Here is a 137,401-nt window from a genome sequence, read left to right on the forward strand (position 1 = left end):
TGCTTCCTCATTAGAGGAGAGCCTTATGGATCACAGGAACATCATAAGAGTGATGTGAGTAAATGGAAATGTTTTCAGTTAAATATCTCCGTATGGAAAATTTCATGAAAAGATGCCTCAGATGTGCAGGAAACATACTCAATATAACAAGGTAATAAGCTAACATCTTCTCAGATACCACATCATCTGACTTGTCATTTATCACAACAATTTAAATGAAACAAATATGCATTGCATATGACATCTTTTTACTCAGGACAGCCAGATTAATGTGTAACATACATTTCTTTCCCCTTTCTCTTAGAGGATCTCCCCATGCCCTTGAAGCTTTGCGAAGTGTGATTTGTAAATCAGATAGGCGAGTATTACAGACCCTTGGTATTTCTCTTGGCGCCCTGCGATCAATTAAAGTGCGACAATAATAAATGTATACATTTAGAGGGATTTCGCTGCAGTGACAAATGATTTTACCCTTGAGCTATTGACATTGTCTGGGAATAAGCTGTGTCCGTCCCTGTTGTGTATTCTGTCTGAGGGTCCCTTCCTCTGCTCGGGGAGAGTCTGAGGACATGGCAGACACATATTCATCATTAACATGTGATCACGGATACACACACACACACACACAGACACACGCAGAAGCACATTTTCTTATGCATGCAAGTATCCTCATCTTAATGGATGTAAAGTATCTGCATTGTTGCACATCTCTCGGCTCACAAGTCAAAAGAAAAAAGTTCGATTTAATCATTGCTCTTACTTATAATGGGACTTAGAAATAAATATTTGTGTGTGGTTGTGTTGCTCGCTGATACCATCTTTAGATGGAGGTAATTGGATCCCCTGTAGTCAACTGAATGATGATTGTGAGCTCTCTTATTAAGTGGGACGAGAAAATTAAAGACCTGATGTGTTCTTTGTTGTACCGGTGACATTTTCTTTGCTCATTAATTTCACAACTCTCTTCAAATGTTTGTTCCATTTCTCTCTCTCCATGGCAAACACATTTACTCCTAAGTGCTCCATCTCACCTGCTTTTCATACTTTTTTTCTGTACCCGACATGAAAATTGGAAAATATATCTTTTAATCCCCTTCTGATTTTATTCATGGCTTTGATATGTTACCTAGTTCATATGATTGATTGGTAGAGGGGGTGATGGAATTGTAGTAATAGAAGTCATTAAGCTGGTGGGGATCTAATATTACCAATCTGCTAGCCCCTGAAAGATCCATCAATAGGTGAGATATTTTCTCGCGGAGAGGGAGGTGACACATTTAACATATTTCAATAACGTAATTTTCATGTGGGGCAGGTCAGGCTCGGAGTACAAAGGGCAATAGCGTTGGAGTGTGTGAGTTGAATCGGGGTGTATGCTAAGCAAATCAATAAAACATTAAAGGCAGCATGCAGAGAGCAGCCCATTTGGTACCTGTCTGCCAAGGGCAATGGTCTAGCCACTCAGAAAAGAGAGAAGGATTGGAGTTGCTGGGCTTGAGGAATGCTCTGGCACTAACATAATTGGAAGGTAGTTGCCTTATGACTGCAAATTGGGTTTTTGCGCTTCATCAATAGGCATTTTGACAAGCAGCGTCCATCACAGCGCATCTCACTCTTGCCACAGCGAGAAGAGAAAGAAGTGTCTCAATAATTACATTAAATCTCTCCCTCTCACCCACCCCCAGCAACCTTCCTTATTGTTGGACAAGAAAAGCAATATGGTATAATTAGGTTTGATTGGGATGGTGGTGGTGGAAAAGAGGGGTGTTAGATACGTTTCCGGTGAGATTTGCAGATGAATGAAGTTACCATAGCGACGTGCATCTGTATCCACTAGTGCGTAAAGCATAAAGCATGGCACATAACATCTGTTAACTGAGAGCATGCCAGGCGTACTGACACTGACCCGCTGTGATAGATGAACTAATGTTGCCTAAATGCAGATGTGTACCGGTTATAGATGACCTGCTGGACAGATTATGTTCACCTGTGACATGTTGGGTAAAAATATGGCAGCATAAACAACTTGTGTTTGTTGGGTTTAACCCTTTCTCTGGCCGGCTTATGAGCTGCAGACTGGCTGATATAACACAGGTCTATAAAAACCTGCTTGTTAGTTTTATTTAACAATATTTCTGAATGAAAATACAAGAGCATGAATTTGAATTTGAAAATGACTTTGGTTGCAGGCTAGAAATAAAATGTAAAAAGAGTCATAATGAATATGTATCTTTACTAAAAAAAATCACTCACTGCTGTCCATAAAGCTCAATGTTGTGAGAGCATAGTAATAACTAAAGGCCTTTCATAGGAGCTTATCAACTGATCCTTTTTATCAGCTCCTCTACTCTCTCAACCCAGTTGACACAATAAAATGTTGAAGTTATATGTTTCTGCAAACCACAAATGCACTAAATATAAATGTTTCTGCAACCCATTCTCATTCCCACTCATCACATTCCAATGCTTTTTAATGCTCCACTGTCGCAGTTCTAACTACAATGTTACGTTTAGGCACCAAAACTACATGGTTAGGTTAAGTTTGTGGTTTGGGTTAAATAAAATAAATATGTCTGTTCTGTAACTAAGTTTCACTTTGACATAGGCGGGACACAAATAGCATTTTTCCAGGTGAAAGTCCGGTGTGTTTGACTCATCCCAACCTCCTCTCAAAGCAGAGTTTGAGGCTTGTTATACTACATCACCTGACTTCTGGATCACTTGCTCTGAACGTTAAAGTAATAGTGATTATTTTACATTTCAGTTGAAACGGGCAGGGATTACTTCATTCTATTTATTATTTCTTCCATAATATAGACATATTAACATGGTTCATTTTAGTGGGTAAGTAGCATAAGAAAATTCACCCCTAAATGCTTGGATGAAACAAATTAGTCCCCAATTGTGTCCATGTAGCTTGTATTGTAGTGTGAAGCTGCATTCCTCTTATTTCCACAGAGAGAACAAACAATTAAATGTCAGTGTTTAACCGCAAGTGAGTTCTACAGTAAGAAAATCTTAGAAAAAATCTCAGAATTACAGAAAACACTTCTTTACAGACGAATCCTGAAGAGAGAAGTCTATTGTTTGAAAAGTCAAAGATATCACAAGTTCCTTTAGCCTCAGTAGACCAGAATGCAATGCAGTTAGTACTGTACATCCTGTGCAAGTGACGAGACTTGGATGTTGACAGGAAAAACTGTTGCTCCACTATCATCATCATTATTGCTGCTTGTACCCACTCATGAAACCCACAGCTGAAACCCACAACTTGTTAACACAGCAGGGTGAGGAAAAGTGGGTTCATCGAAGTAAATTATAACACACTGGGATGCAACCTTTACACTGAACAGCGCGCCGATTGATAGCTGTGACTGAGGATCAGATGATTCACAGCCAAGTGTAACTCATATAATCCTCTAAACAACACTCCGTTGGCCAATATCAGATTGTTGAAGGCAACTGTTGATGTCACATAACAGCAGAAACCTTAAAATACTGTATGTGCTCAGCGAACATAATGTTCACACAGAAGCATTTAAGATGAGAAATAAGCTCTACGGTCTTGCACAATTGTCTGTTCCTGTGGGAAGTGAAGGACAGGGAACTACATTAGTGGGAGTGTTTAAATGTAACTACCCACTTTGGGGGGGGGTGGGGTGGGGGGGGGGGGGGGGCAAGGGTTTAAGGTGCCACTGTTTCTAATAAGACTAATGTGAGGATGGATGGAACTCTGAAAACATGGATTTTTTTATTGATGCATTGGTTACTAAAGTCTGGAACAAACCAGTTCATCCTTACTGTGACAGAGTTATCCACGTATTGTCTGGAGTGCTACAAGCCCCCTCGTCTTTGTGTCTGCTTCATATAAACACAGGACAGGACAAATAAAACAACAGGAAGTGCATGACAGAACAGCTCTGTTTGGTGTACGGTTTGATGTGTCATCACATTCAGTTCATGGATGTTTCTGCTGTTGTTTTTGTTTTGAAATTGTGTAAACTTTTTTGCAAGTGATGTACACAGATGAGTGGATGTTTGGATTGCTGCTCGTTTAGTCATCTGTGCATCTGTTATTGCAGTTATAATGATGGCAATAATTACAAATATAATTTTCCTTCTACACAGAAAGGATTATGTGTGATGCTAGTGTGCGATGTTCAACAGTAGTTCAGATGGGACAACTAAGTGGGATGTTGTGCTGTTTAATTATTTAATCCCTTGAATGTTAGACCTCATTTGTTAACCAAGAGAACATAAAAAAATAATTTCTACCTATTCTCATCAAGCCTCGCACTGCTCAGGTTTCATACAATCTAGCTTGGTTGCCATGTGTGATTGTCCTTTGCAGGAGCCGCCTGAAAAAAGTAAGAACAATTATCCTGCTATTTTGGAGGCATATTTCTTTAAAATTGGACAGTCCGGGGATCTGTAATAAACCTAAGTGCAGGAATGAAGAAAAAGCTCCTTTTAAAGCCGTCCACCTTGGGGAGCATGCCACTGGAAATCCTCTGGCTCTTTTTAATACATCAAAGCAGCAAATTAATCCTGAATACAGCACATGTACAGGCAGGTAAATGAAGACAAAGCCACAGTGGACCATGGCTACATGTCTCTTATTACAGGCCGTTGATAAACTCCACCTCAAGCCTTACAAATGGTTTATTTGGAGGTGTTGGAGAAACTTATTCTTAATAAGCCTGTCACTTTACAAGGGAAGTGTAAGCAAGAGAAAAATGGGGTTAAGAACATAAAGACTCCTCTTCACATTTAGGTAGGACCATACTACCATACTAAATCATATATGGTATATATATATATATATATATATATATATATATATATATTTTAAATATTTTTTTTTACTTGAAATTGAAAGTGCCCTAGAAGAAGAAGAAGGCCTTACTCATGCTAAAAATGTAATGGGCTCCAAAAACTTGCCACTTGGTCTCCTAAATAATACCAACATGAATCCTCATTGTTTGTCTCTGTTCTCACTGTGACTAAGCCCTTACTCATTGTCATGACAAAGAAAGGCGAACCATGAATTGTTGTGGAAGATTATGGTTTGGAGCAATGACTCAGGAGTGGCTGACATGAAGCTCCAGGACGTCAGAATTGTCATCTGGCTCTTAATTGCAGTTATTATTCAGTTTTAATTGTCGCATGATGGGGATCAGTGGTTAGTCCTCTAATAAGGGATGTGCAACCCACATTTAATGCTACAACAAACAAAGGAAATATTTATTATCTCATCAACAACTCATACTGTATAAAAGATTTGTGAAATAGAATATTCAAAGTCAAAACAGCTGCACCTTCAAGCAACTACTCCTGAATATTCATAACAGTATAGGAATACATTTGATCCTGCATTTGGAACGCCATTTGAAACTATTTACTAACTAACTATCTTCTATAACTATTTTATTTGTGGCACTAATCATTTTTCAAAAGGTTAATTAAACCTTTAGTAGACAAAAAGTCTCTCACAGTTAAGGTTCCCCCGTATACTTAACTTAAGGTGACTTAACGATGAAATCCCAAATTCCGTTCCAACAACATAAACTGGTGTTCTGGAATGGCTTTAAACCGAGAACTGAACCCAGCCTTACTGGTACTAGAGACCCGAACTTGACACCGGACTCTGTTTTTGAGTCATGTGCTTTAGTATAGACTCTTTCACAAATAAGAGATAACTAATCTGGGTAATTAGACTAGCAGAATATGTTTGTCAGAACTGTGTAGTGGTTATCACATATGGACTCCACACAACGTTGGGAGAATCAGGTGCAGACATTGTCAGGAGTTTCTCTTTTCACACATGCAGTAGGATATTGCCTATGTCAGACGCGTTCTCACTTACAGGAAATAGTCTGTTTGGTTAAGTTGAAGACTGGCATCAGAGAGAGCGTGCAGAAGCCCACGATGCATTGTTGATTTGTTCATAAACAACCAAGTCTCTTGTCGTTGAATTTGTCTGATAATTTCGGCATTATTATCGATGGAATCTCGTCCTCACACATTTTTGTTGCTGTTTTTGTGTAAACCTCTCTTCCCCCAGATGTTCTTCCAGATCCCTTCTGGTAATGTACATGGTAGAACCGTCATAAACACACACTTGCTCACAATGCTTGATACAGCAGACTTTGTTCTATAGAGAGCCAGAAGGGTAAACTCCTGATGTCAGATTTAAATGATTTGGGCATTTGCAGGCTTATGTCTGACTACAACTGAAAACTCCACGTAGCCATTGAGGTTTTTATTGGTTCACAAGGTCATAAAGCTTCCGTTTCAAGATGCTCCCTTTTGCAAGTTTTTTGATTTTTCCCTTACTGACTGCTAGCTTGCCAAGCTAATGCAACACATTGGCAGCAGTGTCTTGCTTTGCACTTCCCACTAACAAATGATATGCACGATTACAGATTATTGGCAGAGAGAGAGAGAGAGAATTTTCTTTAAATTTACTTACATTTGAAATTAAGCCAACCCAAGCCTAACTCATGCCTTAAGCTTTACTCAAAAATATGCGGTTTAGTTGTCAAGACGACAACGTAAAGGCGGCGTTTTGTTTTTTTTAACCACTCTGGGACCTGGTTTTAGAAAAGAACGTTTTCAGGCTGCATAACGCTGCATCCGTGTGGATGATCAGCCAAAACAATACAAATCTGTTGCGGTTACAGCAAAACGTGTCTTCGTGTGGATTGGCCCTTCATAAAACACATAAAGATTCAACAACTATGTTTGATTGCCACTTGAAGCTGCTTGTTAAAAAAACAACATATTCTCATCAACAGGTTCATAGGAGTGCCTATAAAAGGAATTCGTAAAAATGTGTCATATTTTACGAAATGTGCTGGAAATGGAGACCAGAAGTGTCTCGCAACAGTTATGTTTTGTTTAGGAAACAACTGATGATGGTTAGGTTTAAGCCACAAAACTACCATCTATGACAAAAGATGAGGATTAGGGTCATGCATCAAAACAACTTGGTCAGGATTAGAAAAAAGTTTGTGGTTTGGCTTAACACTATCGGGACACAAACACCGTCTCCTCTGTTTTGGAACCCATCAACCACCCCGACATGCCTTCCTACGCGGAGAACAGCCGTCTTATTCTACAGCACCTAATAAATCGTGGAATACACACCAATTGCAGTGCATTCACTTCTAGTTATAAATAAGTGAAATATACACAAAACAAATGTGAAAACAGATTTTTTTTTTGCGTTACTTTTCATACAATATCATACGAACCATGAATGAGAATAGCCTGAATAACCAACTAGCAGAAATACAATATAAGAATAAGTAATAAGTCATAGAGTGAGTAATAAAGTAAGGAGCATGTTTGCTGTTGCCACTGTGAAACCAAAGTGAGACATCTTTATGAGACATGGTCATCAAACAAGACGAAAAATTGAAAATTTATGGAACAAATAGTCATTTGAATGTTTGTGCTTGTGCAGATAGTACGTCAGAAGGCAAATAATTACTGTAATAGTTAATACGGTGAGGTTGAAAATTGTGCCTTGGCCTGTGGTAATGTTTGAAACAGCAAATTGATCCATGAAAGAAAAAAAGTGTATGTAAGTGATCTCTTTCATCCCCATTCTGTCAGTATATTAATATAACTTTGAAATATGTTTTCATTAAGACTGTATTACCAATTGGGCAAAGTGGGCAACCTTGATGGAATTTCATACAAATATTAGTTTTACAGTTATAACATTTGCACCTAATTTACCAGGAGGGTCAAACATGGTTCTGGCATATAATATTTCAGAGTGTAGTTCTGTGTCATTATTGAGACAGCTGTGTAACTGAGGTGACATATTTTATTCCCTGCAGGGCTAGAGGACAGTATAATCCCCCAGAGATGACTTCCTTTTGATAGCGAGCTCTGAAAGCTTCCTGTCACTTAGTGCGGTTTGACAGCATCATCACAGCCGCCATTGATCCGTTTGCTTGACTCTGCATTATTAAGATGACAATTGTGTGCGTGGGCGTGCGCTGTGTGTCACAACTGTAATGCCTGTCTCAGATCCATTATAACCCGATTAGATTCCCCTCTCCTGGAAGTGCTGCTCTGTGACAGAGAGCATAATCTTTAATGGAATTTGTGTGAAATTAAATTATACGAGCATCAATAAACATAACATAATTCAGAAGAGTAAATGGGCTTAATTTATTGGATGGGCAGGCGTAATGGCACCGGTGTGTATAGAATGAAGATGTCAGGGAGACAGTTTTGAAACAGCAGGGTGAATGAGGTTGACAAATACATTGTGTGTGTGTGTGTGTGTGTGTGTGTGTGTGTGTGTGTGTGTGTGTGTGTGTGTGTGTGTGTGTGTGTGTGTGTGTGTGTGTGTGTGTGTGTGTGTGTGTGTGTGTGTGTGTGTGTGTGTGTGTGTGTGTGTGTGTGTATGTGTGTTTGTGTGTGTGTGTGAGTGCATTTGTATTTTAGCATGTGTGACACTTTAAGTGAGAAAGATAAATGTTAACGATGAGGCATTCAGGTTCTTCACTGTTCTTACTGTCTGTGTTTGTATGTGTGTGTGTGTGTTTGTGTGTGTGTGTGTTTGTGTGTTGGTGTGTGTGTGTGTGTGTGTATGTGTGTGCGCGCGCATGTGTGTCCAATATTCTGTGGCAGGAATTTGGAACAGCAGGAAACTGGCAGATTCTTCATCCACATGAGTGGGTAAAGAAAGTTCAACCTTTTATTAGAGAGGACTGTAATTTAATGGGCAGGGTGCACACATGGACTGAGAGCCAAGCAAGAGATGAAGACAGAGGGTGGCGAGGGAGGGAGAGAAAAAGGGAGAACGAAAGGGAGGAAGACAAAGATTAGATTGAGAGACAAATGAAAAGATAGCAAGGAAGCAATGAAACGAGATGGAGAGGGAGTCAGACAGAAAAGGGGGGAAAAGGTTGAAAAGGCTGGGGTGAAAACATATTGAGGGATGGGGTGAGAGCGAAAGGGTGTGTGTTTGAGTGTGTGTGTGTGTGTGTGCACATTCAAAGGAAGATTTGATGGAGTGGCTGTGCAGCTGTAACAGTCAAGTGTTTGATTGCCCGGGTAGGAATTGTGTGAGGTTGTCATTTTGCGCCTTAACCTTTTCGGGGGAGCTTTTCTTTTTTGGGGTGGGAGGTTAATAATCAAAAATGATCTGCTTCACTAGAGCAGATAAATAGTGTCAAACACAGCTGGGACAGAGAGGGGCTGACTGGCCACCACAGAGCTAAATTGATGGTTGTAGCTACAGAGGAGACGGGGAAAAAGCCCCCTCACTCTACTGTATGACATGAATAGACTTCTAGGTGTCGCTTTTTTTTCTGCTCTGTCGTTTTTGTGATGAGCCGCAGTCAGAAGCCAGGAGGCGCAGATGTAAAGTGTGTGTCGCCCGAGACGTGAGAGCACGCTGCAGCTGAACCGACAGAGTGCCTTTACAGCAGCCTTTCAATTTACAATCTGAGAGGTTGACATTTTTATTCATTATTTTTTTCCCTTTCAGTCAGGTTGTGTGTGTTTAAGAAATACTCGCCACAGTGTTGACTCTGCGTGAGGGATTATGTCATAGTCACATACACATGGGCACACAATAAGACTAAAAAAAGGCTCAAGCTGTTGCAGACACATGTCATTGTCACATTTTTTTTCTCCTCCTTCCAGAAGGCCTGACTGTTTTTGAAAGATATACTGTCCACAAAAGCCTCTTCTTCTTTATCCCATAAATCTGTTTGTGTGGCAGATAAAAGGAGATGGACTGAGAGGAAAAGAAAAGCAACTCAGTTTACTTTATCATCTTTCGCTCTCCCCACCCCTCCCGCCCCCCTGCCCTCGCTCCAGCACCAGATTTGTGGCCATAATCGTGGATAACTTAAAGTATAATCTTGTTTGTTCCTTTCTTAAATGGAGCGATAACATCTCTCCGGATCATGAGTGTAACGACAGTCGAGGGGAGAGTAGGAAGTGGGGGGACAATGGTGGAGGAATAAGGGGGGGATGAGAGGTTGGTAGTGCAGCAACGGGGGAGGTGGGAAAGGATAGAGAGGCTGTTGCACTTTCTTTTCTTTATGTGGAAATCCTATAGTGCTGGCGTTTATGACCAGCTGTCTGGCTGCTTCCACCCCAGGATTTACAAACCCCCGTAACACACACAAAAACACGCACGCACACACACACACACACACACACACACACACACACACACACACACACACACACACACACACACACACACACACACACACACACACACACAACACACACACACACACACACAAACACACACACACAACCTCAACCAGCAATGAAGCACAGTGTTATCTGGAGGAAGGACACTAATAAATATCAGGTCAGCAAAGGTCGAACTGCGAGGAAGATCCCCTGTCATAATTTGTTTAAGGACCTGCATCCAATAGCTGTTTTGGGGATTGTCAATGGTGTGTGTGTGTGTGTGTGTGTGTGTGTGTGTGTGTGTGTGTGTGTGTGTGTGTGTGTGTGTGTGTGTGTGTGTGTGTGTGTGTGTGTGTGTGTGTGTGTGTGCGTGTTTGTGTGTGTGTGTGTGTGTGTGTGTTGTGTGTGTGTGTGTGTGTGTGTGTGTGTGTGTGTGTGTGTGTGTGTGTGTGTGTGTGTGTGTGTGTGTGTATGTGTGCATGGAGGGGGGGTTAAATGCAAACAGTTCATTATTAGGTGAAGTGAAATGGGCTTTTGTTTAGATCAGTCACAGCCGTAAGAGCTCCCAGTGACACTGCCATATAAACTGGGTTAAAAAAAACATCCTTACCGGTGATGCTTATCTTATTAAATACAGTGAAAATCAATTATGGGGGAGGGAGGCCCTTAAACTAATTTTAGCCCAACTTTTGACTTGTGTGCTTTGCGGAAAAGAGGGATCAACCTGAGCCAGACCCTACAATGACAGCAACCATTGTTGTTATATATACTGTACTGTATATATATATATATATATATATATATATATATATATATATATATATATATATAGTACATTATTAAACATAAAAATATCTGATTACAACTACATGATAATGTGCTGTAAACCATTTATTAAGTGTTCATATGCTGCTTACTGCATAGCATAAAGAAAAATTTTGCATGTTTATATGTGGTGTGTAATAAAAACTTGACTGCAATCAATTAAGCTTTTATTTTGCCATGTGTAATTGCAATGGGGAAAACTTTTCTCCTGCATATGGTTTCATAATATCCTACAAACTGGATGAATTAAACTGTGTATCTTTATAATGCATTTATTTACTATTATTTATATATTGAAATAGTGTGTTGTTCGGGTGCAAAAATAAAGTGAGGCCTGGCTGAAGCTGCACACTTATTAAAGCCTGTTGTTTATGCCCCTGTTCCTGTCCTCCCAGGGACAGCGGCATAAACAACAGCTCTGGACATAAAGGACAGCTCTGAGATGCAGATCCCTCTCATCAGGAGGGCTATAGAAATATACGCTTGGTTAATTATTTAGAAGGCTGCGCAGGCTCAGAAGCTTTGCCGATAAAGCCGATCAGAGATGAGGGGTTGTTTGCTCACTGTCAGGGAAGAAACACGATAAAGAAGACGCCAGCATTGTGTCTGCCTGCCTTCAGACCTTCCCATCCAAACCTTAGCCATGTTCAGGGTGGGGCTGATGAATGGGCCTGCATTTCCCAAGCTTGGGAATTGGCCCCCATAAACACACACCCCTGTCCTCGCTGCACCCCACCCCCCACCTCCTCTCCCCAGCTTGGACAGGTGATACAAGTGTATATTTATTTATTTCCTTTAATACTCTTCTTTATCTCCTTCATTGTTAGAAGGCCTGTGAGATTGATCAATATTTAATTTTCTGGGAGAAGGAGTGGGGAGGAATCGGGGCTGCAGATACCAGCTGCATTCTCACGTCCTCTCTCTTCCTCATCCTTCCCTCATCTCTTGCTTCATCCCAATCCTATATGCCCCAGACATCTTCTCTTTCACACCTCCTTCCTGTTACTCTGTTAACCACTGTTTCCCCATGCTGAACAAAAGTGCGTGCGAGTTGTGATTGTCCCCCTGATAGAAAAAAAGGGCTGAGGTTAACCTCTAATGTAATGAAGGATCATAAAGGGAGTTGCTGTGCCCTCTTGCAGGAACGCCTTGCTATGAACAGGGCCCTTTGGTGACCTTTGATCCCGTATGGTCATTGCCCAGTGCTTGGATGTGCCCTTTAATGACTGAGCAGTCTAATCAATGGATCATTTTTCACTTTGGAGACTGGTAGGTCTAGCATTATGCCATATGCTGAGGAGAAGAGCACTAAGGAAAGGACACAGAAAAAAGAAAAGATTGTCATTTTTTATTTCTCCATCTGTATCTGGTGGCAAGCTGAGAAAATGCTGACACTGATGTGCTAAAGGCACTTTCAGCATCTTTTAAAATAAAGGATGAGCAGTGACAGAGCAAACACACAGCATCCCTTTGGTTTGAAAATGAGAAATTGGAGGCCTGGCCCTGCCAATAAAGCCTTGAAGACAACTGCTTAGTCAGGTTCAACTAATCATGGGTTTTTGTCGATGTATTTGAAACGAGCGAATTGTCATTGGTGACATAAGCCATTATTATCTTGACCCTTGAGCCCTGTTTAATTAACCCAAATGTATGATTTAGTACTGACAAAACAGAATCTTTTCTGTCCTTTTTCTTGTTTTAGAAATACAGATGTTACACATTGGGAAGTATCAGAAACTTTGTTTATGTTAAATGGCTTGAAATCGTTTGATATAAATCAGAGTCTAAGCTCACATTCGGCATCAAAGGAGTGAACACGTGTTGTGGAAAAGAAGGGTGATTTTTTTTCCCTTTCCAATGCCATTTTACAGAAGAATGTTAAATGCCTCTGTGAATTGAACACATTCTCGCAGTTACTTTGAAAAAAAGATGAAGCATCCTCGTCTTGCTCCTTGGATTATCAGTGCTGTTGTACAGTAGATGATCATGAAAGGGAGCTGATAGTTTTTGACTGCAGGCCATCGAGGCTCTATCTAGATAGAGGGCAGTGCCACCGCCACGCTCATTATACCCCCCCATCTCTACACCCCCCCTCCCTTTGCCCTTTCTGGTAATCGCCACCATAAGGATGGAGGAATTTCTCAGCACATGCTGGTGGTTTCTGGCTCGTTTCAACCTCTGCTTCCCATTCAGCGGTTCGGAATTTAAATTTTCATACACAGCGAGGAGAAATTACTCTCGCAAAGTTGTTCCTGTCTCAGAACGTCTGGCTCCCTTTGAAATATCCCCTCTAAAGACTTTGAAATCGGGTGATAAAATGTTATCAGGAGGGCAAAAATAGAGGGGGGAGCTGTGTATTCTTTTATAGGTCTCTCACTCTCTGTGAAGTGGCAGCAGCCAGTTTTAGCTCTGTCTATCTGTGATCCACATAGCTGACTAATAGTGTTGTGCAGCATGTGGTCTCTGGGGCTTCAGGCCAGGTGTTGGTGTTAATGCTGGAGTCCTCACAACACCTGTTAGGGCCAGCTTCAGCATCCATACAGACGTCTGCTCTGGTTACCCTGCTTAACCAACCTGACCCACTCACTTTGAGAAATGTAGAAATCCTGAAATCCTTACAAAGGAAGCCATATTACCAATTGAAAACATTTAAATTAAATCTGGGAAGGAATTGACTTCCTGTATTAATCACATGGTTCAGTTTCCTTAAGTAATATTTGTTTATTTCATTTGATTGCTTGGAATTAAACAAAAATGTGTAAAAGAAAAGCCTGTGAATGTTCTCATTTGTCCAGGTCATCGTTATCCTCAAAGCAATTTCAGTCAAAAGCAACTGAACTTGTAAAATGAAAGTACTAAGTGGCATGACGGGGTCGTTTGAGTCCTTATTCATCCAAAATTTGTCATTACCTTTAAAAACCACTCATATGCCTGTATTTTTTGGTTTTGTTTTGTTTTGATTTTAAAAGGTTGACTGTAGGAGATGTGATGTTAACAAACATTGTGTTTCCATTACAGATATATTATATTATTATTATTCACTATGAGTGTATGCCACATATTATATTGAGGTGCCATGGTATACGTAGATAGATAGGTCGGAGGGACCTGTGGATGGGTCCCAAAATGCAGGATATTCACCTGCAGAGGCAGTTAGTACTAAGCCTAACCACTACCTTTTTTCTTGACCTTTTCAAGTAATTTTGATGCCTCACTGTCACACTTTGTCACATAGAGGCAGCTTTGTTGCCTTAACTTAACCGTCATTTTTTACTACCTAAACAAACGTAAACATACATACGTAACCGTCACAATCCACTTCTGGTCCCATTTTCTGGCACTCAATAGAACATCACATTTCGTAAGCTATCATACCAATTTTTGTGCATTACTTTTATTACGATACCAGAATACATTGGCTAGTGATGATTCTCTCAGAGCAGTCAGTGGTCTGCAGTATTTTAACTTCACCTTTCCGTATCAAAACAGGTACAATCCACAACTTTTCCTAATGGAACCGTGGAAATAATCGTTCTAACTCTTTACACCCAACCATTTTCCACCAACCTTCTCCTTCAGAGGTCTGTAGAAATGCAGTATGATTCCATACCAAGTCAAAAGGATGCAGATGGACACACATTAATTTCTCTTTGATGCAAAGTGATGCAAAGACAGGTCTGTGACTCTTGGCTATAATGAAACATAAATGTACAGAGAAAACAGGGCATTTCTATTGAGTTACGAGACCAATTGGCCAAAGCTTTTATACACACGGACGGTCAGTGCCTACATTGCTACCTAGCCGACATGTCTGTATTCAGTTCCTTGGCTGTTTGGGACGAATAAATGGAGATTGCATGAACAGTCCTGTGGTCAAGTTTGCACTAATAATGCCAGCAGAAAAATAGCTTCAAGTTCTGTCTGGACGCACCCGCAAAGCTGTTGCAATGCTTTTATAACACTGAGCTACTTTCACCTTTGCTTTTCAGAGAGGACAGTCATCAAATTGCTTATCAGGAAAAGCTGTGCCATATTGAGCATTCGAATAAATGGCATGAGGAATCAAGACTGTCCTCAATACAACACAAGACTATTGGTTAATACTGAAAGATTTCATTATTTGCATGACCAGAAAAGGTTGCAATTGAACAAGCAACCAGTGCCTTTTTTTTTCTAGTGAAAACAGTCTCACTATGCTCACATATTATCATTTCTCCTATTGATTGGTTGGTCGAATGTCAAGTAGGCGGGTCTTACCTAATATGAACCTGTCAGAGGGCAAATGTCACTGAGAAAAAGAAATGAAAGAAAATGTGGGGTAGGAGGCATTTGACATTTGGAGTGCTACAAATGTAAAAATACACAAACTAAGCAAAAATACTTCATGAATGAGTGTTATCATCCATGAAGTATTTTTGTTTAGTTTGTGTCTGCATTTAACCTGTAAATGACCCGAAACCAACCCAGAGCGGTGAGTTGTCAGTGTTCGGTTGGCGATGCAAGAGGACATGACACAAGGCACTTTTATCAAGTTGTCCATGTTGTCCCCCTTAATACTTCCTCTTAAATTGCCCTCAATTTGGTGAAACCCTTTAAAAAGAGAGCAAGCGGATACATAACACCGATGTCAGCAGATACCAACACAAAGCAGCACAATGCTGTATCTCAGAGACCATGAGAAGTGGAAGGGTCAAGAGTGAGGGCAAATGAAAGAACATTGACACAGGGTGAAACACAGTTGTCTCATAACCAGCCACACGGAGAAAAGGAGAATTTCCCTGTTGGAAATAGGTATATTAAATCATATTCAATGCTCCACTACTGGCCCTTTGTCTCTCAGGTATCATTATGTGACCCAGCAGCAACCACACACAGCTTTACAAGATGTTATGACCTCTTAAACAGTGGCACTTTAAAGTATTCCACTCCTGCTCAATGGTCCACAGAGGCCAGGTTCTTGCCAGGGATTATCAAAGTTAACAGGATTTTAATGGGTCCGGGGAGACTGGTAAAGACCCTACCAGGGCCAGGTAGTGCGGTTCTCCTACTACTCCTCTCACTCCCTAATGCAGTCAGGCTGCACATCCAAGCCCCAGCTAAATAATAAACAGATGGCCACTACCAAATATAGCCAGCACCAGTTCAAACTACAAAGGGACTCCAAAATGAAATGATAGGGTATTAAAGGGGAGATTCAATTTGCAGGTCAAAATGTAATGGTAACCTTTCACTGTGCAAATTGAAAATTAACCTTTGGTGGCACTGAATCATTCACAGCTGATGTTGTACATCCATGGCAAGACTTTTCACTGTGGCTGTTCCACTGTACGGGGAAAAAAGTGGAAATTGGTGATGAAGTCAGATCATATTTATTACTCTGGGGTTTTTCTCTCATTTGTCTCCACTCTTCAGGGCCCATTGCAGCCAAGAAAATCAGGAAGGAGACGGGGTGCTGAGAGAGCGGCACATGTAGTGTCTTTGAGTTCTGCAGCTGCCCTGTTCTCACATTTTATTTCCACCGCATATCACTTTTACAAAGTCTGCTTTGCGGCACGCTGATCATAAATCAGCCCTTTTCTGTGTGCCTATAAGATATGAGTGCTACATTTCCAGATGACCACATTTGCAAAACAAAATGCCACTCATTTTTCATCGCATTATGAAATCCAAAAACAAATGAGTCAAGGTCCAGTGTATTTTTCTCTTGGATTAATGCATTTATACAAATAGGCTGGCCTCTTTGCACTGTTCCTCGGGCATTAATCCATGCCCTAAACCCCCTCTGCAAGAAAAGGCTTATGATGCTAACCTTGTCATATTCAGCAACTGTCAGCAAATGGCCACTGTACCAGGCCAAGCTGGTAAAGTGGCCTATTCATTATCCTAATCTCATTAGTTAAGATCTGTTAAGTAGAGACCGGTTTTAATGCATGCTTTTCCCTTTTAATTATTGACCATAAATTCATTGGAGTGCATTAGGATCTTGGGGCGAAGAGCAGAGCGGCTCCTAATAGATTAGGGGACAAGCACATTATCTAAATGTATATATCTAACTAATCATGCATCAGCTGTAGCCATGTGGGCACTGTGACATCAATTGCAGTCTGACATTTGACCCCAGCTGTGGCCTCTCAGAGGTCCAGTCACATAAAGGTCTGATACGGTCAGTAAGAGGGGAAAATCATGCTTGCAGTAAAGGCTCAAGAACGCAGCCCCCACTTTATTTCCTGCAATGATTAAGACTTTGTGTTATTTCTGAACGCTAACAGATTATTTCTAAATTGCTCCACGGTTAATAATGTTACACATTAAATCATTTGGGGATTAGTTTTGAATACATGAATAAGCACTGTACTGTGCTGTATGTCTGCCTGCACGCTGGTGATCTCATGTTGAGGAGATTCAGGGGAGAAAATGAGGGAGGGGAGGAGAAGTAGGAGGTCTGTCTCTCTTGTCTCTCCTTTCTCCTGCTTCTTTTCTTTTTGTCACTTGTGCTTTCCATCTGTTTTATAAAAGCATTCTCTCTCTCTCTCTCTCTCTCTCTCTCTCTCTCTCTCTCTCTCTCTCTCTCTCTCTCTCTCTCTCTCTCTCTCTCTCTCTCTCCTTCTGTAACACACAGCCTTTTTCTCAGTGATGAGGGAGAGAAGTGCACTATTTGCCACACAGAGGGGCTCTTTTACAGTTGTGAGAGGCTATTGTGTAAAACAAGTGCGAATGCATGCTCCTTAGAAGTATCATCCTGTGTGTGTGTGTGTGTGTGTGTGTGTGTGTGTGTGTGTGTGTGTGTGTGTGTGTGTGTGTGTGTGTGTGTGTGTGTGTGTGTGTGTGTGTGTGTGTGTGTGTGTGTGTGTGTGTGTGTGATCTGTAGGTTGGTGATAATCAACGGTCACACATAAAACTAAATCATTCCCCTTCATGCTTCAATTTAGACAGTTTTGCAGGTTGACTAACTGTAAATCTTTAACACATAAGTATGATAAGAATATGTGATTGAATAATGCTCAATGCTATACAATCAATATATATTTCTTTTTTTCTGAAAATATTTCTAATGCAGCACCAGCCTCCAGAGCAGCTGTTGAACTCCACGGCACAATCATCCCCTCACTCCATCCAGTCAGAGACACACAGAATACGGACTAGTGTCTTGTCTAGCAGATATCCGTAACAGCATACAGTGTGTTTGTGTGTGAAATAAGAGCCTCAGTGTTACTTAGCCTTAATGACTGGCTATACTGTAGCAAAGTCACCAGTAAAGCACATGTATAATGTAATGTAAGTAATGTGGATTCTGTGCATCTCTGCTCTCGAGTGTGACAATAACACTCAGTTTTGTCCCCTATCTGTTCTGTATTGGCCTTACTACGGACAACAGCGATGTGTTCTCATATAGTCAATTCAGGTGGAAATAATTGCTGTTTTATAAATCCTGCAGTATTTAATAACAAACTCATACTCATACAAACACAGAAATTGGAGATGCAGTATTTTCACGTGTCATGCTTCAGCTGCGTTTTCTCAATAATACACTTCCACCGTGTGTACGTTTAATAAGCTGCTAAAAGGATTATGAGTTTTAACATCATTATGTATTGAGATCTCTGGTTGAAATTACACACTGTGCATGAAAATATGCAGTAATTACTGTCTTATTTTCTGATGCTAAATACAGTTGATGCATTCACGGTGTTTCCCTTTAATCCATTTAATTACTCTGTGTGTTTGTGTGTGTGTGTGTGTGTGTGTGTGCGTGCGTGCGTGCGTGCGTGCGTGCGTGCGTGCATGCATGTGCGTGCATGCGTGTGTGTGTGTGTGTGTGTGTGTGTGTGTGTGTGTGTGTGTGTTGGTGCGTGCATGCTGAACTTCCTTCCAACCCCTGCTTCATCATTATCAGGTTGCTCCATACATTATGGTCTATTTCAGCTGAGGCAATTATTGCTTAGCTAACACGTATGGATGGATGTCTGAGAGCAGCAGGTCATAACAGTCATATTGTATCGGCCATATTAGCGAGTCAATAAAAGCCCAGGGCACGTTGATTTAATTACACTAGTAGCCTGGTTAGACTGCTTTCCCTGGAGTAAGAAAAGACTATATGTCATAATCATAACAATGGTGCAAATTATGAACAGGTCATATCCCTTTGTGGTTTGTCATTGCTGTTCATTCTGGTAAATGACTGTGTGCTGATGTGTATTCATGCTGTGCCTGCAGTGTTGATTTTATTGGCTTCTGACAAATTGTAAAGAGAATGAAAAATGACTGAATACTGGATTAGAATAAAACACATTTAACCACCAAAAATGAATGGAGCCCCTGTGTTGATTTGTGTCATGCGACAGTAAATACAGGTGTGTTTGAATGACACCCTGGGGCTCAGATATCCATATCTCCTGAAAGCATGCTGGGAAAAAAAAAAAAAAAAGAATATCTCTGTAATGTTGGGAGACTTAATGAACTATCCCAATCAAAGCAAACTTGACATTAAGTCCCTTTCTTAAAGAACGTTACTACATAAATGGGAAAGGTTTATATTTGTTTTGTCTATATTTTAAATTAACAATTACACCTCAAACCCAGCACCCACCATGAAGCAAAAATAATTAATTTGGGAATGTTATTTAGACATAATTTACATATAAATGTGTTCTGTGTTAAAATAAAGAAACAATACAAATACAACATAGTGATAAATGACACCCTCAAGACTAAAATTTACAATTAAAATGTTAAACATACTGATTATATTCAAGAACAATTTCTTCTTGACCTTTCGTCAGTCAGAATGTTTGGGCCTCAATTGAAATGTCACATATTTTCTGTCGCTGTTAAGATTCATTCAAGTCTTGGATGACTTTTCATCATATGCAACTACGTTACAGGACTTTGGGGTAACACTGTGCTTTGTGATGGTGCTGATAATTCAATATTGAGGACACTCCATCTGAATAATATTGTAATCAGAGGTGGAAAGTATTAATACTTATTTAAGAACTGTACTTTGTTGGGGTGCTTGTACTTTACTTGAGTAGATCTAATGTATCCCTCTTTCTATTTGTACTCCACTACACATTAGAGGGAAACATTGTGCTTTTTACTCCTCTACATTTATTTACTGTATGTTTTTTACATGGACCTTCCTCTTGTGTCTGAAATAAAGAATTATTATTATTATTATTTAATTGCTGTATTTACTAATTACTTTTAATTTACATACAAAACATATGGTCAGCGGCTATAGTCAGTGTTATATTATGATGCGTTATTATAAATGAGAAGCCCTTAATACCATCACAGGTGTTCCCTGTCACTGTGGCTAATTAGACCTGTTCATGTTGGAGCTGTTTAAATCTGTGTTTGGCGAGGTCATCATGCACTTAATAATATATACATAAGAGTGAATACATTGTGAATTGACCTGCAACAAAACAGGAGAGCCCCTGAAGTCACAAAATATTATTATATTAGTATAGTATTGTATTTTTATTGTACAAATGAAAATCTCGTTGGCACACACTTGAAAATAAAACTATTTCAGGACCTTAGGGGTTCCTTCATTTAACACTAGTCTTTTGGATATTGAGTACCTTTACTTTTAATACTTATTTTGCTGATAATAATGCAACATTTTTACATTGTGGTGCTGGTACTTTTAGTTAATCTGACGACACTGATTGTAATCAAAGTATGAAACAATGAAGACAATGTGCAATGTGACTAACTGAAACTAAAGTGTCTTTTCTTGTGTCTGTCTGGAAATAATGTGTTTATGTACAGGTAAGGCTTAAGACCAAATATTCTTCTTAGCAACTTTTCTTTATTTTGCATACTTAAATCTCACATGGAAGAAAGCAAATGCAGGCCTGATCATTGTATGTCCAGCTGTTAATGAAGTTAGTATTAATCCATAGTATAAATGGGTGTCTAAATGTAACTCCAACATACATTCCTGGGTTACATGAGTATGGACCATCCACATCCCATTTACGCTTACAGAGGCAGACATATCATGCTTTATCCACATGGTGGCAGCAAAGTAATGCATTTGCATGTGTTCAGATACATTGTGTCCCTGTGTGTGAGTGTGTTTGTGTGTGTTTGGGTATGTAAGCACATGTGTACACCATCATGGCAGCACTGATCTGACCCATGCTAATGAATGCTGCCAACGTGGCTGACACAGAGTGACACCAGGACAAGAAAAAGACCCCCTTCTCTCCAACGCGCCAGCCTTTAAATAGCCCCACAGAACATGCTGCATGTTTATTACTCATGTATCAGACAAGCAGCTGATGGACATGGATGCTCATTACCAGTTAGTGTTGCCTCAGAAGAGACTAATCTGTCCCCTATGAGTGTCATCAGTCAAGCAAACTTGCCTGGCATGGGCAGAAGTTGAACTTGAATAGAAATTATATGTATCTGAATGTGAAGACAGCTATAATAGGTGTATTGTACTAACAGTGCAGAATGTTCCAATGAGAGTTTTGACTAATAATAATGTCCCTGTCCTTTCTTTTACCCGCCTCTCCAGGTATTTTCGCAGTAGGTTAGGTTACATTGCATCTGCATAATAACACACATCCCTTTTTTTCTATATTGAGATATCTGATATTTTGGCAATTGTACAGTGTGACACATGCCGGCCTGAGAGGCAAACCTGCTCTCTCTCTCTTACCTTCCATGCATGACATCACCATGTCTGCCTTTAATTAAAAGATACAAAGTGGCAGTTGCAGGAAATATGAGCAAAATATTTGAATTTCAATCACTAGTACATTTCCCTTATTTCACACACACTGCATCGGTGGAATGTGCCATACTGCTGCATTTCCAGTGATGTGATCAGTCACTGAGCATTAGGCCAGGGAGCAGATCAGAAAGGAGAGGGCTGCACAGTTCATGAAGGGGCTGAAGAACTGCAGTACAGTCTGTGTGTAGCAGCAGGTATTTTTTATATAAGGGAGTTCAGTGTGCAGTCATGGTGATGTTTTCACTTGATGCCCCTTGGAGCTGCTTCAGTGTTGTAGCAGAGGTAAATGTTAAACAGAAGCACAGATGAATACAGATTTGAAGCAAATTGTAGAAAAAAAAATAAATGTGTCTTGGTCCAAGGCTGCACAAATGATTTCCCTTCCTTTTATAGTTTTGTTCAATTGCTAGCAAGCATCCGTCAATACAGAAGCCACCTTTTCAAAACTTGCCATACTTTATAGTTTGCATTATCAATATGCATCTTGGCCAAATAGATAACCTCACCTCCAAAAGTCACTCAAACCATCAAACCCTTCATACACGTCTGAGGATAAGCTCATTAGACCAGAACACTAGCAATAACTCTAAACAACAGGGAGCATTACATAAATGATCAACTTTTATTTTTGAAGTTTGAATGATTTTTCACATAAATCAGTATATCATTATAGAATACTGTAAGAATAACATATTTTCCCTTTATTGACTGTACTAAAGATCAGAATCTACAGTAACATGCAACGTATGTGCATACAAGTCATTTACTTTTATTTTATAATGCCCTTTATATCATGAATTACGACAACTGTTGTTTAAAAAGCTGATGCTCCTGATGTTGATTTGACAGGTTTGGAGGATGGAGCTTTGATTGAACTTCTTTTCGATACAGTGTTTGCATTTTCTGAATATGAGTCCAAAGCCTGGGGCAGGAGGAGGAAACATGAAAAACAGATCCTGTATTTATGCTCTTGTATTGTGTTGTTTTGTTATTCATGGGGCCATGTCTGTGAATCTGCACACATCCTATTTTACTTTATTTGTATTTATTGTATTATTTATACTTGTGCTCTGGCACACATTGAGGTGTCTGTATAATCTTGTATGGGAAGGGTCGTGGATACATAAGCAGACATGAAAATAAAAAAAATAATTAATTAATTAATTTATACTTGTGAAAAAACATGTATCACTCATACTGTGCTGTACTGTAAGGGTTCTAGTCCTCTTCTGCATTTAGTCCGCATCACATCATAAAATCTTCTTTTTTCAGCTGAATAAATATTATTTTTGTTTTATTACAAATGTTCTGTCAAGAATTTCTTTATATTTCAGTAAGGTTACAGCAGACATTTGCCTGTTTCAACAGTGTTTCTAACCCTTTTCAAGAAAATGGGTTTGCATTTAAAAAAGTGCTGGAAATATAGTGTTTTGCAGGTGTATGAATGAGAAAAGAGTTATACATATATATTTAATATATAAATAGGGGCACTGAATGCATGTTGTGTCAAAACAGTGAACTATTATTCACAGTTTGGTCACACAGTTTTGACATCTTTGTCTCCTCCAATGTATATCATGACTACTGTCTTATTTTTATATCTAGTTGTATTACTTCTTTAATATCCCTACAGACTCTTAGAAGAGTGTGATACTGTATGTTCTTTAATGTGTTTTAGTTAGTACATTAGTTATTCATAAGGAAGCAATTTGTTATTTTACAAACATTAATTAAAGTTCTAAAAATGTGCAATGGAGAATGTTATTTGTTAGTTTGTTTTGTTATTTGTTTTTTATTTTATCAGTATACATCATGCACAAAAACCTTACATAGGGCAAAAATAATGTAATACATCAGCCACCCAGCAGATAGCAGCAACAACTCATTAACTAGCATCACCATTTGACAGTCAAGACATACAAAGGAGAGGGTGCGGATACCCACAACATCAGGGCTGCCCAACCCGGCTCCTGGAGGGCCACTGTCCTGCATGTTTTAGGTTTCTCTCTGCTCTAACACACCTGAGTCTCATGATGTGTGTGGTTTGAAAATCTTTAGACTCAGGTGTGTTAGAGCAGGGGGAGAAACCTAGAACATGCAGGACAGTGGCCCTCCAGGAGCAGGATTCGGCAGCCCTGAACAACATGTTACTGATAAACCCTTTTTAATGTCAGACAATGATGCATTAACTCAACCATACTAGAGACTGACAACTTTTATATGTCACGTTTAATTTCAGTTGAATCTGTGTAAGTGCATTGCAAGGCCACACAATCTGTAAAGTGACAGCTCCTCTAAATTATTAATATTCCATATTACTCGACAATGGTGAGATTGTGATGGCAGGTGGACTGATGTGTATAAAAGCAAATTGAAACTTTAAGTTAAATATCCTGAAATAGTCTGATCATACTAGATTTCGAAATGATGAGTTGTATAACCACATGGGTGATATACTGATACTGATGTTTTGCCAGATTCATATCAGGACACAGTTCACCATTACAGATATTGTCTTTTCAAAGCCAAGGATGTAAACCCCCCCCAGAAACGTGTCTAAGGTAAAGTACTTTTGTTTCCTAAAGTTAAACAGAATCAAATATTTGTAGGTGAATGGTTATACCTGATGCGTGAGTTGACTAAACTGATTTAAGGAAGATCTGAAGGATATGTTGAGGATGATGTTGAGATTCAGGCTACCCACTGAATGTAGGCTGTACAACATATTCCAATATACTGTTCCTGTTATATATGTCGCTATAGGAGTCTTTACTTAAACTTAGAAAATTTGATCAAAATAGTACATGCTGGTAATAATTAGTCACCAAAATTGGTTCCTTTAGTCAAAAATCTTCAGTTTATATTTTTTGTGTTCCTTGCAGATACTGCCTTCTTCTCCTGCTCTTCCTCAAATAGTCAACACACAAGATTGCTCGCTATTGGTGGACTGACAAAATATGTCCTTATTATCCAGATGACCCTTCTTGTCACATGCACAGGAAACGTTCCCTGCTGCCTCGACTAGTAGGCATGCAGTCAGCAAGGAAGCCAGCAGTAGGTGTTCTCATTTTGTGAGATTCTAAAGTTTGACATCGGCATTATTATGTTGAACATGTGTGATCTGATCAGGGTTAGTCTTCCCATAATCCTGTGTGTGCTTTTCAAAAACTCATATCAGAACAGGAGTCAATTAAAACTGAGTCGAGGGATAGAGGGCATAAAAGAAACTCCTATCGATGTGAGTTTTGCTCCGTAATTTCCTCTGTGAAAGTTCCTGCACTGACACGTCTCTGTGGAGTTTCACAACGCTTTCAGCTATACAACATTCACACTGTGTAGAACTCCACGGATCTATAAATTGCTCTAAAATCTGTGTGAATCACAAACCATAACTGCAATCTGAAAACATGAATTATTGTGAGTGCTGGGGTACAATGACACTACTCCACTATTTATTCTGTGCTTCTTAGAGCTGTTTGTGTGTGCATCAAAATCAAGGATTACTGTGCAAGTACCACTACTAATAATGCTTAAAAGTTCCTAGTTAGGCCTACTACACAACCAATATTGATCTAGAAACTAATGTATGGGGTGAGTAGCAGTGACTGTTGCTAAATATCATTCTGTGCTTCTCCTCACTCATGGCCTGGCATGGCTTTCTGGGAAGTGCGGGAAGCCGAGGCATTGAGTCACTCTAGACGTCTTGGGTCAGGGTGGTTTCAGACTGTTGGAGGAGAATTATGTTGGAGGGGCCAGTATGTAGTGTGTATTCTCAGCTGGGGTAGCAGGGATTCCCTCTGACAAGACCTGAGATTTATTTTCTTACGGAGGGAGGGGGGGGGGTGTGAGGGTGTGTGTGTGAAGGTGACGATGTGTGAAATTATATTGTCCAGATGTATTTATACATACAGCCACAATTGAAAGAGACATTATATTTAGCAACAAACCTTACTTGACATATTTGCGCTTGTGTGTAACGTACATAGATATCTACGTACAAGCTTTAGCTTGTACATGTGTGCTTTTCTCGACATGCTTGTGTATTTTTCTTTGGCAGCATTGCGGCTCCTGATCTCCTTTTACTGGACAATGATTATGGGCCCAGACGGTTTCTCAGAAGCCATAGCAGTTACGTAGATAGTGGCAAGGTTGTGACACATGGGAGCTGCTGAGTAACACTGCATCCCGCTGCCAGAGCTGACAAGCCAACAAACCATGAAGGCATGCAGGATTATTCATCTTTTTCACTGGGGGGTATGTGTCATAATCCCAAAATTCATCATGCATGTAGGTAAACTATATAGTAAGGCATTTAACACCATATGCTCTTGTAAATATATTACTATAATCAGGACTACTTAATCGTACCACATATGCAGGAAATAACCAATGTGCTTTCTCAGAATTAATTTATCCCGACTAATGCTTTGGATAAATAGAACTAGAATCATTCTGTATAATTAGTGATCTTTATGTACACACAAATGCCACAACTGCAGCCATGCCCTGTTAGAAAACACCAAAGTATGCATAGTGTAACTTGTACTAGAACACACTCCTTGTGGCTGTCGTGTCAATAAAAACGCCCAGGGCCAGGCAGGTGGGCACGCAATCCCGCCCTACCCATTGAAAGTCAGTGTAGTGGAGGTTAATCCTGGATAAACTTGCTTGATTGCATAGGACAGGAGGAGAGTATCCTGTTTATTGTCTGGATGATTAGAAGTTTGTTTTAGAATTAAGAATGTTTTATTCATTTCACAACATCCTCACAACCACAGTACAGTCCACATAAGGCTCTGGTCAGTTTTTACTTGTTGGAAAAGAACTGGAATTCATGATTCATCACATTTTGAGTCACTCTGCAAGAAAATATGACAATGTTTTAACTGAAAATGCTGATTTATACTGTGGGTAGGAAATGTGACTGTGATATTGGCCGCCACAACTGAGAAACAACTAAAAAATGTATCCCAGGCCCCAACAGGCACTGAATACAAAATGGTAATTTGTAAAGTGAGACCATTACTTACTGAAATTGTGCTTTTCTAATAAACCATGCAAGTTATCAGCAGGGGCAGCAGCCAGTTTTCCTACTTGAGTATGTTTCCTGGAGAGGTATCCCTCATTACATGATTAAACTATTTGGTTTCAGCACAGTGGGTCCAAACTGCAGCATCAGAGTATTCCTCCTGATTGGGATCACTGTCTGAGGTCAGGAACACCGCTGTAGGATTCAAGTGAAAAAGACACCACCAGATCAGGTTTCCAGAGACTGGGAAGACGCTTAAGGCTGCAGGGTTGAAGGGAATGCCTTCAGATGGATCCACAGCAAGGCAGCATGTTCTCTCCCTGTGGAGCAGCACTTGGTAGTCTGGTTTCATCTCAACAGTGTTTTAATGACTTAAAATGTATGGAAAGAGTAGGAAAACAGTTTCTACCCTTTTGTTGGTGTGAAATATGTGAATATGTCCGTTTGTGGGATTCATTCGTGAGTCATTCTGACCTGATAGGGGTGTCCCCATTCTCCAAATCCATGATTCAATTTGACTTTTCATTTTAAGTTCACAATTCAATTCAAGCTCTGACAGTAATACAATTGTTAGACCAGGGAGTCTTGATTCATAAAGATCAAAAAATTGTTGGGTTCATGCCATGTCAGCTGTCATTTACATTTTCCAATTCTTCTCTAAAAGAGGATACATGGTATCATGTGTGATACAACCATCATGTTTAATTTTAATTTTTTAAATGTACCATGAGCCATATGGTCAAATTTAAACCATTTATTTGTAATGTAAAAACAAAACCTTATTTCACCCGTCAATAGGGAACAAACTATTAAACAATAAAAACATAAACATGAACACTGTAGAAGTTAGCCTCCAAGGCTCTCTGCCAGGAAGGATTGATTTGAACTTAAACCACTATCTTCTCCTAAACTTAGCCAAGTAGTTGTGTTGGCAGAAACCCCCAAAGGCTAACTTCTTCCATGTGCATATTGCTCAGAGTTTACGATGTGCACCTGAATACACCATGAAGGCCCACATGGTTTACCCATAGACTCCATAAAAGAGATGGACGTAGCTTCTGGGTCTGAAAAGTGAAGCCAATTGGGAAGTGCCTTAAACATGCACTCTTTCATGTCCAGCAGGCGGTGACTCCATGGCTCCAAAAAGAAGTCTGATTGTATAGAAGTCAATGAGAAAATGAGCCTACTTCTCACTTGATTTATTGCCTTATTTTCTTAATGAGTTTATGGTTTCAATCACTAGTTTCAAGTCTTTTTCAACACATCATAATGTTTTTTTTTGTAAATTTGAAATAGACGATATAGTGGTGCATGCTTTAGGATGTGGCTGCCTTGGGATTAAAAGTGAACTTGTTTTTAAGTCTTAGGACTTTGACCCTCTCATAGAGGGAATTCGCTTCATCAAAGTTATTTGTGAGGTTTAGTTTGGTTGCATCTTGTTAACAAAACTAACATTACGTTGCTGACGGGGGGGAAGCTTGTATGTCCAAAATGGTAATTTGTCAGGAATAGTAGTACTTGGTATTGTGTTTTTATATATGGTCGTATATTGGTAGATATCGTTATATTATAAATATTAAACCACAATCAAACTCAAATGGACTTATGAGGTTTTTGACCAGTGAATATGGAGATACCTGTTTTTTCATCAGTGATTATAAAGGCCGCATCTGAGGCTGAGTGCTTCACATTCCATTATCAGTTTACAATTTACAGCTTACAAAGTTTAGTGTAGCTCTGTTTTTCTGTAATTGAAACACAAGCTGAATTGTGTGATTTGTGTCAGTACCCTGACCTCATCATCAGTGAGCTGGTTGTAGGTCAGAACCGGGTTGTGAGTTTGCTCATAACTGGCTAATTTTAAAACATTATATAAAAAGCTCCACTTACCTGATCGATCAACTCGTATGTATCTCGTACTGTCAGCTTGAGCTCGGCTGTTTCACTTCATTCCAAATGGAAAGGGGGTGGAGCTACGAGGTTTGAGGATCCAATGGAGTTACGAGGTTTACTCACGACCTCTTTTTAATACTTTTAATAGGTTAAAACTTTATAAAACCCATACACAGACGTGAAGCATGATCATTAGAACATATTTATGAAAAAAAAATGGAGATATGGAGATACCATTTATCTACCTAGTGCTAAGGGAAACTGCTGGCTATGTTTCACTGCAGCATGGGCATCATACATGCAGATGAACAGCCAGAGCACCTGTAGTCCCTGCTCACTCACTGGCAATCGTTTGCCGGATGACTTCCATCAGCCAGATGAAAATCATCACTGCTTGAAAACATTGGCTTAGTGCTCAGCTCCACCCTATTGTCCAAATGCGGTCACATACGCTTTCAAAAAAACAAGGTGGCGGTCACATACGCTTTCAAAAAAACAAGGTGCGATGGCTTAAATTCTAAACTTGAGACTTAGCGGTAGTCCACAAACCAATGAGTGACGTCACAGAGTTACATCCATCTCTTTTACACAATCTCCGGCTTAACCATGCAAAACGTTGCCGCATTGGTGACTTCAAGGGAGCAGGACAATTTTCAGTAGCCATGGTGTCGGAATAGTGCTGCCGCCATTAAGCTACACTGTATAATCTTTGTGTTTTTCCTAGGACACGCACAAGTAGGCCTACGCGGTGGTGGAAAAAAAAAAATACTGGGAGAAATTCAGATGCTGCTTCGTTGGTTTTCGTTGATGGAATCAAAGGAGAGGGATCACTAATCACTATCACAATCTTTTTAAGGGTTGCGTGTATGTGTTGTTCTCAAACATATGAAGGAGAGCATTTTCTTTTTGCACTTTGCAATCAATCTGAATAAATTCTAATGGTCATGGTGATTATTGTTACAGAAGGATATAAGAGTTAACTGAAAAAACATATTAAAGCAGTGACACACTGACTCCCCCCTGCTCCTGGCTAATCTTAATATTTGCAAAAAGGCCAAATGAAGTCAGGTTACTGAAGAATGGCACCCACATGCCACTTAAAGCATCCATGTCCTTAACTTTGCATAACTATAAGCCTTAATATGACTTAAACCGAGCGTTTTAAGTCTGAAAAGGCACAAATGCCGTTAATTATGTGATGGATATTTGTGTTTTGATATTTAAACAAACCATCACTCCGCAGAAAATAAAAGCCTCTTCACTATGAGCCCGGTCTCTTGAGAGTTACACGCTCCAGTCAGCTCAAAGCAAGGTTAGTCAGAGTGGCAGGCCTTCTGAATTCCAAAAATAAGGGAGCAACTTTTCAACACAGTTGATTTCTTGAATAAAAAGTTATCAGAGGGGCGCCTTGTGGAACAGTGGAAGAGCAGGCACCCCACATAGAGAGGCTAAAAGTCCTCAATGCAGCGGCTCCGGGTTCAAAACTGACCTGCAGGCCTATGCTGCATGTCGCCTCTTTCTCTCTCCCATCCCCTGTCAACCTCCACCTGTCGTTTCACAATAAAGGCCCGGAAAGGCCAAAATAAATAATCTTTTTTTTTTTTTTAAGTTATCAGACAGGAATTTAGTAATAAAATATCACACAAAAAAATGTTAAACCCTGCCACAGTTGTGATCTGTTGAGTAGCTATTCCATCACTTTGCATTGTGGGACACAAAAGGTGAGGTAGACTGGTCCAATGCATACTGCAGATTTTTTCCAAATCAGTATCAGGTATTTTTGGCATACTGCAGGTTTTCTTCATTTGAATATTGCATAATACAGGCTACATGATGGCCAAATCAGTATGTACTGCTAATTTAGAATATTGCCATAGTCATTTTTTTTTTCCTTTGGTAATCTAAGTATGGCAAAGTATGGACAGTGATGAAAAGACACATAAAAGCCTGAACAGCTGATATTAATCATACGATAAATAAAACACTAATATGAATAAAGATGCATTGTGTTTTTGAAAAAATATCTTAAAGTTAAAGAGGAGGACAAACCAATTAAGTGGAACAGGGCATTGCTTTTGCCCATATGTCAAACTGCCAACGAAAATACTGTGAAGCATCCCACCCTGAACTCGTAACCTTCCAACCCCCAGTCACATCAGTAAAAAGAAAAAAATCCCTCCCAACTGGACAGCTGCCATGGTTTCCAAGCAACCCACACAAACAACAGGAAACAGAAGAGGGGATCCCCTAAGGGGGGCCTTGAAAAAGGAAGGCATGGACTACAGACAGGAAAAGGAGAGAAAAAAAGAGGAAGGAGACGGGAGTTGGTCCCTCAGTTGAACCCCCTCCGCACAAATGTCCAGCAGGGGTTATTTTTCTCGACTCCTCAGTGAGCCGATCTTAGACTGTGACTTCTGCAGCACTGTAAGCCAGCATCAAGACCTGGGTCATAGAATCACAATAACAGCAGTGTCAGTGACCTGCCTAAAGTCTTCTCTGAGTCTTTAGATGAAAGGCCCCCTAAGTCATATCTCTACAGCAGCACTGAAGGACACTAACTTCAGTTGACATCTTCCTCCTATCAATCTGTTGTAACACATTTAGATTCCGTGTATGATATACTCATATTGCTCATGCTAAACTCGAACCAAAGTGTAAAGAATGCAGCACAATAACCTGATGGATGGAACTTATCCTTGAAAAGCTGATGCTATATGAATGCCCTAACTTGGCAAAGTAAAATGTGAAACAACATGTGGACAGATGGGAGGAATTCAAATCTGAATGGACAAAAGCATTAGTTAGCGCACCATGTCCACTATATCCACATTTTTTATTCATTTTAAAACTCTGCTTTAAAATTAAAACAATCTCTGTCTACACAAGCATATCATATTTGTATCAGAAATCATCTCTGTCAACATTAACATGCCTGAAAATGCATCACATGAGCATTTGCGTGTATTTGTTAAATGTTATGTTGTCTAATGCTGAAAATACAGCTTGAATCAATGACGAACTGTTCCTGAAAGTAACACAAGGAGCGATGACAAATACATGGGAGTCATTGCAAAGCAACTACAGCGTCATATTAGAGCGGTACCAGGAGCATTATCTATAGCTGGAGGCAGACACGGCAAAGGGAAAGGAGCAAACGCAAAAGGGATGGTATGGAATGTAATTAAGCCTCACTAACTGATAACGCTGACTGACAGACAGACATAAGAAGACCCAAGGAAGCCAACTCTCTGTATCATGTTTCCACCCATCCAGACTAAAACACACATGTTACGTTGTGGGATATGATTCATTTAAATGGTACTATCACTTATTGGATTGAACTATTATACATTTTTTTAGTAGATCCCATATTACAAGAAAATCTAAGAGGCTACTCAGAAATGTTAGCACAAGGAAAAATTAATGTATGTATCCGCCCTGTGATACAGACCTGTTCTAAAATATAATGATTAGAGCAATTAGCTGTTGCTTACACAGTCAACACTGCAGTGTGTAGGTGACTGAGTAACTGGACTAGCCAAAGTTTGGCCTGTTGGCAGTGCTAGATAAAAGATCACCAAAATCAAAAGGTTTCCTCCTATTGGGAGCAGGAAAGCACACAGCAAATATTGTGTGTTTAGTGACCAAATACTCAAAGTAAATAGGAGTAAAAGAGACATTTGAAAATTGAAAGGTTGTATTAATATGGTGCCAGTAAAAGAAAGGTCATTGAATCATCATAACCAGCTCTTTTACCTCTCTTGGAACATGAGAGTACAGAGCAAATGCCATGCCTACAAGTCAATAAGGATAACAGATTGAAGTCAATGTGTTAATTTAACCTAAAACCAAGGCAAATACACACCTGGACCTCAGCATATTGACAATAACAATGAAATATGAAAAGGCCTTATGCAGGAACATAATGTCATAAACACTGATGGCACTTTTCATGTCGAACTGTGAAGTTAAGCTGGCTGCTATGTTTACCATGGGAGATTTACTGGTTGTTATAGTAATTACACATGCTGTACCAAGTGCACAGAAGTGTAGTAAAAGAATAGTTGAACATTTTTTAAATAAGCATATTAGCAGATTAGAGGATTAGAAGATTGATACTACTTTTATATCTATATGTTAAAAATGAAGCTGAGTCAGAGGACTGTTAGCTTAGCATAAAGACTGGAAGCAGGGGTAAACAGCCAGCATGTTTCTGTCCCAAAATAAAAATACCTATCCAAAAAATGATGATATTCCTAACAACTATTTTGCCTGACATTTAAACGGAAGTGAAATGTTAGACTAGTCAACAACTCTCAAACACTCAGAAACAGTTAAACTTGAGCACAATTAAATCTGTAAAAACAAAAATGTTTGCGTATATTGCAAGAGCTATTTGAAATCCTTGATCACATTTTTAAAACACCAAATTGTATTTTACATACCCGTTGTGTTGTGTAACTTAATATTTGATGAATCACAGTTGGAAATGTGGTCTAAGAAGAGTCATGGTTTGGTATCGTTTATACCATATCTCAGGGAGCACATTTGAGTCATTGAGCTAGCTGGTGCATGCTAGTATATCTGCTAGCTAGCCGATTATGGGCCAATCCAGTCAATCAGGAGAGAACCAGACTGACTGCTGGACATAGCCGCTACGGAAAGAAGAGGTGGTGGCAGGATGGGGCAAAGAGAACGTCACCAGATTGAAGTGAGTCAGGAGTGATGAGTTCGAGTGAAAGGCCATTTGAGAGGGCGTGCCCTGCAACTTTTCGAGCGACCTCATTTTACCCTTATGAAAACACGCCTGACGATCAGAATGACGTACTCCATTTGTTCGGCCACGAGCGGGGCTAACTGGTAGAATTCACTTTTTACAAAACCAGTCGTCAGTAAACCAAATACATCCTTCCCTCCAACTGCTTGCGACGCTTCTCTGTCATCATTGGGTTTAACCAGCCAAGCTTCGTGATTGGACACAGCAAAAAGGGATAGGAAACAGGAAGAATAGACCTGCTCTTTTCCAGACCCTTGTGCAGAGCAAATTCAAATCGCTGGCAGAAGGGGGTGGGGATACCCAGTCTAAAGAATGTGAGAATAACGCAGCAATAAAGTATTGTAATTTTTTTTGGAACAAGGTTCACTGAGTTTTCAGCATCGGCCATGAGGATAATAATATCACAACAACAACAACAAGGCTCCATTGTCCAAACCGAGTCAGCCAACTTTTCTCCTTCCAACATATCAGATCCACTCTTTTTGTTCAAGTCCTTCAAAATAAAATTCCTAAACTGTGTAACTGTTTTCCTGCCGGTATGAGTATATTCACAGGTGAGCATTTCACATTATCCTGTTGTTTATTTGTCACCACCCATGTGTGTAAAGGCCTTAATGCAGGTTCATGCATTAGGTTATTCAATACATATTAACAAAGTAATTATCTTAGCTAATTCTAGGTGTGTATTCATTTGGAGTGTCTTGTCCCTAAACAAAATACATCACTAAACTGCCTGTCTTGTCATCTTCTAGTTAGATAAAATAGCAATGGAAACAATGACTGCCTATGACAAATTACATCTCAGTATTTAGTCAACAAAATTAAGACGCAAAGAGATTGAGTTTAGATTTGTGAGTGACCTTTTCGCATAACCAGGACCCTGGTTGTATAAATGTGTTTTAATGTAGAGCAGCCAAGCTGGAAAGCCCTGCAGTTAAAATGGCCTTGGCATATATGCTTGGGTGTAAATCACCATAATGGAACTGGATGTGACAGTCATAGGCTAGAAAAATGAAACCATCCGCCCTCATGATCCCATAACCATTACTGGGATTGTAACAAAACTGAATTGATAGACATTTTGGTAGAGGGAGAAAAAACAAAGTTTATATCATACTGTTTTGTTTGAAACTGACAATATGGCCCTCCTCAGATGTCTTGCCTGAGTAATTATCTGTGTTAAAAGTGATGTAGGAAACTTGTCTCATAGGTCATTTGTCTTTGACCTATAGAAGCTGTTATTGGCCACAGGTTTCGAATTAGCAACACATGTGGGTAAGATACAGTACCCATGGTGGAGCTGTTATCACATCTCACACTGTCAGCAAAACCAGTCATAGAGAAAACAACACTGACAGGGGTCATTAGTTAAAAAAAACAATGTGCAGTTATTTCAGGCCTGTGGAGCGCTATGTAATCTAGACAATAACAAACAATATAGCATAATCATACTTTTATGATTTTGTTTGCTCTCATAAAGTCTGATAGCTTGTATTCAGGGTTAGGGTGGTAAAGGGGTTCAAAGTTTCCAGTAAATATACAGAAACTTTCTGGAAATTTTCCAAGGGAAGTTGAGCTCAAGAATTTTGTGAATTTTTACCTTTTTGTTTTGCAAAAGAGTTGGAAATTTCCCATGGGTATTAATAGGTATATATCGGAATTGAATTAACATGAATATATGTGAATTAATGGAAATGAATGTGAATATATAGGAATTAACAGGAAATATAGGAATTCATGGGAACGAATAAACTGAAAAGTTTGGGGTAATTTATACTAACTGTATTTACCCGTACACTTCACATTCTTCCATAATGCACAGACAATTAGCACCTTTAGCACTACAGCACCTACCCCTATGACTTCATCCAGTCAGATATGTTCAATCAATGATATTTAAGATAACTAGCAGATACTAAATCAAAATCTGTTCATAAAGTTGTTGTTCAAGTGAGGAATCCATCAAAATTCTACTCACAAATAGATGTGAGGACAAAAAATTGTATGAGAAATGTTTGCATGCATATCTGCTTACTGAATGAGGATAAACATTTTTTTCCCATGGAAAGTTTTCAACTTTCAATATTCCCGGAATCGTACAACCCTATTCAGCATTTTGTATGCCTGCTGCACAATGTTTCCCCATAATTTACTTTTTAGCTTTTCTTTCTTTAAAAAAAAAAAAGAAAAATTATAATAATGTTATATCACCTCTTTAATTGACTTTATGATGAAGCACATTTGCAGGATATCAACTCTAAGTGGGTAGCAATATTGTTATATTAATCTCACTTCTCATACCAAACCAGACACATGGTAAACAAAAGATCTATCTGAGGTATATCATGTAAACAGCCATGACAAAGTGCCAGCCTTACATTCTTCCTTCCCTATTCCCTACCAGCAAAGAATCTTAGTCAAAGGCCGTGTGACAATGACAGCCCTGCTCCTTTGGTATACAAGCCAGACATGTACGTTACTTCCTTTTCATAAGAGGAATCTCTGAAAAAAGCCAGTAGCTAAACATACAGCAGTGTCCAGACATGCCTAAGATAGCTCCGAGCAGTTCTCCATTGTGAGCTCTGAAGTATGCACCTCCTTGCGTCTAAATACTAACAAAGGAAAAGGAGAAGTGGGGAAGTGTGTAGAACTGGCTGTGCATGTGTGCTACACTCATGCCAAAGGATGGACCTCAACACAGCCATTCACAACTTGCCTTCATTAACCGTAGACACCATCACTACTCATATAAGGCCACAAAAGAGATGACTAGTAATCACGTCTCGCTGCAATAGCTGCCACTGATGCTGCAGGCTGAGTTACCAACTTGTATGAACATAGTGCACACAAATGAGTGTTTACAGCTATTAAAGCTGCCTGATTCAAGTTATGGCTCATAGAAAAACTTTGAAAATGCATAATAATAGTGTAGGGAACTCAAGATGCCAGTGTGCACATTTCCCCGGATATGTCAAACATGAATTATATGTTGTAAAAGGAGAGGATTAACTGTGCAGCTTTGAGGGAAGAGCTTTGGTTTGCAGCCTTGAATTTTATGTATTCCAGAGATTCACCCACAGTTAGCTACACTTCTCTTGGTTTACATGTCTTGTTAGTGTCCATGTCCATATACGTAAATATCTGCCTCAAGCTCTTTTTTTCCAAATGGTAGCATTCCTAATGTCTAGACAAACAAATATGACAAGACTTAATCCACAGCTTTGAGAGCCTTAGATGTGATTATTTATACCTGTCAACTTTTGGTTCATCATTTACGTGTAATTTTATTTATGGAGAGTTCTACGAAACAGCTTCTGGTCGTGCCAAGATCAACTCCTGGGCCAAACCACTGGTGGTAAACATTATAGAAACTGGCATTAAGTACAGCACTCGGACTGGAAACCCCACTCTTGTCATTTATTATATCATCAGCACTGTTGGCAAAGATTTCCAGTCCCCTGACAGTAATGCATCACCCTGAAGCAATACACCAATAACAGAAAACAGGAGGACGATCTTAAGGAAACAGGAGTGAGCCAAGCTCTGTATTGGACATTCTTGATCTAACACAAATGGTTTTGCTTCATGGGATAGAACTTAAGGAAAGAAGAGCAAAACAAAACACAACATCAGCATGCGTTTGTTTACAAGACACGAGCAATGATCATTTTCTGTGAAACCCGCCGCTCATAAATCTGAGCGCAGGACGTAGTATGTCTCTAATGCTCTCTACAGACATGTGGCTGCTCAGTACATGCTGTGTCACAGGGCTAGATGTAGTAGCACAAAAAGTTAGACTAGTACATTCCCAGAGAAGATGTGAAGTTCTTTCTGGACACTACTTACAACCTGTTTAAAGTTTAAGCTTTACTAATAATTTAAGGAAAATCTAAAGTATTGAACCAAGTCAGAAAGACTTAAAGCTGCTGTAGGTGAAAGCAAAAAAACATCCTGTCAAAGGTTAGATTTATTGAAGCCTGAAAACAGAGCCAAGATGGGGTGCAGAAGTCTAGATTTTTCTTTCTACAAAAAAGCCAGAAACTAAACAGCTTACCACAGTTTTAAAAACAAGCACCATTAGTACTGCTGTCACAGAAAATGACTTAACAAGAGATTAAAAAAAAACATAGCATGAGTGGTATATTATACAGTATAATGCATACATTAAAGTTGCAGTTTGTAATGGGGTTAACTTTTCTAACAAGCTAAATACTTATAATCACATAAAGAAGCTTCAGCCAATCACACAGTATGCACACAAATTTGTATGATACATATATTTCGTAACAAAAGTCGACTGCGAGACGATGACAGATTTAAAGTGGACCAGAAAGTGGAAAGCCAGAAAGTGATGGACCAGAAGTGGATCGAAACTGTCACCACAAATACTGGTACATGACTGCAAAAGGTTAGGGTTTGGGTTAGGCAAGGAAACCACTTGGTTAGGATTAGAAAAAAGGTTGTGGTTTGGTTCAGTAAACCTGGACATGAACCACAATAGTCCAGGGAACGAACCCCATTCTCCCAGGTGGAAGACCTTTGTTTTGGGACATATCTACCATATTGGTCAGTAAGGCAAAATTTGGTCCTGGAGACATCTGCTGTACATGAAACTATACCACAGAGGAGGTTTTGACTATTTTGACAGGTGTATACACTGGATGTATGCCGTCTGTTGACAGATCTTGTTGATGATGATACAGTCATAAAACATTACAGGTGTGTTGAGATCAAAATTAAGTCGTTCATTTATGGTTGTGATCCAAGCAAGGGCACAGTAAGTAGGGGGGTAGAAAGTAGGGAAGCAGCCTGGGACCCCCTGGCCCAATAACCATGCAAAATGCAGCTACAGAATTTTATAGGTTTGTAGTTGAGATCAAAATGAAGGCTGAGTTCAAATAAGGGTGTGGTCTGAGCAAGGCAACAGCAGTACAGGGGGTGGGAGGGTAATGGGGCGCCCTGGTAGCTCAACTAGCAGAGCCTGTGCCGTATATCCAAAGAGCGTGTCCTCGCTACAGCGGCTTGGCTACCAGTGGCTCTTTGCTGCATGAGGTCTTCTCTCTCTCTCTCTTTCTTTCTAAAAAGTAGCATAAAATAGAAATATTAAAGTAAAGTACAAGTTCCACAACATTAAGTTCACTTAAGTACAGTACTTGAGTAAATTTATTTAGTAGTAGTATGCAGTTATATTCCACCACTGCCCGTGTCACTTTGCCCATCCATGGTGAATTTGGAACAAGAAAAGAGAAAGGCAGAACACCTAACAGCTTTCTTAGTCACTGCTGTTCAGGAAACACTTTGGAGTTGAACCTCTGTTAAGTTACGATTTGGCCCTCCCTGCAAGTGTAAGGTGTCCAACACTGTTGGGTGTATTCTGGCAAGTCAACACAGTCTCAGTATGGACACTTTATACATAAAAATCTTACCTCATATGTAGTTAAACTTCGGCAGCATGAATGAATCACGATGGTACACAGCCAGACTTATGAACTGATCCTGAGGAAAAGGTAAAGTTACAAAAAGCATGGTTATTTTACATACATTATGAGAAGCATCACACCATCAGGTTTTTACATTACACACATATTTTAAATGAGTATATACTGCTTAATGAGCTGATGGCTATAATGTCTGTTACAGTGGAGATGGTCTGAAGTGCTCTGACATTTGTTGACAGACACTGCAGCTAATGGTACTTACTCAGTAGCACAGAATCCATCAAGATAAGGCTTCAGACTGCTGTTGAACCACACCACAGGGTTTTAAAGTTGTTCAACAACCTGGGTAAGCCCATCTCACTGACAGTGCCAATCAGTTGTGCAGCTACTTTCTTTTTTCCTACCGCTGGTTTGTATCATAATTCATCTCTTAAAGTATGTGATGGCGCTTTTTCATCTTTGCACTCACACATGCATATCGGCCAAGCCGCAGCTGACGCCAGAGAGCTACTGTAGGCAAAGAAAACACAACGTACTATTACTTTCCCCCCGTGCAGTCTGCTTACGTTTGCCCCACAGCCTGCCTGCCCCCAAAAGGCAGTCTGCTTCTGATTATGTGTGATCATCCTCGAGCTTGCCAGCTACATTTCAGACTCACGGGAGTCATTTTTCTCTTTAAATCTGGCCCCCTTTCAAAAGGAATTACATTGTAGCTTGTCTAAGCCATTGTTAATTGCACTCGTGGCAGCTACAAGCACTCAGTGATACTCCTGCTCTGTTATATGGAGTTTTTTTAATTGTCATTAACATTTCCATACTATTTGTAGCCCACATAATGGAGAGTCTATTTTCAGTGCTTTGCACTTGCCAAAAGATATGCATTCAATGGCACCGCTCATCAGACTCTGTTAATTTTAAAAGCCCCATCAACTACCATAATGACACATTATCGTTACAAATTGAAACTTAATTTATCAATGTAAGCTCACAGTGTCCATTATTCTGCCCTGTTGCCAGTTCACCTATTAGGGAATCCCTGCAGTTGCAGCCAAGAGTTTGAAGCATTGTAATGCTTAGCCATGCATATTTTGATACAATGCACACAAATGATAATACATGTATCAGCCATATTTAACCATGTCAGTCAACAACACCTCTATTTATTTTTGCCTTTCTCTGTCAGTTTATGACCCGGAAATATAACAACAAACTCATATAATGGGACTCTAACTTTGATTTATGGTAATAGGAATGTAATTAAGGAAACAAGCTGACAAGTGAACCACAATATTTTCCCTTAACATAGGCAAACCATAAGGCATTGTGCCTGCAGATTCACAGGGGATTGACTTGATACAAAGTAGTGGAAAGCAGAGATGAGGAACACGTTGTGTTTGTGCTCTCAGTGGTTCAGGATAGTTATTTTGGGCAAATCTGTGCAACCCTATTTCCCTCAAACACGAGGAAAACGCATTTGGAAATGAAATTTGATAGCATTTGTGTTTTGATTGTAATCACGGGGATACACTGAATGTTTGAATAATGTTCGTGATGTTATAGAAAACACCATTGCCAACATTAACGAGGAGGACATCTAGTCATATCAGTAGAAGTACTGGAATTTGATACTTTATTTTTCATAGGGGAGCCGCCTCCCCGTAGGGAAGTCACTGGTGAGGTTCAGCTACAAAAAACACAGGGAAAAAGATATTCATTGCATGTATCCTAATAATATACAGTAGCTGCAACTGAGCTATCGTCAATTTATATAGTAGGCAACATGACAATAATGCAGGGATTATTCATCAGGTTTATTGATAATCCAGAGGGACTGAACCAAGTGGCATTTAACATATAAGGTCATTCATTCACATTTAAATTCAGTGCCAACATTTAAGCCACCATGGAAGAAAGATTTACAATTGAACATCTAAAATTTGATGACAGCTGGGCAAACTCTGTCTACTGAGGAAGAGTGAGGAGGGGGAGGCTGCACGGATCAAAAGCTCTGGGACAGTAAACATATAGACAATTGTGCTGAGACTGTTTTGTCAGAGATGATATAATAAATCAATTGTTTATTCATAGCGCATCTCAGAGGCTGTAATGATTAGTTAAAACAAACTCAGGTTAGATAAATAAAAGTGCATGAACCTTATTTTTGATTTTTTAAAAGACTCAGGGAGAATAAGATACAATCAATCAATAAAAAGGGCAATTTAACATCTATTGTGACTTGATATGATGATGATATAAGTAGTATGGATTTTGAGTTTGTGAGGCAGTATTGTGTTTACAATGGCACTGAGCCACTGGATGAATGATGTAAAAGGAATACAAAATAGAAGTAATAACCATTGGGGCAAAGTCTCTCTCTCTCTCTCTCTCTCTCTCTCTCTCTCGCTCTTTTTAGTTCTCTCTCTCTTACACACACACAAACACGCACACACACATATCACACACGTCCCACCTGCACCGATGGGATCCCAGGGTAAAAGGCATCATCAGGCGGTTCAGGAGGTTGCAGGAGACGGGGCGCGTCATCCCTGGATGGGCGGCGCACTGACGGGAGGACGGATGGTGTTTTCCAGCTTTAAAAGCACCGGAGCCGGCCCCTCTGACAAAACACGCTGCGTCATCGACCTGGGGAGACTCTTGTAAACCTTCACTGGGCTGAAAAGAGACACACTCACCTCAACCGCGCTCCCCATAGCAGCTCTACCTGCGCCGGTCTCACATCCAACAGTACACAATTTCTCCCCGCTCAGTTGGTGCGCACAGTCCACCGCGTTGTGCTTCCAAGACGCACACTCGCTCCGCTGTAACTTCGCTGCGAAGTATGCTTTTATTTGACGGAGTGTGAAGTGATCTAGGTCTTGCAGCAGTGTCGTCGGCGTTGCTCGTTACAGTGTCATAGTCGGAGAAAGTTGCACATCTCTTGTTGAATGCAGGATACCTTCTGCCTGAGCGTCAATTCCAAGTTCAGCTTTGGAGGAACAACCGATAAGGAGCGGGGACTCCAGTTTCTCACCTCTCTGGACGCCGATATGAAGTCTGCAGAAGAAGGTAAAGCATATTGCTTTTCAGTCCAATTTCATGTTTCAACCACCGCTCAAGTGTGGATGCTGTCGCGGCTTTAGCTTGGATGAAATAAATGTAAATGTATTTACACCAGGTGCTGCGGCTCTGATACAAAGTGATAGGGACTTTGTGCGCTACTGTAAGGTCTTGGTCAAGCATTGGTAAACTCGTATTACACAGTAAATGGGCTGCCAATTTAAGTGAGCAATTGAATCACTTTAAAAATAGTGAATAAGTGAATAAGGAATTAATAATAAATCACCTGAAAGTATACTAATACAAACGTCAATTCAAACATCAATTGCTGACCATATATTGTTATTTGGTTTGAACCATTATGAGTAGTTAAAACTATTCATTTTGATTCATCCTCTGGGTTGACAGTTGTTTATATCTCTGAAGTTGTCACCAAATACACATTTAGCTTGATCTTTTCTCTGCAAGAGAAAGCAATTGGCACTCACTCAAGTACACACTGAGTGGCATGCATCCTTTTAACAGCCACACCATTAGGTGTCTCCAGCTGTCTTTGCAGGTGCTTCTTATCATGTGCACAGACTGTCGATGGGGGTTGTTACACTGCTGCTGTCACCTGCACTGCTCTTGATAACAGGGTCAAATACATCTTTATGAAATGAAAAAAATGTCAACATCAGGGGGTGCTTAAGATTCTGTGCTATAATTGGAGATACCTTTGCTTAGAGGATGATCCAGCGTTCATCATTAAAATGAAAGTTGTTTGTTGTTGTTGTTTTTTTAAAGCTCTTTGATTCTGCATTTATGGTAGCAAAGTTTTATTTGGTCCCTCCGAAGTCATTGATAGTCTGTCTCTTCATAATTCACAGAGTCTTCCAGTGCTGATGTAACTGGCTTCTTGTGGATTTTGGTAATTTCATTTTGTCTTTGAGGTTTCAGACGGCCGGGTGCGGGCTGTATTATTATTCATTTCAGTCCCTCAGTCCTAAGCCTTATAATTGGTAACAGATGTGTGTGTGTGTGTGTGTGTGTGTGTGTGTGTGTGTGTGTGTGTGTGTGTGTGTGTGTGTGTGTGTGTGTGTGTGTGTGTGTGTGTGTGTGTGTGTGTGTGTGAGAGAGAGAGAGAGAGAGAGAGAGCTGTGATCTGTGCATTCAAGGATCCTGGGTAACTCGCTAGAAAAAGAGATGTGCTTAACCACACACAGCTCCAGCAATATGCCAAGGGCTGCTTTATTATCACACATATACATAGACTCAGACCCATGCAAGCGCACAGACACAAACACACACACACACACACACACACTTTAATGGTGTTTTGCCATAGCCCATAGTCAGCCATGTATGATAAGTGGCCCCTTGGTTCTTAGTTCCAGAGGCTGCAGATGACTTCTGTGGGCGACCACCTATCTCTCCCTGAGGTCCCGTCAGTCTGAGCCCAGCCTAGACCACAATCCGTGTGGATAAACCCATCCATTCTTTAGTCACGCTGGTTTGGTTGTGGGGAGGGAGTGTTTTGATCGTGAAAGCATAATTGAGAAAAATTGTGGAAGACAGAAAGAGCACACAATAATCTGTGTGATAGTCAGTGTTTTCAAATTAACTGTGTTTACACCGCATTTCAAATGCACTGCAAACAATTGTAGAGGCTTTGCCTTGAGTGCAAGAGTGAGTCATTTTTTTTTCTTTCATTTGTTTAACCCCATAAATTCTTATCCGGTATAATGTTGTTGGTTCAGCAGACTTGACGCGTGTGACCCGGAAAAAGCCAAGTTTCATGATCATGCAGCACACAAGAGTGAAAGCCCCATTGTGTTTGAGTGGGTGGTAGAAGACGTCAAGTATGTTGTGGTATAGCGTACTGATCGCACACACATTCAAAAGGAAAAAGAAAAAACAGCTGCAGCTCAAAGCAAAGTCAGTCAGGCCTGAAGTAAGGAGGTGTGTCACAGCGGTTGGAGTACAGGAGAATATCATCTGTTCAGAACTATAAGAAGGTAAACCAGAGGCAACTCAGCTGAAGAAGGCATATACTATTTTTTATGGTGACACTTAGTGTATATTCACTGGGGCAGATATGAGTTTCCAGCATGAAGAGCAAGAGTTTGATTTCAGCTATGTGTTTGAGTACAGCCAAGGTGTCCAGAATGAACTTGAGAGAGGTGGGTACGGTGGAGCCTGTCTTTTCTTTATTCAATGTCCTAATGTTACACACTGTGAGGGCACTCTTGTATACTGGGATCAAAATATTTAAATGTAAAAAGTCTGTAAAACCAAATCAAACATAAGATGCTTAGTTTTATTCAAATTTTATAATAACGTTCTGAAGTTTCTTTCTTGTAAATGACATGTGTCAAAGGTGATTGTGATTGTCACTGAACTTGTGATATATTGAACTTGTCTGATGCACATCACATAATCACCTCTGAATATAGAATCTTAAACCAATTTTAAACTGCCTCCCCACATAGTACGTGGTGTGTGAAGGATTCATCATTTCATGTGATGCACAGCATTGTGGTTGACAAATATAGCACGCTGCATTAAGGGGATTGCCCATCACTGGGTTTCAGACTGAATGGTATTCATTCTTGGACCACTTTTACCCTTATTGACATTATCAATAAAAGGCTGCCAGTTTACAACTTATGACACAGCGACCAGCCGCTACAAGAAGAAGTGGCATACCTGCTAGGCTACATGTGCTTCCACTAACTGAATTTGTATGCCATTGCACTTGTCATGTCATTGCCTTGTGCGCTCGCTCGTGCATGCCCTTTGTTTGTGTGTGTACCACGGCGCATCTGTGTGTAACACTGCAGCAAACTCTCTTTGACTTAATCACAAGCTCAGAGCGATGTGAGAGTGCTGTCAGTTTTCCACAGGGGAGGGCCTAATTCACTCAGTGAGTGATGCAATCAATCAAATAAAGCATCCATCAGCGCTGCTGGAGGAATTTGTGTAGAGTACATATGACAGCAGGGAGTGCCAAATAGAGCCTTAGATGAACTGATCAAACAAACAGAGAGGCTGTGCAACTTGCGACTACACAGCAACCACATACAGTAACCGCTGTGAGATGATTGCTAAGCTTCTCCAGATGTTTATAACGAAGGGAGGCAGTCACTCGCTGCGGGACACATTGGTAAGATTTGTGTAGGGGTATTGTTCTAAAATGTAATCAGACTTAATTACTGCCTTAATGTCATGGTTCTGAGAATTTGCAGAGGAATGTTGTCATATATTATATTATCATATGCTAACGATATCCTTTTTTTTCCAGATGCATACAGCTACACACCAAATGTCAGCCTATCCCTTCCATTGGGCATGGGCAACCCCTGCCTGGCCACCCAGTACCACACCTTACAGTCCAGCCCAGTCATCTCAGTTTCCTCTTGCCACCAGACAGGCTACAGCCTCCAAAATGATAACCATATGGCATCAGGCTATTACCTGCCCCACGGCCTGAGACCCAATGGGGCCCCAGCCCTTGAAAGCCCCCGTATTGAGATCACTGCCTACAGCCAGTATCCAGAGGATGAAGTAGAAGAGAGCAGTAGTGAGGACCACATCATCAAACGAGGCATTAACTCCATTGTGACGCTGACTCTGCCCAATGCAGATGGCTACCGTGATCCCAGCTGCCTCAGCCCCGCGAGTAGCATTTCCTCACGTAGCTGTAACTCGGAGGCGTCCTCATATGAGTCTGGTTTCTACAACTATGACAACTCCCCACAGAACTCCCCCTGGCAGTCTCCCTGCGTTTCTCCCAGAGGCTCGTCTTCGCTCATGTCTTGCCCACATGCCAGCGGCCCTGTAGCTTCCCCTCACCACTCACCCTCTACCTCCCCTCAGATCGGAGCTGTGGCCGAGGAAGGCTGGCCTGCACAACCTCGTGGATCCAGACCTAACTCCCCTTCCTGCAGTGGAGGTAGTGGTGGCAGTGGAGGCTGTGGAGTCAATGCCGCCAGCATGGGGAAGAGAAAGTACAGCTTCAATGGCACCACCTACCGTCAGACATCCTGTTCACCCAACCAGTCGCCCATACCATCCCCACATGGCTCCCCCAGGGTCAGCATCACAGATGAGAACTGGCTGGCCAACACTAACCAGTACACCAACTCTGCCATTGTGGCAGCAATCAATGCTTTAACCACAGACGGCGTGGTAGACATGGGGGAGGGAATCCCAATCAAGACGCGGAAGACCATGCTGGACCACTCCATGAGCCTGAAGGTGGAGCCTGGTGGTGAAGTACTGAGTCTTGACGGGGAGCTCTGCCATGAGGACTACCCCTCCCGCATGGCTCTCAAGAAGGAGAACTACTGTGGAGGGTTCCTGGATGTGCCCCAGCATCCGTACTCCTGGTCTAAACCCAAGCCTTACCTCAGGTAGGTGGAGCTGCTAAGTTGCTGCTGCTTGCTGCAACATGGCAAGCAGTGTAAAACCAACCTAGTATTCTTACTTTTAAATGGCCTTGAGAATTTTTATTTAGAAAGATTTATAGTTTCTAACATGCTATCAAAGAGATACTTTTTCAGAGAGCAATCCAATGACGGCACGACTTTGCTCCATTGTTGTCTTTTCATTTATATTTAGTATTGCTAATTTATTGCATGGACAAGATGTCAGTTTTAGTTTTTAATCTTCAAAGGCCATATCAATAGGAAGGAGTCCAAAAGTTACATGGTCTTCACTTCCAAATTACTTCTCTTTGAAGATCAATACAATTTCATAAATCATATTTGGTGTGGCACTGTTGCTATAGCAACCCTAACGCAACATAAGAACGCACACAAACCTACACACACATGCACTCAGCTATATAATTGATTGGGACTTTTGAGCTTAATTTTCAATTGTGTCCATCGTGGCATTTTTTCCAGGCCAATAACAAACTCTTCTGTCGGAAATCAAGTGTTTTATTAAGATAGAGAGCAAAAGGAAGTAATGGTGACAGGTCTGACTGAAAGGAAGCCATCTGTGGGTTAATCAGCTGGCTTGCTGCCGTGTTCTGTCGCGCCATCAGCCCATCTCTTTCTGTGTAGCTAACCTGATGTCATGCACTGGGCAGATAAAGCCCCACGGGGGGAAATCAGTTCGTTTTGGGTCAACAAACAGCTCACAAGTTCCACAAAGATGCCATAGATTGTTTTCAGTTGAGCCACCCTTCGGGTCAGGAGTTTGCCTTTACCAGGCATCCGGCATAGCGAAATATTGTCTTGCACATGTTTGTTTTGGTTTAGATATCTCCACGGTGTTCACATGGGAAGCTCTGACTCTCCATCTCGAGACAAACAATGATGTTAAGGGAGGCCAGCTGTAGCTCTGAGAAAGAGATATCATGCTCTAAGGCAGGGTGTGCTGCTGACCTTACTGGATGTTGTAACTTCATTGTATTTATTACTAGTGTGGCTTTGCTTTAGAATTATACATTTGTACATTTGGAATGGATAATAATTGTATCAAAGTACAGTCTGATTGCCAGGTTGTGTGAGATTTGTTTTTGTGCCCTAGAAATGTCTGTCCTCCCACTGTCACTTTTTTAACTCCCTGCGTCTGTTTCCACCTGTCACACCATAATGCAAAACACACTGCGCTCTGACCAGGGCACATTCGTCTCTCATTTATTTTTCATAAAAAGGGCCACTAATTATTACCCATACCCAAGGAATAACACACGTCAAAGCATGACTTCAATTGATTAGATTACAGACCATGATGAAATGGAGAAGGATGGAGCCAGTTGGATTACACTAGTGTCCTAATTTGAAGCTAATTTAAAGCAAGTTTAGAACTTTTTGATTCCAGTGATGGAATAAATGCAACCTCACCGTTCCTACTTTGGCAAATCAAATAGGCCTAACGTTTTAGAAAGAGAATACAATAAAATAGAAGACAACAACAACATAAAAACACAATCATTAACTCTGCCAAGGAGGTTACGTGTTTGGCTTGGTTTGTCTGTTTGATGTTAGCTGGATTACGGAAAAACTGCTGGCCTGTTTTCAATGAAACTTGGTGGAAGGGTGTCGCATTGGCCAAGGAAGTAACCATTCAATTTTGGAGAGAATCCGAGTCACAGGACAGATCCACAAATTTTTTTTTCACTTTTGTTAACATTGCGAGGATGTGGGAATAATCGGATCACAGCACTTCCTGTTTTAAAGAGAACAAATAACCAGACACCAGACAAGTGTTTAACACAGAAAGTGTCCATTTTACTCATGAAAGTTAATTACAAGTTAGTTGTGTGTTGTTGTTTTATCCTTATACAAATGTGTACCGTTATTGCAGCCCGTCTCTGCCAGCTCTTGACTGGCAGCTTCCATCCTGCTCCGGCCCGTACAACCTACAGATTGAGGTGCAGCCAAAGTCCCACCACAGGGCCCACTATGAGACCGAAGGAAGCCGGGGAGCTGTGAAGGCGCTGTGCGGTAGCCACCCAGTAGTACAGGTATGTCACCAGCACTGAGGTAGCAAATGGTTTTTAGACTCACGTTGTTTCTGCAACTTTCGATGGCATACGTGTATATACACACACCACTGTCTAAATGTTTCTATACTCTATGTGGTTGTATGCTGTTTTATGAATGTTCCCTAAAGCTGGGAGTCAATCAGCTGCTGCAAAAGGTCGCCCTGACCAGCAGCAGTGCATGCTGACTCAATTAGTATAGAGCCGGACCATCGCCTCTCACTATTGTGCTTGGCGAACACTTAAAGAGCACACGTCAGCCTCACCGGCTGCACAGCACAGAGCTCCTTTCTCTGCTACACTGTCATCACACCACACTGACATCTTGGTTTACTTAAGGTGGGGATCTAGCACTGTGTGCATGTCCTTAAGGATGAGCGTCAGTTTGCCTTTAATGTCATCAATTCGATAATGATGATTTTGTCACAGTTTGGATTCAAAGATTTCAGGTAGCAGATGCTGCCAAAGCAAATGCTGCACCCTGAGCAAATAATGTTGGGACCAGTACAGTTACAGGTTGGTGGGCCATGCTTGTCACACACTTTAGCATTAGACCGTGTTAGCCCCACAGCTGTTTTGTAAATAGATGTTGTCAGCAGATCCTGGTCTGCTCAGTGTCAAACACACTTGACAGCTGTAGGCCAACGGGGTGTTATAAACAGGCCTGTCAACCTTCAGTTTTTTTCTGTAGATACAGGTAATCATTCTCCTTCATTACCAACCTTTGTATATTCACATGTGGGTGAATCAAAATTTTACCCTCGCATCTCCCCATGAGGCTGACCAGACTCAGCCTGCCATGCACAGCTGTGGCAGGTGAGGCTGGTTTTGATTTACTTTACACCACTTTCTGACTCACTCTGGAGGTCAGAGTAAAAAGTCATGAGTAAGCATCCTGTGTGTCTTTGTATACACAGTGTTGTCCAGATTTAGATTGATGACTCGGGTTGTTTATTTCACACTATGAAGGCAACAATTTATTGCTGTCTTTGGGAGAATATTTTCAAGTCTTACTGTGTATTTCGAGTAATTATTAGTAGGCAATCATCACAGAGAAAATAAGATTACAGCCGCTTTACCTTCACACTTCACCCCTACTTGCATAGCTCACACTTTACTCTTACTTTTGGTGAAGAGTGATTGATGCGTATGATAATGCATGTGCAGACCCTGGGAATATCTTGAGGGTTTTACATCAGTGGAAACCACTGGAAGCATGGCAGTTGGTAGGATTACACAATCATGTGTACATGCTAGAGGGTAAACTGTATAAGACCATACAATGTATCGTCAAGGAGTTTTTGCAGATTTTGGAGTGCAGATCATAACTCTGACAACCTCACCCTCCTTCGCTCTCTTAGTCTATGTTGTAGTGTTGGGTGAAATTGTGTTGTCTTGGAGGATAGAGCATGCTGTAGTCTCCAGTGCCCTGTGGTAATGAGTGGCAGGCATTAGATGGGTGAGATGCAGTCAAGGAGAATGAGTCAGTAATGACACAGGGACACGGGTATATGAAGCAGCTAAGGAAGTGTCTGTGTGTGTGTGTGTGTTTGTGCTTAAGAATGGAGCGAGTAGAGAGAAGGGGCAGAGGGAGTCACCAGGCAGCTGGGGCTTGGCTTGGCTGTCCCTGGAGATGCTCTGTATCCTGCTGATTAGGGCCTGGGTGGCACTGAGGTTGGCTGAGCATAGAGGTGATGGGGGTGGTGACGGATTGGAGTCAGAATCCCAGCACCCACTTGCACCACCTCCCCTTTTCATGCACCGGTGCCTCCCTCCCTCCCTGGAGGACCTGAGGATGTCAGTCCTTGTGAACCATTCATCCTTCAACCATCTCCCAAACCCACACCAGCGGGCCAGCCTCAGTTGAAGCCCAGTCATCCACAGCTCTAGTTGTTTTGGTTTTTTTTGTAGCTCATGGATGATCAGACATGCGCTATGAGTGATGGTGACATGTGTGCTGGAAAGCAACAACAGATGAAAAAACAGCAAGATGAAAAACATGAAGGGACACACTGTTTCTACAGCTTACAGTTCCCCCGGAGAGACAGCAACTGACAAATAATCAAACCAAGACGCTCAACTGCTCAATTACTGTTGTTGTCTTGTTATTCTATTGTTGCATTGTTGTGTTATTCAATAACAAGCAGAAGTGTTTTCTTGATAAATGCACAGAAAAGTTTAGCATCTGTAAGGTCTGACATCATCCTAAACTGCAGCAAATCAACCACACGTTCAGTGCCGTCCCCACACACCCCATGTGGGATGGGTGGGTAGGGAAAATGGAGTGTCTGTACTCCAGCCACACACAGATGAAAACCTCTAGATTATGGGTCACCTCGACTCATTACCCCTCTGCTACTTTCACTGGCTCTCTGCGCTTCCTGTTTCAAATCTCAGTCATTTATTCTGGACTAGCACTCTGTCCTTCCCGCCCCTCCTCCTCAGCTTTTTAACCTCCTCTCTCCTGATCGGTCCACTTTGTGACCCCCGCGGCTGCTTTTCCACTTTATTTACTGCAGCAGACCGCAGCACTATTAAGGGGATCTAGGGTACTCTTTCGGCTCCCCCACACTGTTCCAGACGCTCCCCTCTCACACCACAGCTATGCCAAATGTCGACAGGATGATTTTCAAAGCCTTATCAAGAAAAAAAACAACAACCTTGTGTACCTTCACAGAGAATATCACCAAGACATTGATCGGTGTGTTTTTCCAGAGAAGAGCAGTGGGAAAATGGCGGAATTTCGTCGACTTAATTTCATTGAGAATATAGCGACTGAGGACATGGCCCAGCTATGATCTAAAATGTGGGTTCAGTTGAAGATGTCAGCTTTCAGGTTAAACCTCAGTCAGAAAACACAGAGACATCCGCCAGGCCCTTATTTACAGCAGACAGCAACACCTGTGGAGTATTAAAGCTATCGCACAGCGGGCAGCATGGTCCTGCATATGGCTAGTGCATAGGATAATGACTGGTCTATAGCTTTCCCCCTTCACGCATACACACATGCTTAGTCTCTCATTAAGACTAAAGCAGCAACAGACATGGTGTAATTTCAGCAGGATGTGGCCATCATCCCTATTAACGTGTGCGTGACTTAATACCCATCTCCCTTCCTCTGCAACTGTATGTAATGCACATCAAATTTGCAGTATGTTTCCGCCACGACAACATGAAAGACATGGCAAACATGTGCTCAGTTCTCTGCATGTGCGGTTTCACCTTGGGATCCGGTGCTTGCTGGCTGCGTAATGTCTCAAAGAAAGCCCCTGATCTACGGCATCCTATACTGTAGCTGCTAATTGCTCATTAAATCTGCTGCCGCCTCTTGTTTGATATTCAAAAGGCCTGGTGTACCCTGTAGTGCTGTTAGAGCTTAGTCAGGGCTGTTATTCGTTGCCCAAAGGGGTATTTATGCCACTCTTAAATTGTGGTTCTCCATCTGCGGGGCTTCCCTTACACTGGTATTGGGCTACCACTAATTACCAGTTAATAGCAAGTGGAAAAAATGGAGCAAAATGTGCATCGTTTTCACTGGTTTGAGGTGATAACCAGACAGCCCACAAATTTATGAGCTAAGACACTGGTGGGAAGCCATGCTATTGGGGGCCATGCAGTCATTTGTGCATCATCTTACTCAAATTTTCTGTAGGTTTGGATGACTTTTCTTATGGCAGGCAGTGCTGGTTATATAGCCATTCGTTTAATATGGCATTTGGACCCTCACTGGTCTAGACATGGGCTAGTGCTTGAAACTATGCCCTCAATGACATAACACTAAAGTGCTCAGTTCAACAAAAACCTTTGAGGGATATAGCTGCTTGGTTGCTTATAAAAGCAACCAAGCAGAGCTATGGAAATGCAGCACATTAAAGCATTGCATATGTTGCCTTGTGCATTCAATATGAGACTTGAGCTGGGCAGGAGGGTGAGGAGTAAAGTCAGGAAGGAAAGACAACTTGGATGAGTGTACATTTAATTGGATACAGCAAAGGCTGGCTGTGTGACTGTCAGCGCTTGACAGAGAGAGGGGAGCCTGATAATAGGAAAAAGCCTGAATCTGCTGTTGTACTTCTCCTCCCCTGCTTCAGTCTCACCCCTCCTCTACTGCTTCCAGTTGTCTTCTGCTTCTCCTCTCCCCAATTCTCTGCGCCACGTGGACCTCTACGAGTCATGACATTTCTCCAGGCAGTGATGAAATCACTGTGGAGGGATAGAATGCAGCCCGCTGCAGGCCTGTGTGGAGTGTATTCACACTTAATTTCTAGTCAGGCCAGACACATCTAATTTACCAGCAAGTCATTATTGATATATGTTCAAAACCTTTCTTTGAACTATTGAGGCCAGGTGCAGACAGCATGAGAATGTCACTATTACTAAATTACTAAAATGAGAATTGAGAGATACAATCTGCTATGAAAAAATATATAAATATATACAGTATATCATTTAAAAGCACAACCTCTGTCATTATTTTATCGCAACCAATTTCCAGTGAGTGACAAAAAAAAAAAGAAGAAAAACAATAACGGGAGTTTGTATCCCAAGGGCTGAAACTCTCAATATAGATGATGGATCTGTAATGGTCGAAGGCATCGAGAGATGATGGAAGCTGGACAGGATGGACCCTCCTCTCCCTCCAAGATTTACACCCCTCCACATCATCACAACTGACCCAGACAATACAGCTGCATACAATTACACAATTAATGCATCAGCTGCCATAGCCACAATGTTTTACTTGAGCCCCAGCTATCACAAATGGCTCGTGCAGCAGTGGCTTGTGGTGGGAGGTGTAAATGGATCTAGCTGACACAGTGGCAGAAGCTGGCACCCAGGAACAGCTGCAAATCAAGCCTCCATTCAAACTCTGTTTAAATTATCTCAAAATAAATATACAGTACATGTGCCAAATAGGCTGAAGTTACAGCTAGAAAAGCTCATCTGGTCAACATTAGCTGCGCTCTGGTCCAACCTGGCTGCATTAGACACAAATACAAAACTGAGGTCACAGGTGTGTGGAGTCTCCGTCGTCAGCCCACACTTAAAGTTTATGACACTATCTTAACTTTTTTCCCATCTTATTTCCCCTTTGAGAATAAAATAAAGAAGCGAGTTTTGCACTCTGCTTGTGGTTTGCATTTGAGTGAGCATCACAGGAGTTTCGCAGAAGCAAAGGGGGTCTTAGGGAGAGGGTCAGAGGAGCACATATGGTAAAGGAATCGCGGGAGGTCGCCCAGGGGGGACTAGACCACCTTCCTTTGCTGCTGGGAAGACCAGCGTTACCAAGAGGACTATCTGACCTCATTAATCACTTCCTCTCCTCCATGAGGTCACTACGGCTTTGAGTGTGGACGCCACCGCCATTGTGAGCTACCGCAAGACGAGTGAAGGGATAAAGACCCCCCCTCCCTTCTGTCTCTCTTGTGGGCCTCCCTACAGCCATGTGGTGGCTGAGGTAATGGTTGGAGGTCACAGAGAAATCTAAAGAAGTTTGCTGAGGCAAAAGTGACAGACGACACGGCTTTGTAGCGTGGCTGCCTGCGTTTTATTAAATCATAAGGGAACGTCATGCAATTTAACGCTCCGGTGTTTCAGATTTGTACCTCATGCTCCACCATAGCAGCTCTCACGAGTCAATACGCAAGTAACTGGTAGCATGTGTGGCTATGGATAATTACTTCTGGTGACACCATAAGTAAAATATAACAAGCAGAGCGGGGTCTGCTGGTGAGATCACCACATAGATGAAGTGGTCCCTTGGGATGCCAAGACTTCAAGAAGCTCCTGACCTCGGCCTAACTCACTGATGACTAGCATGTGTGACTAGCTCACAGGTCAAGACAGCTGCTAGAGATACTATGTGGAGCTGAAGAGAAAAATAGGACGTTTGGACCTGGAGATGAATGACAGCCTTAGCTTCACCACTCCCTTTGCACTTCCTTGATATCTGAATCAAAGCAAAGCCAGATAACCACTGCTGCTGAGATTATTGAGACATATGGATATATGCTCGACTCCACTGACTAGTCATATCCTATTTTTATTCAACATAATTAATACTGAAAATTGTTCTACTGGGAAGAAAAACACATCCTCTGCCTTGTCACAAATCCAAAAGATCTGTCATCAAGTACAGACCAAAGGCATTTAATCCTCAAGTTTATTATCAAGCCAGACAACGCTTAATACAGTATCCAGACAAATTTGTTCTCAAACCAAAGACATTAGGTTTCTATGACACCGCAGCACTAATTTCCACAGACTACTAATGACGTAGCTCACGAGTCCTCAACCAACCTACCTCTGCCTCACAGCCACATCTCTGACCACCCTCACAAAGGTGATTATATACCCATTAATCAGATTATGTCATAGGTAACATGTGGTCTGCATTTTGTAATATGACTCAGTGTCCTGTAAAAACAACAGGGGTCTTTTATTCCATTTGATGATACCACTGTTTTCACTCGGATGGAGCTCAAAGAAAATTGGTCTGAAGCGATGCAATGGTGTGCACGGGGGTAATTGACCAATTTGTGGGATTTTTCAGATGGTCATGGCTTGGTGAGCCCTGGACTACAGTAAGTGATACCTCACAGTAAATGTCACATGCGGTCAAGTAGCTACCTGGGTGGATCCACTCGATGAAAAGTTAGTCCTCTCAAGGTTTTATCTTGGTTTGAACCAGATGGATTCTGCAGTTTTTTGACAGGTTTTAGATGTGGAGAGATTTGTAAGTCCACACCAACATCCCTCCATATGACCACTTTGCACTGCAAAGATCAAGCATATTCTGGGAGGTCTGCAGTGTAAGACTCAGTTCTACCAGAAATCCACATTTGCTTGGCAAATTATTCTGGTCAGAAATCACTCACAGAGTATCAGTTGTCATTCACCACACTTTGGAATCTGCAACCCTGCCTGTGCGTTCATATTTCTGAGCCATTAAATACTTCAGTCATCAAATAATGTTACTTTAGACACTGTCAGAAAATCATTCAGGGGTGCTGACTGTAATTTGGCAATTGCACTTTATATTTGAAGTGCCGTTGACCCCAAAAGTCAACAGTACATTTCAAACTGCGCGTGGTTATGAAGCTTTTCTTCTCTTTTTTAAAGATTTGATCTTTTTATTACTTGAACAGTAGCAGCTAATGACGGCCTACAAGAGGAAGTGGTAGTTGTTTGAAGTGGTGGTTCTGATACAGGAGTCTCTTTCATCACAGTGGGATGCAGTCTGTGAGCTTTAATGGAAATCATAATGCATGTTCATAACTGCCCAAAGGTATAGGGGCTGGATCCTGTCTGCATGCCAAGCTCCACAAAGTGTTTTGGTGTTATTATTAGGTTAAAACTTTGCTGAATTTGCAACTACTGTACCTTTATATAAACACTCTAAATGTATGTTGGTATGGGATCATAGAAAGATAGAATTTGAACATTGTGTTCACTGGTTTGTTAAACATACGTATATGCATGCCATGATTTTCATTCCATTTATCCACAGTAATGATTTTAAAGTATGGATTATCAATGTCTGATTTTTTTCCTATCCTGTAGATGCAACTCATATTCATACAGGGAAACGGGTATGCTCCTAATCATTGGTTTAATCCAGTTTAGACTTTATAGACTGTGAGCATCTCACCTGAAGGCAGTCCTCAGATGATTGCCCTGGTTCCTTATTTTGTCTCTGTAAAGCCACTTTCCACTGAGTCACTTTCTCTCAGTAGGCACTATATTTTAATAGCAGCAGTGAGATTTTAATGAACAGTTAAATGATGGAAAGCCAGCTTCTCAATCAGCCTCTGTCTCTGTACTGAGGAGATCCCTACCCCAGACAGAATCAGAGACGTCCAAAACCCCTCCCCTAAAGTAATGTAGAACGAGCTGACTGATTATATAACTTTATTTCTTATGGACCCAGCCCGATCCCTTACTAAATTACATCTGCATGCAAAATGCATCTGTTTCAGTCCCTCCATATCCCACTTCACAATAGCATCTTTAAAACTCTTAATAAAACTTTAAGTGCATTTATCTGGAACCGTAAAGTGCCTAGTGTGAGTTTGTAGAGATTATCATGGGACTACAGGATGGGTGGCCTCCACCTCCCAACTTTAAATTTGACTATGTTGCAGCACAAATGAGATTTCTGTCCTCCATGTTTAAACTGGACTATCCCGCTCTTGGACACAGATCGAATTATACGGCCTTGGTGAATAGCTGGGAAGGGATTTCATATATAAATGGAAAACTATTATTAGTAAAACCAAAAATCCACTTACTATCCACCTGGTTAGATCATGGTAGGAAGTTTATAAAATTCTTGGATAAGAAATGATCAGCCAACTAAAACAGCTCTGTGGAGAAACAAACTCATACTGATGATTGCTGATAATAACATATTTAAGCATTGGCGTGATATAGGGATAAGATACCTTGAACACGTTTACATTGATGGCACCTTCATGTCCTTTAATCAGTTAAAAGAGAAGTATGTTTTGTCCAACAAACACTTCTGTTGTTATCTGCAAATGAGAGCTTTCCTGAGAAAAGTTTGGGTGAACATATTCGATTGCCTGACAAAGGTGGAGTAGATACTTCACATTAAAAAAGGGTCAAAGAAATTTTCAAAAGACAAAAATTAGCAAAATGTATTCAACAATGACGGCTCACTATCCAAAGCAAAACCTTCACCGATCAGGAGAGAGGTGGGAATCTGACCTGGGCATTACTATGTAGGAGGGCCTGCAGTCTGATCTATGTCAGAGCAGCATGTTTGCCCCTGTAAATGCCAGATTTAAGTTAGTCTCCACCAGCTTTACCTTACCCCTCAAAAATGTCATTGTTACAAACATACAATTCCAAATGCTTCTTCCAGATGATTGCCAATTCCCAAGTGCCAATGATACACAGCAATGGCAATGTAGTAAACATGGCAAATCTAAAGCTAAGCCAGTACTCTAACAAGTTTATTGTCCAGGTATATCGGCTGAGTCATCTCAGTGACATGGTCAGAATTATGTGTTTTATTGAATTAATCATTTATTTTTATAAATATAATTTTCATTCCTATTATTGTTTTTTTTATTTAATTTTTATTCATTTAATAAAATATGTTTTGTACTGCATTTTTTATGGGAATATGTTGTACTCTTCTTTTCTATATTTGATAACTCAAAATAAAATCTCCAACCAAAAGTCTCCAACCCAACCAAATAAAAACCCTCTACCATGTCAGAGCTATCATTAAAGGCCCCTATAACACTCAGTAGCTGATGTGCATTCAGTCTATATTTCCTAAATGAGGGGTTGTCTGAAATGGGGGTCTTAAAACCTTATGCTGCTTCTCACCTGGGTCCCTTTGTTCTCCCGCCAGCTTTATGGCTACATGGAAAGTGAGCCACTCACCCTACAGCTGTTCATAGGGACCGCAGACGACCGCCTCCTGCGACCACATGCCTTCTACCAGGTTCACCGCATCACTGGCAAAACTGTCTCCACCGCCAGCCATGAAGTCCTGCAATCCAACACTAAAGTTCTGGAGATCCCTCTGCTGCCTGAAAACAACATGAGAGCCATGTGAGTGCTCTTAGACCCTCCAAAGTTGCCTATCGATCTTTCCCCTTTTTTTCATTTTTCACTGCTAACGCCTACTTTAAAGTACACCCAGAAAAACTCTCTGTCTCTCTCTCTCTCTCTCTCTTTCTCTTTCTCTCAGCACCTTCCTCTTTTCTTTAGCTCTACAAACAGAATGCATGATGATAGGTACTTTACAGCACACACTTCTGAATAGGCCTTCAAAACAATTGAGGCTTTCACCCCCGGAGAGGCATTATTTTTAAGGAAGTGCAATAAGTAGGTCTACTGAGTTGAAGGTTGATTTATATCTGACAAATGTATGCAGGGAATCCAAAGTAAAATAAAAATAAAGAAATGAATTGCTGAGAGTCCAATAATCATCCAGTATCATGTACCATTACGCTAGGCTTGGCCAACATTTGCCAGCAAGTTGTTTGTTTTAGTAAACCACGGTATGTTGTAAGGAACATTGCACCACAAAATTATGATCCCGATTTTGGAGTGCTGACAATCACCCACTGTAGTCTTAACTGTGCAATGAGAAAACTAAAGAACAGAGCTAGCAATTGTGGTAACCATTTAGCAATTGCAAACACAAGTAGGACTGTTGAGAGGGATACAAATGGACAAATAACTGTAATAAACGGCATTTTTTCAGACCAGCCATTTTGACTTGTCATAGTAGGGAAAATACAGGTGTTTCTAATAACAGCAACAGTGGCGCAGTTCAATTCAGTTGTCCCACAGTGTGACAGGGAGCCAGCATACACAATACTCTGATCCTGAAACCGAAGCGGCTAAATGAAAACCAGCCATAATTACTGTTATGATGTTGTATCATTGTGTTTCTCCCACTGTGACATGTTAGAATGTCTTCAGTGACAGTCTCTACCACCATGATCAACAAGAGACGTGTAGGAAAAGAGTGAATGTGAATGTAAGTTTCAAAAGTTTGAAAACTTGTGAAGTTAGCGCATTGTAAACTGTTCTACAGAATTAGCTCTCGTGTTTAATTCACATCCATTTCAGCTGACAAACAGCATCATTGTTAGCCAACTCTGAAGAACTTAAAGGATGAGCTAACACACTTTCTGCCATTACCTGCTCAAATTTGCTACTATGACTGTAAGCTAATGTTAGTGTTCACTTCAGGATGATATAGCTAACAAGCTAAGTTCAGTTAGAGTGGTTGACTGCTCTTTTCGAGTTCAGCGGCTATATGAGCTCAATCAGACATGGAAAGACATATTTTACTTTGTGAATGTGTTATTAGAATCACATGGAGAAGCTACTCTTCTAAACAAAATCTTAGCTTACCTTTAATATTATAAGCATCAGTTTGCTCGGCTGAGGTAAATCAGCCTTGGCCTCTCTCATCCTTACTCCGGACTTGCAGTAGTCCAAGGGGACTGTGCTCTGCAGTGAGTCCAGGCAGTAGCTCCTGTCCTGGGGCTCTATTCAGACTAGGCTGCAGTGAATGTTTTTGGACTGAGGCCCAGAACTCTGGGTTATGGATACAACAGCTCTATCTGAACATAAATTACATAAGACTGTTAGCTCTTGCTGAACCTCAAGTATATCTTTCTCCATTTGAAATGTTTTGTTTGAATAGGCTACTTGCATTCCTTTTTTTTTTTAATCATCAGTTAGCCTAATGATTAAATGCATTTCTATTGTATTTTCATGTATGTTTAAATGCAGGAATTTATGAAGATATTCAAAGGACATGAGAGTTTCCTGACTGGACACTGGCCTTCTAGCATGGATGATTTTAACATTTGTACTGCTTTACGATATAATTTCCAACAATACCACAATGTCCTTTATATGTATCATATTTAGGGGCCCCCCTCACGCTTTTGACTTAATGTGTCCCTGAGGATGAATGCGATATTGAAAAAATATTAAAGAGGAAGTTTCTGTTCCCCTTTGTCGTCAGCACACGCCAGCTAAAGGAAGAGGAGTGAAAGTCCCCCCCCCCCCCCCCCCCCCCCGACTCTCTGAAAGGTCAAAGAAAAGCCTTTAACTGTCTCTTTCCACTGAGCTGTTTAACAGTCGTCTTGATAACGCAGCATCCATCTCTCTGCTCTCGTGCCAGCAACCATTTGCTCCCTGTGTGGGGTGCAGACAGTGTAGAACTGCAATCAAACTTTCAGAGAGTTCAAACCTGTTTTTATTTCCTGTTTTAAAATCCATCTAATACACAAAAGGTAGCTTAATGTAGATATATACCTCCTGCACAATAATATCATTATGTGTGGTTATAAAGACCTGTAATCTAATCAGTAAGGTGATGATTAGAATGTTTTTGACTGTTAAACTACAGTTACTGTGAGCTAGTGGTTTTGTAGCTCACATATTGAGCATGCCTTATGACATTTACAACATTACATTATCTTTTAGACTAGTCTAAACATGGCCTTACTAACTGTTACACATCTGTCTCTATATCTATAATTTCAGCCTGGGATTATTAAAGTATTTCTGATTCTGATTCTGATTCTTTATAACCCAGGTTATAACCCATGATATCTGACAAGGGGTTGTCAAAACAAATGCAAGATGTCCAACATCTTGGTTTGGTTTTAAAACTATATGCATCAAACAACACTCATGCAAGGCTGGGTAGTCAGTGTTACATTTTTTTCCTTATTTATGTATTCAGAATGTCCAAACCAAAGTCAAGGGGAGAAATGGATTGGCATAAAACCTGACATTTACCCTGTTCCAGGACTAATGCCAAAAATGCTACCATGTAAAATAATCGAAATGCCAAACTATATCCCACTTCTATTCCCTCACATTTTTACCAGCCACACTAGTTTTATTTAAATTCTTGAAAGGCCATGTCTCTAAATGAATGCCATTTTTCCATGAAGAAAAGGGAAAGACAATTCACCCCTTTACCTCCCGAATTAACAAACTAAATAAGGACAGACAGCCCAGTAAAGAGTCGGTACACGTGGCAGTGACTAACAGATTTTAACCCTAAACATATGAAGAGTAAGGCTTCAATGGTGTGAAGGGACTGAAGAGTCTTGGTGCACTCAGTTAGAAATAAAGTGACTTGTGTATACTGACTGCAGCTGATGGGTTTATGGTGGGAAATCATGGTGTGCTCTGTCCAGAGAATTCCTCCAGAGACCTGCTAATTCTTGGACCACCCTGACCATTTTAAACCGTGATGTGAAGTCATTAATGTCCAACTCTGTCTTTGATGACATGCTGGATTAATAATGACACGCTCACGCTCCGGTGGACTTCCAGTGCATGATCTGTAACACCAGCGGGGACTTCACTGCTGGTCTTAATGTGCAGCTACTCTGCTCCGTGTCTCAGCTTAAACAGTCAGAGCCAATGAATCAAATCGGCTCCCATTTCAGCCTCTGTCTATACTTGTATGTAGTAGCAGAAAAAGCTGCGATTGATGCTTTCCTTAGGCAGTTGCTTTGTAATAGTATACAGGTCTGCCTTGAAACTAAAAAAACTTCTCCATTCTTGGATATATACCTATATCTTTGAAATATGTTCTTAAATTTTGCCCTCTGTCCCAGAATTGATTGTGCGGGTATCCTGAAGCTGCGTAATTCAGACATCGAGCTTCGCAAGGGAGAAACAGACATCGGGCGTAAAAACACACGCGTGAGATTGGTGTTTCGAGTGCACATCAACCAGCCCAATGGCAGGACATTGTCCCTACAGGCTTCTTCCAACCCCATTGAATGCTGTAAGTCACACACACAGCGACACACAGAAATAAACTTGCATTCCTTTTCTCTTGGTTTTCCACTTAAGCAAAAGGTGGCATCTATTGTTGTAACCCAATAAAGTGAACTACTATTTTACTACCTTCTGGAGCACATTCAGTGCCTCTGCAGCCAATATGCTTTATATGATCAAAGCAATTTGCCAAGGCAACAGATGCATTGTATGTGATGCCAGACACACATGCTGTCTATCTCAATTCACATTTTATGACTGAATGCACAAGTTATTGTGGTAAGACGGCAGGTTCCATTAGCAGGTTCCACAAAGGTCATTTGCAAGCCACAATTTTGGCAGGGTGTAATAACTGCATCGAAAGAATCCTTTCTTTGTCATTCATTTATGTATATAGGTGCGATGTTATTTGCACCCAAGGAAGCCAATTATAGTTTATCATCTAAAGTGTTAATCTGAATTGGTTCATCATTACAGAGGAGGTTTATTAAGTGAATTTAATATTTCTTTAATTGCACAGTTATGTGATAATAAAGACTTATACATAACTATGTGACTGTGAATTTGCTCACCAAATCCCAAAGGATATAGGTGACTAGCTGGCCATGATTATAGAAAGCAGAGACAGGTGGTTGGCGGGCGACTTCTTGATGGAAAACAATGACTAAGGATCAGATCATGAAAATATTGTTTTGATCAGTCGTCCGCTTTTTTCAATGTAATTTAAAAAGCAGCTGTTGGCTGAACATCTCTTAGCTAGGGGTCATGAAATCATCATAATAAAGTTGATAAGCCTGTTTCCCTAACCAAGATCTGCTGTTTTGCTGGCTTTGTGCCTGGCTTCTTGGAGTGGATGGAGATCAAAATGTGAGTTTATGCGGCCTCACACATCACATTGTATTTAAGTGTGTGTGTGTGTGTGTGTGTGTGTGTGTGTGTGTGGGTGTGTGTGTGTGTGTGTGTGTGTGTGTGTGTGTGTGTGTGTGTGTGTGTGTGTGTGGGTGTGTGTGTGTGTGTGTGTGTGTGTGTGTGTGTGTTTCCCCTCAAACAGCCCAGCGCTCAGCTCAGGAGCTTCCCTTGGTAGAAAAGCAGAGTGTGGACAGTTACCCTGCCACCGGAGGCAAAATGATGCTCCTGAGTGGCCTCAACTTCCTCCCTGACTCCAAGGTGGTGTTCGTGGAGAAGGCCCAGGGTAAGTTGCTCTCTCTTCAAATCTCTTGCAAATGTCTCTCTACCTCTGTCGCGTTTCCTCAGTCTCTCCTCCTGTCAAAATAGAGCAGGCCCTGCCAGAGAGCCACATGTGGAGTGCATTAAGCCACTATATTTTTAACCAAAGCATATTTACATTTGCTGAAGTTTCCATTGCCTGTTCACTGGTGCTCGCCACAAGTTAAGGAATAAATCACAACCAGGACATGTGCAATGTCTCTTTCTCTCACTTTCCCTCTCTTCCTTGCTGTCTCTCCCTCACTTTCACTACTGTAGCTCTGTCTTCCACTCTACTGGATACTACCGCCAGATGCATGTTGCTGAGTCACAGTTAAGAGGCTATTTCTTTTTTTTGTCCATATGATTTGGCCATGCATGGGACCAATGGTAACACACTACTGATCAAGTTTGCAAGTGAATGGTCATTTCCATGATTGCAACCACCCACTAAATAAAGAAAATTTCAAACAGTGATAACTCTTAAGTCTGTTGAAACACAATGATGCTGCTAATGATGATGATGACCAACAAGTCAGGAAGGATGGGGAAGGCATATCTCATAGTATAGAACCAAGAATGCCCCCATAATGCACTATATATTTGGTTCTGCACAGAAAGTGTTATGTGAAGTATTTAATTCTAACTATGTCCAGCTCACATGGGCTTACAAGACACAAATCAAATTCACCTAAAATCCAATTCATTCAAAAATAAAGTCGAATAAATCAGAGTGAATACTTCACACACATATTTCAGTGTGTTATTAAATCCTTTCAAGGAAAACTGACATTTTTAAATCTCCCTAGTATGTACAGTACTTAAGAAAAAGAAACCAGATCAGGTCTCTTTAGGTGAGAAGGCAACAACTGATTTTTATAATTGAACTCATCATCCTTGCTTCAACAAAGCTCATGCAAAATTGAATCTCAACAAGCGGGGGGCAGGCTTCAATCATTACTTAATTTCCCTCAGACATATACAAATGTTCTTCAGTACCTTCAAAAAAGAAGAAAAACTTAAATACTCACCTCACCTTGAGAGTAATCTTAAAGGGATACTTTCCCAGATTTGAAACCAGCTCTGTATCATGGCAATGGGGCCAGTGTGCCCTCAGATGTTCCGATATTCTGATGTTCTGATGTTCTGATGCTCTGATGCTCTGATGCTCTGATGCTCTGATGCTCGGTGAGCTGCAGACATTGAGAGGAGCCACATTGTTCATGAGCACACACTGTCCATATTGCAGTGACAGAGCTGGGTTTAAATAAGAAATATATCTCTTTAAAGTTGTACTCCGTAAGATTTTCATCTATTTAACTGTATTTTAAGTTACTATCTAAACAATGGTGATTGATCATATGACTCACCAATGAAAGCACTTCTACTTGGCTTTTTGCTGATTATTCCAGTAATTACATCTTACTGCCAAAGAGGCCACTAAAAACAACATATCTTAATTCTTATGGATTACAACTTTAAGCACCTAAGGGGTTAATGGATAGATATAAATGGAGTGAGGAGAAGTGGATGAACTTGATAATGTGGGTTCTTCTTCCTCCTGGCTTTACTTAGTCATGGAAGGGGATCCCCTGGAGCGGAAAGCCCATACATACACAACACCTTCGCCTCTCCACTCCCTGTTATTTGATACTCATGACCCTTTCTAGGCTCTGTTACCCTTTTTTCACCCCCTCTCTCTCTCTTCCTCTCTGGTTGTCTGTTTCCTTTTATTCTCTCCTTTTACTCCCTCATCCCTAATTCTTCTTACCTCTATCCTCAATACCCGGTAAAGACATTAGCTGGTGTGGAGCTCTGAGCTAGCGGGATCCCCACACTCGTGCCTGCCATCAACATTTCACTGGTTTGTTTTCCATCTCTGTGGTGTCGAGAAGGAGTGAGAGGGATCGAAAGAGAGGCTGTCTGTCTGCTACTTAGTCTGCTTTCATGTAAACTTTAATGACCCACCACTTCCAGGGTCTCCTAAGTCAAAAAGCCCATTACAGACAGACCAACACACCCTACACACATGCACACACAGGAACACACACATTATTCACTAATGGCAACTATCTATAGGGAAGTATGAGTGTGGAAAAGTACTTACTTCCAAAATATACTGCAAATATTGTCTTTTGGCATTTTAATTACAAAATCCTGCTGTTTCATGAAGGTTCTCCGCCTTAAAATTTCTGTGATTGTTGATTTAGAACGGCCAAACTTGAATAAGGAAAAAAAAAAGAAACCAAAAAAAATTATAATTATATTACAGATTTATTCTCTAACTTTGGTTTTACGTTCCTCTGGAAAAGTTCATGACTAAATGCACCCATGAAATACAGAGCATTGGACCACAATAATTACTACTCACAGACGTGTGCTTATACACAGAGGGGGACATGCACATGCACAGCTGAGCTCTTTATCCAGCACAACACCAATCACTGCTTTTGCCACAGTGGTGACAGCCATTACTGTTACTGCCATCAAAGGTCAGGACGGCTGCTCATTTTCCAAAATTGACTCCAATAAACACCTTCCAGAAAATTCCACAAATCCTAAGGAGCAACAGACGCTTTTTGAGTGTCCCAATCCAACTTGTGTGAATGATTACATACAGTTAAAATCATCCAAGTTGAGTCAGAGGGAGATCACACACAGACGAAAAGCCTATTAGCCCAAATGAGACAGCTATAAATCATAAATACATGTATTTCTTTAACTGTTTCCTTTTGCTTTCACACACTCAAGGATGTAGCTGCTTTTAGCACAAACATACCCAGATGCCTGCTTTGAAAACAACAAGGGCAGATATCAATCCATTACTGAAATTTTTAAATAATGTATGACATCAACATTTAAGAGATTTTCCCATTAACAGTTTCTGGTTAAGTATCAATGAGCACAGAAACACCAAAAACATCTGACAGCCCTTGGCAGATAATTGACACTGGTACATGTCTCCACTTTAGTTTCTGCTTGTTTTAGGTACTGGGCTACTGGAATTATCTTAAAAGTACAAAAAAATATCATAAAATTTATGAAAAAGCTACCAGGGTGATACATTTTTTAAGCTAGAAATAAGTTAATGAAAGGCAAATAGTAAATTTGTTGACATCCAAAAATGGGTTACATTTTTTAGTTAAAAGTTTAAAAAATACTTTTTTGTTTAAAGCTGCAGTCTGTAAGTCTGGTAGATTGAGTTGAATCAGTCAAATTTCAAATGTTTTCAACTCTCACGCCCTTTCCCCACTACCACAAGCTCCTCCGTGCCGCTCCGCACTCTCCAATCGAGTGCTCGTTAATGCGGGTGCACCAGATTCCTGTGAACGTGCCCGTGTCTTCTTTCATCGATAAATATCATGGAGTACATGGTACATGGAGGTACGCTGGCTAACTTAATCATAGATAGCAACTGCTAACTTCATTTATCGTATGCCTAGCTTGAGGCGTTGTGCCTGTGAAATTGTAACATGCGTGAGCTGGGAAGGGGGATCTGTGGAGTGTGCGCGAACTGTGCCTGACAGTCAGCCCTTCCCTGAGTGGACAGGAGGACACAGGCGCTGTTGATTTTTGCAACACAAACAACAGGCTCTATGTGCGCATAGAGGTGCGTTTTTTTTTTTTTCTAAGACCAGATGATTTATGTTCTATCGGAACATAGTGTCGCCTTCAGTGAATATGATCAATAAAATGTTGCCAACTGGGACTTTAAAATAAGGTCTACTTCATAGATCTTGAACTGAATGTACAGCATGTATTTTTTGAACCTGCTGCACTGTTAAATCAGATTTTTTAATCTTCCAGATATACAAAATCTGGTAATATGGGGTTAAATCATAGTTCCCCTTTGTCTGTCACTTTAATCCTCCTCTCCTTCGCCCTATGTTGTTTTGATTGTTTGTCTGCCCCCCTGAGATGTCCTCAGTATGAAATGAGCAGAGCTCATAGCTGTTGCCACTACGGGAGACCTTAATGCGCCTTGAAAAATAATTACTTTGTCTTATCAAATGCCACGTCCATCCCCACTGCTCCACCTCGTCACCCACAGGATAACTGATGCAAACCCTGTGCATCCACTGCATGTGCATGTGTGTGTTTGTTGTGCATGTGTGTGTGCACTATCGTTGTTAGCCCGCGGGCCTGTTTGCGTTGTTCAGTAGGAAGTGTTTTGAGTGAGTCATCCGCGAGGGATTCCCTGTGGAGGGATGAAACGGAAAAGACAAGACCCCCAGAGGGTAGGTAGAGGGAAGAGAAAGAGGTGAGGAAGAGGAGAGGAAGAGGGGAGGCAAAAAAGATGGGGCTTCCTTCGAAATCCTGCCTGTGACCTTGTGTACTGACACATCGGAGGATAGATGTGATCATATCCTGCCCTTATGTTTTCCTTTGTTTAGTGAATAAATACCAAGTGTAGGGTCAATTTCTACTGGTCCAAATAAAAGGTTTTATGTATCCATGTGACTTTAATGAATACACTTTATTTATTCATTCTTTTGCTTAATTCATTGATATAACTGTTTTGTGCTTTATGAAGCTGAATAGTTTTTTTAGCTTATCACAGACCACACATATCAGGGAGCGCAGATTGTAGCTAGATCATGATAGACTCATGAACATTACATCCATATTGTGTCCCCTGGTGTTATGTAAACATTCTTTCCAATGATAATTATTGTTGACATGTATTTTTGATAGGCCTTATCATCTTTTCTCTGCATTTGAGTCGTGACCTTCACATAGCCGCAATGTGGCCATTTATGAAACTTTCCATCTTCTTTTGCATAGCTGTGCTTGGTTTCATTATATTTTTGTGTTGAGGTCGTGTTAGAGTTTCAGTTCGCCCAAACCGCTCTTTTCTGGCGCTGGATTAGGAGGACATACCTGGCGCACCTATTACAGTGTGCGTTCTGGCTTGCCTGCTTTCCATGGATGGAATGAGTGCTAGAGGCAGGGGAAATAGAGAGAAACAGAGAGAGAGAGAGAGAGAGAGAGAGAGAGAGAGAGGGAGAGAGAGGGAGAGAGAGAGAGAGAGAGAGGGAGAGAGAGCAGGGAAAGCCTACACTGACTCAGAGGGGAGGTGAGGGAATTCCCTGGTGAGCTGGATAGTTTTTACATCTGGTCGGATTGGAGCGTTGCCTGGAGCTCGGCAGCACCACACACGCCTGGGCTGCAGCAGGGAGAAAATCTGGTCTTCTCCCCGTCTGCTTCAGGCTGATCAAGCTCACAGCCAAGACTAAGAATCCTCAGCTTCACTGTAGTCTGTAACATTAGGAGAGCAGAGTCTGCAGTGATACTGTACCCCTAGGCTATTTCTCTTGTCATGTGAAATCTCCTCAGCAACAGGCTGAAATGTTTGAATTCTCATACCTTCATAATTTGAGGAACCCAGGCATTACTGACTGATCTGTACTGACTTCATTCATAGACTGTTTATACTTCGTTGAACCCTTCTACCTTGGGCAAGTCTAAACATCAGACAAAGCGGCCGATGTATTGTACTTCTGTCTAGACTTTCCTCTGGCTTCAGGCTAGGATAACCTGCATAATATTGGCTCATATTTTGCCACTATAACATTGTATGGTCAGCCTCCAGCCCTGCTTCAGGCTACAGATTAGAGAGATGTGAGTTACAGTATCCTGTCTAATTAGAGTGGTATATTTCACCAAAATCAATAATTATGTATAATAATTTTAGTTCTAGGAGCCCTCTAACAGAGCTATAAGGGCTTATCTTCTCATGCCCCCATAAAGCATATGTACATTAACAACTGCAGCTCCAAAGTTGTACCTAAGGGAAATGGATGGGTCAATACCCCAATACATGCAGTATGGGGGGGGGGCATCACTGCCTCCTTTATTGAGATTTGTTTGGCTAGCTGAGCCTGTATTATAGAAATTGTCAGTGTGAGAAAGCAAAGAAAGCATGAATGAAAAGTTTAGTTTCTGGCAAGGTTTGAATTCCTCTGCTTTGGGCAAGTCTATATATATACATATTAATGGGATCAGTTGGATCACACCGATATCATAACAGACAGATGTCTAGATTGTCCTGTGGCCTCCACCCTTTCTTCAGGCTTGTCTGAACAAGCTAGATAGGTGCTTCAAATCACAGACAGTTGTTTCCCTTCCTGGGGAAGATCTCAAGAAATGCCCTTTTCATTGAATATCAATGCTTGAGACTGTGGGTCCCATTTGTCTGCAACCAGTTCAGAGACCATGCACAAATACTAAAACAGCCTCTAGCCACAGTCCTCTTCACCGTTTAGTCTGTGTAAAATTTGTGAGTATCACTGAAAGCACTGTTGCAAATTTAAGCCAGTGGCGAGCTGCTATGAGATGTCTTTGAAAATCTATGGCGTCCGCTCTGAGCTCAGCTCTGCAGCGAAGTGCGGCTAAACTAGAAGTGGGGGATGGTTTAACATTTAGCAGCAAAGGACAGTAGTATAGTATCCACAGCCAATCAGTAACAGCGCCCTGTGACTCCTGTGACACTTTGACTATCTCTAAAAATAATTTCTTCCTGCTTGCAACACATGAGCATGTCTCTCATCCACAGAAAAATGTGATGACTTTTGGCATAAAGGTGACCCAATGACCTTCCCTAGGCTCTGATATACTGTGCAAAACATCATGGAGAGCAATCAGCCTTGATGTCTTCCATGTGAACACAGGTATTGTACAAATGTAAAAGCCTGGATGATCTTCCAGCCACCCGTTCTGAGTCTTTAGATCATATTCAGACTCAATGTCACACAGCTGGAGTCTTGATAAAAGGATAGACTCCGTCTCTACTGGCTGCCATCCTCCTCAGCCTGCCTCCAAAGGTCAAGTCAGCTCACGCTTTTCCTGTTTTACACCAATAATAACTCACTTCCTGACTATAAACCCATCAAAAATCAACTGTCGGGTCATAATTTATACAGAAACCTCGCAATCTGAAGCAGACGCACATTTCTCCAGTTTCACCACTCCTCAGATTGGCAGAGGTCAGGTGCTTCAGAGGGGAGAGCAGCTGTACCTCTTGGATCTCTTGAATCAGTCATGGGGGAACCCCTTTAGCCTTTTGGCTTGGCTCCTCATTGGACAAAAAAGTAATTGCTGTGAAAATATGTGTAGAATTAGTGAAGCGTTTTCAGTACCGGTAGCAGCAGGGGCAGAATGATACTAAAACGGAAAATAACCCCTACGTATGTAAACAGGAAAGAGAGAAAAAGCACTCCTGAAAATCATCTATGGAAAACAGACATAGCAGCAAAATATGTCTGGGTTGTTTCACAAGACAACCTCCGCAATTGAGCATGTGAATCATATTTTCCATTCTCAAAAATATTCTCTTTGGTCAGTAGAACTTGTTGTGCACTACACAACACTTTTAGGAGGAGAAAAATACCTGTGGAAAGCCAAATCCTGCAAGGTCATTATGAGGACAGAGGTGCCATTCTTCAGCTATCTGTAGCTTTGTAAAACCCCAAAAATATTATTTTCTTAAAACTATATTGGAGGCCTGCAATGGTTGGTCGCCTTTTAATGACACCAGATGGAGGACACGATGTCTCTGCATTTATATAGTTAGCCAAACTCCAGTCCATGAAAATATGACAAATGAGAGCTTGTGTGAGATTTTCTATGACAGCAACACTGTTGCTTTTGTATTACCATTAAGACAACATAATGAGTTGTCAAAAATTAAAGAAGACTCCAAGGAGCCTCACCCTACATGTGGACTAAGTTCCTGATGAATGAGTGTGCTGTCCTGATTGTCTGTGTTGGTGTTACTCTGTGGATATAATTCGTAGAAATGAGTCATAATATAATAGGCAGATGATTGATTTACCTTTGAGCACAAATCCCAAGAATAAGTATTTCTCTTTTTCAGTGTTCTTCAATTCATTTCTCTCTTTAAATGTGAATGGATTATAGCAATACGTCCCCTGACACAGCTCCTATACCCCCTTTTCTTCTCTGCTTCCCCCTCATTCAAGTCAATGGCCTGAACAAAAGTGCAGGCTTCCCATGTGCTCGAGCTTGCATCTGTGCGCGTGCATTACGCGTGGGTGGAGGCTGCGTGAAGGAGGAGGTGTTACCGGGAACAGAAGCATTTTGCAGATGTTGCAGGGAAGAAGAACTCAATGGAAAGTTTTGCAGTTATCAGTCATACAGCACTCTCTGACTCGCAAAGGTATGCCACATGTGGCTCCATCCCAATTCAGTTTCAGGTTTGCTTAGTCTGATGGAGAGATCATTGGAAAGGTGAGAGAGAAGAGAAGAAAAGTCTGAAAAACATGTTTACTGGTGGAGGTTGGGGTTGACGTAGTAGTCTAAGGTTTCCCTCTTGGAGTGTCTCCCAGAGCGGAGGCGAGTGAGATTCCCTCATGGTTCCCCTAGACGTAACATGAGGCACGCTCATCTCTGTTTGTCTCTGACCTTCTCCCTGTCTGTGCTCACTCTAATTGCCCTTCCATACTCTGGGCCACTTCACAGCATTACATGTGGCTCATTCTTTGGAGCATCTGAATCACCTGCCACATGCATTGTATCATTGCTGTGCCCCATGACAATCCCACAGGACAATCCCCTGCTTCTATTCCCCCCATCAACCACATCGTCCCTATTACACATGCACATTTCTCCATATGCAACTCTTATTTCCCCCAGTTTAAATAGAAAACCCTTATCTGATCTGTTCACCTTCTGTTTTTCTCTTTTCCTGAGTTTTAATATGGCATTTTGGAAAGAGATATCTACTGATGTTCGCTCTCTGAGCTGACCACCCGCCCCCACTACCGCAGCTCACCAATAATAGGCCAACTGCGACTGGGATCTTTTATTCTTTCACTTGCTGCATGATGTGAAAAACATAATGTTTTGAAAAAAAGGGTTTTACATCTTCCAGAGCTGCTGGACTCTTACTATCAGTTATTTGGAAACTGACTCTGATTCACTTATCTGATGGCTTCCTGTCCCAAAAGCAAAGTGCAGCATTTCAGCAGCATAAAGACACAGCTGCTGCTGACCCAAGCTAACTCGCAGTATCAGTACCACAGTGCCCATGCTATTGCCTCACATGGTGTGACACAAAGACTGTTCTGTGTCACTTCTTTTTCTGACAGCCCTAATGAGTCATCCGTTCTGAAAAAAACGGGGGGAAAATGGCACTGTGGTCACACTGTGTGTGCTGATTGCCCTAGCAGAGCCCAGAGAGTCTGTTCGCTAAGGTGTGGCATGAAATCACAGAGAAAACCAGAGGAATGTGAGCTGAGGTTCTGCAGGCTCCCAACAGCTGCAGTAGCTCACAGTCTTTTATTGCATGGCAGCAAGGGAAACCTCCTTACCACAACAAGATGGGGTTGAGAAGAAAGAGAGAACAACAGTTATTTCACAGGGCAGAGTTAAGAATAGAAAATGAGGGAGAAGAATAGGGAAAGAATTTCCCAATCAAGGATTTAATGAAGGGACAGTAATAGTGAAGCATTTAATGGAATAAAGGAGTGTGTAATCCCAGTTGAAGATCTGAGATGAAACAGTGAAAAAATCCCTGCTAAATTTCATGATACAATTATCCATCACAATTTTCCATAATCAAAAATGACATATTCCCTTTGATTTGTTTTGTTTTTTTCTGTCCAAACCCCAAAGGCTTTCAATTTTAAAGACTTAATTGAGCAGCAAATGCATTTAGAAAACAGCTAATGCTTTGCATTTTTGCTTCAATTAATCAATGATCAAATCATGACTACTTGTTTATCCACAAACTGTTTCAGCACTACACTAAACAAGATGCTTAAACCCCTGATCGCCTAACCCACCACCAGAGCACACATCTCTCCTTTATCATCTTCAGATTATTTAAGGACGATTTGTTCTAGTATGGTACTAATTATGTATTTTATTCTGTTGCCTATAGATGGGCATCATCTGTGGGAGACCGAAGCCAAAGTTGACAAGGACTCTGTCAAAAATGTAAGTGAACCTCACCGACGTAACTGATTTGAAATGCTCCTGCTGTCTTTAGTCCCACCCTCCCTTGACACTTTCTCCTTTCCTCTCTGTCTGCTCCTCATTTGTCCCCTGCAATGATGTAACCTTTGCTAAAGCATTACAAGTTGCAACGCAGACAATGATGATTAGCCCATGCAATCCTGAATGGAATTTTCACAAAATCTCTGTACCTTAATGGAGTAAACATGGGCTGTCATATTGTTTTTGCTTCCAACACTCACAAAAAACACACAGATTACAAAATAGAAGCATTAACACCTCGTCTGTGCCGGGATCCTGCAGCCAAGAGTGGATTACGGCTCTGCTTTTACCTGCTGCTTTTCATGAGAGCCGTAATGAGAAAATAAACCAGGGCACTCATTACTTTGACACTCAGCCACACATTCAGATTGTGTTAATATAAAATGGAGTGAAAGGGATTCGTCAAGAGAACGGGAATGAAACAAATGTTGTTCTACGTGTCACAGAAAGATGGTTGTGCTCTGGAGTTAATTAAGACTTTGCTGAGGTTCATTAGGTCTGCTTTCAGTGTGGAGAGAGTACAGGATCTGTTTGCTTGTGCGTGACAGTATGTTTTGCATTGCTGAGGCCTTTCATCAGCGGCGTCTCATGACCCCTCCCCCTCTTTGTGTAAACTAACCAAAGCAATTTGCACTTGCACAGGGTCTAAAATAAACCACACGCATCTAAATGCTCCAACTTGAGGGTGTTTTTCTCCTTGTTGTTGCTGCTATTTCACTCAGGTAAATAACTTGGTTGCATCAGGAGGGTAAATATGGACTCTGGTGTCTAATTGGCCTGTAGGGCTGGCTGATGTGCTATGGCTGGAGTCCCAGATGCTGGAAAATTAAGCAGGCGTGCAAGGCTCGGCCGGGGGCGACAGTGTTGGGAGGCGAGGTCGATGAAAGGCAAATACTACTGTGTGTTTATTTGTACATCTAACAAACAAGTAGGGAGAGACTGCAAGAGAACCCTGGCCTTCCTCGTGTGTCAGTTGCCACCAGACTCTTCTAAAGTGCTGCAGACTGTGTTTTTATTGCCATCCAGAGCGTGGTAATGTTCATTGGTCACGAAGGAGAGGTGTGCACACGCACACACTTTAACACACTCAATCAGCCACCTGCATATTTTCTTTGTCGTCATCTGGAAGGCAGACTGGGCCGGAGGACGCAGGCCCCTCACCTCCAGCACCCCCCACCCCATGGCTCCCTCCATCTACAGTGATGACCAACGACAACCTGCTTCCTGTCATTCTGGCCTGTTCAGAGCCCCATGAGAATGACAGAGACACAAACGCTCCGACAAATTCCCTCTGTGTTCCCTTGTCAAAAAAAAAGCAGACGAAAGTTCACATCCGTCCAGACTTGCTGAGGTCTGGCCTGGGGGGGACAGGCGAGCCTCTCCACAGGGAGGCATGGCTGTGCAAACAAATAAGCCGGCTACCTCTCTCCCCTTGTGCTGTACGGGGACGAAGCTAAAGCCCAGGGGTTTTCCTCAGACACAAACACGGGCACTGGACCAACCTCATGGGCTTAACTACTGTGTCTACACAGTCCAGACGAGCTCATTTAGACCAGGTCCCAGTCCAGCCTCTTGGAAACAATACCCTAAATGCAGGCCAGCTGTAAAATAAACATAGCTGTTGATTAATATGCTGCAGGACGTTGTGTAACAAACTTACATATTAGAGTGCAATGAAATCAGATGAGTAAATACAACTAATGCACTATTATTATTTGGGTGGTATCAACACTTTTCTTATTTCATAAAGGTCTTATTGTATCTTATTTGTATTTAAGAGCACTCTTGTTGTGGAGATCCCGCCGTACAGGAACCAGAGAATATCCAGCCCGGTGCAGGTTAACTTCTACGTCTGCAACGGCAAGAGGAAGAGGAGCCAGTACCAGCGCTTCACCTACCTGCCTCCTAACGGTAATTATCATAAATAATTCCCACCTTTTTATCACCAGTGGCACATGAAAGATATGTAGCACAAGCTGCACACTCTTCATTCATCATGTAGAGTATTTCTCCAGGTCTTGACATCCATCCACTGTAAGTTTACCGCAGACGTCAACATGTCATGTGGAATTTGCAGCCACCTTTTTGGGGGTTAGTGTTTTTGTCGTTTTGCCTGGCACAGCTTGGCCGTAGCCTGTGAGTGAGAGCACAAGCTGTGAGGTGTGTTTATTCTATAGTGAGTCTGCGTTCCCCAGCGATGAGGTGTACCTGCTGAGTGACAGAGCCTTCGAGCGCTGTTGATGAAGAGAAGTCAATCCCCCAGCGACCTGGCTTTCACACCCTGGCTCACACAATGCCCCCCACTTCACGAATGCACAAACACACACACACACACACACAAACACACTCGCACACGCAAACACACACACACACACACACACACACACACACACACACACACACACACACACACACACACACACACACACACACACACACACACATACACATGCATCTATCAGGCAGTGCTTTGCCCTGTCATTCATGTAGCAACCTGAAAACCCAGGAATACCTTTCTCTGTGTTTATCATGTGTCCCTGGCCTCAGTGTTTATAGATGGCTTTCACATTGGAATTTGAAGAATGTATTGCTGGGAGTTTAAAGAAGAGTTCAGCCTCAAAATTACATTGTGGGCTATTGACTTCTCACAATGGGCGCAGGTGAAATATCAGCTTTGGTATTACTTTCAACCATCCGGCTGGAATACCGTTTTTTTATCTTCATGCATTCAGTGAAAGTTAAATAAGCGTGCTGCTCTTCTTTCAGCAAAACAATGCTTCCCATTTATAGTGCCGAAGTCCTTTACTGTTGGCTGTTGAGCAGCAGTCAGGAGTTCAGTGCCTTACTTAAGGCAATAAACAAATTTTCTGGCACCTGATCAATAGTTGGAGGCTGGAGGCGGGTGCCCCATATATCCTAGCTGGTTTACGGATTGCAACCAGCAACCTTCCATTACCCCCGCCCCACTCGTGATAACCAGTGAAAATCCATTAGATCAAAACAATGGTATCTTGTATTCATTTATCAGTGTCTAATGGGGCTAATGCTGCTGGGAGAGCATGCATTGTGTTTTAAGTCTGCAGCTGTTAATAAGATGTGACATTTAGATTATCAGCAGATGTATTCATGGCCACAGGAGATAAGTGATGGGGATTTTGGACAAGGCTCTGAGAGAAAGTAGAGCAAGGCCCTATTTGGAGATGCCTGATTATATGATGAACGAGTTCACTGTGGGTAACTGGACCAGTGTAGGGCTGACAAAGCATGTCCATATATAGCAGATCCATTTCATATACTGTACTTCCACAGAGAAACTGAGGGAGAGGGAGAAATAAAGGGAAATATAGAGGCTTATCAGCCTTCACGATGCATCTTTAAGTCATGAGCGTAAACACAGCTCTAATTAAAAGATGACTTGTTGTGTTCTTGCCAAGTAGACCACAAGTACTATGGACCACACAAGCAGGGCCAATGTCGTCTTAAAGGAGCATACTTAATTTGTGTTACAAACAGAGATCATGAATCACAAGCTATAGAGTTCTATTTTGAGATTTACCATTCTTTTGAAGATGCACATTAAAATATACAACATTTCTAAAAAATAAATATTTATTATTCAAATCGAACTTGTTATCAAGAGTAGTTTTACAACTGTGGTGGAGCCGAAGCAGAGCAGCTGAAGTAATCATATTACAGTGAGGAAACCTCTGTGGGCGACAGCAAGCACAGAATTCTCTGGTGAAGTAACAACACAGCCAGTAGAGTCACAAGCAGAGTTCAACTTGCAATACCATTGACACTTCGTATACATTGTCAATGAGATTTGAAGGCTGTAAAGTATCATTACAGAGTTTAAATACAATAGCTGTCGTTATAAATAGCTATACAAAATATACGATACAAATAAAATAAAAATGTATTAACCTATTTATGATGCTAGTATAGTGATCAGTGCTGACTAATTAAAAAAGCTTTCACAAATAAAACTGTGTAAAGATAATGAGTGTAAACAGACCCTCTGTGACAATGATGACTGTAATACATTCATGGTTTCAATAACAAAGAATGAGAAAATCCTAGTGAAGCTGTTTGCTTTTGAGGGTTTCAGTGTGTGTGTGTGTGTGTGTGTGTGTGTGTGTGTGTGTGTGTGTGTGTGTGCTGTGTGTGTGTGTGTGTGTGTGTGTGTGTGTGTGTGTGTGTGTGTGTGTGTGTGTGTGTGTGTGTGTGTGTGTGTGTGTGTGTGTGTGTGTGTATGCGTATGTGTGTGTGTGTGTGTATGCGTATGTGTCAACACTGAGAGAAACAACTAACACTGTGGCCAGGTACTCGGGGTGGGCTGGGGCGGAGGACACCCACACTCACACACACACACACACACACACACACACACACACACACAAACTGTTGTCAACACTTTTTTTTTGCTCGCTTGTATGAAAAGACTCTTCCGGCCCGCTGTCCCACTTCAAGCACAGTTGTGGCCACTGACGTTGTTTAGAGAGAACATTTCTTTCACACTCTGGTGTCTGCTCGTCTATAAAAAGGCAAACCAAAGCCTTTAAATAGCCTGACTTGTTTGAAACAGCGGAAGGATGAAGCAAACACTCTGGGACACAGATGCTAGTGAAAACCACCTTTATTTTCCATTCAGGTCATGTTACCATCTTGCTATTCTTTAATGCAAATGGGGTTAGCACCTTTTGCGGCTGAACACTAATGCCTAGTTTCTTTAGGCTGTATGTGTGTGTATTACACACTTAAACACTCATTCTACCACCACACCTAGCCTTATTCTGTCCTCAGTCATAAGTGCAGTTTATATGTATTAGTTACTTTTGGAAATCCCACGAACCAACCCAGCGTTGAACTGCATGCCAAATTCATCAGAGCACACCTGGCCAAATTGCCTCCCGAATGTCAATATGACCGGTTGCTGACAAGCACTGTAGTATTTATAAGGCTGTTTCTCTAAATAGTTTCCGATTCTCTGATGAACAAACTTAAAGTTGTAATCCATAAGATTTGAGATAGCTTGTTTCAGTGGCCTCTTTGTCAGTAAGATGTAACTACAGGCGAGCCTGTTCTTTCAGAGCCTCCATCTTGTCATGTTCAGGGTCATGTTCAATGAACATGTTCATGTTCGCTATATGTGGTACCTTTTTTTGCTTTTTTGTAAACTTTATTGAAAAACACTCACCTCTCTACTTCCAGTCTGTCCCCTTTATGTTACCCTCTTAAACACTCACATGTTCCTATTACACTTCTGCCCTTACTACAAGCCTGACTCAGCATTTTTCTACTCACCGTTTGATAGACAGTAACTTAAAAGACAATTAAATAGATGAAAATACAAGTACAACTTTAAAACAAACTGTGGCTACATCGCATCACTTCAAACTAATTTCAAGAGAATGTTGAGGACAAAGTGTCCTTCACAATGTGCTTTAATCGAATATTCTCTAGCTTATCTCATCTAAAACACAAAAACACAGATCCAACAGCGCTTTAGCATTCCTTTCATTGCCAAGTCCATTTGTAACAAGTATCACTAACTTATCACAGTTCCAGATCATTCTGTCCCACTTTAACCCCCGGCCGTGGCTGCTCTCACTCTTACTAGCTGACAGACAAATATAAGCCTCAGTGATATGAATGTAGGGTAAAACATTGCCATTGTGATGTTCAAACTGGCTTTAGTAACTCAGAAACATCCTCGTTGAAATGTGTCATCAGCACTGTACAGTATGTCAGAGAGCACACTGGTCAAAAGTCTCTGTGAGCGTAGAGACCCTTGGGCTTCAGTGATTGAAAGCACCTGATCTTTTTGTTCCATAGTTGCAGGAGTGTTTTTGGATCTCACTTCTCAGAGGTCCAAACTGGACACTGCTACCCAGGTAAATTGAAGCGCGAGTCTGTCACGTTAGCTCCGACTACCCTCTCTGGCGGTCCAACCACTAATGATTACGAAAAATGCATCACTAACTGTGCATCACTTGTGATTTTTCCCGGAATGTGTCCACAGGCAACCAGCTAGAAATACTGGAAATGCAAGGGCTTTCACCACTAGTGATTTTACATACATTAAATTAAATTAAAGTCTTTAAAGTTATAATGCGTAAGATTTTCATCTACCGTATTTTTCGGATTAAAAGTCGCTCCAGAGTATAAGTCTCACCAGCCGAAAATGCATTATAAAGAAGGAAAAAAACATATATAAGTCGCACTAGAGTATAAGTCGCATTTTTGGGGGAAATTTATTTGATGGAAATCCAACACCAAGAACAGACATTTCATCTTGAAAGGCAATTTAAAATAAAATAGAATAGAGAACAACAGGCTGAATAAGTGTACGTTATATGACGCATAAACGACGAACTGAGAACGTGCCTGGTATGTTAACGTAACATATTACTGTAAGAGTCATTCAAATAACTATAACATATAGAACATACTATATGTTTACCAAACAATCTGTCACTCCTAATCACTAAATCCAGTGAACTCTTCTTCCTCAGTGTCACTTCTGAACAACTCCGCCAACTCCAAGTAGCAGGTAGCATCTTTTTTTCACAATGCACTTCTGCCATGACCCGCCCCCGCCGAATTTTGATTGGTTGACGTCTGTGTGTAACGATTGCTGATATACGCCTAGTCTCTTACGTGACTGAGATAAATAATAGCCCGGGCTATTATTTGATATTTTACGGTAATGTGTTAATAATTTCACACATAAGTCGCTCCAGAGTATAAGTCGCACCCCCGGCCAAACTATGAAAAAAACTTATAATATAAATAATATATTTATTATAATATAAAGACTTATAATCCGAAAAATACGGTAGTTAATTGTCTGTTAAATTACTATCTACCGAAGAGTGAGGCCCTTTGTCCTCGTTGTTCTTTTAAAATTAGCATGAAGTGATGTAACCATAGTGTGTTTTAAAGTAGTGATCTGTAAGATTTTAATCTATTTAACTGTCTTTTGAGTTACCAATGGTTGAGTAAGTTAACAATGGTGACTGATCATATGACCCATTAATGAAAGCGCTTACTTGCCTTTTTAGCCGACTCTTTCCATTCCATTTCCAGACTTATTCCAGTCTGTGTGGTGACATTCCCTCCCTATAGTCAAATTCGCCGCCATGTTAGTGACGCTGTTTCCTCAGTCTGCAGCCGTTGGTCTGCCAGGTGGAGCACGTCACTGCCGGTTATGCTGCGTTCCCGTGTAATGGCATATTGGGAACTTCCAACTTCTGAGTCAGTAAGGGCAGAAATGTAATAGGAACATGTGTGTGTGTGTGTGTATGGATTTAAGAGGGTAACATAAAGGGGACGGACCTGATGTAGAGAGGTGAATGTGTTTCAATAAAGTTTACAAAAGAGCAAAAAAAGTCAACACACATAGTGACTGTGAACGTGACATGATGGAGGCTCTGAAAGAACAGGCGCGCCTGCAGTTACATCTCTCTGCCAAAGAGGTCGCTGAGACAACGTATCTCAAAACGGATTATGACTCTGAGATATTAATTTAAGTACGTAAAAAGTGTTAAGCTAATAAAGTCAAGTGTTTTCTGCTCATGAGTTATTGAATAGGTAAAGCTGTCTTCAGCCAATGGATGGAGAAGACACATGCTGTTGATATACCCTCAGCACTATTTGCGGTTTGCTTGTCTGTGATGTTGAGATGCAAACACAGTAAAAGTGTCCTTGTCTGGCTCCTGAAATGATCCCCACTTTTCCAAGCTCCCTTCCAATCATTGTTGCGTGAGTAGAGATGTGACGTGTCACTCTTCAAATAAGAAACCGTTTTCAACAACCACATTAAACAACAAACGGCAAAAAGTCCTGGCACTGACCGAGGTTTGAGCAAAGAACTTCTCGGAACCCCTTTATTTTTACAGGCCGTTTGGAGATTCCTCTGTAATATCAAGTTCTATTCTTAACACAAACGGGTGCCGACTCCCTCCGCTGCATTGGTTTGTGGTCTGAGCTGGAAGGGACAAAGTCAGAAACATGTTCTGTGACACATACAGGAAAAGTTAATGAACCACACATTGTTCCTTTTTTTGTAAATATTTGCACAGTCATGTTTTTTTCCCCAAAAAATTGGACAAAGACTGAAGTGCTTCTGTCATGTCTACAGCTTGGAGCTTTACAACACCTACAGCACACTAAGGCCAACAGTATGCTGGGTGACCAGATTGCCTACACAGTGGGACATGGTGCACCAGGAACCTTTGAATTAATGAACTACCACCTGCTCCATGTTAAATGTCACTGCAGATTTGCGCCGTCAGAACAAGATGAGTTCAACATTTCTGAAACAAGACAATTGCTATTTTTTTCGCTGGGGCATGACACACATCAGATATGAGATTCCTTTGCATTCCTTAATTCACCTTGTCTGATGGGTACAAGTCGAGAGCGTCTCCTTTTCGAGGTAATTTCCAAATCTGCACAAGCCCGGTTTTTCTTGACCTTCCTAAGACAAACATCTACAGCCCGATTACCATTCCCTTCAGAGGAAACGAATGCGCAATAAACTACCCAGATCAGCCCTGATCAGTTTAATACGAGCAGACATAGGGGAAACGGCCAGAGATGGAGAGAAAACCATGTGCAGAACATCAACTGTCTGTGGGCTATAACCCACAGGTTGGGAGGAAATAGAAGCCAGCTGAAGTTGGGACTCGCCTGGTGAATCTGTTTTCTCAGCTCACATACAAAGAAGAAAGGAGACAGATGGATCAAGCTGGAGGGAGACCTCTGTTTATATCTGAAGCAGAGGAGGGAGAATTTCAGAAAAAAATAAACTTAAAAGAACGGTCATTAGTCAAACGTGATTTGATTTCCTGTTTTGCCAGTCTTGCTCAGGAAAATAATGTTGACAAATGACCTCAATGGGGATGAAAACTTAAAGCTGCAATGAACAAAACTGCTCTTGATAAATACACAGCATCCCATCCCTTTTGAGATAGTGCTGATTCACCCTGTATCTACATTAAATGTGATAGAGACCATGTTGGTCTTGGTCACAGACAGGAAATCGTATGACTATGTACATCAGGTTTGTTTAATTTTGAGAAGAGCTTCCAGAGAAAGCTTCTCTCATCTATATATGCCTTTTTCACCGCTCTTTTTTATTTGGTGTAAATCATCACTAATCACAAGGACTGGTGAATATGAGTTTCTCAGTTCAAACTTCTTAAGTAAGTACTTAAGCACAATTTTAAAACCATGATTTTTGTAATAATATGGCCTAATATTTTCACCAACGTAGCTGTTGCTGTAAAGAAAATCTTCCATATGCATGCAGGACAGTACATCAATTTTCAGGATCCGTCAAGCGTAATGTTCAGACTGTGTTCAGACCAGCAGAACTTTAAAAAAGATCTCATAAGGTCAAAATGTGTTTCAACTCACAGATCACAATGCAGTTCTTCGAATGCTAAAAATGAAAAATGTGAAAATCCAATTTGCTTATGACATTACCACATAACAACTGTGGCATATTGCCACCGTGGCCCTGTGCCATCCATTCACATCAGAGAGTAGCCAGAGGAGAGAAAGAGAATGACTGAGAGAAGCGGCTGTGGTTGTAGTGTGAACCATGTGACATGCTCGTTTTATTCCCCCGGCTGTGGAGAGGAGGCCTGTGCATCATGGGACTCACCGTACAATGCACCCCAGACAAAAGGCCTGGTCCCTGAGCTGTGACAGGGCTGACGTAAATGTGCTCCCTGCTGCGTTAACACTGCACCATATCTCAGCACTCCAGAGGCTACTAGCATGATTAATGTCTTTACAAATCCAACTCACACAAAAATAATAACATATTTAACAAACAGCCTGTTTTTCATGAGACCCAACAACATTTCACTAGCACCATTTGCTTTTACTGTCACTTAAAGCTTTCTATTGTGTATGAACGCTATAACCCATTTTAGACAGCTATCTCATTCATATTGACATCTGTAGGCCTTTAAATAAATGTCACTTGGAGCAAGTTTAGCCAAAAACTCTTAATGGTTGGAATCAAACGCTCACCACACCCATTAACGCATTTTAACAATATGTAGAAATAGAAACAGTGTGTCCATTGTGACTCAGAAGCCTTTGCTATTCATATGGGTATCTTAACACTGCCCTATTAGTTTTGTGCTGGCACAGTGTGTGCATATGTACTAATATAATAACTCACCAGCGAGCTTGTTAATCCCTCTACTTCTCTCCACCCACGCTATATAGTTCTGTTCTGAAATGTTCAATTAATAGAAAGTTGTTTTCAGTAACTACTCTTGACAGTGAACAGGAAGCCTGCGATACCTGTCCGTCACAACTAATCAGGAAACAGTGCAGACTGAATTAGAAATTAGAAGAGAGGCAGGATGATCAAGTGGAGTCACTGCGCTCTCCTGCATTAGCTGGGGCCTGAAACTCCTTAAACCACAGGCGCAGCTCTACAGCCTCTCAAGGCGCTCAGTCGGCCTCATCAAAATCAAATCATCTCCTTTCACTCTCTCCCTCTATCTTTTGGTCCTGAGAGAAACAATTACTCCTACAGTTTGGAGGGAACCTTGGGGTCCTGGGCTCCTTGAGCAGCAGCAGCAGCAACCCAGTGCTTTAAAGTAGTCTTTTGTTGGATATCAGAGCTGGAGGAGAGTCCAAAGAAAATAGGTCTTATTCATTATTAGAGCCAGCTGTGGCTTTCCACACTGATGACTCATCCATTTTTCTTTCCCCCCTATTCTTTTGCTTTTTTCATGGTGTGGTAAAGAGGGGTGGCGGTTGGGAGGCGTGAGGGTTTCTCTGTTAGAGAGCTCAGCCAAGTTGACAGCGAGCCCATATCCACTGGTGGTTATTTGTTTGGATTATGGAGGGACTCATGGCCACAATTGTGCCCGCTCACTGCTTTACTCAGCCTCACTCGTGCACTCATTGAGCCACGTGGATTCCCTGCACGTTTTTTTAATATCTCCACCTTTCTTTCTACTTTTTTCCCCCAGTGCCGATAATAAAGACAGAACCCAATGATGAATATGATTCTCTGGGGACTGCGAGACTGCCCATGCATTCAAAGCCCTATTACAGCCGGCCCAGGCTCACTCCCATCATGCCTGTAGCCGATCCTGATGCCTGCCTGGTTGGTGATTACCCTCCCTGCCCACCTCGCCATGCTGCCATCCCATCGTCGTCCCCCAGCTCCAGCCCCGCCCTGCATGACCTGTCCCCCGTGGCATACAGCAAGTGCCTCCCCAACAGCCCTACCCATGCAGCACCACCAGGCCACCAGGTGCCCCCCATCCAGGAGAACCCTGGCTGCCCCAGCACCGCCCACCCAGCATCGCCAGACCACAACTCTCCCCTAGGGATGCTTCATTCCCAGGGCAGCCCCAACCACCTCAACAGCCCAGCACCCCATGGTTACCATCCTATCTATGCCAACAGCAGTCCTTCATCCTCCCCAGTATCCCACCCTTCCACTCCTGGTGGGACTGCGGAGAGCCCGTTTGTTCAGGCCTACAGCCCCAGTCAGGCTCAGGCAGCTACCCAGGCCGGAGACAGCTCACCCAGTCTGTTACCTGAGGACGCCAGCCCCCCTTCAATGGCCATCACCGTCAAACAGGAGCCCCAGGAACTGGACCAGATGTACCTAGATGATGGTGAGTGACGAGAAACAAGGTGTACATACGTGTTCTGCAAGTTTCCATTTGCTAACAATTGGAATTATGGGAGGCATTTTGTTTTTAAAGATGAAAGCTTTTCTTTACGAGCTCTCTGCCCATGCCAAAAATGGCTGTTTACGTAGCACATCACATTTATTTCACACCTTTTTTCTTATCTGCAAGCCCCCACACATAGCCGCACCTCTCAGTACTTCCTGATGAAATTCTGGCAGCAGATTTACGTCACATTTGTTTAATTTTAGACACCGGCAGATTTATTTGCTTTTGGTGTAACACGCGGTCCGGCTTATGTTGTCCGAGTGGCTGCTTTACTTTAAAACAGTAAATTGCCTTGATGGGATTTTGAAACAATCTGTCAAAACATCAGAGCAGTCAGGTCAGCCGGGGAGCAGCAGAACAAAAACAGTGGCACACGCGTAGCGAACCAAACTGTTGACACAACGGCTAATGAAGGAAGCAAAACAATGGGTAGGGGTTTCCTGAGCCAAGCCATTTTCCCCCCATCTTTCTGGGGGGGATGCCGGAAGACGGAAGGCAGAGGCTTTGTTTTCCTGTCTTCTCCCCACGGAGTCGACACCGTGTCGCTGTCGTCATCAGGTGAGGCTGTGGGGTCACTGGTCTACCTCTGGCAATGAAACCAGTCACACCCAAGGGACCATATGGTTGACTTTATTGCCTCCTGTGGTCATCCAACATTATGTCTCTCAGTTCAACAACCTGTTATCTGTGTTAGCAGAGGCCCCACTTGTTGTTATGATATATATACTGTATATATATATATATGTATATATATTTATATATATTCATAGATCAATGGCACTGTGACAGTTTAAAATGTTGAAATCTCTCCGTACTGAGCTCAGGAATATCACCCTTCCTGTGCACCTTTTGTTAAGTAAACTGATGGTGTGTGTGTGTGTGTGTGTGTGTGTGTGTGTGTGTGTGTGTGTGTGTGTGTGTGTGTGTGTGTGTGTGTGTGTGTGTGTGTGTGTGTGTGTGTGTGTGTGTGTGTGTGTGTGTGTGTGTGTGTGTGTGTGTGTGCGTGTGTGTGTGTGTGTGTGTGTTTCTGCTGCAGGGGATGGTAAGCAACAACCACAATCGCTATGTTCATTTTTGTTTTCTTTATGAGGCTAGCCCTTCTTGTTTTACACTTCAGTGCATGTGTATTCATCTCATCTCATCTCATCTTCATTGAATGTTAAAAAACTTTATAATGAAAACAAGGGTTTAGAGTGTAAGTTTTCCCAACAGCAAAATGTGGGCGAATTTGGCCCATGGCTGGTAAATTTGATCAACCGACCAGCCACGGCGGGTGGCGGGTAAACAAAGGGGGGCATTTGACAAACGACTGAATTGCTACTTTACCTAACTGTACTCTAAAGACTGCTTGACACCAGGGGGGACAAGTTGGCCTCCGATTGTTTTGTTTATCGTCCCGGGGATCGGCACATCAGGTGATGGAGTTGAATGTTTGTTAGCATGTTGGACGTGTTTCCATTTACATCTCCTACGGTGGAGCAAGAGCAACACAGTCCTTGTCTTATACACAACTCTCTCTCCCTTGCTGTTGTGGTTGACCAGGCAGGCAGGTCTTCCAGCTCCGGTGTTTAATATGTACTCACCCTAGAGGGACTGAGTCGCTCTCAAATTTGCTTGTTGAACTAACCTCAGCACCTATTGCTAACGGCGGACAGCTTAAAGTTTCCAGGCGGAACTCGGACTTGTGAAATTTGGTTCCGCATTACATGCATCAATCTACATAACATATGCAGACATGCCTAATGCTACTAATACTGCATATTGCACTGTTGAGCCACCCTGAATCTCCTCAGGGGAAATTCCTTCACCAGGACAGTGTGTGTGTGTGTGTGTGTGTGTGTGTGTGTGTGTGTGTATGGGTGCGTGCATGTTTGCGTGCATGCATTGGTGTGTGTGTGTGTGTGTGTGTGTGTGTGTATGGGTGCGTGCATGTTTGCGTGCATGCATTGGTGTGTGTGTGTGTCTGTGTGTGTGTATGTGTGTCTGTGTGTGTGTGTGTGTGTGTGTGTGTGTGTGTGTGTGTGTGTGTGTGTGTGTGCGTGCATGCATGCATACTTCAATCAACAGCTCTGGGAGTAGAGGGGAGATAGACACGAGGGGACCAGGGGAGTTTTGCTGTGGAACTGTAATTGAGTTGAAATGCAGTTGTCAGCATATCTGTCAGTCTTGATGAGTCCCATTAGTCCTCACCTCATAAACAGACAAAACAGACACAGGGGTGGGGGGGTGTCTGTCTGTTATCAGCTCTGTAAAGTGATTCCAACTTTATCTTTCCTGACTCTTTTCTCTTTCCTTTTTTACTTTTTCTTTTCTCGCCTCATTTTTCTGATAGCAACACTCTTGAAATCTAATTTGAAATTCTCTCTGTTGTGCCTGTTTTCAATAGGGATGGCAGGCAGAAGCTCTCATTTCAGCATTAATTGATTAAAGTGAAACTGTAGCTTTATTTTGAATTGTTTAATAGGGTTGGCAAGGGGTCCGTTTACACCAACAGTATGAAGATATGTATACCAAATGTACATAGCAGTGCTAAGGTGAAATCATGTAATCAGATTTCTCTTCCCCACTACTTCATCCACTGTCACTTTAGCAAGCTCAATCTCTCTCCAACCCGGTGGCCAAATGTATTCAGCCAGTGATTACAGTTGCATTAGGGACGCACAGGAATGTGTATTGATTGACCTAGGACAGTAAGGCAGCCCCTTGAAAAACCTCAATGTGCTGCCGTTTTGCATCACCTAATGTCTGTGCAAGCTTCTGTGGTGAGCTCCTGGAGTCCCTGTAAGTGTGTGGTGGTAACGGCACACTCCGAAGGACTCTACTGCTCCCAGGCCCTAACCCAAACCCCTCAAATGAGCCTTAAGCTAAAATAAACAAGATTGGAGGGCAGCTCACAGGGCGTCCCGCTCGCCATCCTCACGCATTATCACTGTATGTTAGTGAGCTGAGCGCACCATTAGAGCGGGAAGACAAGCGGATGACCTCACCACAGCAGCAGTGATTTAACGCCAGTCATGGAGAGTAGCGTTCCTACCAAGCAATTGGGGGCCTATGATTTGGAGTCTGATGGAGCACACTTGATCTTCCCCAAGAGTGGAGTGCCTCCCACGCTTGAACGCTGAGGCCTCCGGCCCTCATCAGCCAGAGGAAATGTGTCTCTCTGGCCAGGCCCAGATTTTACGCAGCCCCTGAGAAATCACTCAACTTATCAACGGTGAGCTACTGTACCACAAGGAGCTTGGTTAGTATGTAGGGAGTCTGAGATGAAACCCCCACGACTGCCGTACACAGTCTCCATTGTAATCTGCTAAAGTCTTCCTTCTGCTGTGATAGACGCTTACTAAATGCAGTGCAAGACATGGGGTGATGATTCTGATGACTGCAAAGAGGCTTTATGGGTTTTAGGAAGTATCCAGTTGGCAGTCAGATCTACATAAGAGAAGCCGCTGCTCACTTTACAACCATATGGTCCAAATCTGATTTGTTTTTGCACTCATGTGACACATATCAGATTTTTTCAGAATAGTGTGGACACACAAATCCATTTTTTTATAATCAGATCTGGGCCACTTTCTTAGCGTGGTCCTAAATTCGATTACAAATCCGATCATTGGCCAATGGGAAAGCTGCGAGAACGGTCATATCGGAATTCATTTTCCACATCATACTTGTGACCACGAATGTGTTATTAGAACTGGATGCCGGAAAAACAGTGCCTATTTAATCTAATGAGAACTGCTCACCTGGCATATACGCCGAAAAGGTTTCTGGGCTTCGGGTTTATTTCTGTGAAATGCGGCAGACTGGATATTCACAGTAGTGCTTCTCCCATTGTTTACATGGTGTTTAAGGAACCGGGGTATGTCCTTTACCCGAATATAATCAGGTTTTTAAACTGCATGTAAACGCACTGGCTGATGTCAAATATGGGTGACTTCACATATGAATGTGAACAGTCTGGGCAAAAATATTAGAACTGGGGAAAAACTTTTAATTTAGTATTTTAAGACCTGCAATGGTAACATAGCCTTAGTGACATACTGGCTCTCACCTCCTTCAGCCTCCTTCAGTCTCAGATCTGCATAGTTTAGAAAAAAGATGCAAAAAGAGGATGAAACACCCAGCGCTGCATTGTTGACCCACCGTCGTAAAAAACTTGTGATGGGACTCACATTAAACCAAAGTTTTCAGACATTTCATACTTACTCACAGCCCACTATTTATCAGATGACATAAATGTGTACAACAATAGAATTTATGAAAAACACGGTCTGCAGCATTTAAGTTTTTCATGTTAGCTGGACTAATTAGGCCAAAAAAGAAATGCTAAAATGACGGCATGCTTTGTCACACGTCTGAAAGAACAATTCTGGTGACATCATACCCCCCCACACAACAACACACATGTGCACTTTTGATCTTAGATTTGTAAAAATCCCTCACATCACTTGTTGCAAACCCTCCGGACCTCTGTTCTCGGTCTTTATAGTTATTTTGCGGTGGATGTGTGCGCGCGTGTGCGTAGAGCAGAAGTAGTGTGCTGGCTCGGCTAGGAGTTGTGAAGCTGCTGCCGTGTGTCCTGTCTCGTTAGCTGCTGCTGTGATGGGTGATATCATGAAGTTCAGCTCAATGCAGCCCACAGCAAAGGAACTAGTGCTAATCAGAGGGCCAGATTTCTACCAGCTGCCTCTCTGGGAAACAGAGGGCCCTTATTCCCCAAAATAAGAAAAACACCAAGTGCAACGCAGCCTCCACCGATTTCTGACATTTGACATATGTGCTCTGATTACCTCGTGTTACAGGCTACTTTTCCTTGTGATTGTTTCCTCCTAAATTCAAGGTCAGTGCATTTGAAACTCCACTCGGCATGTTTTCTCAAAATGAAAACAGAATTGTTGTCGGCCCTCCTTTCCTCCTTCCCTCCTTCCCTCCCTCTGACAACAAAAAAAGCATTTTAACCTTCCTGAGGATCTCCGTCCACCACAGAGGCTTCTGAAGGCAACTCGAGGCTTTCCTCATGGAAACTTTTACACATCCTGGCAAGTTGCCCAGACCCCAGGACTCCGCAAAACCCCTAATGATGATTGAGAGTGCGTCCGCACCGCTCTGAAAACATGCTGAGTCGCTAAGATTGGAGTGTGCCGCAAGGCTGGCTCTGGGATTGGAGGGGGGCAGAAGAGAGAGAGGATTTAGGGGGGTGGGTGTTCATTAAAGTGGGGGTTGAAGTGTCTAATGGGACTCACTAAAGCAGAGCTCCTGTATGTTTAGACGGCTTGTATGTGTGTGTGTGTGTGTGTGTGTGTGTGTGTGTGTGTGTGTGTGTGTGTGTGTGTGTGTGTGTGTGTGTGTGTGTGTGTGTGTGTGTGTGTGTGTGTGTGTGTGTGTGTGTGTGTGTGTGTGTGTGTGTGTGTCAGTAGAATCAGTGAGATGTGGAAGTACTGTGAGAGAGTCACTGACAGCATGTGCTTTCACAACACTCCACCTCTGACCCTGTGGCCTTTTGGGAGCAGGTCAAGCTCAAGCTAATCGTGCAGAGAAAGAAAGACTGTCTTGTGGTTAAGGGAAATGCCAAGAAGACTACTTCTAGACATAGCAAAATTGATGAGTGAAAGAAGAAGCGCGATGGCTTTTTTATTATTTATGACAACAAAGAGGATGTTTTTTTGTTTTTTTTACTATTGTTGTCATTGCTTGCGTTCTCATATTAGGCACAGTGAGTTAAAGGTAAAAGCTTAGGCTTGCTGGAGAAGTTTTATAGTCATAGGAAAAATTAATAGGTGGCCGCACTCTAGGATCGGCCTTTAGAGTCAATGACTGCCTAAACGAGGGATCAACAACCACACTTTTGGTATCAGCAATAGATTAGATTCAATTTCTCCGCATTAGGATCAAAAACCATTACTTTTTTGTGTGAATAGAGCAGCTATGGCTCTAATTATCCATTATCAGATATTACAGACCTCCCTAAGTACTTGAAGGGGGTGTATTCAGTAGCAAATATGAAAATGGTTGGAGAAGATGTTGTGTATGATATTAATTTATCAATTAGCTCAAAACATTATGGTGATGGTTTAATTTTACAAACCATGGCTGTATTATAAGACCTGGATATGGCACCACCACTTGCCATAGGCTTGTAGCCACTCATAGTGCTGCAAAGATAAATCACCCTGTGGCCCAAAAAGCATTTACCCATTGGACACCATTCTAAAAGAGGTGTCTGTAAAACAGGTTGACAGGGCACAATCCTCATTATTTCTGTTATGAATGTTGAATTTATGGACTTTTTATTTTTGTAAAACTTTTCCAGAGACCCGAAAAGCTATTTCAAAACCTGTGACATTTCCCCAATGTAAAGTATATGTGCCCAGCTAAGGTGATCCAGAGGACACCCACTCGGCGAAGAAAAACTAATGCACATATTCAGTGGGCCGCATATCACAGAACAAAAAACCCAGAAACGTTTTGTGCCGTATGTGCCAGGCGAGATATTCTCATTGAACTCAAAAGGCACCATTTTAGAATGTAGTATCCAGTTGTTATAATACATCCATGTTACAAGCGTAGTTGTATAACATTTGAAAAGATGAGCGTGATTAAAAATAAACGTCTTTATTACCTGCAGCAGCACACAGTTGGAAACTTGAAGTCACTCTTGTAAATCAGATAACAGTCTGTTTAAACACTTTGTTAGTGTGTAATATACAGCGTGGAAGTTACAATGGAAATACAGTAATAAAACCCAGAGACTACCACTGCATCTTCACAAAAGAAGAGGAATACCATCACAGTTGAGTGGAAGTCCTCTGGATCACCTTAGCACCCTCTGTTTCCCCTTACATCTCTTTTATCTCTGTCCCATTGTCTGAACATAACAGCCTTGAGATTCCTGGTTGTGATCAGTTGTGTTGGGTTTTTTTCTACACATACTACACATATTATGAAACCCACTCAATTATAGACACTATTGTCCAAGATTGCGTGCAGTTTAGTAAATAATTGGATCTAAGTGGTTACATATGACAGTGGCAATGGGGTCAGTTTTAGCGCTTTGATTTTTAGCTCTTTGTAAAACCATTGGGAATATAGTTTTGATAAGTGCAGCAAGATGAATCTATAAGAATCATTCTGTCCATTCATTACCGCAGCACGCTGGCTTTTATGTGTGTCTGTGTGTCTATGTGTGTGTGAGCCAGAGGATCTGGTCTGGCTTCAGTCGCTCCGTCATAATATCCACAGTCACTGAGAAAGAATGTGTCTGCAGAAAAACTGCAGCTAATTTATCTAAACAAATTGGATTTCTTTTGTGTCTGGGATCTGATACACGCAAAGATTTAGAGGGGAGACTTTTGTATTTAATCTGCCTAAATGTCAGAAATGTGTGACGCAGATTTGCTACTGTAAATATTTGAGTCTTATTTTCTTCCATGATTCCAAGCTGTGTAAAAAGTGGGCACACTATATTGTATGATAGTCAGTTACCTGGCATCTATGGCCAAATGGACGTCAGTGAAGTATACAATCAAATATAGCAGAGAAAAGCCACAGGGCTTCCTTCTCCAAACAAGTTAAGAGTCTATTCATTAAAGTTATATTAGTTGAGTTCATCATACGTCATGTATTTCTTATAGTTTCTCCTGAGACAGCAGTTCAGAGGCTTGGTTTATGTGGCTCACATTCTGAGGTTTTAGGAAACACGCGTTGAAAAGCCACCGAGCCACACGGATCACAGCGGGTCAGGACTCAGACAGGGCCTGTGGCTTGGCTTGGCTCTTACTGTGTACATCTGCGATCATTGAGCTACCACCTCACACCAGATACTCTTATGACTAAATCATAAAATGACAAATGTCAGTGTGGTTGACAGGATGCTGACTAAGAGAGAGGCTGTGGAGTCGTTACCTGTGGTGATGGTTGTATTTAAGAATGATCTAGCCCTTATCTGCTATCTTAATTCAATCAATTAACATTGTTTTCGGCATCAGGTGCTCATCCGTCAAAGGTCAAAATAACATTCTGTAATCTCCGTAAACAGAACACCACTACTACATTTACCAGAAAACACTGTTCCTCTGTGGAGTTGATATTGTTGCGAACACCACAAACACTGCCCAGTCACAGAAACCATAAATTTGCTTTGAATCTCAGATATTTCCTGCTGGCATTAAAAACATGAGCACATGGAAAACTCATAGAGTCCAGGAAACACATTAAACACCAAAAAAAGAGCTGAATTTATTCACCGAAATAATTATTTTTTGATTCTCTAAAGAGAGGTCAGGGGTCAGCATTAGCTTGTGGACAACATCCCTAGAGCTTGTGGGGTGTCTTACTCATGGACACTTAAACTAGTCACAGACAGTTGAATTTGGCTCAAAGATGAGATTCTCTATCCCAGCCTAATAACCACACTGAGATACTTCTCCCCGAGCAGTTTCAGTGCTTTTGGTTTCATATTTAGGGGATGTAAATACCTGCGGCATCAGTAAACAGGAGCAGGTCTCAGTCCCAGACCGCTTAATAACAGCTCCCCATCTGAAATTTGTTAGCTCAGTGAAATAGTATCCTGTAGCGACGGATGTCAACAGAGAAGTCTGATCCAGCCGATGGGGATGGGGAAAGCCGTTGGGTTTTTTGCTACTTTTGGCAGAGTTTGCCATCTTCTCCATGCACAGATAGCTCATAAAGATGAGTGTGGGTGAGCTAGTCATAAAGAGAGAGAGGAGGAGGGGGCATGGAGACGGAAAGTGAAATACAGATACAAACTTTGAAAAAGTGCGAGTCTCAGTAGAATCTGTCCCAAGACTATAAACTATAAACACACATGTCCCCTGTTTTAGTGTTACAGTCCATTGACAAATCATTGTAAACATAGGCAGGTTAACGTAAAATGCAACTGTCAAACATATGAATTTGTCTAAAACAGTCATAATCGCTATCTCTTTCCCTGAGACAAACACTTGAAGAGACAATCTATGTGTTCTTTTTTATTGTGATATCTACTGTCATAGCTTCTTGGCCTAAAATGGAGACACAACTGTAAATCATGAGATGTGATTTAGTGTTTTCTTTGGGAGATTTCGGGGTCAGGAGATCCTCATCATGTCCTCACATCCAGGAATACTCAGCGAGCATGAGAAGAATCAGGTCAGCCATAGGAATAAAAGAGACACAGACACACAGACAGACTAAGAGAAAGGGGAAAATCTGAGATGGAAGAAAGTAGCATGCAATCTTTCCCTGGCAGCTTCTCCCCCTGCCCCTGTTCTTAACACTCGCACAGACAGTCCGTATGCACTCTTTTCACAGCTTAAACTGTTAAAACCGAAACACTAAAAGTCAAAGAAAGACAAACACCACCGAAGTTAAAGATCACATTTTCTTCCTCTCCCACCAGTTGCCACTTGCCAGTGCAGAAACTTACCGAGTAGTGGGTGATTGGGTTTACTTCAGGGGAGGGAATGATCATAACCACTGAACTGTAAGTGTCCTACTGTTGACATATGACCCATGGCAGTTATAAACCTCAACGGGTCCCCCGACTCTCCTGATTGTACTCAGCTGAGCTAAGTTCCTCTCAAAACAACAGGCTAACAAACAAGGAAATCCTTTCATGCTCAGTAAGCCTTTTTTATAGTGTGAAGCATTGAGAGATTAACTGATAAAAAGCTACAGCGGAGCTACGCAAACCTCACCATCAAAGTCTTTAGCTCAAGAAAGACCAAAGAACTGTTAACTAACTGCTGTGCTGTGTTTAGCACTGACATATCATGGCTTTGAAATGCTTATGTATTCTAGTTGAATGGTATAGCAATGAACACTTTTCTTTTTATTTCAACCGAGCCTCATATCCACCTCCCTTATATCATAAAACACGTCGTCATGTTTGATATTAAAATGATGATGCTTATCAGCATACTTTTTCTTCACCCTTGTGACAGCTGCGAACATTTCATCCCTCGATGAAGGACACAAGAAGTGGCTAAAAGCCTCAGAAAATTTCCTCTTCAAGATTAACATGTCTTCATGACCTTTGAGCACATTTATAAACTGTTAAATCCCACCTCTGGATGATTCACACGTGTGTTTAAACAGTTAAAACATGTTTTCTAACACACTCTCAGGATTACAACTATGCTATACTGTATTATTTGTTAACTTTCACTAGTTAATTTACCACTAGTTACTAATGCTTCATAGTTATAATTGTTGAAAAGTACATAAATTAACACTTAAAAATGTCCCCATATCTATTTTCAGTTACATTATGGTATGCTATAAACCATGTATTAAGTACTAATATACTGATTATTGATGCTAATTATAGGTTGTTAAGGTAAAGTGTTCCCATCTAAGGCTCTATCAGTGTTTATATGCTGTTTATATATGTTTTTATAAATGATTTACCAATACGTTAAAGTTATGTGACATTAATTACAACAAATTTGAGGGTGTTTGTTTTTTTGTATCTTATAAAGAATCAAAAAAGCATTTGCAAGTTATTGAATCACCATTAATATAGCCATTAATCACAACTTATAAACACTTTCTAAGTGGAATTTAGTAAGTGGAATTAATGTTTTTATATGCTCACACTGACAATACTCTTCTGTTAAGACTGCTCAAATCCATTGGATCTGCTTGTGCTAGAAGACAAAACAATTATTTCTGCTCACGTTGTAAATCAGTCATGTCAAATCTGCAGGGAGTTGGAGGGGGAAAGCTTGGCCCCTTAACGGCGTGTGAATGAAAATGGCATGTACATTTTAATTAAATCAGTGAGATTTACTGCATCCTATAGTAAAATACCAGGTCCCTGTTTCTGTTAAGGTATTTAAGTGGCAGCCTCACTCCCTGAGCCCTAGCAACAGTTACGTCTCTGTATTTGAAAAAGCACGACCAGTAGCCTGTGAAAATGTGGTTCTGTGATTTACAGGTGACAGCTAACGTGCCTGTCTCACCTACTATCCCTGGAAGAGCAGACCCATCTTCATCTCTGACTCAGTCTGAGTTTTTTTGAAAACTATACCGTTTCCAGATGGATGAAAGTTTGTCTGTCGCTAAAAATCAAAGTGAGGTTGACGGAAAGGAGATAAGTGTAACATTTGCCAAGATCGCCTCTGTCGTGCCTCCAGCCGATCTACTAGAATAGGTCCACGATGTGCCCTGATGTGACTTCCTCCTCTGTGTCTTTGAATCCCCACAGGTATAGAGGATTTTAAGTTGTAGGGCAGCTCTCGGGGTCAGCAGACAGAGTGTTAACCAGATTACAGTCTGCTTCAGTACAGAGGACTGGAGCTCAGCAGGGATGTTGAAAAGAGAGGGGCCATGTCATTGTGCACAGCAGGATCTTTTTTAGATTTAGTTACCTTAGGTATACTATGTAGTGCCTTTCCTGTGATTTAAGGGTGATGCCTGCAGATCGTATTGAGTCTCTGAGAATCCAGGTGAAGTGCAGTTTACCGTCTGAAAAGACCTTTACAGAACCAAACTCTTGCTAGCAGATGACAGCAAGCTGAGCAAAGGCTTGTATGGCAGAACAGACAGGTTAACCAAAGGCCGTGCAGATATGCTCTCACAAGCAGACATTGAAAAACAGGAAGGAGCCTCTCTGAGCCATCTATCTGTGATGGATAGCAAACAATAAAGTTTGCACTGAGATAAACCTTTTTGGACACGGAGAGCACAGTTCCTCTACGTATAAATAAAAGAAAACAATTCTGAAATCCCACGTAACCTCTGACAGGCAACAGGTGATTTAAAGAAGCGCAATACAAATGCAGTTATAAATCCTACCATATGCAGGTGCACAGCCAAATTTTTATTCAGACGGCTGCAACCCACTGAAGTATGATTGTTTCAATATGCTCATATTTTTTCACTGTGTACCATTTTCAAAACCAGCCAAATCTCGAGCCGTCTGCATCAGCCTCTGCGGGAGCATAAGTTTGTAATTCTAAATCAATCACGGCAAGTTTATCAGATGGCTGAGTTATTTTACCATAAACCCGTTCGTAATGAGCCATACAAAGAGTTTTAATCTGTCTCCTTTTATATCTCAATCCCAAAGATGTGTGTTTCACTCACTTTGGTGTATTTTTAGGCTTTGGCGTTTACTCATTGCGGTTATGCTTCTCTAGTTGAGTGAAACAGAGCTTTTGATTTCTCACGGTCTTGAATCATCCATACAAACTTTACGAATGTCAGCTTCGCACTTTTATGTTTGCTTTTGATCAATACTTTGATTGGTGAGTTCTGTTGTGCTATTGTTCCGCTGCAGCTAAATAAATACAACTCAATGCAATCAAACTGAACTGTGCAATCGAAATTACTAAAAGCACCATTTTGCTGCTTCGCATTTGAGCAACTGCACTGCACTTGTTGACATAGCCTGTCTATCAAACCATGTGGGCGGTAATGTGGCATTCTTTTTCTGTTAAAAAAAAGTGTACAATATAGGTTTTTGATCAAGTGCATTTATGGTAGTTAGTGTTCTAAACCATTAGTTCCCAGTCTGGGATTCTGGGTAAAAAGAATATAAAACATACAAGAATGGAAAAACGTATCAGTCTCTCAAAGAAAATTAGATTAATTATTTTCTGGACTGTTACAATATTTATTTTATTTTATGAACCCTGCTGCACAATGATTACAGAGAAGTCAGTGATTAGGGCTCTGGAGAGCAGCTCCAACCATGTAAACACCTCCCCCTCATCCTCCCAGGAGACCGACCTCGAGTGAGCACACCCGTGGCCTCTTGGGCCCAGGAGGAAATGAGAGCAGGAGGAGGAGAGGGAAGTGGCAGGCTCACAAAGAGAGACAGAGTGAGGCGAGATAGGGAGAGGCACAGCACACCATGCAAGATCAAAGACAAAGGTTGTGCACTGCTGTGGCAGGGCTTTCAGTAAAAGTTATTGTCTAATTTGGGATGCTGCTGTTTTATTGTTCTCAAGGATAGATCTAGTTTATTTGGCTGTTTTTAAGTGATTTTAATCTGGATTAGGTAGACTCTCCTGGGTCAGGCCATTTGCTTTGGCAACATGTCAGATTTAGATGACAACCGGAGCCATGTCCTCCAAAAAGTGAGGCACATTAGAGATTCACAGGTGGAGATTAGAGCCCAGCTCCACTTTGACTCTCCACATGAGGCAGAGAGTGTATGTCATCGTTATTTCTCAAGGCTGCTCCAGCTCTCTTATCCAACTGAGCCAGGAGCCCATGTCTAAAAACAGCAGCAGACATATTGATTGGAAATCTCTTCAATGACATCAGAGCACTTACTGTTTACACTCCGTACTTTATTTCTTCTTTTCTCTTCAGCTCTCCAAAAGACGGATTGTATCACTCCTCTTTTGGCATCCCTGATCTGGCATCCCTATGTGCTGTTGAATCAAGTTTAAAAGCTTGACGCTGGTTTACAAAAACACAATTTCCCACAGTATTTCCTTTTTTTTTAAAGACTCATCGTCCCTTTTTTGTCTCTTCTGTCCCACCTCTTCTTCTGCCCCCCTTCTTTCTCATTTAACCTCTCATCAACTATTTCTTGCATTCTTGCTTTTCATGACTCTGTGCAAGGGCATCTGCAGGTATTCATTTCAGGCCGCATACAACCTCAAACAACCTTCAGCAGTAAGGTAGAGACGCCTGAGAGGCAAGACCCAGGGCAAAAAAAGTTCACAGAGGGACTTTTGTTAGAAAATCCCACTGGAGATTACACCCTTGACTCGTCTAAATCATATATTTCATGGCGTCATCGTTCACCTCAGCAGTGTGAGGAGATGATTGGCTGCGGCCCATGGCACAGCAGTGTTTTCACATTAGCACACAGCTGCTGCAGGGCAATTGTAAAACCTCAGCTCTCATGGTAAACTGGGCTTTGTTTTAAAACAAACTGTGGCTCTGCATCCCTATCTCTTTCACTCCTTTTTTTCTTCTTCCCATCTCCTCTGTCAGTTGTGGAGACTGAGTGGTTCCACATGGGAAAGCCCAGGGCTTCACACATCAGCCTAGCTGTGGGGATGAAATATGCTGTCTGTACATATCATCACATCATTAGGCCCAAAGGGATCCCTGCGATGGATTAGAAGCCGTCTACCTGCAAGGCCCAGATGAATTTATGAAGCACTTTATCATGATGAAGCATTAGTGGAACACTTTGTCTCTTTCCATTTGTGTTTATCTGTGGGAATAATGATTGTGTCTCCATTCTTCCCTTCTCTCTCAGTCTCTCCATCTTTATTTTTCTCTCCTGTGTCATTTATGTGTGTGTTCTGGCCTTTGACCCCTCGCTATTTTTGACGCTGCTGGTTATCAGCGCAAGATAAGTGACGTTGTCTGAACCGCTCTCTGTCCAGCCGTTTGAGTCATGCGTAGGAGGCAGCAAATTGTCCATTAAGTGTTTCTGCTGAGGCCCAGAGAAGATTTGATATAGTGGGGAAACAAAAGTAATATATACCAGGAAATTCAATTGTCTCTCTCTAGCAAGTTTGAACTTTAGTTTGGCTTCCCCACCAAATCACATGAAAGCAGTTCAGATGAGGTTTAACTTTGAGTCTGTCTTGCAGCCAGTCTCCTTTTTCTCTCTGTGCGTGCCCGATGCCAATGTTTATCATTGTTTATACGAAAGAGCTTCTATGACTCAGACTTACTTCCTCAAATGCTGCTGAGAGTCTGAGTGCCACAATAGAAGGAAGCTACCTCCTCCTCCTCCTCACAAACCTTATGTGCCCCTACAGGAGGTACGAGTGAGCATAGGAAACCCATAGCAACCCCCCTTTGCTTCAATGTGAAGATCCTTGACACTCACACAGCTGCCGTTTCTTCATGTAGTGAAAGTGAGAGGAAGGTGCCCTCCGCTACTTTGGTTTCAAGAGACTCCAAGTGAGAACAGAAGTCCCCGGCAGGAAGAATCAGTTACTACCTTGAGTTCAGAGGTTGTGTTTTGGATAGTCAGCTGAGGGCAGCCAGGGGAAGGTGAAGTCACTCTGCCAGGTCATTGCCAGTCAGGCCTAATTTGGTCAAAGGAGATTGTTTTACAACAGCAGGAACCTCCGAGCAGCTCTCAGGACTCGAGGCTCTGCGCCTCCCCAGACTTCTGGGTATCCTCTGTTCTCTGAGGAAAGCCGGCTGTTATCGAACCCCAGTGCACAGCGCTCTCCTCTAGCAATGCTAACTAAATCCCCAGTGCAGGTCAGGTTCACACGGAACTCTCAAAGTAGCCAAATGAAGTCACAACGCCCACGCTTGAATTACTGAATAAAAAGACCAGAGTAGCAGCACCATAGTTGTTGTTTTTTTTTCAGATAGGGACTCGCTGCCCGTATTTACATATTGTTGCTGGAATGCACATTGTTCATAAATGTTTCGCAGCTGGAAAAACTTTACGGTGTGACAACTTCCTGCAGCAAAAAATAGCCACAATTAATGGGGCACAATTTATTGCATTAAAGCCTCTAAATATATATTTCTCACTTTAATCTGTATTTTTTATCAGCAAAGTTAATTTCTTCATTAAAAAAAATCATATTCATGTCAATGAGTTGCCCAGTGTTGGAGGTACACTACATAAGGATGTCTGCCTTCACTTGAATACCAATTGCATGTGGTGCTCAAAGCGCCAAAAAAATACAATTGAAAAACCTCAACAGTAATTTCTCTTTCCAGACCATTTCACCACGCAGACTGAAGAATGGACGAGAGGCTCATGCTCGCGATAGAGCGAGATGTAAACATTAATGGCATTCTTCCTGGTTTAGCTGTAGCGTTAGCTATCTGATGTAAGCTAGCAGTATCAGTTAGCTATAAACGAACTACACAAGCTAGCAAAGTCACAGATCACAAGCCTCTTGTTCTTGAGTACGCATCCTACTACGTGGTAATATAGTTGGCAGGTGTGATCCGGTGGAAAGAAAATAGTTCTTACATGAAACTGCTCACAACCAAGCCTGTGGATTATCTCTAGTCAAAAGAAGGCTTATATCTCACATTGTGCCACTCAAACTAAAACCATCTAGATTTATAAATAACACTTCAGGTAAAAATAGGAGAAAAAATGTAGTTATGATTTTGGGGTGAACTGTCCCTTTAGGCCTGGCTCAACACTTGCTGCAACTACTGTTCTACTGTTCACCTTTCAATTACCAAAATGGAGGCTAAAATGCCATTATGGTATCTTTCCACAGTTGTAAAATCCAGGGTCATAGTATTTTGCCATCTGTTAGGTCTTTAACATAATCATTGTATATCAACTGGACATCCTAGCTTAAATTGTATCTTCTCACCAGTACCTGTATACGCATGCCCCTCATTTGTTTGTTGTTTTAAAGCTGTGCTACTTTTGGTCCAGCCCTTCTGCTATGCTTGGTCACACACTACAGTAATTTGTTGCCCCATTTCTGCATGTCACATCTGCTTGGATAACTGAGACGGTTCAGTTTCTAAAAGTTGACCTGTACTGTATTATTGATGTAGGCACGACACAGGCAGCATGCACACTGGAGGTATTGCACCACTCCTTCTAGCAGGTACAAACAAATCATTTCCCATCACAGTTGATTCCGACGGATTATTTTGGCCATGTCAACATTCATTCAGCCAGCACTCTCCCCCGATGGAGACGGAGGGTTTAGCTGCAAGCCACTGCCAAGAAACACTGGTAGGCCTTCACAAAGAAGCTGAATTGTACATTGAACTGTTCAACACATTTGGCATAAGAGAAAGACACAGTCATATTTCTGTGTCTCTCACACCTGCCTGAAATAGATCTCCCAGCCGCACAGCCCCAGCTATAAGTCCTGACAGGTCTGGACTGTGGTTCACTGATTGTACTGGCACAGCCTGGTGCTAATAAAGTATGTCATCCTGTTTAACTAAGACTAGTAGGGCTTCTTTTTTTGTATACAGCAGAGAATTATTTGGAGATCAATTTTCCGCTGTTTTTGTTTATCCATGAGAGGGTGCCCTCCCAGTTACAGCTTTCCATTATTAACCCTGGCAACTGAAAAAAGAAAAAACAAAATAAGTTTCTGATACTGTTGGAAGGGACGCCAGGCAACAGAGAGTTTTTTTATGTACTTATCTGACAACAAGCATATTATTGTGAAACATAACATAGCATTCTTTTTTTTTACAATAGCATAGAGAAACCGGGAAAAGTGGAAAAAAATAATCATCTGGCATGTTTTTTTTAAAGTCCTACATTACAGAGGTGTTCTTGCACTCTACCCCTGTCTGTGCAGATTATGAAAGGGGTTGAATTATTGGAGCCAAATCCCACTATGGACAAAATTTTCCCAGGCATGTCTTACTGCCTTCCCTTAATGCTGCATATTTGTGGTTATCTAGTCACTTTATGGAAGGTGAGACAGACTCAAAAAAGAAGAGCTGTCATGTGGGAGAGTTGGGTTTAACCCCTCAGCAGACATCCCCTTTTTAAGGGGTTTAGTGGTGAGGGACAGGGGATGGTTTAGGGGGAGATAGCAGGTCAACAAAGGACACCACAAAGAAGTGGTGTGCATAAAACGAAAGATTCATTTGAGATGCATTTCAGGGTGTCAAGTTGTTCTACTCATGAATCTGTATTAAACATTGTGCTTTATTTAGGTGTTGAACATTTAGAGTGCTTACAACATTGTGATGGAAGTTAATGATGCCTATTCTCGTGCTCTATTATGTATTTTTATGGTTGATTCCATTTGTTACATAGATTTGGTGCACAATTCAAGTATTTTTTCCACTCAAGAATTTATAAAAAATAGTCAAAAATCCTATACTACATTAAGACCCAGATGTGAAGGGACACCATAGAAAAATCAATGCTGTGATTTGATATAAAAAATGTTTGACATCTGGAGATTTCTGCAAGAATTGCATTTTTGTTTTTTTTGATTGGATGGAGAGCACTTCGTCTAGATGCATTATACCAGTGTATTCACTATAGCTCCAAAACTGAAAAAATAAAAATATGCATTGACAGAAATAGGATCTTTGTTCTATTGTCAGCACTGAGGATGTAACCAATCTAAACATTTTTACTGAATGAATTTGGTTGAATAAAAATATTGTTACTTAATTGAACTAAATGCATTTGATGAGTGGGTAAGTCTAAAATGTGGACAGTTATTCATTCACAGCCCTTACCTGTTTTCATTCAGGTTTCATCAAGTGTTCTTTCAAATTTCTTTCATTTCCCAGAAGTTGTTGCAACTAAAAAAGTGCCACGAATTACACCATTAGGCAGCTATAAATAGTGGCTTGGTGTTGTGTTGTGGTGTAACAGTTGGCCACATCCTGTTTCTGAGATTGTCGCTTTGCTGACACAATGAGTACATAGATGAAAAGTCAGGGGCCAGAGGTTTACCTGTGTTCTCTCTTTATCACTCGTTTCCTCAGAATGGAACATCATCGAGCATGGAAAATATCCGTTGATAAAGTGCAGCAAAATAATACTGCAGTTGATATGTGGGCGGAGGACACGTCATTATTTTTGACTGAAAAGAAGAAAGGGAGCCATTGCAAAGGGTACATGTATGGCTTTCTGCCACTGAGCTGTTGGGTTTTCCCTTTCCTTCTTCAGAATGACCTGGAGCTGGTTTCTCGACTTGGCTAACAGAAGAGCAACAGCGTTAAAGTTTGATCATGTAGTTGTTACATGTGCTTGCACTTCCTTTATGCTCTACAATGGCAGAGCTAAAAATAACCTCAGCGTGTAAATGCCTGTTTAGCCTGGAGTGGAATAGGGTTGAAAACAGCCAGTGTTGGCACAGGTGGGGTTTTTCCAGTGGGAGTTCCTCCTGTTTAGAGAGGTGAGCCCCAACCAATCTGTTTGTGTGTGTGTGCGTGTGTGTGTGTGTGTGTGTGTGTGTGTGTGTGTGTGTGTGTGTGTGTGTGTGGATAGGTGAGTGTTTGACTGCATATGGCAGGCAGGGCATAGGTGTGTGGCCTACTTATTTAAAAGTGCAATCTGTGACACATTATTTATTCATTAAAATATGTACCTATTTCTGTCTCCATAATTGGATATTGTTGTGGTGTTTCTACACTTCATTTCCCATAGATCAGTTCAGACGTTGTACAAGTAAAAATATATATTATTTTCATTTATTTTTATCCGCAGCGCAGTCATTCAGTATGGAATTGTACCAATGATAATTCACAGCATTGAAATGGTTGGGTATTAGAGAGACGTCTTCTTTTTTCATCTTGATCAGTGCACATGCTTCACTGTTCACCAAACAGTATCTAGTGATAACAAACTACAGGCCTACTTTGGGCCTCAGAGTGGGTGGACTTCCTGTCTCCTTTCTGCGGATGGTGGTTTCACCAGACTTTCTCTCTGTCTGTCTACATCAGCCTACTTTATCACGGCAAACTCTGCGACTGAGGAGCTTCTTGTTTGTGTTGAGCTACAGGGCTCGGGGGTCCTCGCCATCTTTACAGTCACTTCCCTCTGTTTTGCCAAAGAACACAGAGCAGATAAAGGCAGGGGACTGATGCGTGTCTGCCTGACTGTGGGAAAGGCGCGGGCACAGGAACTAGTGCAGGAAAGACTTCAAAACAGAGATGTGTGTACGGGGCCGATACGAGTTTCTAAAGGCTGGTAACGCCAGTGATATGTTTGGATTGCAGCTACTGATATCCAGTATTCTTCAACTTGAGCACATCTATGCCAAGTATGCAGCCTCATGTGACATTATTTATTGTAGGCTGCAAGAGGATGTAACATTTTAACACAACCTTGAAATATAAAATAATAAGATTCACAGTTATGTTGTGACATACAGTCATTAGATACAAAGTTTTTAACTCCTCACTTTTGCCAGGGACCATGGCCCAGGGCAAAAAATGAGCTGCTGGGCCCCTGTTAATCCCCCTGTACCTACCAATCACTCTGTGCTATATGAACCGTTTTTCTAAACTACAGTACTACTTTTCCTCTTAGTACCTGGTACACACAGCCCAAAAATCCAGAATCCCTACTTCTTTCAGACTTTCCTATTTTTGCAACACAGACTTTCTTTCTAAAGGCTAAAACTGACTAACCTTTCAGACTAATGATAGCTTTAGAAAGCTCCCATCACAGTTCCATCGCTGCAGATCTTAATGTGTAAAATCTGTGGGGTGACCCTTTCAATGAGCACACACCACTGTACACACAGAGAGCCAGGACCTGGCAGTGTTCTAACCGTACAACTTTCCTATCACAGGCCTCGCCTCTGTAACATCCAGGCCACATCTCTTCATTAAATGTAATAGTGTTTTAATGATCTCAATTGCTATTCAGTATGATGAGTTAATAGTGATCCACAACTTCTCTTTTCTTTCCACAGTTAACGAAATCATCAGGAACGACCTCTCCAGCATTTCCGTGCACACTCACGCATAGATGTCCAGAAGTCTCCTGCAGCGACACACACACACACACACACACACACACACACACACACACACACACACACACACACACACACACACACACACACACACACACACACACACACACACACACACACACACACACACAAACAAAACAGCAGCAGCATTGACAAAAAGAGGAGAAAGACAAAACTAGAGCTCCAGATGATGAAGAATACATTTCTGACCAGGATCTCCCACCTGAGCTTCATCACCATCAGCTCCTCTTAACTCAAAGACTCGCTACAGATTCACATTGACAATCACTGGCAAGCTCCATTTGAATAAACAGATGAATGTTCTATTTACAAAAAAGGGAAGTGATATCAGGGGCAAAGTATACGAGTACACTTGCCTTAATTCACAGCAGATGTTCTTTAGTGGACCAAACAGCTCAATGAGACTGAATTACATGTATCTTTGACGAATGACAATCTTAATTTCGAGTGTGATCTGTACGTTAATGCATCAACAAGCTAATGGGACAATAAGTGTGTCACGCTTCATCACTTTGGTTCATTTGTTTGTGCAGTCAGTCCGCAACAACCGATTTGGTGCCTTACAGCAGTGATATTGACAGCAAGCAACAGCAGCACTCTCACAAATGCAAATGGTTCATTGTAACCCAAAGTGGAAGTTTTTATACGACAGTTTTGTATCATTTCAATGATTTGTTTACAGGGAAAAAGAATAAAGGCTGGAAAATATGTCGGGAGTATGTGAATAGATTAGAATTGTATTTTTTCTTGCTTCCTCATTATTATCTCATTGTTCATTTATACTGAATGTTATTGTATATTCTTTTGTATAAACATGTATTTGAAAATGTACGCCTTATGCTTATATCATGCTGTTTGCTATTTAGCATTCCCTTTTGTTCCATTTGTCTTCCCCTTTTATGATTTGTACCATTTCTACTACCCTGCATTATGCTTTTCACCTTAGTGCCTATTGTTTTTATCACCCTACCACGGTCTTTTAGCCCTTCCGCCCAAACCATGACATAATAATGCACAGACAATCAGAGAAATATATAGAACATATCCTATGACAACAGTTCCTGGTTGCAGGGGCTTATAAAGGCAGGTATCAGAGTTTCCTTCTCTCCAAGCTATAAGATAGTTGAACAATGGTATGCTTACCTGCTGAATTTAGATAAGAATACTCCTGGACAATATATATTTGTTTTACTTCTTGCACTGCAGGTTTGCATGTAAATAGGCACAGGGGTAATCTGCAACAGGCTCACTTTTACTCGGCCTTTCGGTGATTCCACTGAAGAGTTGGTAGGACTGTTACTTACAGCTGGCAATAATTGATGTGAGTAAACCAAAGGATTTTATCTTTGGTGAAATTATTGTCCAAGTTTCCTGTTGCCTGTCGGAGACTTTAGAGTGGTTCCCCATACAAAAAACAAAAAAACATGCACTTTATCTTAGAAACAGAGCAGGTTTCCTCGCTTCCAGACCAAATATTGTCGATTGATTTCCACTGTCGTGTCATAAACTTACCTACGTCAACGTCTTCTTTCACACAGCTGCAGTCTTTTCCATGTTATCTGTCTCTCGGAGCATGCACATCGTACTAATGTTGGGGATCATTTAGCTTAAAATATAGCTTCCTTATACATTTTTGGACATATAGTATAATAGCATGACTAAACTGTATGAATAAGGTTTCCATTTTGTGCCTTACTCTTTCTTGGCTACGAGATGGTTGCTACTCTATAATGCTTTTCTGTGTAGGCACAAGGTGAAACATATTTCTCTTTAATATGAAATATTTATGAAAAATGAAATGTGTTTTAAGTGCATTTAATGTGTTCTCAACAATGAATTAATAAATGGCATAATGGTGACCATACACAACCTAAGTTCTCAATTATTTTGTTTGAGCAAGTGCATTACTGATTTTCAGTAAATATTCAGTAATAAAGAATTGTGTAACTGTTTGGTGAATTCAATGAATTGTAGAAACTTAACTAGTTCTATGTACCTGGGATAATACACTGAGGTATAAAAAAAATAGTGAATCAGTCAGTAATGGATTCAATCTTTTCTCATTTTTCCCCTCTAAAAGCATTCTTTGACTATGACATGTATGACCCATATGGCTATGCTTTAGTTTTAAAGCCTTCACTTTAACTTGACTGTGTGATTTGCTTGTATTATATGGTTTGACCTGAGTAAACCTCTGACTGTTCCAACCTGTACCTGTACAGCTAATAAACCCTGAAACGGAGACAGTTTGACATTGACAAGAGTAGGAAAAAGATTGTGTTTTTCTACCCCACTTTTAAAGAATATTTTCTACTATTTACGGATTTTGTTTTAGTTTATGTTATTTTATTACCATTCCAATTGCTACGACATAGTAGTAGGTACTCTGTTTTACATTTTTTCCTACGCAACTGCCAGCAAAGTGGGCACATAAATCAGTCAGCAGATGGTATCAGGCCTTCCACTTTTGTTTCAAAGAGAAATACAAATAAATATACACTGTACTTTAGCAGGATAAAATGCAACACGCTGCTGATATGCCAAGTACAAGCAGGGGCCTGTGTGTTTTCCAGCGAGTATTGTTAGTGGTGGTTAGTTATGAGTGAAACAGCTCCTCGCCATGGGAGCTGTGCCACGCTCCTGTGTACCACCTGCCAGTCCTCCAGACTTTTTCCATCCAGCAAAGTTATGAAGGGCCCATCCCCATAGTGACAGAAGGCAGGCCTAGGCGGTACTCTCCTGTACGACCGTGGTACGCCTAAAATAGCCCCACTATTTACAGATGCAGTCACGCCCCTTTTTCCTGGCACCCTGTCCTTCTTACCTTAGTCTCCCTCTGACGGCGGCATACCCTTTGACACAGTGGAGAGATGACTCCGGGCCAGAGTTTCCACAGAAGCAGCAGTCAAGCAGAGAGACTAACTAAAGCAATGGAATATCCATGGTATGAAAACAAATGGAGCTTCACAATCTACTGACATCTGTTAAAAGACCTGCATCCATTTCCTGATTATCCAAAGTACAGAACGTGCACAAGCAATGCAATTTTTAACACACTTTGAGGAATTCAAGCATTTTGCATCATTGCATTCAATTTTGTTCATAATTTTCCATTTGTAAGAGTTAAACACTGAACACAGGAAATCTGCTTGAACTCTGTTATATATACATTTAAATTTACCGTTTTTGTAAAGCACCCTGCATTTCTTTATTTGCAATGGTGCCAAAAGTTAGATGAGGAGATTGATACGACTCTCATATATGTCCATTAAATATGATGCTGTGAGCCGGAGAGGACTGGAAATGGAAGAACTATGGAGCACCAGGGAAAAACGCACTGATAACATCAGTTTGCAAGCTAGATATCTAATTATCTGCAGCATATTAAACAGCATATAAGCATACCTGCAAATATCACTAGGGTGCAGTTAGATGCTGCTGCTCTAACACCACTGAACCACCACTAACAACATGCCGTCTGCCCATAACATGTAAACTACTACACAAGCTTGTTTACTCTGTTTCTCCTTGTCGTCCTGACCAGCAATCAGGTAGTCTGTCAACTGTTATCAATCAAACACAGACTGAGACATAAAGGACCATTTCGGATGTTTCCCCAAAGACCTTACCAAAGGACCTTGACCTAACAATACGAAACGGATAACTTAAAAGAGACAGGCAATAAAACAGAGGGTGAACAGGGTGTAAATTCAGACCTGGGTATCCATTATCTAGTAATTGCTGTTTTTTAAAAATCTGTTGAAATGCGAAAAATTAGAATATCTCTGGTCAGGGTGTCTGGGGAGAATAATTCTCTCTAAGCTGCTAGAAAAGGTTGGCTGGGGCGGTCTGGCACAGTGGTTAGAGCAGTCGCCCCATGTAAAGAGGCCGGCCTGCGTGTCTCCCCCTCTCTCTCCCACCCCATTTCCATGTCTGTCCTATCGAATAAAAGGCTTGAAAACTGCCCAAAAAAATCTTTAAAAAAAGAAGGTTGGCTAAAGAGTAAAGCGAAATGAGTCCTCATTAGGTTATGTTTCATTTCATTCATTTCAAACAGCCTAATTTGAGAAAATACCTATAGCTATTGATTGATTGATTGATTTCCATCATCCAAAAAGGAGAATGCCACTGTTTTACTGCTACACAGTCTGCAGGGGATTCAACTCGGCGGGTCATGGTGATGCACTTTTAGTCTGGATTGGAAAGGCCCGGGCTGGGATGGAGGTGGCTCATGGCCCCGGCCCACTGTGCTCTTGTATGTATCTTCCAGTACACTTGGACCGGTTCCAATTCTTTCTGACGGAAACATGGATTCAGACAGACAGAATGACATTTTTACATTGAAGCATGTAACATGTTCCAGTAGAAACCTAAAATATATGCACATGAAAATGAGCATCATATGTCTCCTTTAAAACTGATAAGCAGCATTGTTTTTCAGTGAGCCAGGGGAGCCATTATATTGTCTCATCTAACACTGACCAGAAATTTTATTGAAAAAATATCCATTCTTGCTTTTCTTTTCTTTTCTATTCTTTTCTTTCATTTTCTTTTTGACATCAGAAACATGTGCCTAGCTTTGGCCTCTTTGGCTTTAGCCACTGATAAAATGTACAAATGATTTCTTAACATGCAGCTGTCTCGTGCACACAGGAGCTGAGACTGAACTCGAGTGAGGATTTCGCTGATTGTCTGACTAAATGATCATTTGACTCGACTAACTGATGATCTGACTGACAGACAGACTGAATGAATGACAGGCAGATACTGTTCCATGGCCACAGCACTGAACACATCAGCACAGACACATTTCCTGATCATAATGATTGTAGCGCGTGCCATTTTCTCCCCAGGGTCCAAGTGCTCACAGCACCTGGCAGAGGGCATGACTTAGAAGTTTCACTGTACGGGTTTATAGCGTCTTTACAGCCCTGCTTTCTTCCCCATTGTATTCCCACAGAGTCCTTGATTTGAATTTTTATAAAGTGAGTGCTTAGGCACAGTGCTGGAGCTCCTGCCCTCGTCTCCCATCGGCCATCTGCAAGCAGTAAATCCTCAATATACCTCTGTTATGAAGGGCATGTTGAGAGAACCATGGGGGTGGCTTTAAGAGATGCTTTAAGAGATAATTGCTTGACCATGCTAAAGGACCTTTTGATAGTTTTGTCCCATAAGCCAGTTCTGCATTTGATCTTTTTTGGTCCTTTGAGTCAGTTTTTTTTCTCCAGAGACTTGTGTCAGATGACTATAAACAGACCGTCTTATCAATTACCTTAGGATGATAATAAAGCAAGCAGATGAGGACCATATGTGTGGGGATTTGAGCACGTGTTTACATGTGTTTTTGTAATCTGTTTAGGGTGGGGTTTTGGGGGGCTCCGCAGGTGTACACAGATCCCTTTCACGGGGTTGTTTCACATGTGACAGGACCAGCAGATGACCCACTGACATGGTCACATCGTTGCAGACCCACAGACAAATCACCTTTTTAAAAGACACTTTAAGAGACGCTCTGAAAGGCAACCAGATGGGGCCTGGAAAATCTTGTGCCGTCTTTTATTCTCCATCTGCAATCATTCAGCTTGATTCGCCCTCTCTTTTGTGATGCGTGAAATGTTGTGCAAGGATTTATACAAATTTCGTGGCAGGACAGATGTTTGAGCTTAAGAAATAAGAAAGGCGAGAATTATCTTTAAAGGTCTGTTTATATGATCACAGCACGTGAGTTTACTATTCTCCACATCAAAGTTGATGTATTCAATATCCCTTCCAATAGTTCACTTATGAGAGCTTTATGTCTTCATTGAAAAAAAAAACTCCAAGAGTCATTCTTCCATTGTTTGCTGTAAATGTTTCTGTACATACGCAGAATGTTTATGTTGAAGTACATTGTAGCACACATTAGGGATGCTCTTAATGGGCTACAGTAAAAGCCCTTGCTAGTCAAGAGTTCAGGCAGGTGCAGACTCTTACAGTAGATAAAGGAGCCTGGCACTGGAGATGAGTTCACGACAATCACTGTGAGGCTTTTAGACGCCTTCTCCAAGCTCAATCTTCATTTCCCCTGACACTGATTTTGCAATAAGGATCCGGAGAAAAGGGGAATGTCCATCTATTCATTTTAATGATCCCTCATTATTGACTGCTGGCAGGGAGGGGGCGGGCAAAGGTAATGATTCTTTGTCTTTGCTGGCCAATCACTCCTCTTAAAGGAATAAGACTCTAAATAAGGCCACTAATGGATGCCCAGTATGACCTAAAGCTGACCCTGCATGCATGCAAACTGACTTCCCGACATTAAGAAGTGAGAGTTTGCTGCTTTAGTTATTTCTCTCTTTTTAGTGGATTGGTTATGATTTGTTGAAATCGGAGGAGGAAATATAATAACACATGTCAAACCATGAATTCCATGGGGTCTATAAATATAAATTTTGCACAGTATGTCACAGAAGATAAAGCTTTGAATTTGGGTTGGCTTATTTACTTAAATTATAATAGTTTGAAATTTTGGGGAAATAGCTTATTTGCTTTCTTGTGGAGAGTTAGACTTCAAGATCAATAACTCTCTCATTCCCGTAAGGTAAATATGAGGCGATAGCTACCAATTAGCTTAGCTTAGCACAAACACTGAAAACATGGTGAAACAACTAGCCTGGTCTTGTCCAAGGGTAACAACATCTGCCAGCACCTCTAATGTTCACTACTTAACACATGATATCTTTTTTGTTTAGATGGTATATAAAGATGGACCACAGGTCTCTACTTACTCCCACTGTACAAAAGTGAAGCCAAAATATTCAGGTTAAGGGCGCCGCCAGGTTATAATTTTGGAGCTACATTCTGCACAGTAGGGATCGAGTGGTTGAGCCACGTCCTCAAAGTCTCATCCGTACACTCATTCCTCTAATCATGAGTCGATCACAGCTGTCAGTCATGAGGTTCACCTCATTTTTAAGCATCAAATGACTAATTAAAACCAAACTAATCAGAAAAATGAACTGAATTGACAGAAACCATCTTTGAGTAAAATTATTTACTTTGACTGACACATCAGCAGCCAGCCACCAGGGGGCAATCAAGTCAATCATGTCAATCAATCGTGACAACCTCACAGTAATGACAAGACTCTAGGAAGTTACTAGCCCAGTGAAAAAAAAATATGGTTTTGTTGTTATAAGATAAGTATAAGGCTAATCAAAATAGTTTGCCTTGGCATAATGACTGTAAATGTAGGAAAGAGTTAACCTGGCACATTCTATTTCATTATATATTGCAGTAAAAGTCGCAGGAAGTCACTGTGCACAACCACAAAATAGTCAAGCACATAAACATCCATAAAACCATAACTAGTAGTCTTTGGTTTTCGTATGGATCAAACAAACAGGTAGGTAATTGTTTTACTTCAGAGACATGATAGTTGGGTCCCCCTACCGCATTTCAACCCATTCTCATCCCAACTTGTGGGTAGCCCTGCGTGTCAAATTGTAACACTCCACTATGGTCGCTGTCTTAAAAATGGGGAGCATGTGGTTAACGACACAAACCTTGATCTCCTGTGTTGACTTATCCATCACCCCAACCTCCCCAAGCATTTGTCGCTCTTACTTCCTGAGCACTTGCTCTGAGCATTCAATACTGCTGCAGATAGGTTTACAGTTGAAAGCCCGGTGTGTCTCATACTGATGCACAAAGCACCCTTGAGTGTCACCATCATATGCCGAGGGCCGTGACAAAGCATTTGGTCCCCTGGGAATGAACGCAGGCTTCCCCTTTACAGCGTCAGCTGCATGCTAGCTGTAGCTTCACATTTACCGTGCAGCTGTGAAAGTGTTTACCTTCCTCTCATCTTCCTCTTCTCGCAAGAAAGCAAACAAGAAAGCATTTCCCAAAATGTTGAGGTATTCTTTCAATACCTTTTCCCACTAAACCTTTTCAAATACATATTTTATCTGCACCCGCAGCATGTCTATTCCACATTTGCATGCCTTCAGCAAAATATTTTTAAAGAAAGCGATCTGATATGAGTTCCAGAAACATTGATGTCCTTTTTTAACTGTTGCTAAGCTTTCTGTTTTATATGAAATATCTGACTGTGCGTGCATAGCAAAAGGAACACTGATTGCAAGTGATTTAGCCTTTCTTTTAGTATTTATGTGTACGTGCACATCTCAGCCAGCCTTAGCTGTCATCAGTCTGTCAAGGTAATGAACCCTACTTTACTGCAGCCTCCAACAGCTCTTTAAGGCCTACTTCACACCACTGAAGAAATACACTCAGGTATTAGTTCTTCTGCCTGGATGCTCCACAGGAGGATGGGTGGGCGAGGATGTTATTAGGAGCATTCATCTACAAGGCTCCCCAAGCCATACTATACTGAAACTGACCACAAGACAACCCTATCATCCACAAAGATTACCTGTCTCCTGCACTGTATATGAATGTTTTATCATAAAAGCTTTTCTTTTTTGCTAAGTGCCTCCTTGAGTGTTTGCTTTTAACTTTTGATTACTTTATGTCTTGTTGCGAAGAAGAAAAAAGAAAAGGGCCCGGCCCATTTGAATATAATGGACTTAACGGGAAAGGTAGTCTCTCTTCCTTCATTGAAAGGATATATCACAGTGGTGTAATCCAACACAGTGGGTGTGAAAAAGTTTGCACAAAGTCTTGGACTAAGCACAGTTTTTATCATGACATTGTGGGCCAAACAGGTGGAGGAAGTCAAGGGAGAAAACAGACATGACACAATCATATAAATAAAACAGTATGGCAGGCTTTGTATAGGATCCATGTGTTTCCGTCTGTGAGGAAATATAAGATGTCATGCATTACAGTGTAAAAAGACTCATTACAGCCATTAAAAGCTGCCCAATTCAAGATATACAGAATGCCTTTGATGTGGCGGATCACATCTCATTCGTCTCTTTTTATATATGATAGCTGAGTTTCTCTTTTTATATAGTCTTAAGTCATTTAGAAGTAAAAATATTTTTGTCGTTTGGTCTAGACGTTGAGGTTTCCAGCCTTTAGCCCTCCCCCTCCTCTAGGTTTTACCAGACGTCGCGTTGTGAGAGGGGAATGGTCGATTGCATAACGGAAGGCGAGACGTGATCGTTCCTGGCCTTCTCACAAAATTCAATCATTCTCTGCATACTCCAATCCCATGACGGCCTATTAAAGAGCAGCGCAGGCTAGGATTTCCCCTCATGTGTTTTAAATTGAAATTACGGTCACAAAGTCTGCCATATGCATGAATCGAGGAAGACAAGGAGCTTGGGGAAAAGGAGATATCAAAATAGTTGGACTGAAGGAGAGAAAGAGAGAGGCAGGCGGAAAGATAAGGAAAACTCCCACTTTCTCTCATTATAGTACTTGTGTCATCCTGCCACCCATGTTCATATTGGGAAGACTCTCTATCTGTCTGGATCTCAGTGTATTTGTATCATTTCATAATGCTAACACGCTCACATTTTTTATTACACAATTTAAAAAACACATTGCAAATGTGTTGCATTCCAAACAGGCCTGCAGCTTTTAAACCCAGCACATCATAAGTCATAGAAACCCCAGGAAGAGATAAGGAGAATAGGTGAAGTGTGAGACACCAGGAGATGATGACCCCAGATGTTCTCTGAGGAACCACTGGGATCTGAATCAGAGTCTGACTGGCCATGAGTTCCTCATTCCTATTTGTCCCTGTGGAGGAAGGATAAACACACACACACACACACACACACACACACACACACACACACACACACAAACACACACACACACACACACACACACACACACACACACACACACACACACACACACACACACACACACACACACACACACACACACACACACACACACACACACACACACACACACACACACACACACACACACACACACACACACACACACACACACACACACCTGGATAAGACTCTCTGATGTAGTGTGAGGAGGATATGATGCAGACATGACTCTGGTGACCTGAGCAAACTCCCCAGAGACATGCCTCTCTCCTCCAACTAAACGAGGTTGAGCAATTTCCCTGTACTTTTGGAAAAGACCCATCTTGAAGACAACTGCATTTGTTTTTGTTTTTTAATTTAAGCACAATGTAATGCATTTATTAAAAAATGTAACTGGATCCAACAGATTGTATTTTTCATAGTTTAGTCCTGAAGGTTAAAACTGGACCACTACGTGAATCTGAAGATTGACTGCTGCACAGTCTAAGTCCCTCATGAGGATCTTTTAATCATACAGTGACATCTAGTGTTGGTTTGAAAGACGTGCAGGCTGCACAGGCTAATGATTTGTTCTATGGCACATCATGTTAATTATTTGCATAGATCTGAGCTCATAATTGCCTGTTTGATTATAGTGTCCATAAGTGGTCAGTCAGCATACTGATAGACTGCTTTATTTCATGATAAATTGTTATGTATTAGAAATAAAGCCATCCATTCCTCTCATTGGCAAACCATAGTTTTAAATGACCTTGCATATATTCTAAAGACATTTTCTAACGTCTCGTCTTTTTATTCTTATTTAAGATTTGTACTGCCATGCCAACTTATCTCATACCTTGGCAACACCAAATGTCATCACATTTCATTTTTATATTTAATGACATTTTCCCACATCCTGACAGCACAATGACACAATCCGTGAAATCATGTAGCTCCTCCACCTGCTACTCAACGAGTGCTAAACGAGAATGTTTGTCAGCTGGTGTTTAGTTTTGGCTCAATTTGGTCAAAAAGTTTCTCATTTTACAGCTAAACACTACAATAAAATATGTTTTCAAAAACAGATTATGTGAGAAATGAGCAATACAGTAAAAGAATCAATTCAATTCATTTCAGTTTGATCAGAGTTCATGAGCAGTCATTGACACTGCGTCAGAGACTGCTCAGCTCTGGTTAAGAATGGTCGTGGTGGAATCAGGACACAGATAAGGCTCTGTGAGCAGACAGGAACAGAAGGTGGAGGCAGAACTACATTGCTTTTTCACAGACAAACTAACATATCCGGTGGATTGCTTACTCCAGGTAGGGAATGAGTCCTTACCCCAAGTGAAGGAGTCCGAGTACCTTTGGGATGTTGTTCACGAGTGTGGAGACGATGGAGCGTGAGTTTGGCCAGAGAATCGGAGCAGCAGGGGTTGTATTGCAGTCACTCTACCGCACCGCTGTGACGAAAAGAGAGCTGGGAAAAGCTCTCGATCTACCAGTCAATCTTCGTTCCTACCCTCACCTATGGTCATGAAAGCTGGGTCATGACCTAAAGAACAAGGTCGTGGGTACAAGCGGCCAAAATGGGTTTTCACAGGGGGGTGGCTGGAGTCTCCCTTAGAGATAGGGTGAGAAGTTCAGCCATCCGTGAGGAACTCGGAGTAGAGCCGCTGCTCCTTTGCGTTGAAAGGAGCCCGTTGAGGTGGTTTGCACACCTGGTAAGGGAGGGTAGGGAGGTGTTCCAAGCACGTCCAGCTGGGAGGAGACCTCGGGGAAGACCCAGGTGGAGAGATTATATCTCCACACTGGCCTGGGAACACCTCGGGATCCCCAAGTTAGAGCTGGTTAATGTGGCCCGGGAAAGGGAAGTTTGGGGTCCCCTGCTATAGCTGCTGCCCCCGCGACACGACCCCGGATAAGCGGTTGAAGATGAGATGAGAGAAGATGAACATTTGTTATCATCATCAATTTTTGGGATGTAAATTGAGGGTGCTACAGTAGTATGGGCTCCAAATATTGCCCCTGTACCCCCTCTACCCTTGGGTATAAAGCCTTTTGCCCCAGCTGACTTAAGACAAGGGTGTTTATAATAATTGGCAGTATAATGCACTCATTTAAGTAGCATGAATAACAGTCAAATGTTTTATTTGGCATTGTTGAACAGTTTCTCCACACAAGACACACACAAAGCAAGTAAGAATGTACAACCATGTACATCACAACACATATTTCAGAGTCCTAAAGTAAGGCACATTTTAAAGCCATAAAGTACCATAGGTTCTTAAAAAAGCAACATCAATCTATTATAATTTCGCATCTTATTAACAGTTCAAGTAAACTGGCTTTGACCTCTGAACTGAGAAGGAATTGTAATATGCTCAGCAACAAAATACTCCATAAGTCAATTAACACACATATCTGTGAATCTACCATTTGACTCAGCTAAGAGCAAATCTGTTAAACAACATGGGGAGTGAGACTGTCGGAGGCAAACAGCTCTGAGCTGTCAGGTCTGTTGGAACAAACAGGAATATGTAAAGCTCACAACTGCAATGCGTTCAGTGCATCTAAAATAAGCGCAAGTTATTTATCAATTTTGTACAGCAGTGTTTAACTTAAACATATTTATTCATTACAATGGACACTTGGTGTTGCAGGCATCGCCTGACCGGAAAAGTCCATATACACTGACCAATGGAAACATGGACAGAGCACCAACCATGGAGCCCAACTGCACTACTGCTCCACACCACACGAGGGCACTGTGGCCCTCATCCCTCAGAATCACCCCAATGATGACCTTCACGTAGGACAAGGAAAGGACAAACAGAACCCAGGCCAGTACCTGCAACACAGAAGAGAATAATATTATGCATCACAATGATCTGACACCCAGTGCCTGTTATACACATTTGCAAAGTGTCCTAGTTCAACCATGACATGTTAGCTAGCTCAGTGGTTTTCAATGGTTTGTTATCATGAACAAGTTGGGGCAGGATGTTTTTACTCCAGTTAAAGCGGAGACAGTTCACCAGTTAGCTCCTGTTCTTTCTCTAATTTTTAAAATAAGCTGCTGGCTTCAGTTATCAGGTCTTGATATGATCATCATGATTGCTGATAATCGTTTAGTGATTAAAACTTCTGAATACAACAACAGTTTGGTTAGAACCTGTAAGCTACTCATTTTACAATTGCTATTGCTATCGTGCTATGTTAACATTTTTGTATTGTTTGCTTTGTTATACCATTGAGCATTTTGTAACCGTTCTTATTTGTGGTAAAAATAGGACAAAATTGCTCACATTAGTAATGCAGTAAGAGAGAATACAATACATTCATAAGGGGAAACCGAAACTCTTGTTCCCTGCTCTAGGCAAAATGTGTTTGTGCATAGCCAGAATACACAGAGTTCTAGTTTTAGGACACTGTGAAGTGGTTAATAAAAAAAAAAAAGAATTAGCCATTACCTTTTCCTTAAAGACATGGTAATGGTTACCCTTGTCACTTGCTATTTGGTATCTGATCATATGTGACTATGACAGGTGGATTGCACTTCCATTATTTTATGAGGTGTAGCATTTACAAAACAACACAAAACATGAGATTCAAAATGAACTGCTATTAAGTGAAATATTTCACAGTCTAAATAATACATCTTTATGTCCAAATTCATTAGAAAAAAAGAGTCTTACTATGACTGCAGTGCCAGATGCACTGTAGACCAGCAGGGGGCAGGGACTAAGAGCAGCCATAGCCATGATGTAAGCTCCAAACCCAGTCCCAGTCATGGTCAGGAAACCCATGAAGAGGAGAGACCTGGATACAAAAATCAAAGCATGTGGTAAAACTGAGCATTTTCTCTTACACTTTGCTTCATTAAAACACACATACATAAGTGTAAAATGTAATTTCAGCACTCATAACTTTTATGCTATGACCTGTGCAAACTCTAGTGACCTGTAGGAAAATCTTAGTCTTTATATAAAATGATAATTTCATGTAAAGACACAATCATTCTTACCTAATTGGCACAAATATGGCGATGAAGCAGGCCACTGGGTTTGCAACAGCAGCCATGGTAGCAGCTAGATGGTAGGCCTGGTTCCCATAGGGCAAACAGGAGTAGGACTGGACTGAAGGCAGCACTGCATTGGTCAGAGCATTGACCCAAGCCAGTATAACAAAGATGAAAACAACTTCCTGATTGCTATATGTCCCGTTACCAAAAGAACTCCTGGGCTCTCGCCTGACAGCTTCCAGGGGGCTGATCATGGGTTTCTGTTCTGGTGTACAGGCGTGAAGAGACAGACCTTGCTCTCTCTTGGCGGGGGCCAGATCACCACTGAAGTACAGGTCGCTCTTTCTTTCTCGAGCCACAGCTGGGTGATGGTTAAGTAAAATGAAGGCCACAAGGCAAACAACCATCATAACACTGAGGAACACGAAAAAGACCTGGGCAGAGAATTTAGCCGGCTGGTAGATGGCTTCTAGCTGTCCACTGCCAACCGCAGTGGCATTATCAGCTGTTATGTTGGCTCTACCAGTCAATGTGGCATTCTGACAGTGAACTACACCAACACCTTGAATCAAAGCCACCAGGGCAGGCACCAGACCACTGAGGCCTTCGCCTGTGAAGTACGTAGTGAGGTACTGTGGACGCAGCCGCATCATGAAAGGCAGAAAAGTAACTGAGGAGGTGCAGTCCACCACAGACAGCAGGAAGCTTAACACAAGCAGGGGCACACTGTGCAAAGAGCCCGCTATTGTCACTGTGTGCCTCCAGAAGAAAGCCAGCAGGAATGTAGCAATGATCCCCAACCCTACAATGCAGTAGATGACCGGCCGCTCATCCAGCACACCTGGGCGGAAGCGGTGCATCAGAGTGATGAAGAGAGGACCTATGTTTGCCATCTGTATGAGGACTGTGAGGTATGATGGCAAATACCAGCCCTCTGGGATCTCCGGTACAACCAGGGGCAGCTCCACCCACATCCCGTTGATGGCCACCCAGGAGCCCATACCGAACAGGCACGCCAGCACGTGAGTCAGCAGCGACATGATCGGGGCAGGAATGAGGTCAATCAGGACATATAGATGTACACAATCTGAAATACAAACACAGCATAGGTCAGTTGTATAAGTAGAAAGCAAAACTTCACTAAAATCTGGAAAACACATTTAGATGATTCCATGTTTGTATTTTTTCAATTTAAGCTGAAAATGGGGAATAGGTGCCTTTCAGTTTCATCTAACTCTATGATGGCTATCTCACAAAATGTAAATTTTTTGTATAGTTGTAAACTAATTGTCTGGTCCGAACTGGATGGAATAGTACAATATTATGAGGTGACAGCATACTTTCAGTGAATACTTGTTTCTGAGTGCTATAAATTGAGTAGCCCAGAGTCATTTAAGATATGTGTGTGGGTCATTAACAAGAACGCCTCTGTGAGGCTATACTTAGGAACAGTGGTGCTTTGAGCTAGCAGCATGCTAACATGCTCATAATGACAAGGTTTAAAGACTGTGTTTTATTTGGTAATGTCATGTTTACCATGCTCAGCAACTTATAGTTTAGTATTATAGCATGCTAACATTTGGGAATCAGCACTAAATACAACTTACAACTGATGCTTATGTGAATGTCATTATAGTTTTGCAGGTATTTGGCCATAAACCAAAGAAATGAGAAATTGGAAATAATGACAATATATGGCAATAAACAAGTCGTAGCCTACATCCTGATAGGGACATTACCAGCCTTCACAGCAAGCCATAGTTGATGAAACATTTCAGTCTGGACCTATTATGACATTGCCATCCCCAAAAGCCACAAAGCAAGCATGTTTAAAAAGAACAAACAGCATCTCAGGGATGATGTTTGCTAACTTCATTACAATAAAAATATCCAAATAATAAAATCAGTTTCAGTTATTAAGTACAGCATTGCTTAATGTCACATGTTTGATACTGAGTTCAAAAGCATGTCCCCATGTAGCTGGGATTGACCTTCCCCGTATCCATGTGCCTCTATCCCACCCCTCTCTCCTGTGCTTGTGTTTGGCAAGAGGGTACCTGACCTTTCACACAGTGAGACACTGCTCCCATAAAAAGACCCATGTGGTTGCTACATAAACACACACAGTAGAAGATCATTATTGTGCCACTGTGTAATAAAATGCCATTACCAAAGTCATTGTGAAGAATTAATAAATACAAAATAAATTTCAAAAATCATAGTAGACTTAAATGTATACTATACTGACACATTTGCATATTGTTATTCGGCTATTGAAATAAAAACATATCTATTTTAATAGGAACACAGGGACTCCAAGGTCTTAAAATAAGTCTTTTGATGCAAGACTTCATTTAATTAACCTGAATAAAATAATAATAAAGGTAAAAGATAGAATAAGCAAAATTCACCAACTCATAAATAATATAAATGATGTATCATTAATATTCATAAACAAGGAAGTACTGTATTTCTGACAGACTAGGTTAAGTCAATGTTATCAAACGTCCTGTTACCTCTTCCTAAGTAACAATCATTCTGGTTCCTTTTTATGCCTTTGGGAAGCATATGAACTCAGATGAGAGTTAAGTCCTGTGGTTCTAGGATAACCAGGAAATCCATTAACCCTTAATCCCTCAGTTCTATCCAAACATCTCATCTTACCTTGTTCAGATCATAACCAGGAACCTCCCCTCTTCCCTCTTTCGTTTTAAAACCGTCACTTTATCATGACCACAGTTATTTCTGTTACATCAGCCTCGTGTGTGTAAGTAATTGCACACTCTCCCCCCTTTTCTCCTCCACACAGTATCCACAGGATCACATTCTGCTTCCTGTCTCTGCTGCACTTGACAGGGGAGGGGCTGCACAGGCGCACATGTCCTGCACCACCATAACACCCCATTGGAGGGCGGTTTCAAAACCATGCACCATGTTCTCCGTGTGTACCTGAGAGCTCAGTGATAGGAGGAGAGACAGTGAGGAGGCAGGCCTCAGGGAGAATAGCTCCTCCTCTTCCTTTTTCTTCCCCCAACCAGCATATGACCTTGTGGCCTGCCCTCCTTTAAACACACAGTGCACTGTGAGTAGGAAGAGTTAACCGGCTTTTGGTTTCACACTCAGTAAAGTTACATATAAGATACTGGACATAGGACACTGATTTCCCTTTGATTCCTCTGCCCCTGCCTCAGTTGTTATGGCCTGTTATTGGCATCTCATTGTGCCAGCAGCTCTTAACACAGGGTGTTGAATCTCTAGTTTCACAATCATCTTCCGTGTGAACACAATTACTCAACTGGAAAAAAGACCAGTCTGTTCCGTCAAAACACTCACAATACACAGATTGCTTTTTTATTTTACCCACCCTAAATATTCCAACTTAATCTCATCAACAGATTTGTATGATATCTTACAAAATATCTTTTATGTAATGCTGTGAAATGGGTTCATATGATATCCTACGAAATATGACATTCTATTTAACGCCATGAAACAGCTAACTGAAGGGGACTGTGACGGTTATATCTAGGCAACAAAAGGTGACGGTTAAGTTTAGTTAAAGTTGTACTCCGTAAGAACTGAGATACGTTGTTTCTAGCAGCGTCTTTGGCAGTAAGATGTAATTGCAAGTGGGCCTGTTCTTTCAGAGCCTCTTGTCACGTCCACGGTCACTATGTGCATTGACTTTTTGTTTTGCTCTTTTGTAAACTTTTAAAAAACATATTCAAGTCTCTACTTCCAGTTCATCCCTTATAGATATGTTACCCTCTTAAATCCAAAACACACACACTTGTTCCTGTTGTACTTCTGTCCTTACTACAAGTCGGACTCAGAAGTTTGAAGTTCACTATTTCCGATTACAAGTGAACACAGCATAACGCTAACTAACATGGCGACCTATTTACATCTAGGGAGGGAATGTCTTCACAGACACACAGATTGGAATACTCTGCAAAAAGGCAACAAGTGCTTTCATTAGTGGGTCATATGATCAATCACCTTTTAACTCGTTCTTTGATAGATAGTAAATTTAAAAGACAATTAAATCAAAATTCTTACAGATAACAACTTGACAGGTTAAGTTTAGGCACCAAATGTCTTAATTAAGATTAGAATTAAAGTCATGGTGTGGCTTACTTCAGGGACACAATCATAGCTCGAGGTTAGGTCGAGAATCACACGGAGCTGCTGTGATGAACCTCCTTTCATCACAGCAAGCCAAAGTGCATTCGTTACCTGACTATGAGTACTCGAAAAAATATTGGATGGTTGCCATGAAATTTGCACTTATGTTGCCCAGAGGATTAATCCGGTGGACTTTGGCCCGGACTTTTCCTCTAGTGCCCCCATGAGGTTGACATAATTTGGTTTCGAGTGAAAAGCTTTAACAACTCTTGGATTAATTGCCACAGGATTTGATACACACAAGCCCCCACTGGCTGCTGGAGTTGAACTGAAACTTTGCTTATCCTTTGAATTTTCATCTAGCATCATCATCTGGTCAAAACTGATTTCTTTTTTTAATAATTCCTGATTTTAGTAAACAATTTTAGACTCAAGGAGGCAGCAGAAATCTAAAACATTCTCAAAAAAACACACCAGAATGCCTCTCTGCAAGCTCACATGAATCTTTGATAATATTGTCGACAGAAAGTCAAAGCAGTACCCTTTGTCATGGTTGTCAGCTACAAACAGGAGGATAAAGAGCTGCCTAGACAGGGTTGAGAATGTAGGAGGATCCATGGTATATAGCAGACTGCTACAGAGCACTGTACAAGGCTTATTTGTGATCTTATATTGCAATTAAACAGTCAAATCAATGGAAATCAAATGACCTTAGTTAAAAGGATATAAGTATTGTGGAATATTTGATTTAAGCAGCATCAAACATAGGTATTGAAGTGTATGCAGATATAATGATGACAGAGTCAGGTTGGATGAGGACGGTTACTAAAACAACCTAGAAAACAAAAGTGCATCTGCGAGATCTTACTTTGGTTGTTAAAAAGTAAATTTGTAAAACACTTAAACTGGACCACCTGACAAAGTTATACGATTACACAACTTAAACAATACAAACACCTTTCAACATTTTAAATTACTTCCATTCATCATTCTAAATTAGACAACATACCACCTACCTGCTTGTGGGAATGGAAGTGAAAAGTTAGTCCTGTTGAGTGATTACACAAGTGCAGTGAGCAGAGGGTTACTCTGTTCAGAGGTGTAACAGCACAGGGTCCCTCTGAAGTGTCTGTGTGTAGAGTATGCATGCACATTGAGTTGAGTGCTTTGTACTTTACGCCACTGGATCTCTGAATCTTTGTCATGTGACTGCAGAGGGCTGAGCCAGGGGTCCTGGCTTGGGAACCAGCGTCCTCAGCAGCAGGGGTGAAATGAAAGAATAGATAGAGGATGGATGGATTGAGGAAAGGGAGTTTAGAAAATGTTGAAAAAAGTAGGGAAAAGAAACAGACTGAAACAAATGATTCTACATGAACACGAAGGTTCTCTACATTTGAGGGTGAATACGCAGGCAGCTTAGCCAAACAGAAGATGACTTTGGACAGCTTTCTGAGTGGGTGTTTGGTCGGGGTCAGTCTGGCTTTTGTTCAGTCTGGCTTTTGTTCAGCTCAAATTCCAGCCCAAATGAATGACCCCTGTTGGGCACTAACTTCATGGCAATTTGTCCTTGTACCCACCTCTGCACTGACTGGTACTACATGTTCCCTTTTGAACAATAACAATTATTTCCAGGCTTGTGACAGTAATGTGAATTACAATTGTTATAGTAAATAAAAATGATGTGAGCTTTACTGGATGTGGGATTAAGGTTACTATTGCGTGACTAACAAATTAAAACTTTGGGCTGTTAGTGGCTGCCGACATGCTAAAAAATACTTCAGTTCATCTTAACTAATTTGTACAAGAAAGTAATTATTGCCCTCATTCTGTTTTGTTATTGTCTGGCAGACTTGCTGGGTGTATTGCTGACGACCCAAGAAAGTGCAGTGTAGGGTGAGATCTACGGGCGTATTTATTGGTAGTGTGTTATGTATGCTGTGTAGTATATTGAGAGGGATCCTTTATTAACTGTTACACAGCTAAACGGCATACTGGGTACATCTTGCTGTCCATCTCTACAGTACATTCAAGAACAAATGAGGACAGAGACCAGAGATGTTAGGTTTAGGTGTTCAGTTTGACATAAAGAGAACCTAAACAAACTTGCTGAGAGTGTGAGAGCTGTTTTTTCCCATTGTGTTTGTTCTACACAATGTGTTATTATAATGTCTATAACATACAGCGTATTGTCTGTCTGTAGGACGCCACAGCCTAGTCAAAGAAGCAGGGGTAAAATAGAATCTCAGAGTGAGAAGATCCAGATCAATCTCAACATGTCTGCTGTTCAGTTCATATTATATCCGCTGACTGAATGATCTTTTTGATCTGCTACAATCAAAGATACGTCTTCATCTGAAGTGTACCATTGTGCACAAAAGACACTGATGTCCAGTCACAGGACAGTGTTGTTTTGATGAAACCTCAGGACCGTATAGGGCACTCCTGGTCATGGTGAATATTTGTGTAGAAGTACAATACTCTGCTTTCTTTCTCAAAACTGCTGGGCTCTGTCTTTAAACAAATATGTCTGTGTTTTTGGTGCAAGTTAGTCTGAAAGATTCACTTGTTAGACATCAACAGGAGAGCAACTTGAGCTGGAGATCCAGGGATTGAATTTGAGCCAGAGTATTAATCATTAAATAAGATATCAAACAAAAGACTATGTAGGCCTTCACCTGACATTTATCCTTATTCTGATGTCATGCTGACCGCATTCTTTCAACTTACTGTAGTTTAATAACATGACAGATTCATCTTTATATTGTATTTAATATAAGTCAATCTGTAGCTCCACTCTACTGTTCGGCCCACAACTTTACTGTTTAGTTTACTCTGGTAGCTGGTATCTGCCACAGCAGGCAGCCGTTTTCAGTGAAAAGGCTCTGAAAACTGAATGTACACTATTTGCTCAGCACCGACAAAATTATCATCAATGGTGGAAAAAGGTGACAACCTATTCTACTCTTTATTTTGAGATAATTCTGATAAGCCATGAAGAAAATTTAAATACAGATGTGGTTCTGACGTATTATTATTGAAATAGTTCAGTTGAGCATTACTCAGCTGGCACACACTGTGACAGTAGTCGCTGACTCTGGTCATGTTATTAGATCATGTAGTCAAATGATAAAAGAGAGATCTTGTTTTTGTTGTTTGACAGCAGTGGCCGCTAAAAAGACTGTGTTCTTACGGTGCTCCTTATCCAGCTCACAGTCATCTTTTCTTGGCAAAATTAAACTGTAAAGACCGCTAAAAGTGGAGGGGGGGATTTCAGCACAACAATGTCCTGCTCTACAGCCAATTTAATTTAGCTAGCTACAATCAGGCTAATCTAACCACCAACGTAGCCTGATTACTTAAAGAAGAGGTTGCTTACTGGTCAGCTTATTCCCTAAGTTTCACGTAAGGAATTTCTCAATACCAGGTACGCCAAGTTCGGACTACTGGGCTTAGTAGTTCGACTGGCAAGTTCGACTGTATAATGTAGTATTAATGACGGTAGTGACAGCTTACACAGTGTAACTTCAGCTACAATAACAAAACAAGGATTGCAGTTATTCTACATGTTTACCAAACGTAGTACTACTACAGTAATGTAGCACTTAGCTTGAGTTAGCTGTAGGGCCTACATCTTACCTCCAATTATCCAAGCTAACTTTGTTAGCAGCAGCTACTTCAGCAGCGGCTCAGATACAGTCAGGTTGCCAATAGAAGTGGGCATGCACAGGGACCCCTAATGGGATCCAACTCAGGATCAACCCCTCGCCCCCCCCCCCCCAAGCTCCTACCCTTCCTGTCCACAGTTGCAAAAATTCAAGATGGCAGCGCCCGGCTAGGTTTCATTTTGGAGGTTCACAAACCTATGAGTGAAGTCACAGTAGCTCCGTCCATTATACAGTCTATGCTCGGGAGTCCAAACTCCGGAGGACGGGAAGACGCTTTCCGTTGTTCTGCAATTGGAACAGCAGAGGACTTGATGATGTCACCATCTCAGGTCGGCTTGGTTTACAGCTTTACCCCAGCAAAAGAACATCCATGAGCTATTACTTTACTTTAATGTGTGTGAGCCTCCCTGCTCACAGGACAGACGGAAAATGAGAGAGACAGCGTTTGTCAGCGGTTAACCGTTTATTTCCCGGCTTCTTCTCCCCCCCAAACTTGACTCAACGTCTTTCAAGTTGTACGGACGAGCGGCCGTCCCTCTGACGGCCGTGGTCCAATGTCTGCTGCCTCTTATTCGGTCCCCGCTCTGGTCCTCCCATAGGACCCAGTCTACTGCAAGAGCCAGAACCAGGTTACAAACGTGCTTATATAGCTGACTGATTACCTGATTCTGTCCAGCTGTCTGATCACCGGCCGAGCCACTCCTCCCTCTCCTCCAGCAGTCGACACCTTAACCACACCCCACTGCCACAATGTGTATTTACAATTAAACACAATCTGATACAGAACACAGCCCTGTCTCTTTTCGTTTTATATTAAAAATATTATGAATATATTGTATTATCATTTTCCAAGATCTGCTGCCTGCATATAAAAAGCCAGTGGTGAGAAAAACGATATGGAAGATTGGTATGAGTTTGAAGTGACGGTCTACTAGCTTTCCTGTGGAGCCTCCTACAGGGTAACTGCAGATATCTTTGACATACCACTGTCAACAGTTTGCAGGACTGTCCACGATATTGTTGAGGAAATGACAGTTCATTTTCCGAAAACAGAAGACATACGTAGAGGAGGTGTGGGCTGGCTTTGTATTGATAGGTGCCACATCAGGATCCTTCATCCTGCAGAGCCATAGAAAAAATGCTACATTAATAGAAAACTTTTTCCATCAGTGCTACTGCAGGGCAATGGTAATCCAGGATTTGTGCATAATGCACTTGTCCTAAGGAGATCGCCCGTGGACCAACAGGCTCTGTAACCACCAGCTATTAGGAGATGGAAGGTACCCGTGCTTGCAGCGTCCTGTTGCTCCTTATCATCAACAGGTAAGATTCTCTCTCTCTCTCTCTCTCTCTCTCTCTCTCTCTCTCTCTCTCTCTCTCTCTCTCTCTCTCTCACTCATTCACACACACACACACAAAATTGTTACGTTGCTGACTTTGAAATACATAATACACTTTCTACATGAATATTAATTATTAATAGACCAAGTGGAAGCCCGATACAACAGGCAAGCAGGAACATTATCGAACATTCCTTTGGACTTGGTATGCCCGGTCGTGTGTCATCTTTATGAAGGCCCTGGAGATCCGGCCTCTGTTCACCCCAAGGGTGATTGGCGCCTGCTCAGCAGGGGATATCATAGAGGAGGAGGAGAAGGAGGAAGAGAAAGGCCTGGGCTCAGATGACAGTGAGGATGGCAACACAGAAGCACTATGAGAGGGACCTGTCGGCGAACGTCTGGGAAGGCTTGGTGCCCAGCTTTCTGCTCTGGAAGAAATGCCTACATGTGTTGATGAATATGACTACATAGTCATGTCAATAATTCCATAGAATTGTGATATACTGTATATGACTTTGACTATGACACAATACACTTTCACTTTCAAATATGAATTGCCTGTAGTTGGGTTACTAAGCTCCCGAAAATAGGGTATAATTCCGACACCAGAACTCAATAGCAAGAAAACAGTTCAAGTGTATGTGCTTCAACAATGGGTAAGCAGGCTATGTAGTTGAATGGGTGTTTGTTGATGTAGTAATTTGATATACTATCACCTTTCTGCACAGGGTGTTTTATTTTGAAAACTCACTGGATGCTCTATACCTTTCCATTGACTTGGCGCCTATTTTTACCTCTGTGGTGAACATAGTCAAGCATTTAGCAGCTACACTTTCTATAGTAAACAAACATAGACTGTTTCAAATATGGACATAGTCTCTGTGGCAACACCAATAGGTTTCTGAAGAGCCGAAATAAAGCTCAACTTTAAGCCTTGATATCATTTAGTGAGTGAGTTATAAAAATGCACTCCCCATACAGTTGTTATGAATCTAAAATTAGCTGTAGAGACCAAAACCCCTTCGTACCAGGCTGTAAACATTTTTTTCTGCTGTAGTTGGGCGTTATAACAGGGGTGGCTGTGCACTGATTGCAGGGTTCGATCTCAGGCTCGACATATTGAAGTGTCCTTGGGCTGATGGTTGGTCAGCACCTCACATGGTACCTTGCTGTTGTGGTTGAGTCAGTGGGTTAATGAGAAGCTAAAATTGTAAAGCACCAAACGCAGTCCATTTACCAACAACTTAAGTGGCCACTCGATGGACTGTAGATCTTGGCTCTTTCACATTAGTTTTATATTTCAGATCTGGGAGGTGCTGCTTGTAAATAAGCAATTGTCAAAGTAAAAGGTGATCAATATTGTGTTTAAAGCTTTTTTCCGCTGCTCTAAAATGGTACAAAGAAATCAGTGATTGCAGATATACGAAAATACACATACACCGGCGTATTAATTAGCAATAAATGAACATAATGTGTTTTAAATAATTCAGTTTTATCCATTTGCAGGAAGTCTGTTATGCTGTGATCATCGGTCATCTGTCTTCTGGCAAAATGAATGCAACACTGTATAACATTAATGAGGATATGATCATGGGAAATGTTTTTATTTTTATTACAAAAAGATTTTTTAATACAAGTGGACGTAAAATTATTAGTGACATTCATCTACAGTTTCCCTAAATTAGACATTAGAATAGAGTGCTGGGTATAGAAACATTTACAGTACAGAAAGATTAGGGTGCATAGCAATAGAAGCAAAATCTGGCTATTGTAGTTTTACAGTACAGTCAAATTTCTACCTGCTCCAACATCAACACATTGAGGCAGAGAGGAAAAGGTAATTTATCATGTAAAAACATTTTTGACTTTAAAAAATCATTTTGACAACTGCATAGACCAAATGCAATTAGGTACATAAGCTCCTGTCTTCAATCTCAGGTAGATCTAATACAAACCTACATATACAAATACAGTTACTTTACACTGCAGATGACATATCTTAAAGTATTAACTGTAACTATAACAGATCCAGAGTAAAAGCCAGGCACTGTGTAACACTGAACAGCTTCTGCTGTAAACTAATGGTGACAGTTGCTTCTCTCTCTCAGGGCAAAAGGTATTTCAGTAGATTTGCTACAAGGTTGTATATTGTTATCTTCAGGAGTAAACCTAGGAGGAAACAGATGTAGTGTGTCTTACATGTTTTTTAAACGCCTTTGAAAGTAGTCATAAAATCAAGACTGGGATGGATTGAAGGTGAGAGAAGAAAAAAAGGCAGAAATACAGAAAACTTTAAAATACTGCTTTTGTTAACAGGCTGGGAAGAGGCAAACTAGGAAACCAAAAGGTTGATTTCACTACCAAAAGGTTGATTTCACAGAAAGAACTACACTGTTAACCCAGATGTATCACCGCCAGAAAAATTAATTATCTTACTCATGACAACTGCAAGATCTCCCACTTAGCGAAACAACATATCTACAGCAGTAGGACACAGAAAAAGTGCACTTTTTATAAAAAAGAATGTGCTAAACAAAACTTTCCCAGGAAGTACACTGTTATAAGGAAAACAACACATCTACATATTCACAGTAATGTTCCATAGAAATACATACATCCAAAGGCAAAACCAATCCTGAGAAAATAATCTCTACAAATCAACAATGACATGTCGTACTTCAGTGCATTGTTCATCACACAATCTCCAGTGTTTAAAACATCCTTACAATAAAGAACAATATAATAATATGAAAACATGGTGTCAAAAAAGGTAGATAGACAAAAATAGCGTGGCCCTGCCAACAATGTCATCTTCATGGAATGAAATAAAATAATATCACAAGTTGAAGGATAGCATACTGTGCACTTCAGATACTCATGGTTTTGGTATATATATGTTTTTTGGACACATTACTCCCCATGATAGGGCATTATTCTCTGGTTTAGGTACCATCTAACTTTGCTCAATTTTATAACCAAAACATAATAACAAAATGGGGTAAAAAAAATCGGAATCAAGCAAGGCTCTGGCTATCATGCAATAAGCATCCATGCAGAACTTTTGAATTCCTACTCTCTACGCAGTCAGATGCTACTTTATGCAATGCAACAGGGGACAAAATAAATCTTTGTTCACACAGAGCACACAGGATCTTCACACAGAGTTGTCAAAGTTAAAGACTCTCTATTATCACCTCTGGTGACCTTCTCTGTACTGAACTGATGCTTGTTATTGGACCTCTTTATCACGTTACTTCTTCTTATCACTCTTTTTCGGAGCCACAAGGCTGTGTTTGGGCTCAACACTGCAGCATACGCGCGGTTCTCAGAGGCTAAGGTAATCATGTGGGTAACCTCTCAGCTTCGTCTAGACAACGCACAAGAAGGAAAAACAGAAGAAGCAAGGTTAACTGACCAGCTGAAGTTATTTTCATGTTTTTGTATTCAGTGAGAATTGGATGGAATGAACTGGATGCATGATAATGCAGATTTCCTTATAAATAACTGAGGTGATTGGCTGACCTGATGGTGAGGGAGATTTATCCTCCCCTGTTGTAGCAAACTGTAGATCAGACCCCAAAGCAGCAATGGAGCTCCTGGGACGAATGCAGCGGTCACCTGAGAAACTTCTGCGGAGTAATGCCTAAAGCAAGACACGTCAGAATAATCAGAGTCTTAAAAGTCTCCTAAAATATCCTGAAGCAGTCATGGAAAGTTGATACATGTGGTATATTATATTTCTCAAAAGCACATTAAACTGAAACTCTGTTTATAGGATATTACTAGCCCATCACTGCCAGAAAAAATATTATCCTCCTAAAATAATGTATAGACTAATACAGAAATAATCCCAGCTGAACTCTATCAGAACGTAGCGACCAGGTGCTAGACTGTCAATATTCATCCAAGAGGCTATGAAAGTGGCCCACACCGCTCATTCAAAACAACAATGCTGTAATAGCATCAGTTTTATCAGAACTGGAGAGTTTTTCTTCACGGAGAGAAGAGAACTGCACTGAAGGCATTTCATGATGGAGAAAAGATGTTTTCCCTATTCTCCAAACTGACTTTGGCGAGAGTCCGAAAGACAGATGGTTCATTCGATCACCTGCCAGGTATGTTTTGAAAATGCCTGCCCTTTCCCAATCAGTTTTCAACCATGCCTTCTCAGATGGTTCTGTGAAACAAGCCATCTGATGAGTCAGGTTAGCATTCATGTGGTGTTTGAATTGTCTAAAAATTGAATTCCTGACTTGGAAAATTCAAGTAGGAACAACAACTGCTGTGTTCATGCTACAAAGCTACAACTGCTAAAGTATGCGATTTTTTTGTACGCAACTCACCTAGTTTGCTTCATAGTATACAGAAACATTGCGGACAAAAGTAAATGTTGGTTTGATGGTAAGAAACGTTCATTAATCATGTATTGCATATAATTTTTTTGCTCACATGTCATTTGTAACACGGTATTAGGTTGTAACCATTAGTTACTGTCACATAGAGTGACTTAGGTTAGTTAGTTATTTATTAGCATTAGGCAATAGCTTAGTGGTTATAGGGCATGTACTGGTGCAGCAACAAGTCTTGGACAAAATTGCTAATATAAAGCTTCACTGTTAATAAATACTGTGAACAGCTATCTACATCATTTCTTTGTAGCATGAACACACTGAAGACGGAAGAACGACTTCCCAATTCAGGGTATGCAGCATAATGTAAATATATAAACTAAAATGGATACAGTTTGCATGTAAATGCAGCACATATGTCAGTAAAGGCTGCACATCTTGTGAAAAGTGTGTTTATGGTAAAAACAACAATGTCTCAAAACTAGTGTCACATAAAAGGATACAGCTTTTGCCTTGCCTTGCGTGTCATGGGGCTGGTGGGGGCCGAGGCACTGCTGTAGAGGCTGAGGCTTGAGTTGGACCTGCTGACAGTCAAACCCTTGGAAGTGCTTCCTCCAGGAGACAAGTACTTCTCCTTGATCTTCAGGTTGGTCCTGCCTTTAACTGTTGGTGACACAGAGGGGGGGATTTGACTGAATAGTGTAATAACCTGCAATTTACAGCAGCCACTCCCCTAATTATAGCCAGCAGACACTGCATACAGAAATATTTTGAAGCAGGACTGCCAACATAAGTCAGTATAGAAATATGTGTATTAAAATGGTAGACATTACTCACAGAAAAATTAGTAGAACTTCACCAGAAATAGATATTTAGTCGCTGACATGTTTAAGCAGTTTTTATAGACTCATACATGCTTAATGATTTGAAAATGTACTGATATTAGCTACAACTATATTGCAGTATAGTAAAATAGGAATATTTGTGTGAACGAAGAAAAAAGGCTTCCTCTGACAACAATAATGTGTTTATGTTATCATCTGTCGAATGTATGGATCCAAGCAGCATATATAATTTTAAACATACTGGGGGCTTGTCATGTTAAAGTAAATAATATAATTTGAAATATGTTTAGGAGTAGTGTACTGACCTCTGCAGGGGTCATTCTTCACCAGGAACTCATCTAAAGCAGTCCAGCCTCCTCCCACCCTGACCATCAACGTGCTACGCAGGATACGAACCATCCGCAACTGTTGGGAATCTCCAAACTGCAGACAAAATACATAGTGCAAGTTATAGGTTTTGAAGCACTCGTTGCTGTAGCATCTTCACACTACAAAATATCCCTAATGTTTTTGTGGGCCATGTTCACCCAGGAAATGTAAACAATATCCCTTCCTGCGTGGGACACTGAAAATCAAATGTTACAGCCGCTTTAATGTGTTTAATCATCGTGTATACAAATGACTCACCCTGTATCTATTAGCACTTATTTGCTCCACTTGAAACCTCTTGGGACAGTTACACTGTGATACCTGTCGACTCACCTGAAGAGGATAAAAGTACAGTGTCACAATAAATAAACCTCTCTAATAAGTTTGACATGTGCTTGTTTTCTTGTGTGCACAATGTTCATACCTCTTCGTTGATTTGATCAGCATCCAGTGTTCTCCTGTAGGGATCTCTGCTAGGGTGAAGGGCACTCACAAACTCATAGTAATCAATGAAGCCGTCACTGTTCATGTCGAAGATGTTTGCCACTGCGTTCATCTCCAGAGAGTTGGTGGGGAATTCTACAGCAGAGAGGTGTAAGGAAGAGCAGATTTATAACTGCGTTAACTTAATGACAAAGATATGGCACAGCATGATTTAAAAAAGTAAATAACAATAGAAATTTGCAAATTTAAAGTGTAATTCCTGTGTAAAATCATCCCATGGTCTTTTTCAATACCTACATACAACAAATAAGCCATCGAGACAATTTTTTTCATTTATGAACTATTAACGGAGAAATCGGGGAGAGTCGCTAACAGCTGGACGTGGCTAACACTGATTAGCTAGGGGCAGTGCGTTGAAGGCATTAAAACTGCTTTTTTTATCAAAGAATACTGCTCAAAATTACACCAAACCTCTGCAGTAGAATGATAAGAGTCACTACACCAAAAGCTCCTACATACCAGCTCCTCTCGTAGTAAAGTCCATTCAAATGGATAACCAAATATGTTTTAATGCCTTCACCGTGCTGCCCTGAGCTAATCAGTGTTAGCCACGTCAGGCTGTTAGCGTTTCTCCCCGATTTCTCCGTTAATAGTTGTTACAGGAATAAAACTGTCTCGATGGCTTATTTGATGTAAATGGTAAGTGGACTTGTACTTATATAGCGCCTTTCTAGTCTTCAGACTACTCAAGGCGCTTTCACAGTGTTTGTCACATTCACCCATTCACACAGACACTCACAAAGATGGCAGTGTACATCTACATACCATCTAATCTAATCATTCACACCACATTTACACACCCATGCACAGCACGAGTAGCAATTTGGGGTTCAGTGTCTTGCCCAAGGACACTTTGACATGTGGACAGGGGGAGGTGGGGATCGAACCGCCAATCTCTCAAATGGAGGACCACACTGAGCCACAGTCGCCCCATGTATGTAAGTGCCAAAAAAAGAACCATGGGATGATTTTGCGCTAGAATTACACTTTAAATAAATGTATTTAAATTATGTCAATAGGGTGGTTTCATGTCTCAACATGCTAATTTGTAATTTCACTTTTTTTTATTTCATGGTCATTTTAAAAGGGCAATCATGGGTTGAGACACTGAACTGATTTTTGAAACAGGGGTCTTACTGGAGGCAAGGACATAATCAACAAACTCCTTCTGGCTGATGCGTCCATCCTGGTCCCTGTCAATGGTGCGGAACACGTCTAAGATCCGTGACTTCAAATGACTAATCCACAGCATGTAACGCTTTCGCCAAATATTGAAGTCGAAGTTTGCAAATTCTTCCATCTGTCCAGAAATGCAAATATCTGTGTTGGTTATTGGTTATGTTGAATAAATTGTACAAACTAAATTGTACAAAAAAAAAGTACAATAACCTCTTTGAGTGATTGCTGTTGTTGCTCCAGACGCGTTTGTCTCGCCACGGCCAGGAGCCAAAGTTTCTGCCACTGACTGACCAGCTGACTGAGCTCTGGGGTCTGGGGGTCCAGGTGCTCCAGGGGAATAGGTACAACAGGCTGCAGCTTCAGAGTGCTCCTTCTCTCTGGATGGAGAAACAACAACATGGGAGTCTGAAATCAGCTCAGGCATCTGATTTCTGCTTTACACATCATGAGCAGTGAAACAGTCATCAAGTCCAATGCCTTTATTACAATAATGACTTTTTTACAGATTGTAAACTTTACTGTTTTCATGGTGGCTTACTTGTGAGTGGCCGTTTGCTGGGAGAAACTAGCTGTTTTGACATGCTCTTGTGTTTGCAGGACTTTGTGGCAAGTTCAACCTCTGGGAACTTTTTATTCAACTCCTCCATGAATACCTGTACAGGGAGATGATCAGTGAAAACATGGAACAGCAAATACTCTTGTTATTTCTGTAACCAGGGTGAAGTATGTTATAAGGACATTACAGGATGTCTTAGAAAACTGATATTCATACATGTGTTCTAAATGATACACATATATTTGTTTGTTTGAATGAATACAAATGACTCAATATGGTGCAAAGCCAATAAATCTTTTTAAAATATTTCACTGTTGAGGTCAAAGCTTTCTTAAGTTGCTGTTTAATTTACATTCATCGGAGCACATATTTTAGAACTGAATAAAATAAAGTATTAATTTCAGAAAGATGGGAAGGGAAATAAAAAAAGTTTGTACAGTGTGCTGCTGAATCAGCTCTTGGTTCTGCTCTTTTGTCTCAGGCAGAGGCTCTTGGTCTCTGAGGTTGAGGGCTTCCTCTGCTGAGGAGATCCAGTCTAGTAGCCTCTGGACTTCCTCTCTCTCTGCCTCTAGTGCTCCCAAGCTGGCCTGAATCTTCCGGCCCTGCTGCTGAGCCCAGGTCTGAACCTGCAGACAATTGAGTGGTTCAGAAATGGCTTACGGTATTAAAACAATATCCCTCTGTCTAAAAGCATTTGAAATGTACCTAACTGATAGCAATTAATGTTTGACTGATGTTTTTAATCTCTAAGGAAAATAAAATGTGCTTTTGCTGATCATGTAGCCACAATAGGACTCACCTCCTCATAGCGGGTCTTGGTTACACTGATCCAAGATTTTAGGGTGATTATGGAGTCTGGGTGACATGAGGCCAGGATCTCCTCACCCAGACGCTGAATATTCTGTAACTCCACCGCCTGAGCCTGTAGGGCACCCACTGATTCCTTCAGAGAGGAAGAAAATTGATTTATTCAGCATCTAATCCAGTAAAACACATGTTCTAAAGCAGGGTGAGCCATTAGTTTGGCATTACAATAAAATATACTAGTGTATCACTCCTACCACTGGTTGAATGATTTCAAGCTTGAGAGTCTGCAAACATTCGCCCTTTTTAACAACCCTTGTACAAACTGAATCCTTATCAGCACCAACTTGTTGTTCTGTGGCAGACTCTGACTTTTGACCTCCCCTGAAGCAAAACGTATTTTCCCTTTAAGATGTGTCAAAGTATCATTGACCCCGATTCAAACGAATTTGGGACCTTGAGTTAAATGTAAATAAACCCGAATACAATGATTTGCAAATCATTTTCAATCTATATTCAACTGAATACACTACAAATACAAAATATTTAATGTTTAAATTGATGAACTCAATGTTTTTTTGTTTTTTTTTCAAATATTCACTCAAATAAATCAACTGCTTTAAAAAGCTGGGACACGGCAACAAAAGAAAAAATGAGGAATGCTCCAAAAACACCTGTTTGGAACATTCCACAGGTGAACAGGTTCATGGGAACAGGTGAGTTTCATGATTGGGTGTAAGAGGAGCATCCCTCAGTCTTTCATAGGAAAGGATGGGGCGAGGTTCACCACTTTGTGAACAACCGTGTGAGCAA

The 137,401-nt window shown here is 41.3% G+C and overlaps 3 protein-coding genes across 3 annotated transcripts in view; 1 reads left to right on the forward strand and 2 right to left on the reverse strand.

Moving 5' to 3' along the window:
• Positions 1 to 41,764: 41,764 nt before the first annotated feature.
• LOC310951012 (nuclear factor of activated T-cells, cytoplasmic 1-like) lies at positions 41,765 to 105,495 on the forward strand. The gene is made up of 10 exons (XM_083919072.1): positions 41,765 to 41,960; positions 45,235 to 46,345; positions 48,252 to 48,411; positions 57,815 to 58,017; positions 61,572 to 61,744; positions 62,789 to 62,929; positions 72,848 to 72,903; positions 74,742 to 74,874; positions 83,970 to 84,626; positions 105,017 to 105,495. The coding sequence occupies exons 1-10, from the start codon at positions 41,840 to 41,842 to the stop codon at positions 105,070 to 105,072; spliced, it is 2,811 nt and encodes a 936-aa protein (XP_083775198.1). The 5' UTR covers positions 41,765 to 41,839; the 3' UTR covers positions 105,073 to 105,495.
• An 11,580-nt stretch (positions 105,496 to 117,075) lies between these two features.
• Positions 117,076 to 121,657, reverse strand: LOC310950427 (riboflavin transporter 2-like). Its single transcript, XM_083918234.1, has 4 exons — positions 121,517 to 121,657; positions 118,856 to 119,939; positions 118,527 to 118,650; positions 117,076 to 117,679 (listed from the first exon to the last, which is right to left on the reverse strand). Exons 2-4 carry the CDS (start codon positions 119,890 to 119,892, stop codon positions 117,467 to 117,469), a joined length of 1,374 nt encoding a protein of 457 aa, XP_083774360.1. The 5' UTR covers positions 119,893 to 119,939; positions 121,517 to 121,657; the 3' UTR covers positions 117,076 to 117,466.
• An 11,161-nt stretch (positions 121,658 to 132,818) lies between these two features.
• Positions 132,819 to 137,401, reverse strand: part of macf1b (microtubule actin crosslinking factor 1b) — a gene marked incomplete at both ends in the record, with an annotated part of 18,028 nt that continues 13,445 nt past the window's right edge. The window contains 9 exons of the mRNA XM_083918535.1: positions 132,819 to 132,994; positions 133,482 to 133,599; positions 133,804 to 133,878; positions 133,970 to 134,124; positions 135,187 to 135,349; positions 135,439 to 135,605; positions 135,767 to 135,881; positions 136,222 to 136,410; positions 136,584 to 136,727. Coding sequence (XP_083774661.1) covers positions 132,819 to 132,994; positions 133,482 to 133,599; positions 133,804 to 133,878; positions 133,970 to 134,124; positions 135,187 to 135,349; positions 135,439 to 135,605; positions 135,767 to 135,881; positions 136,222 to 136,410; positions 136,584 to 136,727 — 1,302 coding nt within the window. The remainder of the gene's footprint in view (positions 132,995 to 133,481; positions 133,600 to 133,803; positions 133,879 to 133,969; positions 134,125 to 135,186; positions 135,350 to 135,438; positions 135,606 to 135,766; positions 135,882 to 136,221; positions 136,411 to 136,583; positions 136,728 to 137,401) is intronic.

The sequence above is a fragment of the Echiichthys vipera genome (genome assembly GCF_963691815.1).
Source record: "Echiichthys vipera genome assembly, chromosome: 8".
Taxonomy (NCBI): domain Eukaryota; kingdom Metazoa; phylum Chordata; class Actinopteri; order Perciformes; family Trachinidae; genus Echiichthys; species Echiichthys vipera.

Bases quoted from the DNA above. Each gene is read 5' to 3' on its own strand.
- LOC310951012 (XM_083919072.1), top strand. From the start codon at position 41,840: ATGCAGGATACCTTCTGCCTGAGCGTCAATTCCAAGTTCAGCTTTGGA. The intron at 41,961-45,234 runs GTAAAGCATATT...TTTTTTTTCCAG, and splicing joins TATGAAGTCTGCAGAAGAAG to ATGCATACAGCTACACACCA. The intron at 58,018-61,571 runs GTGAGTGCTCTT...CCTCTGTCCCAG, and splicing joins GAAAACAACATGAGAGCCAT to AATTGATTGTGCGGGTATCC.
- LOC310950427 (XM_083918234.1), bottom strand. From the start codon at position 119,892: ATGTCGCTGCTGACTCACGTGCTGGCGTGCCTGTTCGGTATGGGCTCC. The intron at 118,651-118,855 runs GTAAGAATGATT...TTTTGTATCCAG, and splicing joins GCCATATTTGTGCCAATTAG to GTCTCTCCTCTTCATGGGTT. The intron at 117,680-118,526 runs GTAAGACTCTTT...TCTGTGTTGCAG, and splicing joins CATCTGGCACTGCAGTCATA to GTACTGGCCTGGGTTCTGTT.